Here is a 138,061-nt window from a genome sequence, read left to right on the forward strand (position 1 = left end):
TCATAGGAGATTTGAACGCTCAGGTTGGCCAAGAGGAGGAGTTTAGACCGACTATTGGAAAGTTCAGCGCTCACCGGCTGACGAACGAAAACGGCCTACGACTAATTGATTTCGCCGCCTCCAAGAATATGGCCATTCGTAGCACCTACTTCCAACACAGCCTCCCGTATCGGTACATCTGGAGATCACCACTGCAGACAGAATCACAAATCGACCACGTTCTGATTGATGGACGGCACTTCTCCGACATTATCGACGTCAGGACATATCGTGGCGCTAACATCGACTCTGACCACTATCTGGTGATGGTTAAACTGCGCCCAAAACTATCCGTCATCAACAATGTTCGGTACCGACGACCGCCGCGGTACGACCTAGAGCGACTGAAGCAACCTGATGTCGCCACTGCATACGCGCAGCATCTCGAGGCAGCGTTGCCGGAAGAGGGTGAGCTCGATGGGGCCCCTCTTGAGGACTGCTGGAGTACAGTTAAAGCAGCCATTAACGACACAGCGGAGAACAACGTCGGGTATATGGGTCGAAGTCGACGGAACGATTGGTTCGACGAAGAGTGCAGACAGATTCTGGAGGAGAAGGACGCAGCGCGGGCGGTCGCGCTGCAGCAAGGTACCCGGCAGAACGTGGAACGTTATAGACGGAAGCGGAGACAGCAGACCCGCCTTTTCAGGAGAAGAAACGCCGCCTGGAAGAAGCGGAGTGCGAGGAGATGGAACAGCTGTGCCGTTCTCAAGATACACGCAAGTTCTATCAGAAGCTCAACGCATCCCGCAAAGGCTTCGTGCCGCGAGCCGAAATGTGCCGGGATAAGGATGGGAGCATCTTGACGGACGAACGTGTGGTGATCGAAAGGTGGAAGCAGCACTACGAGGAACATCTGAATGGCGCTGAGAGTACAGGCAGTGAAAGTCAAGGCAGCGGAGGAGATGACTACGTCAGTTCAGCGGACGATGGAAGCCAACAAGCCCCACCTTGAGGGAAGTTAAGGATGCCATTCTACAGCTAAAGACCAATAAAGCAGCTGGTAAGGATGGTATTGGAGCTGAGCTCATCAAGATGGGCCCAGAAAAGCTGGCCACTTGCCTGCACAAACTGATAGTCAGAATCTGGGAAACCGAACAGCTACCGGAGGAGTGGAAGGAAGGGGTTATATGCCCCATTTACAAGAAAGGCGACAAACTGGAGTGTGAGAACTTTCGAGCGATCACCATCCTTAATGCCGCCTACAAAGTGATATCCCAGATCATCTTCCGTCGTCTGTCACCATTAGTGAACGAGTTCGTGGGAAGTTATCAAGCCGGCTTCGTTGACGGCCGCTCGACAACGGACCAGATCTTTACTGTACGGCAAATCCTTCAAAAATGCCGTGAATACCAGGTCCACACGCATCATCTGTTCATTGATTTCAAGGCGGCATACGACAGTATAGACCGCGTAGAGCTATGGAAAATTATGGACGAGAACGGGTAGCTTACCAGATTGATCAAAGCAACGGTGGATGGTGTGCAAAACTGTGTGAAGATTTCGGGCGAACACTCCAGTTCGTTCGAATCGCGCCGGGGACTAAGACAAGGTGATGGACTTTCGTGCCTGTTGTTCAACATTGCGCTAGAAGGTGTCATGCGGAGAGCCGGGTGTAATAGCCGGGGTACGATTTTCAACAGATCCAGTCAATTTATTTGTTTCGCGGATGACATGGACATTGTCGGCCGAACATTTGCAAAGGTGGCAGAACTGTACACCCGCCTGAAACGTGAAGCAACAAAAGTTGGACTGGTGGTGAATGCGTCAAAGACAAAGTACATGCTTGTGGGAGGAACCGAGCGCGACAGGGCCCGACCTGGGAAGCAGTGTTACGATAGACGGGGATACCTTCGAGGTGGTCGAGGAATTCGTCTACCTCGGATCCTTGCTAACGGCTGACAACAACGTTAGTCGTGAAATACGAAGGCGCATCATCTGTGGAAGTCGGGCCTACTACGGGCTCCAGAAGAAACTGCGGTCGAAAAAGATTCGCCACCGCACCAAATGTGTCATGTACAAGACGTTAATAAGACCGGTAGTCCTCTACGGACATGAAACATGGACAATGCTCGAGGAGGACTTGCAAGCACTCGGAGTATTCGAGAGACGGGTGCTTAGGACCATCTTTGGCGGTGTGCAAGAAGACGGTGTGTGGCGGCGAAGAATGAACCATGAGCTCGCCCAACTCTACGGTGAACCCAGTATCCAGAAGGTAGCTAAAGCCGGAAGGGTACGATGGGCAGGACATGTTGCAAGAATGCCGGACAGCAACCCTGCAAAGATGGTGTTCGCTTCCGATCCGGCAGGTACGAGACGGCGTGGAGCGCAGCGAGCGAGATGGGCAGACCAGGTGCAGAACGACTTGGCGAGCGTGGGGCGTATCCGAGGATGGAGAGATGTGGTCTCGAACCGTGCATTGTGGCGTCAAATTGTTGATTCAGTGTTATCTGTTTAGATGTTAACTAAATAAATGAATGAAATCGATAGTTGCAACAGTTTTGCAGTTATCGGACCGCTAAACTTCAAACTGATGTCAAACTCAATGACAGCTGCATTGCGCTGCACATTTAGATGCACTTTTATTGCATCTGACGTCGATCTAGAATGCGTTGCAGTTATCGAACGGCATTTCGTTAACTGAAAAGTAAACATTTTGCAGTTATCGAACGACTACTACGTGTCGCCGTTATACATTTTTGCTATATAGCTCCACCCTAATCCCGCATAACTCTGAACCATTACTGGACCATCTCTCAGATCATTTATGACTATAAACAATGTTAATTCTACTATTCCGATTACAGTTTATAACTATGATAAACTCACTTCATCATGAATGGTTCTTACAGTATGTTATATTGTGTTTGGCTAATCAACTACATGGGTAATGGGCGGTTAAGTATAATTACTGTACAAAAGGCGGCGTTTTCCGGTACATTTTTATGCATACACAATATGTGAAATGGTTCAGTTACAATCCATGTTTTTGGATAAAACAGTACGGAATGCATTGTGGATACAGTAGAATGATATATGAAAAAATCGACGGACCGTATGTCTTATCTTTAATTAGTAGGAACTATCTTGGAAATGTTTACTTAGTTTTTCAATGAAAACACAACAAATATGTGAAGAAATAATTATATTTTGTTATAAAAATCACTTGTGTTATCCTAGTGTCTATTCCTTGGTATATTCCTTTAGTAAATGAGACCGGGAGAGCTGGTTGCAATCGCAGAATCCGCAGCTCGATGTACTTGCTTGTCTCCTTGGACACTCAAGCGGTACGACGTAAGGTCTTGCTGCGGTCCATGTCCATCATCAGCTTCACCATCCGGTCTTATCACTTATGAATGTTTGTAGTAGATATACCGTTCATTTTCTCACGCTGAATCCGTCTTGCCGCATGTCACGAATTCCCTTATCTGCAACCCGCGGCATCCGGCATTTGAAAGAAACTGGAAAAAATATATGATATTGATTAATTCAATTGAATTTTATCTGATGTAAATAAAGTTTGTTACTAACCTTTATATTTTTTATCCGACAACATTATTTTTCATTTAATATACAAATAAAACCACTTTTCTTTATAATTAACAAAACTTTCGCGAACCATCCGTAAAAATATCAAACCAAACATAAATCAAAAACACGGAAATCTAATTATTCGCTTTCATAAAAAAACACACTGATCGCAGAACTCTAACGTTTACTGGATTTTTATCGTTCGTATGATATGAATTTTCATGTGTGTTCAAAATAGCAAGAAAATAAAGCTAGATTTAAACAATGCATGATTATTTCAAAGCTATATTATTGTGGATTTACTTGACCAATGGATTCGAAGGTCGGTTCACTTGCCTATTTCAAACGTTCCTTTCTCCAGCAAGGTTTGCCAAACTCAATAAATGTTTGGTAGATTACCTTGTTTTTTGCTCCTTGTCTATCAAAACAGATGTCAAAACATCGTAAAAAGAAAGAGAAGTCCGAGGGAAACAGCAAAAAGCACGTGGCAAACTTGTCAGTTTTGACAGATTTTACTATGAAGACGGGTGTGAAGGAGAAAACGGCGATTTCAACGACCGTTCAAGGAGCGACTATTTCGAACGGTCGGGTCCAATAGGGAAATCCACGTACAATATGTATTGTTACAATATAAACTGTAAGTCATTTACAGTTATTTATCGTTTCCTTCAATAGAATGGAGCATACAAAATTGTACAGAAGTAATATACTTTGACATGATTGCATATGGTATCGTAGAATAAAAATTATGTTTGGTTTTGGTTTTAGATCAACATATAGTGACATTGTAAACCGATGATAATGTAAATCGTAACAATAACTGTTGTTTCGTGTCAATAGTGATAACCACACAGCAAATCGTTTTCGATTATGCGGGATATAATCGATATTCGCGACTACGAAGGTAAATTCTTCACGCACAGTCTAACAGTTCCTTATATGGGGGACACACTTGTGGTATTCATACTATGGTACAAAAATCTTAAAATGAGTGCCATACAAATTATTGTCTTCATTAAAGATAGCCTTGAAATTATTTTCTTGTCGCCTTGTACCATGGTACGAATACCACAAGTGTGTGCCCCATATTATGGGATTTTACTGTAGAGGGACAAGAAAGGGTGATCGGCGGCCATGTTTCACGCACAGTCTGACAGATAGCAATGTGTTTTTGCCATAAGAGTGAGAAGAGGCATTACCTTCGTATTCGTGAATAGAACCACCGGTAACCTTTTTTTTCCTTGATTTTTTCCTCTTTGCAAGTCCCGTCCCAGGGTTGTTGTAACATTGAGACCATTGAGACAGGCCTAAATTTAGGTTAAATATAATTAAATTTTAGACAATCACAACTAAGCGTGCAGAGAGATTGAGTGCTGAGCACGCACTGCGCTTGGCGGTGAGAGCACGCACAGCCGCTCACTATTATTCTTACTTTTCTTGTGACGACGTTACGCGTAGCAAGGCTGAAAAATCATTCTAAAACCATATTATTGATAAATGATCTGGACTGGAGACCCATGTGAATTGTAATAAAGAGCCCCGCACATAGCATACGTTTGCGTTGCGTTTGACAGTTTTCCCATGTGAAATGTGTCAAACGCAACGCAAACGTATCCTATGTGCGGGGCTCTTAAGTTGATGTTTTTTGTCAATTAACTGAGTTTAATAAATAATTGTAGAAATCTATGTATTTATGTGTGTCCCCGGAAGGGAAGGGTGGTTTATGAACTGTCATGATCTTTTTTTCAGATACTCCTTAAAGCCCCAAACGCATTTCAGTGAAACGGTTTTGGAAACGGAAAATTTGACAGGAAAGGAAAGCGGGGTTCCCAAACAAATCAAACAGAAATTTCTGCATAACTCGACAACTAATCACAACTAATTTTAGGCGAAACAAAGTTCGTCGGGTCTGCTAGTTAATACGTTAATACAATCAAGTTTTCGTGAATATGCCGTGTTCTGGGAAAGAAAATGAGGGAGAGTGGCACTATTAAATACTGTAGGAGGATTATTCTTTATTTTTGTTTTCTTCTGGTACTTTTGACAGCTGCAGCGAAACATGAAACAAATGAAAACAAAAACACAATCATTTTTGGGTGATGTGTCGTGTCATTGTTGGTTGGTTTTCGAACGGACGAAAAAACTGTTTCCTTGCGAAGTAATGTGAAAAACCAGTGATATTGGTTGTTGTTTCAAAGGTCCACAGTTGAAATTTGTTTTCCTGAAAAAACAGAACTTTTGTTTCAATTTGGCTGTGGACAAATATCAGAGGGACGACCATGGAATCGCACAAATACACACTACCGTCAATCCGGCAGGACATCGTGGACAACAATCTTCACGCGAAAGCTATCATACAGGTAACAAAATTAAATGTACATGAAAAATGTGTAGGTATGTATATTATTTACGTATTTTCGCATAAAATCAGGATATTCTTGCATTCCGGGGATCGATTGTCGAGCTCGCCACTTTGAACGAGGCCGGCAGAGGAAAAATAGCGGCGTTGAGGAAGTGCATCGAACGTTTGGACGACTGGGCCCGGGATGAGGGTGATCCGAATGTATTCAAGGAAGTCGACCAGCACCGTGAGCAGTTTTCAAAGTATGTATTGGTTGCGAATTTGTATATTTCGGATCTAACGAGAAACAATATTTTAACATTATTTATTATAATACCATACACAGATTTTCTATATTAATAATTTTCTATATTAATAAAAATCAATCCCGGACGTTAACGAGTTTTCATATTTTTCCCAGAACACTTCAGGCATTCCGCAAAGCAAACATATCAACCATGCTCGAGATCGAGAAGCAACAAAAGGACGAACTATTTGCCATCAGCCCGGAAAGTGAACTGCGGCAGCGTAATCCAGCGGCCGGTGCCACCGCCAACAGCAAGCAGAACCGTTCCTCCCTGTTGTCCCAGCAGGAGAGCGTGACCGACAGAATGCGCTCGATATCGCAACAGCTCTCAGAAACCACACATAAAAGCGCGGCCACATTGGAAACGCTCATTTCCTCCAGCAGCAGCGTAGAAGGAACTCGGGATGAGCTGCTGAATACGGCCGGCACCATCTCGCAGTCCGGTAAGTTGCTTAAGAAATATGGCCGGCGCGAATGTACCGATAAAATACTATTATTCTTCGCATTTTCCTTCTTTCTGGCATGTGTGTTTTACATTGTGCAGAAAAGGCTGTTCTAAACTTAGGATGTTAATCTGTTTTGTTTTTATGTTGCCAACATTCATCTTTTGAACTTAGTCGTTAGAAGGAGATGTGTATTAGTTAGTTCACACCCGTCAAAGATGGAAATTTCCGAGTATTTACTATCAGCAGTAAAACACCTTCTCTTAGCAGTTAATCAACGGCGAAGGTGTGAATTGTTGATTTGTTTCATGTACGAAGCATGTTTCGAATAATGGTGTAAAGAAGTTTTTTTGTAGTTTTATCGATAACGGATTTAATTCAAAGCTGAATAGTTAGCGAAGTATTCAATCAGTCTGATTAAACACATGAACGGCCGTTGCGATGGAACTTTATAGGCTGTTTTATTCTATCTATTCACTCCTAGACTATGTTCTGAACGAAGATCACTGATATGAGCATTTACTATCTAAGCTACAAACACAGACAAAATCTATTTATTAAATAAAAATACTAGAAATAATTTCAATGTTCCTTTATTTATTGAAGAAGTCCTATCGTAGTTCCTAGGCTAAAATGTTTTTTTTTTACGAATGTGAACCAATGGAACATCTTGCAAGGTCACGGGAGTTGACGGTACTGAAGATAATATTCATCTGTGTATCATATCACGTTTGGAGCACTTCAGTGCGCCTCTAACGTGGATCGGCTGCTTTGCAGACTGAGCCCCTGATCGTATGTCCCGGCATACTTATCAGGTATAGCTCTTTTCATGGAGGATCCGCTAGGGCTCAGTAGCACTCTCCAAGAGGTCGGGAAATTAATCAATTTCTCGTCAACTGGAAGTAGCGAAGCCAACGCGTGGCCATAGGTAGGATAGGATAGGTTGTAATATAGATTGAAATTGAGAAGTCTACTTTGTATTTTAGAGACATTCAATTTTCAGAATGTTTTCAATTGGGAGTGGAGAACTATTTAGACTTATCAGGATTTACATCAGGTTGGAAAATTCAAAATAGTAATATCGATGCATTATGCAATTAAATGAATAGAAAATAGCTTAATGATAGGAATCTGAATTTATGTTTCTCCATAACAATGAATATTTCTTGCATAAACTTTGTATTGATTCTGATGATAAGTCTTAACATCATAGCAAACCAGAAATCAGCCAAGAAAAAACGTAGGATTAAAAAAAATATGAAAATTATTTTGAGCTTTTTAGTGGAATGTTTTCACCTGTCATAAGACGAGTTTAAACAATCCCATTGAATTCCACCACTTAATTGTATCCTGACAGATACGTATTTCGACCTCAACAGTAAGGCCGTCTTCAGTGTCTTGTACTTGACTCGACTTACGAGTCGAGTCAAGTACAAGACACTGAAGACGGCCTTACTGTTGAGGTCGAAATACGTATCTGTCAGGATACAATTAAGTGGTGGAATTCAATGGGATTGTTTAAACTCGTCTTATGACAGGGGAAAAAAAATAGATTGATCATAAAATGAAATATGTAATAATATTGAACATTTTAGATTCAGTTATTAAACAGAATTTTTTTAAATTTTTGTTTGAGAAATTGTTTAGAGTAGCCAAGGTAGAAGTTTACTGTACTATTGGATAGAAAAATATTAAATTGAAAATCTGAGATAGAAGAGAGACATAAGAAAAAAGTAGAGATTATAATGATATGGCCACACTGTTACGATTGGTCTTTTTTTTGTCGTGATTGTGTATGCGTGAATTAATGTAGAATGGATGACATGTGTGTGTGATTGTGCAAAGGATGGAAGATACTAGAAACACGAAAGAAATCTCCGCCGCAGTTCTAAATCAGCTACCGGCGTGTTCAGAATAAAAAACATCAATGTATAACCTGAACCCTCTCAGAAAAGTTATTTACGGAAAGCGGAAGAATCCCTGAATCAGCCCGGACCCATTACAAGATTGAGATAAAAAAGAAAAAAAGAGATTGATAAAAGGAGAAAGCAGATATTGATAGATAGAGGAAGGACATAGGATTTGTAAGGCAATACTCAACAATTCTTTTGTAGTTTTATACATACTGTATCTAACAATGACTAAAACACTAATAAGACAAAGTTATATAAGACCTTTTATGTTAAAACATAACAGACAGACAACCGACAACAACACAATGACAATAACAGATCTAAAATATAGAAGACAAGATTCGATAAGATTTGATGCAGCGGAGCGGACACAGCAGCATGAAGGCGTGGATAGCAGTGGCAATGCTGAAAATTAATTCCAAATCAAATGGTGGAGGCTTAGCGAAAAATCATCAAATGGCGGTCGGACAATTTCAACGCAAGGTGCTGACAAGCGTTTGGATGCAGTTAGTTATTGGAAAGACGCTTTGGGAAAAGAAAATTTGTTCTTCTCAGGACCAGCATTTTATAGAAAGAAAGATTTAATTGCGAAAATGGATTGTTTCGGCGGCATCGGGTTTAGCGTGATAGCTTGGTTGCTGTTAGTGATTCCATCCGTTCACATTAATTGCATCATCTCCCTCCGCCGCACTATCAAATTTGCTAGTTACGACTGAGTTTTGCACTATGAAGAAAGTTCATATCGGATTGTCGGATCAACCTTCTTTTGTATAAAGTCCTTTTTGGAGGACACCATCCTCAAAAATGGCCACAATAAAGGAGAAATAAGCAGAATCAGAAGTGGCGTGAAACCAAACGCAAATATATTTATTTGCAACGTTTGGTTTTCCCCCGCGATGTAAGCGTACGTGGCAAAGTAAGGATTGTGATGCCCCAGACTGAAAGCCAGTCGAATGGCTTCAGCGGCCGATGAGTCATGTTAATTCCATGGTTAGAGACTCAAAGTCCATCCATCTGGGAACAACTATTCGACTTCTTGATTCAGTTGGCCTCCGAGCAGTTTGCTCAATGTTAATCAAACGACACAAATTATTATGGCAAATACCATCAATTTCGAATAGCTACGTAGTCCTACGTCACTTTTGCGTACAACCCGATTGCTGCACCTTTGAGTTTTTTTTGCCCCTTTGGATTGCTATGATCGGGGTGGGTTTTTGAAAATTGACAAGTGATTATGCCGGAAGAACTAGTCTACTTTGACCAAATGAACACCGGACTGTGGGAATCAGCTAACATAATCCTCTTGAAAACTTTCAGGAATGTGGTTTTCTCAGTCAAGTCAGTACCATAGGACAAAGTCTAGTAGAAATGTAAATTTGAATATGTCAGTATTGTTTGTATGTATGTTAGGCGTTATTTTTTGAGTCATTTCTATTATTGTGAGTTGAATAATTAATGTAAAACACTACTTGCAGGGCTGCTAGCGATAAATGCCGTTCAAAATAGTGACTTAGTGACCAACGATGACGAAAAAAGTGACCAAATAGTGACTTTCAGAAGCAGAAAAAGTGACCAAATAGTGACTTTTGTATGAAGTACCAGGTAGTGAGCTGAGTTGCATTCGTATTGTTTTAAAATCCTTATTAGAACACACTTAATTTTTTTCGCCGAGGCCGGCAAAATAAATTGCCGAGAATCCAACAGCTGATATCTCGGTAAAAATCTCGGTGGAAGTTCAAATTACCGACTGGTCGTAAAATGTTCGATACCATCCAGCTGTCAAAATTTACCGTGCCGCTCGGTAGTGGGTTACCGAATTGATCGGTGTAGAGATGTCGTAAAATCCCGATTAATCGATTAGTTACTAATCGATTACTCTTGATTCTTGTCGATTATTTAATCGATTAATCATTGTATAGTAATCGATTCAAAATTAATCGATTATCACAACGATGAATCGATTAATCGAAGTAATCAATTAATTTTCGACATCCTTATGATGTCGTAAAATTCTGATTAATCGATTAGTAACTAATCGATTACTCACGATTCATCTCGATTATTGAATCGATTAATCGTTGGGTAATAATCGATTCAAAATTAATCGATTATCACAACGATGAATCGATTAATCGAAGTAATCGATTAATTTGCGACATCTCTAGATCGGTGAAGTGCTTTGCCGAAATCCAGCAAATAATTATTTTTATTTATATTTAGTTGAGTCAAAATAAAAATCTAAAAAAGTCAATCAATATGAAAGTAAAATATATTCAATGCCATATATCTGTTATTGTACAAAATGAAACTTGTGAAAAGGTACAAGTAATGTAAATACGAATTTGTCTATAAAAATGCACTAGATTTCTATTCGCTCGCTGTAAACGTTGAAGCGGGAACAGAGGCTACCCAAATGGTTCTTTCACGAATATTGGTTCGTAATTTTCCCATGGATTTTTGTTTCATGATAAATATGTTCACGCGAAGGAAGTGATTTTCATAAATAGCGTCATTTTTAGAGGTGAAAACAGATGGGCTGGAATAAAAAAAAAGTACACAAGTTCCATTATTTTCAATGTAGCAGTCAATATAAAATCTACTGTAAATTTTGAGCAGATTGGTATCGTGTCCGGAGAAAGTTAAATCAGATTAAATGCTTACCAAAAAGAATTTATTTCTCTATTGATTTTGCTTTTTCACGTTTTTTTTGTTTCAACAGAGATAGATGACAGATGGGTATGCTGAAACTCGGTAAAGTTTCGAACTACCGATCGCTATGGCAATCTTGGTTGCCGATTTTCAGTAAACTTGGGAAACGTCATATTTATTAACGAGATATCAGTAAAAGTAAGCTTTAACGATTATGTTCGTCAATTTATTTTACCGAGAAGAAAAACGTCGATTAAGTGTGAATGCTATCAGAAATCAAGAGAAGACAAAAATTACAATATCATGAGGTTTACTACTGCTGGCCGTGTGCATCTTCATCGTAACTAGGGAGAGGATGGATCTTAGCAGGGGACAACTGACTTGGCGACACCATCATAAATACCACAGAGTTGGATATTGAGGAGGGTATTCGTTGGGACTTCCAGAGGCATATTGCTAGCCTCCATGGTAAACCTTATTCCGTAACACACAGGAGCAGGTAACGAGTTACATGTTGTTACACTAAACCATGCTTATAATTTGAACAAAGATTTTGAAGCAAGTTCTACAGCATTGTGGTAATAAAGTTTAACATGAGCTCGAAGTTTTTCGTGAAACTGCAGTTCGTGTATGAAAAAGGCAGAATGAAAAATTTTGCGCTGTCTTTTACTATCGATCAAAAAATATTGTCTCGTCAAAATATATTCCCAAAAGTTTTACCATATATAGATGATTCAGCTGCAAGACAGTATGAAAAAGTGCTAGAACGATGTTTTGGATTGGGTTTTCACTAATTTTTATGTAGTTAGACGTGTAGTTAGAAGAATCCAAAATTATGATGACAAGTTTAAAATACGATTTTTAATAATGAAAAAAAAAAAAAATTTAATTGAAACAAATTTGAATACATATAGAGTCCATTTGCCATTTCTTTTTTCGAGACCCTGATCTCGGTTTCATTAAAAACATTAACTCATATATAACATGAATTTTACCGAACCTAAGTTTCAAGTTTCGTAAAATGTGATCCAAAATCTTGAATTTGATGCAGAAATTGCTTTGGAAAACTCTGAAATTTTTTCAGAAATTTCAGCGGAAGTTGATTTTCTGTGGAAAACCTGGTGAAAATTTCTAGGATTTTTTTTTCAGAAATTGTGCAGAAAATACTTCAATCCTTATGAAATCTTTCTCCAGGAGTTCAAACGGAAATTCCGATGGCGAATGTCAGCACAAAAAATTCCGGAAATTCTTTCATTCCATAAATTCATGGTAGAATATTTTTTGTAGACATTCCTGCTGTCTTTCAGGAAATTCCGCGGAAACTGCACGTCAATTACTATATAAACTTCTCCGCGAATCCCTGAAAAAAATCTCCTTCAAATACAAGCGGATTTTTTCATGAATTCCGGTAGAAATTATTTTGAGAATTCTTTCAGATATTGTTTGGTGAATTCCTAAGAAAAACCTTCCGAAAATTATTTCCCAAATTCAAGGCGGAATTTTTACGGAATTTTACATAAAGATTTATGCGGTCATCGCTACAGAAATTACAGTGAAAGTTCTTCTAAGAGAAACAAAGTTAGGAAGCTTTTTATAACGAAGGTGAATTTTTCTCTAGATACAGGAAACTTACCTAACTTAGGAAGTAGTGTGCTGGATTCACCTAAAGATGCGCTGAACAACGCATCAATTAGTTTGTCAAATAAAACTTCGGAAGAAAGTTCGGTTCGGAAGTCCCGATGTACGAAATGTAATGTGGTGCTACGCCGACAATATCATGCTGTGTGATTCGTCGTAGAGGGTTTAATCAATCAGAAACTAAGAAATATCTCGGAATTATGTCAAAATTGACGTGACAAAAAATGGATGTTCAGAAACGTTTGGTTGATGATAATGGTAGATACAAATGATTTTTATTTTGAACTTTTTTACAAACGGTGGTGCGAAAATAGTGACTTTAGTGACCATTTTCCGAAAAATAGTGACTTTAGTGACTTTTGAATGCAAATAGTGACTTTTTAGTGACTAGGCTCAAAATAGTGACCAAGTCACTAAAAAGTGACTTGCTACCAGCCCTGCGAACCGCTTATTCCGCGGAATCCAGGGGGGGAGTAAGCCTGTCATCCACGAACAAATCAAGCCTACCTAAGATGTATTATCCGGGCCTCGCCGCTTGGGAAAGGCGGGCCACCCTGGGCCATCCCGCTTGGCAAGTGTAACATTTTTCGAACTGGAATCTTGTAGGATATTGGTTAACCTACACTACTGCTGACTAACGAAAAAATTGTGGGATTGTTTATTTACATTTGCTTCATACTACATGCAGAGGAGGCGCGATGCACCGCATATTACCCCCCTGGCGGAATCCCGATAAAAATGGCTCGCGCGCGCCGGAAAGCAGCTTTCTCAAGGGGTGTCTCACCGCTAACTATGGCAGCGAATTTCAATCGAAATAAAGTCGATTTCAATTGATTTTTAGATATGGTACTAATTGATCAATATTGCAACACACCTGCTATGACACAGAACTGTTATTTTCATCTAAGTAAGCGTGGATCTCTCGCGTTACCAATGACATTAATTAAGATTGTTTATTTTTCCATCAACAAACACGTTTGGTCTTGAAATTTTAATTAACCGTTATTACTTATTCGTATCAAATAGTGGCGTAGCCAGAAAATTGGTCTAGGGGGGGGGAGTGTTTACGAACATTATTCACTGTTCATACACGGTGATATTGAGACATTGTTAGTTTAAATGGAGTGTTGTCTCAATGTCATTCCATTGAGTAACCACCATGCCGTTTTAAAAAAAAACTCACGGTTCTATTCTTGTAGACTCAGCTTCAAAAGAAGTACCGAAAGGCAATCATTAATCGGTTCCAAATAACCAGTCAAACTAAATGCAGCCCCCGGCAACTAAGTGGATCGAATACTCTTGTCCATTTTATATTTGAGAGCCAAATGTTACGATATTTTAATACATTTTGATCATTATTCACAATTAAAAGTGGCCACGTATCCTGACACCAACGGTTTTGTGAAGGAAGTTTTGTGCCTTCTATCGGAACCAACTTCGCTGAATTTGAGCAACGGTGGATACATCATATTTTAATAATCACTGTCACTGTTCGATTTGACAGATGACATATTCATTGCGTTGCTAAAATCAGCTGATGGGTCTTTGAATAATTCCGATTTAAATCGAATTAAAGTCGCTGCGGTTACTTGGTTAATTTTCAGCAAATATATTCAATTTATTCTATGTGAAACACCCCTTGAGCTTTCTTGTATTCAATAAATTAAGCCCGTTAGCCCCTCCCCTTTGTGAGCTCCATGGTTGTAAATATAATGTGCACTCATAACGATTATTGAAGGGGCGGGGCTAATGAAATTTCTTCATTAGATATAAGAAAGCTGCTTTCCGGCGCGCGTGCCATTTTGATCGGGATTCCGCAGCAGACAACGGACCGTTCGGAGAATGACAAATTCTAAGAATCCTATGAAATTTTTTCGCAAGATTCTGAATTTGGTTATGATGTGTTGGTTATCTAAGATGCGTATTGTTGCGAGGAATAACAACAGAAGTTTGACTCAAGACGAAGTTTCTTCATATTACAAAACATTATCTCTTGGCATCTGTCTGTCCGAGCGACGTTCGCCGATGGGTGGTTGCTGTAGATAGTTTCCACTGAGGTGGCATCTTCATTGATTTTATACAAAAGTCACCATTTTATACAAAAGAAGGTTGATCCTACTATCCGAAATAAACTTTCTTCAAAATGCAAAACTCAATCGTAAATAGCGAATTTGATGGCACGTCGGAGGGAGATGATGTAGTAAATTTTAATGGATGGAATCACTAACAGCAACCAAGCTACCACGCCAAACCCAATGCCACCGAAACAGTCCATTTTCGCAATTAACTCTTTCTTTTCGTAAAGTGTTGGTCCTGAGAAGAACAACTTTCTTTTCCCAATTCCCATTCCAATAACTAACTGCATCCAATCGCTTTTTCGACACCTTGCGTTGTAACTGTCCGACCGCCTCTTGATGATTTTTCGCTAAGCCTCCAAAGGTTGAAATAAATTTGCAGCATTGCCACACTGCCACCCACTTCGTGCTGCTGTGTCCGCTCCGCTGCATCGAATGTCGAACCGCTCTCTGTGGAATCCCGATCAAAATGGCTCGCGCGCGCTGAACAGCAACTTTTTTTGTGTATATAATAAAAATGAGTTGAGATTTCCTTCCTGACGATTTAACTCGCGAACGGATTGACCGATTTGCAAGATTTTTTCCCTAATCGATTCGTTTTGAGATTCGCAAAGTTTGTATATACAAAAAGTTGGTGAATTTAACGGGGAAAGGTAAAAAATCATTAGAATACAATTATGGGTCAGTTGTTGAGGAAAGCAAAACTATCACACGGAAATTGATCTAGAGTGCGGTGCTGGAAATAGTTCAGTATGTGCATTTGTAATATAAACACCCGGGCAAAGCTGGGTATTTACGCTAGTATTTAATAAATTAAGCCCGTTAGCCCCGTCCCTTTGTGAGCTCATATGGGTGTAAATATATTGTGCATTCATAACGATTAATGAAGGGGCGGGGCTAATAAAATTACTTCATTAGATATAAGAAAGCTGCTTTTTGGCGGGCGCGAGCCATTTCGATCGTGTTTCCACATACAACGGACCGTTCGGAGAATGATAAATTCCAAGAATCCAATGAAACTTTCTCGCAAGATTCTGAGTTTGGTTATGAGATGTTACTATGTCTGAAACTTGATTATGCATATGCACAACATGTGATAGATTTAGTTCGGAAAAGGTATTGGAGGGTAACCGCCCCTTCGGTGGGGTTTGATCCCACGACCCCAGTTCGCATGACAGGTGCTTTCCCTACTAAGCTACGAAGGACCTCCGTCGTCCACCGCAGCTTAGCGGGTACTGATGAAACCAAATTCCCAGCACCAGGTACCAGCCGATCTCTCGCAATACATTTTCAGAACTAACTCTCTCAAATGTATTTTTGTACACATGTCAACCAAGTAGGATGAGTATTTTAGTATTGACGATTAAAGGTTGCATAAAGAAGAAGAAGTCGAAGGATGATATTTGAAAAATATTGCATGGGGAAGCATACGGGAAGTTTTTTAAAACTCCTCTCAAAAATTCTAGGAACAATTTAATTAACAACGGTTAGCAGTACGAGGTTGGACTATCCTTCTACTGCAGCGGTTCTCAACCTTTTTCTTGTTAGGTACCCCTTCGAACTTTTACATGCATTAAGGTACCCCCTTTGCAATTCAAATTCAGTTTATACAACAAGCTTCCTATAAGACTTTGATGGCCTTTGAGGGCTTCCAAGCTTCTTGTAAGTAAGCTTCCGCGCTACGTGAAGAGAGCCTTCCGAGCCTCTTGAAGGGAGGCTTCAGAACCTCTTCAAAAAAGAATTCCGATCCTTTTGAAGGGAGGCTTCAGAGTCTTTTGAAAAAACGTATCCGAGCCTCTACAAAAGATGTATCCGAGCCTTTTGACAGGACGTTTCCGAGCCTCTTGAAAGGAGGCTGCCGAGCCTTTTGAAAGGAGGCTTCCAAGCCTTTTCAAAGAAGATTTTCAAGCCTCTTGAAAGGAGGCTTCCCAGTCTCTAGAAAGGAAGTTTCCAAGCCTCTAGAAAGGAGGCTTTCAAGCATCTAGAAAGGAGGTTCCTAAGCCTCTAGAAAAAAGAGCCTCTACAAAGGAGGCTTTCAATTTTTTTGAGAAAAAGTTTCCGACCCTGTTGAGAAAAGGCTTCCGAGATTTTTGAAAGGAGGCTTCCGAGCCTCTTAAAAACAGGCTTCCAAGCCTCTTGAAAATAGGCTTCTGTGCTTTTTGATAGGAGGCTTCCAAGCCTCTTGAAAAGAGTCTTCCGAGCCTCTTGAAAAGAAGCTTCCAAGCCTCTAAAAAGGAGACTTCCAAACCTCATGAGAGCAGACTTCCAAGCCTCTAAAAAGGAGACTTCCAAGCCCCTAGACAGGAGGCTTCCAAGCCTCTAGAAGTAAGGCTTCCGAACCATAAAAAAAAGTTTTCCGACCCTCTTGAAAGGAGGCTTCCGAGCCTCTTGAAAGGAGGCTTCCGAGCCTCTTGAAAGGAGGCTTCCGAGCCTCTTGAAAGGAGGCTTCCGAGCCTCTTGAAAGGAGGCTTCCGAGCCACTTGAAAGAAGGCTTTCTTAAAAGAGGCTCGGAAGCCTCCTTTCAAGGCGCTTGGAAGCGTCCTTTCAACAGGCTCAGAAGCAGCCTCCTTTCAAAAGCCTCTGAAGCTTTTTTTTAAAAGGCTCGGAAGCCTCCTTCCAAGAGGATCGGAAGTCTCCTAAAAGGAGGCCACTTGTAAGGAGACTTCCACGCTTCCGAGCCTCTAGAGAGGAGGCTTCCTAGTGTCTTGAGAGGAGGCTTTCGAGAAAAGGTTTTCTAGTCTTAGAAGCCTTTTGAAATAAGTTTTCGGAGGCTCTCGAAAGGAAGCATTCGAGTTTCTAGAAAAAAGGCTTTCAATCCTTTATCAATGAAGCTACTGAGATTTTCGGAAAAGCCTTCAAATATCTAGGTTTAGAATCTAGTTTTGGAATCTAAAAATACATAATGATTAAAACTGTATCAACAAGTTTTATTGGAAACGTAATACCTCCGCCATTATGCTTTTGGTTCAAGGTACCCCCTGGGTCTGTAAAGGCTCCCCCAGACCTAAGCGATTTCATCGCCGCGACGGCGACAACTAGTCGCCGCGATTCTATCGTTCGGTCGCTGCCGGCAATGTTCAATTTACGCTTCCATATCAACGGCGACAGAATCGCTGTCGCCAAGCGATAGAATCGCGTCGCAACTGTCGCATCGCTTGTGTTTGGGGGAACCTTAAAAGGTACCCCCAGGGGTACATGTACCCTAGGTTGAGAACCGCTGTTCTACTGCATAATAAACGCAATTTTTCGATTTCAAATTTTATTTTATGATATCATACTTAATACACAGTATAAGAAAAGTCCAACTCCGTGAATTCAGTGCGAGATTTCTCTTGTTTCGGACTGCAGAACGATGACGCGATCGGCCGAAATATTTGTTCTGCATTTCGCGGCCGGTAATAAAAATCAGTTCAGTGCGTGATTTCTCTTGTTTTGGACTGCAGAACGATGACGCGATCGGCCGAAATATTTGTTCTGCATTTCGCGGCCGGTAATAAAAATCAGTTCAGTGCGTGATTTCTCTTGTTTTGGACTGCAGAACGATGACGCGATCGGCCGAAATATTTGTTCTGCATTGCGCGGCCGGTAATAAAAATCAGTTCAGTGCGAGATTTCTCTTGTTTCGGACTGCAGAACGATGACGCGATCGGCCGAAATATTTGTTCTGCATTTCGCGGCCGGTAATAAAAATCAGTTCAGTGCGAGATTTCTCTTGTTTCGGACTGCAGAACGATGACGCGATCGGCCGAAATATTTGTTCTGCATTTCGCGGCCGGTAATAAAAATCAGTTCAGTGCGTGATTTCTTTTGTTTCGGACTGCAGAACGATGACGCGATCGGCCGAAATGTTTGTTCTGCATTGCGCGGCCGGTAATAAAAATCAGTTCAGTGCGAGATTTCTCTTGTTTCGGACTGCAGAACGATGACGCGATCGTAATAACGTAATAAAAATCAGTTCAGTGCGTGATTTCTCTTGTTTTGGACTGCAGAACGATGACGCGATCGGCCGAAATATTTGTTCTGCATTGCGCGGCCGGTAATAAAAATCAGTTCAGTGCGAAATTTCTCTTGTTTCGGACTGCAGAACGATGACGCGATCGGCCGAAATATTTGTTCTGCATTTCGCGGCCGGTAATAAAAATCAGTTCAGTGCGTGATTTCTCTTATTTTGGACTGCAGAACGATGACGCGATCGGCCGAAACATTTGTTCTGCATTGCGCGGCCTGTAATAAAAATCAGTTCAGTGCGAGATTTCTCTTGTTTCGGACTGCAGAACGATGCCGCGATCGGCCGAAATATTTGTTCTGCATTGCGCGGCCGGTAATAAAAATCAGTTCAGTGCGTGATTTCTCTTGTTTCGGACTGCAGAACGATGACGCGATCGGCCGAAATATTTGTTCTGCATTTTACGGCCGGTAATAAAAATGTGCGTGTTTTAGTCGTCGGGAAAGGAATAAAGTATCTATCTTGTGTTCGGTGGCTCATGCGCATGTCGCGCGCGGTCGAAGAAATACGAGTTCTTCAATAGTTTGCTGTAGCCATCGAACAAGTGAGTACAGAGTGCTGCGCATCCGTGCGGTCGTCCAATACGCGAATCTCCTTAGCTTTCATATGCCACCGAGCGTGCATGTTTTTTAACTTTTAACTCGTATTAGTGTCATTTCCCATCCCATAGATCGCATCGCTTACCAAAGTGAATCCAGATAAATTATCCTTTGTAACTAAGACGATATCCTATCCCAAGACAATCGTGGAGATGCAGAGGTATACTCGGTCTCTAGTAGCAACGAGAGTCGGACTAACAATCCTTCCATTCCTATATGACCGTAAGGACGTGGCCGGCGCCGTTATTGACTTTAAATATTTGAGCTCCCGAAACGTGTACATTGAGAATGGGTAGCTAATCCCAAGCCCCATTCATTGTGTTCTCTGTACAATTTCGCAAGTTCAGTCAATCACGGAGTAGCAACTACGAATTGTGCTGTCATAATGCTCATGCTCATGCTCATGCTCAGTATAAGAAAAGTCCAACTCCGTACTGCTTTCCGTTTTTAATTAAATCGCTTCTAGAATTTTTGAGAAGAGTTTTAAAAAAATTTCCGTATGCTTCCCCGTGCAATATTTTTCTATTATTATCCTTCGACTTCTTCTTCTTCATGCAACCTTTAATCGCCAATTGTCCGGCTCCTACACACTTGCTTCATCAGCAACGGCGCTCAATGAAGTAGGGTTGTGTGAGGTTGTGCCAGTTTGATCGTCAGATCCCAACCCGACCACACAAGCGAAGAGAGATCGCCACTCGAGTTCAGTACATTCAAAGTTAAGAGAGTTAGTTCTGAAAATGTATTGCGAGAGATCGGCTGTTACCTGGTGCTGGGAATTTGGTTTCATCAGTACCCGCTAAGCTGCGGTGGACGACGGAGGTCCTTCGTAGCTTAGTAGGGAAAGCACCTGTCATGCGAACTGGGGTCGTGGGATCAAACCCCACCGAAGGGGCGGTTACCCTCCAATACCTTTTCCGAACTAAATCTATCACATGTTGTACATATGCATAATCAAGTTTCAGACATAGTAATTAATTTTCACATATAGGCAATTAACTTTGAATGTACTATGAGATGTTGTTTATCTAAGATGCGTATTGTTGCGAGGAATGACAACAGAAATTTGACTCAAGACGAAGTTTCTTCATATTACAAAACATTATCTTTCGGCATCTGTCTGTCCGAGCGACGTTCACCGATGGGTGATTGCTGTAGATTGTTTCCACTGAGGTGGCGTCTTCATTGATTTTATACAAAAGAAGGTTGCTCCGACTATCCGAAATAAACTTTCTTCAAAGTACAAAACTCAATCGTAAACAGCGAATTTGATAGCGCGTCGGAGGGAGATGATGTAGTGAATTTTAATGGATGGAATCACTAACAGCAACCAAGCTACCACGCCAAACCCGATGCCACCGAAACAGTCCATTTTCGCAATTAACTCTTTCTTTACATAAAATGTTGATCCTGAGAAGAACCAATTTTCTTTTTCCAATGTTCCTTTCCAGCTAACTCACACCACAATTTGTAATAAATTTTAAGCATCGGCACTGGCGGTGCGGGATCGCCACAGTGCTAATTTTATGGTCAACATTTTCTTCATATGAAATTCTGGTTCGTTGAGGTTGAATGACCTGCAACAACACATCGAGCACCACCACCAATGCGATGGATTTTCTTTGAAAATGTTATTAGCGCCTTCGTGATGCTGTGTCCGCTCCGCTGCGATCGCTTTGATGCGTCTGCTCTGCGTAAAATCTTGTTCAAACTGAGGATTAGATCCAAACCCGCAAGTGATTGATTTTTGATGTCTGTGCTAGTGATGCATGTACGTGATTGGTTGGTTGACCTATTTCTAAACTTTTTATCAATTTTCAATAATAAATAGTTAAAAATCAGTATTTTCAAATAAATACAAAGAAGCGTTGACTCATCCTTGATCGAATGGTCCAAAAAAATTGAAAGTCCATCGAGAAACGGCTTAGATATTATAGATTAAAGTCTATCATATTTTCGTGACGGTCCTCGATTTTCGCAATCGTCAAGTGTACCCCAATATAGAAAACACATACGTAGTCCTACGTCAAAAAAAAGAATGTGAACCAATGGAACACAAAACTTAGGTCAAGGTTGTGACCATCTTCATTTTAATGACAACTCAATCAATGCTGCTGTAGTTGTCTCCTAACTTTTTTTAATGGCGTTTTCAAGCATTTTTATATTTATTTAGACATAATTGATGGAAATATTGATGGTAATGAGTTTAATTAATATTTTTATTTATTGGGCATGTCTACACATACTTTTTGGAACAAAACGCTTGCAACAAGTTGCATTCGACGGGAAATCCTGTCCTATTGCTTATTGGCACCATTACCGCTAGGGTGATTAATCAGGGTTTTTTAATGCAATATACGTAAATCAATGGAAAAAATGAAATCCATTTATCTAAAGTGCAATTTTAATCTTTTCTTATGTGATTGTTTGATCACTGCTAGGTGGATTGATCTGAATTGTTTAGTGCCTCCTGGCTATTAGAATAACAAATTAATCTTTTTCTTTAAATCAAGGTGGTTTTTGACGTAGAATTACGTCCTTCGGTAAGATAGGGGGGTCATTCTAAAGTTTCAAATTTGGGACCGTCACGAAAAGAGGTCAGGAACTAGGAGCCAATAACTCAGTCGTTTTTCAACGGATTCCGGAGATTTTGGTATGAATCGATCAGTAAACTCTCTAAGATTCCATACAATCATTGTAAACATCAATTGTCAATGCATTAAACTATTGAAAAATTCAATTGCGCCAGCCAATGTTTAAATTGCACTTTAACAGTAAATTGCCTACATTTCGGCTATTAGCCATCCGGCATTAAACATGCATAAAATGTTGATGATCATATTTCGTATCCACTATCGCACTAACGTAATTCTGCGTTCAATTTGCGGTCGTACCTTTGATAAATACAACCCTCTACTTTTTTATTCGTTCTTCTTTTTTTTCTGCCGAGTTTCCAAGGGTGCCAAACCGAACCCCAAAATTGAAATGCCAAAAAATGTCAAATTTGTGAAATTGTCAATAAAATTTTTCAAATCGTCGAAATCAATATATCTTCGCTAACAGTAGGGTTATTTGTATAGCTTTCCATTGGTATACAAATAAGATTAACTAGGGCCAAAGTTATAGACCGAAGACAAAAGCGTACCCACAACCGAACCTCCTCCCCTATTCACCCATAAGAACCAAGTAAACGGGGTGCAGAGTTCGCGGCGGTACCTTCCCTGAAGGGTACATGGCAATACATGACTACAGATGTTAAGCGCACTATGTCTAAAAGAAAAACTAATGGCTTTGAAAGGTGATTCGTTTTTGGTGCCCACATGCTTGAAAAATATTAATGAAGCTACTGCGCGAAGTCCGTACGATCCACGCTAGAGCATCAAAAAACTTCCGGCAGACGTAAAGGCGAGCAGTAGAACACTTCAAGTCCTCGCGATATGCACTTCTCAGTCCTAACAGTATCACCGAAAACTCTTCGAATGCGAATATGCCCTTAAAAAAAATTGTTCGTAAAGAAAGTTATCAATTTCTTCCACCTTTGAAATCCGTTTTTCCAAATGTGTGGTGTCCGTATTAGCAGATTTCCAGAGAAGGTTACTCTCGCGGACGGTACCGCCAACAATACCGCTCTCACCTGTTTCCGGGGATCGGGACCTGTATCGTCGAATTAAAATAAAAAAAAACGATTTAGTGAAACGGAATGAATTATGGCAAATTATGCTAGAACATGGTTTTCCGACAAAACTTATACGGCTGATTCGTATAACGTTGGACGGATCAAGTAAGGGTTGCGGATGGAATATCGACATCATTTGTTACCTTAGATGGATTGAAGCAGGGTGATGCACTCTCGAATCTACTGTTCAATATAGCGCTCGAGGGAGCGATTAGGAGAGTTGGTGTGCAAAGAAGCGGTACCATTATCACAAGATCGCCTATGCTCCTGGGATTTGCGGACGAGGCTTTTGCGCTTTTTTAGAGGGAGACAGTGAGGATTGGACGATCAATGCCAACAAAACGAAGTACATGGTCGCTGGCTATCAACGTGGGTTCATTAGTGGTGGTGGTAGTGAAATGGTACTGGATGATGAAAAATTTGAAGTGGTAGAAGAATTTGTGTATCTTGGAACATTAGTGACATGCGATAATGATTGTAATGAGGTAAAAAGGCGTATTGCAGCTGCAAATAGGCCATATTACGGACTTCGTAACCAGCTTATGTCCCGTAGTCTGCAAACGAAGACAAAATTCGCGCTGTTTACTACTCTGATTCTTCCCGCGGCTTTTTACGGCCATGAAACACGGACGTTAAAGGAGGCTGATCGGAGAGCTTTCGGAGTGTTAGGTAAACAAGAGAACGGTATCTGGCGGCGTCGCATGAATCACGAGTTGTACCTAGAGTGGTCGGTATTTGCCATGTTTGACAAATACCGGTATTAGGTATTTGGTGGAGTCAATACCGGTAATACCGGTAGAATACCGGTTTTTGTGAAAATTTCAGGTACTAAAGAAAAACTTTTGATTTGGACTTTTGGATGAAAAACAATATTTGTTGACCAACTTCAGATGTTAAAATCATTGCTTGTTGAGCTGGAAAAAGCGAAACTAAAGTAGACATTACATACTAAGCGACTCATCTCCCAATCCGCATTGGATTTTGTTGGAAATGTTGCCAACTACTGAGAATGCCCAAGGAACAAGGAAAGAACATTAAGGTGATTATATAACGAAGCCACAAATCGTCCAAATTTAAAACCACTTGCTTTTTCTAGTGCTAAGCTAAGAGCTAAGAGAACCGTGTTTGTCCCCGATTTTCAGAATATACTTGCCTACCCAAGTAACCGGTTCCGTCCAATCCACTGATGAAATTGGCCAAATTTCAATGCCTTCGGAATAAGCAGAAAAGTCATTGAAATTTAACTGTATGGAAAAAAAACTCCCGGAGAAACGCCTGTTGTAATTAATTGTTAAAAAAAACTTTAGAAACCTCGATCCATGGAAAATACATAAAGACATAGATAGCATTCTTTTACAACAACACCAATAACATAACATCTCACACTTTTTTGACGGGTTTCGTCCACTTTCTTTGTATTTGGTTTCAGATTCCTGCCTAAAATATTGAATTTGTTCGAATAATATCTTAGAACTCTTTGGAAGAATCCATGAAAAACGGGACAAATTGAGGAATTTTTAAATTACGACGGGACAGCACAATAAGGTCTAAAAAACGGGACTGTCCCATTAAATACGGTACGTATGGTCAGCCTACCTTTTTTTTTTTTTTTGTCCCATGCTCTTTGCCATTTAAGCAACGAAGCTGCTCTCTTGACACGTCGCACTTGCACCGAGTCCCTTTCGTTGTAGCACTCCACATCTTCCTCTAAGAGTATGTCGATCGGCATAATTCCAGCTATAACGCACACCGCCTCATATGATATTGTGCGATATGCGCTCGCGACACGTAGGCACATCAGCCGGTGTACTCTGATCCATTTCTTTACATTGTACTCGGCTTTTAGTGCTACGGCCCATGCCGGCACGCCATAACGGATGATAGACAATGCTACGCCAGCTATCAGCCTACGCACTTGACTATGCACCGCCGATCTGTTGGACATCATTCGTGATAAAGATTTTATCGTCAATGAAGCCCGCTGACATGCATAATCGACGTGGCTCGTAAAATTGAGCTTATCATCGATCATCACGCCCAGATGCTTGAGAGACCTCACGGAGTTAACTGTGCAGGTCCCTACTCTTATCCTCGCTTGCTGCAACCCATGGCGGTTATGCACTACTACGACTTCCGTCTTGTGGTGTGCAAGGGACAACCGTCTCGAGTTGAGCCATTCCTCCACTCTGCCAATCGCGTATGAAGCCTTCAGTCTAACTTCGTCGAGAGTGTCACCTGCTACTTCTAGCATTACGTCATCCGCGAAGCCTTCTATCTTCACACCGGCCGGGAGACTTAAGCGTAATACTCCGTCGTACATAATATTCCACAGAACCGGTCCGAGGATCGATCCCTGTGGAACACCCGCGGACACTACGATCGACTTTTGACCAGCATCAGTGTCGTATAACAGCACCCTATTCTGAAAATAGCTTTTCAGTATCCTGCACAGGTAATCCGGAACTCTCAATCGGTGCAGGGAGTCAGCAATTGCTGCCCAGCTAGCATTGTTAAACGCGTTTTTTACATCAAGTGTAATCAACGCGCAGTACCCTAATACCTCTTTTGTTTAAACCTCTCGCTATCTTGGCCGTATCCGTTACCGCTCGAATTGCTTCGATGGTAGAACGGCCCTTACGGAAGCTCATACTGGTTGCTAGATAAGCCACCAGCACACTCTGTATAAGCCGACAATCTATTCAGAATGACCCTCTCTAGCAGCTTTCCAGCTGTGTCGAGTAAACAAATTGGTCTGTATGCCGAAGGATCCCCCGGCTGTTTGCCAGGCTTCGGTAATAGCACCAATTTCTGCCGTTTCCATCGATCTGGGAAGTTTCCTTCATCCATGCATCTCTGGAGGCAGCTCCTGAACATATCTGGATTGGCAAGAATGGCGTGTTTAAGGGCCATGTTTGGAATACCATCCGGGCCTGGCGCCTTATTGAGCTTAAGTTTTCTTGCGGCTACGATAAGCTCTTCGTTAGTCACTAGCGGTGTAGCGGGCCAGTCCGATGGTTCATGTGTCGAAAACAATCCCTCTACTATACCGGCTAACATCTCTGGGGATCATTCAGGAGGTGTGCTATTGGTCCTAGACATCACTATCCTGTATGCATCACCCCCGGGGTGTCATTTGCCATCCTGCACAGCTGTTCGAAGCAGGCTCGCTTGCTACATTTAATCTCGTAGTTCAGGGCTCTGCTCGCTGTCCGGAATACCCCTCGTCTATCGAGTCGCTCAGCGTCTGTTCTAGCACGTCGCAACTTTTTTTTTTTTTTTTTAAACTTTATTAATGTGAGCACGTCGCAACCTTCTTTTAGCTTTAAGACAGGTTCTACGAAGATCTGCAATCGTGTCAGACCACCAGTACACTGGTTGTCGATTTCCTGGGGGCTGGGTCTTCCTTGGCATCGCCACGTCGCAAGCACGTGTAAGTACTTCCGTCAGGTCGTTACCGCTTAGTCCTGTAGTCCTACTCTCCCAGCGCAGCGCCTCCACCAACAGCTCTTGATTGAACTGTGAAGTGCGCCACCCGGGATCCGTTGCACCACCTCTTCTCGTCGTAGTTCTCCGGGTATACTCGACCATAAAACGTACTTCCTGATGGTCGCTAGAAGTATGACCCTCGTGGACCATCCATCCCGGTTCTTCAGTCCACCCTGCGCTGCAGAAGGTGACGTCGATACATGAATCACCGCTCGGTCCTCTGAACGTTGGCACTTGACCTTCGTTCAGCAGAACTACGTTCAATACCGCTAGTGACTCTAGCAGGATATGACCTCTAGCGTTAGTAAACCGGGAACCCCAGTCCACTGCCCACGCATTGAAGTCACCTGCTACAACTACTGGTTTAAGGCCAGTTAGTTTCGCCGCAAGAATATCAACTACCCTAGTGTACTGCTCTATACTCCATCTAGGAGGACAGTAGCAGCTACAAAAGTAAACACCGTTTACCTTTGCTATGACGAAACCCTCATCGTTAGGAGAAGATATTATCTTCTGGATGGGGTAGCGCCCACAAGTCCAGCTGCCGTTTCCAGCAGGGATGCGGAATGGGTCAGACAGCAAGGCAACATCAGCTTTACACTCGATAACCGACTGTTGTAGCAGCAGCTGGGCCGCCTCGCAGTGGTTCAAGTTTAGCTGTGTTACTTGCATGTCTGGACCCTTCTAGAGGCCGGACAGGTCTGCGCACCGGTGAGATGCCTGTTGTCTGCCCCCGTAGGACAGATCAGGCATCTCGGTGCAGCCTGGCAGGTGCGAGCCTGGTGGTTTTCGGCTCCGCACCTACGGCACAGCTTACTACGGTCAGGTCCCTTACAGTCATAGGACTTATGACCGTGGCCAAGGCACCTGTAGCAGGCCTGATTGGGTTGGATTGTGCTCAGCGAGCACACCGACCAACCCACCTTCAGTTTTACCTTATCCAGCACCTTCTTGGCCTCAGCCATAGGTACTTGGAATGAGGCAACCTGCATTCCCGCAAAGCCTTTGCGTAACCGAATCGCGGATTCCTGGATCTCGACATTACACTGATCCTTCAGTGCGTCTACCAGGTCTCCGGCTTCGGTTATTTCATCCATGCCCTTGCACTGAATGTTCAGGACTGGGCACAGGGCTCTAACCTGGACCCTGTCACCCAGGACCTCTTCCGTCAACTTTTATACTCGGAACTCTTCCGAGTAGCATCCCGCTTCAAGACGAGAATCATCTCGCCTTTGCGCGTTCTTCGGATGCAGTTGACATCCCCTCCTAGACTAGAGAGCTTCTCGGTGCCTCTCATAGTCTTTAGGACTTCGGCGTAGCTTTTATCGTCAGCCTTGACAATGATCGCTTCACCTCTATCCTTCCGCTTGCCACTCCCACTATAGAAGGCGCACCCTTTTCCTCACGGGCTCTACCCTTCTTAGCGGTGGCTGGATCCTTTCCCTTGGTCGCACTCCTTGCGACCTGCTGGCGGCTTCTTTTCGCCTTTTAAGGATTCACTACCTTTGTCCATGGTAGATCTTCCTCCCGGCGGTCCTCCGGTATCTTCCTAGGTGGAGGTACCATTTTCCTCTCGGTCTCCACTCGGACGTCCGTGCCGAGGCTTTATTAGCTACTTTCAGGTCCGCCTCCTGCGTGACCCTACTAAGCTTAGGAGTTGCTCCGCTGTTAGCCATACGCCGTTTAAGTTCTGCAGTCTGACTCTCCGCCAGCTGTTTCCCTTCTGCAAGGAGCCGAATCTTCGATTCGGCCTCCTTCGAGGCCTTCTTGGCTTGGCTAACCGCCAATTCCTTTTCCTCAGTAAGAAGACGGATCTTGTGCTCCGCCTCCTTACTGGCTTCCAGCAAGGACTTCCACTCCGACTTCGCCTCCACGACTAGAGCGCAGAGGGTCAGTACGGCCTGTTTCAAGTCCTTACTATAATTTACTCGGTTGTCCAGGAAGGACATGATTACGTCCGAAACGTCCGTAATCACTTCCATCCTCGCCGTGGATAGTCATCACCGAGTTAATGACTTTGGTCAGAGTGGGGCCGTCCATCTTAACATCCACCGGCACCTCTTCCGACCCTCCACGTGCTCCGCCATCGCCTCCCCCCGGCGATCTTTGGGGTGACCGATCAAGGCCACTGCGCCTGGCGAAAGGGTTCTCCTTGTCGCCATTCGCCTCACCTCCCTCCTTCGTCGATTTTGTAGTTTTTAATGGGTAACTCATGTCTGTTGGGTCCCCCTTGCGGCTGCTGTCGAATCCTGTTGGTGTAGTCGCCTTCGCGATCCCATGGTTATCTATACATACCTTGCGGCATGCAGGGAGGCCATGCGAGGGTTGACACTTTCGTGTTCAGAGCCAGATCAGCGCTAGTCAGGAAGGAGCATCTGAGCCTACTCCCACTCAGCTACCAGCTGAGCCACAGGATTGTACCGCGTGCCACAAGGCCTGCCACGGTTTTAGAGGACGGAAGACAGCCTGGCCATTAGCCCATTCGCCGTTTCAGGTCGGTGTCACCCGGCCTTACTAAGAGAATAGAATAACCAGACTACCAGCCCTTGCGTTCACAATATCTCAATATCCAAAAACAAGACCAATAACATGCAACCAGTATACCATAATCAGGATCTTACTGGGATCAATCCTGATGTGCCAATGGCACTCCCTGGGCTTGTGCTTTTGAAGCGGCACACAGTCGCTTTGATAGAGTCTGCTTACGGGCACTTGTGGTTTTTTGGGAGGGATTTTAGCAGAGCCCACTGCTAAATCCCACCACGCCCTAGGCAGTTCTCCCTGACTCGCAGACAGCTGGGGAGGGGTCGTCAAGCCCTTGGACATGGTCCATGCTGTCCCTGCTGTCCCTGCTGCCCCCATGGTCAGCCTACCTGTAGCTGACAATGTGAGCGTAGTAGATCTTACACCGTAACACACCACGCAAAGGTGTCTACCCAACGTTACGTTGCTGGATACTGTTTGATGATAAACAGAACTTCAGTACGTTTACGACTTTACGAACGGAATGTCGCACTGCTATGGCCTTTTCAGCTTTGTGTTTTATTGGCGATTCCTCGTTTATTGAAAAATATCTGATTTTTTTTGCGGATTCTTCTATTTGGAAAATTATTAGGTTAATCATAACAAAAGCCTCCGTTAAGGACAATCCCCACGGAATCCAAATTTGAAAGTATTTGCTTTTGGAGGACACACCACTCAATGCGGAAGCAACAACTGTCATTTTTATTATTTCACGCATGCTGCGACGATTCAATAACCATTGGTTGATCGATCCAACGATCCAATAACTCGCACTTGAATTCCATCGCGCATCAGATTTGCAAATTTGAGTTTTTAAATGCCTTATGACTCAGATAATCGTTCATGATTCGACTTGCTAGTTGCATCCTTACATATTTTTTTACGAGTTCGAAGCAAAAATTACAACATATGTACGTAGAACTTTCCAACCAAATTTGAGAAAAATAGGTCTTGAAACCAACAGACCCCCCCCTGCCTGACAAATAGCCCCCACCCCCCTGACAAATAGCAAAACAATATGCCAAAGCTATCATCTCCACTACATATTAAGACTCGGAAATGCAAAAAATTGAACATATTGTTGCTTATTCAACTATGATACACAACCATGTTCTCGCTTGTAATGTGCAACATTTCCATTGTCGTTAACTATGCTGTTTATTTAGCCAACGATTATAAATATCTACTACAAACCATCAATACTGGTTTATGAAGATGCGTTATCTGTAAATCGCATTCCACGAGTACGAACTGTGCTAGCGGAGATTTCCGTTTGGCTCCCACCGACCGGAGAATGCAATTCGCGAATTTTGCTTTCTTCCATTCCTCAGCTGGCTTGCGCGCTGGCGCTGGTAGCGTACAGCGTAGTGTTGCCGATGGTCATGGTGGTGTTTGTCTGTTTGCGTGCCCATCGCTCCAAACGTTCCATCGTTTCCATTCTATACTGACGACGACACGGCGGTTGTTGTTCGCGTTCGTTGTGGCGGCAAGGGGGAACACTAAATAAGGCACAAGTTTGACAGAACAATTCCAACTTTCCTACGTAGGTTGGGTACATGTAGTGAGATGTAGTGCAGTTAGCACGCGAGTCATTAGCCCCACCATCATCAGTATCGTTCCGTTCATGTCGTTGGTATCATCTCGCAGCTGTGTCTTCTAATAACTTGAGTAATATTCGAGAAATTGTTCAGCCGAACGAAAAGCGAAGTTCAATATCGCCGATACGTTTGTTGAAAGAACTCCGTCACGATACTATTGACTCACTTTCGGGTTGAAAATAGCGATTTTCATTTGCGTGGAAGAATACCTTTGTCGGTCGAACCAACATCCAGTCGGCTGTGAAAGTTCAGTGAAAAGTGCGGTGCTTGTGAAGAGACGTGAGAGATTACGCAAAGATCTGTTGGGTGGAGGAAGTGTCTAGTGTTTCCGAAAATAATTGATTGAATTATAATCGATCCATTGTGTCGGGCGGTGGCACACGAGTGATTTATTTCCGTCTGGTGTCTGAGAAGATAAGGCAGGAAACATCCCAAATAGAGCAGTTTAGTGTAGCTCTGATAAGATAGATAACCCATTCTTTCGTTGCGACAAAATGAAAGCGATGATGACCTTGGAGGAAGTCTTGAATCTTTGCGGTATGATTGCCTACTGTCAAGAGGTAAGAAAGTCATATTCCCTTAGTACATAAAACTGAGATTTAAACCGAAGACCTTGACAGGAAAACCATGCCCTTTATGAGAATGTTGGCTGAAAATTTTCCATTATGCAGTAATGTTTGTCTATTATTTTTTCTTTCCTGCTGGATGACGTCTCTAACCTTCACAGACCTTCATGAGGTTAGCAGTCGCTCCAGCAAGTGGTGGGGAAATGGAGTGCGGTGTATGTGAACTTCAATATATCATGTTTACATGCTGGCTGGGTGGCATCCACACGGATTATCGTTGTTTGTTTTGGTCCTATTCGATATGAAGACTGTCAGGGCTTTCGTTGGTTATCAGAATCTATATAGATTGTATTGTGACAGTTTCGTATTCCATCACATCGGTCGGTGGCAGCAACATGTAACTGGAAAACATTGCATTGAGCACGCATACTATCACGGTGGGTTCCGGCGCCCTTACACGCGACGTGATATTGTGTTTGTTGTGGAGCAAACACGTGTTACTTATGCAGATATTTAGCAGTGGTAGTTTGCAAACCCCTTCGGATCTGAATGACTAGATAGGCATTTTATTAGTGCATCCTATCAGTCGTTTAATCTACAATTATTTAGTTATTATTAATATTACCAACAAAATTTAATCTTATCATTTATGTAGGGTAGAATACGGAATTGGCAGGGTGCGACAGTTGTTGGCACCCTCAAAAATATTTGCGTTTTCCAGCAAACAGACACTATGTATTCATGAACATAATCTAGATCCAATCACAGAATTTCAAGTCTAGGCTTTCATTTGAATAAGTTATTTGTATACAATTAGCAATATTTGATAAATTAATCATCGAAATAAATGTGCATCTGCGTAATCCTTGCCATTATTGCATCGCCCAAGAAAGCAGCACATGAATAGCAAACTTTTACTTACTTTTTTGGATCGTCTGTTTCTCCTCTTTATTGTGTATGATACGACAAATTTAGTAAGTAAACAGGGTGTCTACTCATCTGTAAAAACAAAATTCCCTGATTTTTCCAGGTTTTTTCCAGGCGTTTTACATTAATTTACAGGCAAAAACAAACGTGCCATATATAGATTTCAGCAGCAATATAATCAATTAAAAAAGTAGTGCGAAAATTATTATTTTGAAGAATATTTCAGTGGCTTCACAAAACAATGTTGTAAATTACTTATGAAATTCCTCCAGGAATTTTGCAAGTTCACCCCCCCTCGCAAGTTCACCCAGAAATTTCTTCAGCCATTCAATCAAAATTCCTTCAGGTATTCCTTTGAAAATTCCTCCATAGATTCCATCGGAAAATCCTCCGGATTTTAGGAATTGCTTCAGAACTTCCCCCAGGATTTAATTTGAAAATTTCTTTGCTAAAACTTGAGAAAACATCTCAAGGAATTGTTTCGGAAATTCCTTTAAAGATGCATTTGCCGATTCCTTTACGATTTTGTTTTAATTCCTTGAGGTGTTTGTTCGAAAATGTCTTGGGAAAATCCCTCGTAAGTACCTTTATAAAATATTTTATAAAATACTGTTTCTTTTAAAGAAACTTAAGAAAACTTCTTAAGGAAATATGTTTGGGAATTTCTTCGAGAAATCCTTCAGAACTTCTTACAAAAACTCCTTCAGGAAATGTGTTGATGCAAAAATATGAGATTGCTGGGTCCATGACGATAGGTATAAGGACGTTAGACATAATATCTTCTTTATGTCGTGGGCTGTTTTTCAAGCATTTTATGCTTAACATCTTTTATGCTTAACTTCCTTATACCTGTTCGCGTGACCAACATCTACTCTGTTTAGACCTAGCACCCAAAGTACCGGTACTATAAGGGCGAAGCCAGAGTAAACGCGACGTGCGACGCGACGCGACGCGACAGTGCAATTTGACAGCCTGTTGATAATGATTGTTATTCTTTTACGTGAGTCGCGTCGCGTCGCATCGCTCGTCGCGTTTACTCCAACCCCGTGAAACAAGCACTAGTTCTTGAAGCCACCGTTTGTTGGTGTGGCGCTAGTGCTGTTCTTGAAATTTAAAGCTCCGTTCATATTGTACCGTATATTTCGCGCGGGTATTTAATTATGTATCGCAAAATGATTTTCGATCGTGAAAATTTAAATTTTAATAACTTAAGTTATATTGTTCTGTTTTCTTCATTTATCCAGCATTTTACGTGCGGTAATAGCTGCCACAATACAATTCAAGACAAAATTTTCAAAACGACTTATCTGCTTTTGTAAACAAAGATTCAAACGACGATTTAACGAATCTGATAGCTCTCCCACGCAAACCAGCACCATCAATAGGTAGGTGAAGGTTTCCGCTACCTGTTGATGGTGTTGGTTTGCGTGGGAGGGCAATCAGATTCGTCAAATCGTCGTTTGAATCTTTGTTTACAAAAGCAGATACGTCGTTTTCAAAATTTTGTCTTGAATTATCATCAAAGTCAGCCGAAATGATCACCGAAAAAAAAACAATAAATTAATTTCAATAGCCGCCACAATTTAACATGTTCTGGTAAGGTGCAATCTATTTGACTTTTGTCTTGTGTCGTTTGTCATCGCAGCGATCATCATCATCCTCATGAATTTATCATTATTGGCGAATAAAGGTTGCATGAAGAAGAGGAAGTCTCAGTATAATATTTGAAAAAAATGCACGAGGAAACATACGGGAAGTGTTTTAAAATTCTTCTCAAAAATTTTAGGAGCAATTTGATTTAAAACGGTTAGCAGTTTTTTCGCAATTTTTCGATTTCAAATTTTATTTTGTGATATCATACTTGATACATAGTATGACAAAAGTCAAACCCCGTACTGTTTTCCGTTTTAAATCAAACTACTTCTAGACATTCCAAAATAAGCGGCCGTTAGCGCTGGTAAGATGCTGTAGATGACCACAATTATCATTCGATTTTGACAATTTAGGGATGCCTGGACCGGAAATTTACCGAAAATTAGGGTAACCAACTTGATTTGGACCCCTACATATTTTGGACCTCCTGTTGACATTTTATTGATATCTGAACTAAATTCAATGCCGCTGCTGCATCCCGCATGGTCTTTATGTAAATAAGATTGCTGCGAATGTGTTTAACTATTTTCATGTGCGAAAATAACGATATTTGGATGAAATGTTGATGAAATCATTTTTTTCAAGAAGGCAAGCGTTACAATGCGTTACGCTTCAAAGCATACATCATTGAATATCTCAGAACGAACACAATTACTTCATGTTGAAATTAAATCGATGCAATCTTCTCATTGATGCATGTCAATCGAAAGATATGACTTTGCTTTAGCTCAAATGACCTGATTGACCAAATTGAAAATTCGTTTTTGAACAAACTAAAAAGGGGGGTGTCCAAAATGTGTACATTTGGGGGTTAAATTTAAGCGTTAAATTTAAGAGACTAAAAATAATAACTATCGAGCTGCCAATGATCATGCACCAAAAGATATTTTAGTTACCAGATAAAGATTGTCGCTTCGGTTCCCTTTGTTCTGCTGTCCGAAACATGTTGGGTACCTACCTGTCAAATCGTATGTATTTTTCCATTTTGACATTTAGATCCCCTATCCTCGACAGCAAAAGATGTTCGGGACAGCGACGACAGCGACAATGTTTATCTGGTAACTAAAATATGTTTTCATGTACCGGAAAAAAGTTCTTTTAGCTGACGAGAAACCTAACCATACTGCTCATGTCGCAAATGTATAACATTTGAATTTTTTATCGATTACACTAGTCAACAGTGTTTTACTCCCTTCAACCATTCTCAGTGTACTTGAAAGATTTTTCTTCGCTGAATTCAGTCATGTATTCAGATTTTTTGTAACACGTCCAGTTTTTGAGAAATACGAGTTTAAATTCACAAAACTACGTATTCTTATGGGAATTTGGTTTCTCTGTTCTATAAAGCTAGTTTTCGGTTTATAATTTTGAGAAAGAGGTTTGAATTATATAGAAGAAATCATACAAGAGCTAAGTAAGTTGTTGAATCTTATTTGACATGTTCATTTGTTGTGAAAAACGGAATTGATTTAACAAAAGTACGTATTTTCATAGAAATTTGGATTCTCTCCTCTGCAAAGCTGAATTTCGGCTTTTCACTTTGAAAATAAAGTTTGAATTTTGTAGAATGGGCCTTGAAGAATGCATGTGGGCTGTTGGATTTCATTTGGCACGTACATTTGTTGTGAAAAACGGAATTTCATTCTCAAAAGTACGTCTTTTCATAGAAATTTGGTTTCTTTCCTCTGCAAAGCTGAATTTCGACTCCTCACTTTTAGAATAAAGTTTGAATTTTGTAGAATGGGCCTTGAAGAATGCATGTGGGCTGTTGGATTTCATTTGGCACGTACATTTGTTGTGAAAAACGGAATTTCATTCTCAAAAGTACGTCTTTTCATAGAAATTTGGTTTCTCTCCTCTGCAAAGCTGAATTTCGGCTCCTCACTTTTAGAATAAAGTTTGAATTTTGTAGAATGGGCCTTGTAGAATGCATGTGGGTTGTTGGATTTCATTTGGCACGTACATTTGTTCGAAAAACGGAATTTCATTCACAAAAGTACGTATTTTCATAGAAATTTGGTTTCTCTCCTCTGCAAAGCTGAATTTCGGCTCCTCACTTTTAGAATAAAGTTTGAATTTTGTAGAATGGGCCTTGAAGAATGCATGTGGGCTGTTGGATTTCATTTGGCACGTACATTTGTTGTGAAAAACGGAATTTCATTCTCAAAAGTACGTCTTTTCATAGAAATTTGGTTTCTTTCCTCTGCAAAGCTGAATTTCGGCTCCTCACTTTTAGAATAAAGTTTGAATTTTGTAGAATGGGCCTTGTTGAATGCATGCGGGTTGTTGGATTTCATTTGGCTCGTACATTTGTTGTGAAAAACGGAGTTCCATTCACAAAACTACGTCTTTTCATAGAAATTTGGTTTCTTTCCTCTGCAAAGCTGAATTTCGGCTCCTCACTTTTAGAATAAAACTTGAATGTTGTAGAATGGGCCTTGTAGATTGCATGCGGGTTGTTGGATTTTTTTGGCACGTACATTTGTTGTGAAAAACGGAATTTCATTCACAAAAGTACGTCTTTTCATAGAAATTTGGTGTCTCTCCTATGCAAAGTTGAATTTCGACTCTTCACTTTTAGAATAAAGTTTGAATTTTGTAAAATGGGACTTGTGAAATGCATGTCGGTTGCTGGATTTCATTTAGCACGTTCATTTGTTGTCAAAAACGGAATTTAATTAACAAAAGTACGTATTTTCATAGAAATTCGGCTTCTCTGTTTTGTGAAGCCAAAAAATCCGTTTTTCACAACAAATCAAAGCGCCAAATGTCATCCAACCAACCATATGCATTCTGCAAGGCCTATTCTACAAAATTCAAACTTTATTCCCAAAGTGAGGAGCCGAAATTCAGCTTTGCAGAGGAGAGAAACCAAATTTCTATGAAAAGACGTACTTTTGTGAATTAAATTCCGTTTTTCACAACAAATGTACGTGCCAAAAAAATCCAACAACCCACATGCATTCTACAAGGCCCATTCTACAAAATTCAAGTTTTATTCTAAAATTGAGGAGTCGAAATGCAGCTTTGCAGAGGAGAGAAACCAAATGTTCAGGAAAATACGTACTTTTGTGAATAAAATTCCGTTTTTCACAACAAATGTACGTGCCAAACGAGATCCAACAACCCACGTGCATTCTTCAAGGCCCATTCTACAAAATTCAAACTTTCTTCTAAAAGTGAGGAGCCGAAATTCGGCTTTGCAGAGGAAAGAAACCAAATTTCTATGAAAAGACGTACTTTTGTGAATTAAATTCCGTTTTTCACAACAAATGTACGTGCCAAAAAAAAAATCCAACAACTCACATGCATTCTACAAGGCCCATTCTACAAAATTCAAGTTTTATTCTAAAAGTGAGGAGTCGAAATTCAGCTTTGCAGAGGAGAGAAACCAAATTTCTTTGAAAAGACGTACTTTTGTGAATGAAATTCCGTTTTTCACAACAAATGTACGTGCCAAAAAAAATCCAACAACCCACATGCATTCTACAAGGCCCATTCTACAAAATTCAAACTTTATTCTAAAAGTGAGGAGTCGAAATTCAGCTTTGCAGAGGAGAGAAACCAAATTTCTATGAAAAGACGTACTTTTGTGAATTAAATTCCGTTTTTCACAACAAATGTACGTGCCAAAAAAAATCCAACAACCCACATGCATTCTACAAGGCCCATTCTACAAAATTCAAGTTTTATTCTAAAAGTGAGGAGTCGAAATTCAGCTTTGCAGAGGAGAGAAACCAAATGTTCATGAAAATACGTACTTTTGTGAATTAAATTCCGTTTTTCACAACAAATGTACGTGCCAAATGAAATCCAACAACCCACATGCATTCTACAAGGCCCATTCTACAAAATTCAAACTTTATTCTAAAAGTGAGGAGTCGAAATTCAGCTTTGCAGAGGAGAAAAACCAAATTTCTATGAAAAGACGTACTTTTGTGAATTAAATTCCGTTTTTCTCAACAAATGTACGTGCCAAAAAAATCCAACAACCCACATGCATTCTACAAGGCCCATTCTACAAAATTCAAACTTTATTCTAAAAGTGAGGAGTCGAAATTCAGCTTTGCAGAGGAGAAAAACCAAATTTCTATGAAAAGACGTACTTTTGTGAATTAAATTCCGTTTTTCACAACAAATGTACGTGCCAAAAAAAATCCAACAACTCACATGCATTCTACAAGGCCCATTCTACAAAATTCAAGTTTTATTCTAAAAGTGAGGAGTCGAAATTCAGCTTTGGAGAGGAGAGAAACCAAATTTCTATGAAAAGACGTACTTTTGTGAATTAAATTCCGTTTTTAACAACAAATGTACGTGCCAAAAAAAATCCAACAACCCACATGCATTCTACAAGGCCCATTCTACAAAATTCAAACTTTATTCTAAAAGTGAGGAGTCGAAATTCAGCTTTGCAGAGGAGAGAAACCAAATTTCTATGAGAAGACGTACTTTTGTGAATGAAATTCCGTTTTTCACAACAAATGTACGTGCCAAAAAAAATCCAACAACTCACATGCATTCTACAAGGCCCATTCTACAAAATTCAAGTTTTATTCTAAAAGTGAGGAGTCGAAATTCAGCTTTGCAGAGGAGAGAAACCAAATTTCTATGAGAAGACGTACTTTTGTGAATGAAATTCCGTTTTTCACAACAAATGTAAGTGCCAAATGAAATCCAACAACCCACGTGCATTCTACAAGGCCCATTCTACAAAATTCAAACTTTATTCTAAAAGTGAGTGTAGCGAGTAGGGTTAGAACTAGATTAATGAGTAAACTATTCATAGAGTGCATAATTGAGTTATGGTAATTCGATGATTCATTCTAGAGCGAGTAAACCAGAGACCGATTCTGTTCATTAAATTCTAAACGAACGCACGCGTTTTCGACATCGTTGAAAAAAAATGGTAGGGAAGCGGCCGAAGCACGACAGTGAGGAGCCGAAATTCAGCTTTGCAGAGGAGAGAAACCAAATTTCTATGAAAATACGTACTTTCGTGAATTAAAATGCGTTTTTCTCAAAAACTGGACGTGTTACAGAAAATCTGAATACGTACCTGAATTCAGCGTAAAAAAATCTATTGAGTACATTAAAAATGGTTGAAGGGAGCGAAAAAAAGTTCAATTTTGTTGGATAGTGTTATGAGTTAATCTTAAGAATCCTAAGTAACCCAAGAATAAAATCAGATTAGTAGTGATTCAAATTGTACTGCTGCATTTAATTTTAATATGAATCTGAAACATACATTCTCCCAGCAGCTGCCTCAGATTAATTTAAGTTCAGATGTAAAAGCTCAAAACTGTTGCACAGCTTTGTTCTATTTTCTGCAGATTGAATCACGAGATTCAAATTTTGTATGTTTAGGCGATTACGCCGCATTTCTGAGCAGCAAAATAAATAATAATTATTTATATATACATGAACATGAACAGAAAACTGCTGGAGATACCAGCGTTTTATTTTGTTTTGCTTCAGATTCCAACGAGAATAGTGTTCTTAAATTTGCAGGAAAAATAAATCACTGCTGATCAATCAATTAATTGGTTTGCAGTCTTATTTTTTCTACTTGCAAAAAAATGTTTTTTTAACAGAACGATGCATTAGAAATTAAAGGCCCACTCTTTATCACAATGCCTAATATTTGTCAAATTCCTTCAGACATCTATCAAACCGTTAAAGATATCGACATGAGTATCAGGCAGACTTGCCAAATTTGTTATTATTAATAATTTGGTATTTGTTATTGTGCCAAATACAGTGCTGATAACTTTGCGCTATAACGAAACATGTGTATGTGAAATTAACGAATGAGAGATAATTGCAATACATTAATGAAACATATTTTAGCGCTTAAAAAAAACTGTTTCTTTATTTTTTTTATTCGAATTAAATTTCTTCTCGAGCGATATTGTCGCATGCGTCACTGTGTTCCGTGCTTAAAGCCACTGCTTGACAGCTAGCACCAAGTTTAGCACCAAGTTTTCGGCTTCAATCATGTTGTATGCAGATGACAGCCGTTTCAGGGGGCTGGTTTACTCTGGCGGGCACCTAAGTGTCAAACGGCCATGTTAGCCTATTCAGATTAGGGAGCGTCCACAAATTACGTAACGCTTTGAGGGAGGAGGGGGGGTTGGTCAAAGTGTGACGATCCATACAAAATGTGCAGACGTTTCATACAAAAAGTGTGACATAGGGGGGAGGGGGGGTTGAAAATGCTCAATTTTTGCGTTACGTAATTAATGGATCTTCCCTTACGCCATTCATGATCAAAAATATCATTATATACAACGACCTGTTGCTATCCCCATACATTCAATTTTCTTTCTCCGTTTTAACACGATATTCATTACGATAAAATAATCTAATCGTATTCTGAATACGCTATTAAGCTTATTGGAGCATATTTTGGCAGACTAATTTCAATGGTTATAGCGCAACTAGCATTCTATTACTGCTTTACTGTAAAAACCTTCGGAAAATTCTTCAGATATTTTTTTGAAATTGCTTGGGATTTTTTAGGAACTCACTCAGATGCATCTTGTGGAAAACTTTAGAAAACATCTGGAGGAGTTTTTCCGGATATTTTGCTGTTAAGAATTCTTTGGAAATACTTCGAGAATACCTTTAGAAACTCCTTTAAAAAATCCATTTGGGAATCCTTCGGCTATTCCTTCAAGAATTCCTTTAGGAAAAATCCTTCACAATTCACTCTACACTTTTTTTCGAAAATCCCTTTAGGTTCCCTTTCGGGAATTTCTTAAAGAAAACATACGAAAAATCGTCCGGTAATTCGTTTAGAAATTCCTCCGGGAATTCCTTTCGATTTTTATCTTGGAAATTCCTCCAGAAATAATTTAGAAAATTGCTAATCATTCCTATGGACACTCTTTAAGTGATTTCTTTGAATAATTCCTTGGAAAACTGATCTCGAAATTCCTTCCCAAGTTCCTCCAGTAATTGCTTTGAAAAATTCTAACTAATTTAGTATTTTTTAATATATTCCTAAAGAATTTCCGAGGGAGTACTCAAAAGAATTTACAAAGCAATCCCTAATTGATTTCCCAAATAAATTCCTAGATTTCACCAAGAGTAGCTTTGGAAATCCTCCAGGAATTCTTTAGAAGATGGCAAAACGTTTTTCGCGGAACAACGATCCATTAACGTTCACTACATTTTCAATAGATTTGATTGGTATATTTATTCAAATATTTTTAAGGATTTTTTCATCTCATTTCACTCATGATCACCGGGTATTGAAATTTCCCTGATTATGTCAGAAATTCCCTGATAATTCCAGGTATTTTCCAGGTGGGGAGAAATTCCCTGATAATTCCAGGTTTTCCAGGTTTTTCCAGGTAGTAGACACCCTGGTAAACCACTTTATCACCAGTTGATTATCACCAGAAAGAGCAAATATATGTAATATTTGCTCCATATTTCACTAAATAAAACCGGGACTTATCGTTTTCTTGAGCAGCAGCACATTTCGGAATAGAGCGTTAGAATGTATTTGTGAACATATCAAACAAACGTTGAAAGATACCACGCAGAGTTATTACGAACTTACGAGTGATTACGAACAAGATATCCGGCGTTGGCATTTATTTTAAAATTTTGTTAAAATGATAGAGGTAATAAACTATAGAGGACGATTGTAGCTTTATTTGTTTATTACCAGACTAAGGCCGGAGTAGCTTGTGCAATACATAAAAGTCTTCTACATTCAGCTCGGTCCATGGCTGCATGTCGTCAACCACGCAGTCTGCGAAGGGTCCGCAAATCGTCCTCCACCTGATCGACCCACCTTGCCCGCTGTGAACATCGCCTTCTTGTTCCCGTCGGATCGTTGTCGAGAACCATTTTCACCGGATTACTGATTTTCGCGGTTTGAACGATGGATGGTTCTCCCAACAGCTGATGCAACTCGTGGTTCATTCGTCTCCTCCACGTACCGTTCGCCATCTGCACCCCACCATAGATAGTACGCAGCACTTTCCTTTCGAAAACTCCCAGTGCGCGCTGGTCCTTCACGAGCATCGTCCAGGTCTCTGCCCGTTGAGAACTACCGTTTTAATAAGCGTTTTTGAGATAGTCAGTTTGGTACGGCGATGAACTCTATTCGATATAACCGTCAGCCTTACTGACCTTCCCGGCTTAAAAGTGAGATGGCTTAAGCGCCACTCCCGAGGGAGACCATCCACCAATATTTGGGTTGCCCGACCGTTGAGACCTTTCAGGGGAAGAAGGCTCAGTTTATGAATTTTGTCCGGAAGTAAGATGGCTGACTGAAACTGTTCTTGAAAAGGTACGCTACTAATGCGGTTTATAAATATAATCATCTAGAACAAGATTACAATTAACGGCCAGTGATGAATTATGTAGAGGGGGTTTTATCATCACCGGCAAGTATCCCGAAATTCCCAATCGAACCGACCCGTGTCCGACTAAAAAGTTGCCCGGTTGGTTTCGGAGCCAACCTCCCCAGTAAAACAATTTCTACAACAAAAACTACAAACGGGACACGTGTGACATGAAAAACACTCAACTCATTTCACTTAATTGGGACCAACATTTATTGCGTAAATCTATCTGTCCGCTTCCTTAACATTCATACGGTACAGCTGAAATGTTTCTACATTACGCGTGGAAAAACGAGCTTTTATCCAGACAAATACAAGCTTTATTCATAACAATTATCCTACACTAGTGTTCATTTTCTCTTCGCTTCTCTTCTTATACTCTCTGAACCTTTCCCATGCTCTATAGACGAATCCAAGTAAAAATAAGAAGAAGACACACGACGGTGTTAACTTTGACAGATCCTACAGCACAGCATAGGGAGATCATTTTAAAATGCTTATAATAAATTCTAGACAAAATGTAATTAAAATCTGATTGATGTATGGAACGGAAAAAGTTCCGAACTGTATGATAGATACATTTTTGGAAAATATTCAAAAAATTGAGATAAGCTTCCAGATATGTAATTCAGAACTTTTTCCGTACCGTACATCAATCAGATTTTAATTACAATTTGACTAGAATTTATTATAAGCATTTTAAAATGATCTCCCTATGCTGTGCTGTAGGATCTGTCAAAGTTAACACCGTCGTGTGTCTTCTTCTTATTTTTACTTGGATTCGTCTATGGTCCCTGTCTCCCTATCGTGTGTGCTTTGGCTAGGTGTGCATTCTAATGACGTGCTATTGAATCTCTCGTTCGCCATGCGAACGCAACGGGTTTTCGATTCACAAAATTTGATTTCACGGTCTTATAAAAATAGCCGTGCACGCCACGCAACGGAAACTATGTTGCGGCGTGAATTAAATAGTCATGCGCATGAATGTAATATGTGGTGGGTACTCACAGACCTTCTTCGGTGACGATGTTGACGCCGCCGGATGAACGGAAAGGGGGTGGCGGTGAATTCCCTGCGGCTCTCTCGTTCGGCGATGAAGCTCTGTTGCAGCCGGGGGTAGGCGGATTGCCTTTCTGCTGCTGCTTGGCGGTCGGTTCACTCGAACATCGGAAACTTACTCGATTTGCGCGCGACGCGACACGTGCGTCGAGGTTCTCCTAGTCGTCACTAGGGGAACGGAAATAACGTTTGCGCTTGCTGTTCGTCCTGCCTAGGGAAGCGTCCCTCTTCCGGCGTGCCCCGGGAGAACTTCTGAGCCTGACAGTGGGGTCAGAAATGGCCACTGGGAGTTCGGTTATGATGTCGCGGACGGTCGAACGGCTTGGCAAGAAACCTTAGAATAGTTGATTACACGTTTCACGTGTTAATTTAACATTACAAATATTACAAATAGCACGAATTACCTTCAATTGCACAAAGCCACACACGATAACACACCGCCTTTTCACAATAGCACACACGATTTTACAAAATAGGGAAAGGAATTTAAACAGGTATTAATTAAGCTCTGCTAACTGACTATTCTTCATGTCACCTTTGAAAAGACACCACGGCGCGAGAACTTTGGGCCACTCCTGCCTCTTCCACGGATCAGTTCGAAGTGAACTTGATCAACTTGGGAATCCTCAGATTAACCGCCAAATTGTAAATTGCATCACCGGACATCACGAAGTTAATTTCGTGATTCCGAAAATTACTCTCGCGCTCTAAATAATCATATTCGCGCATGTTTGCGTCTCTTTCCACGAACAGCTTCAATCATCCATCTCGCTGTTCGGCCCCAAAATCTTGGGTGCAAAGAAAAAGCCAAAGGTCAACGCATCCTGAAAGGATTCCCAACGGGTCGATGCACGCGGGTGATAGCATGTGCTACAAGCCACCCGGCAGATTTGATCCATTTTTATGGGCAATTAATTCCCACGGCCGCTCACAACGTCAGTAGGAACTCACATAATCAATTTTGTTTTGCGCTTCTTGCGAGTGTCGCTCATGAACGGAAATGAACGCTAATGCAGTGAATTTGTATTTCGGGCTCTAGACTGGTTCAACTGTTTTGGTAAATTTCTAAATTAATTTAAATAAATAACGGATATTACGAGTAACATAAATTGAATAAATAAACATGAAACGACCTGCTCGTTACATCGATCGGAGCGTTTTGTGGAATACAAAGTACGTACGATTTCCTGCCGTGATGCGTCTCCGAATTTCTCTGCTGGTATCGTTATCGGAGGTCACCAGTGAGCCCAAGTACACGAACTCTTCAAACAATACAAACTCGTGGTGAGTGGCTTACGTTGTCTTCTATTGAGCCTCTTCCTATCATGTACTTCGACGTGTTGATGACTAGTCCAATCCGTTTAGCTTCGCTTTTCAGTCTGAAGTAGGCTTCCTCCATCCTCTCAAAGTTACGTGCCATGATATCAATGTCGTCGGCGAAACCAAATAACTGAACAGACTTCGTGAAAATCGTACCACTCGTGTCAATCCCTGCCCATCGTACTACTCCCTCCAAAGCGATGTTGAATAGCAGACACGCAAGCCCATCACCTTGCCGTAACCCTCTGCGTGTTCCGAAGGGACTCGAGAATGCCCCTGAAACACGAACTACGCACGTCACCCGATCCATCGTCGCCTTGATCAACCGTATCAGTTTATCCTGAAATCCGTTTTCGTGCATTAGCTGCCACAGATGGTCCCGATCGATTGTATCATAAGCGGCTTTGAAGTAGATAAATAGATGATGTGTCGTCATGGGTACGTTGTATTCGCGGCATTTCTGTAATACCTGACGTACGGCGAACACCTGATCTGTGGTAGAGCGTTCACCCATAAATCCCGCCTGGTACTGACCCACGAACTCTCTTGCAATTGGTGTTAGTCGGTGGCATAAAATTTGGGAGAGTACTTTGTAGTACCTTGACGGTTGTCGCTGCGGTTCCCTTCGTTTTCTTTCCTAAATATGTTGGGTACACAACTGTCAAACGTACTGATTTTTCCTGCGTTGACATTTAGCGCCCTATCCTCACCAGCAAAAGATGTTTCGCCAGTGACGACAGCGTCGCACGAGACACTGAAGACGACCTTACTGTTGAGGTCGAAATACGTATCTGTCAAGGTACAATCAAGTGGTGGAATTAAATGGGAGGGTACAAACTCGTCTTATGACAAGTGTTTTTTCTATAGTTTATTTCCTTTATTGTAAAAATACGATAGACGAATCCAAGTAATTATATTTTCGCTTGCCTTAAACGTAGCGAACACATCCTTCCAAAGATAATATTTGAAAAAGATAATATTTTAAAAAGTCATAGCCTCTCGAGCTTCTGCTGGAATAATGCATCGTTCGGATCATTTCTTCGTTTTCTTCGTTTGAAAGAAAGAACCATATCGTCTCTTGCCATCTGCCGGGCAAATGCATCATTTGCAAGAAAGAATCATCATATCTTCCCTTGCCTTAAACCAAGCAAATGCCTGAATTGGAAGAAGAACTCATATCCTCCCTTTGCTATTCGAATTCCCGTCTTTTGTAGTTTGTCTTAGTCAACGACGATCTTGCTACTGACCCAGAGGTAAAAAGATGTTAAGTAGAAAAGGCAGATAATAAAAAATTCATAAAATCTATCAATCTTCCTTCGTGCAATGATTTGTTACAACCTTTAATTCAAAACAAAACACTTTTAAAGCATCTTTCTAATAATGTTCAAGCGATAATAATTATAAATAATTGCAATTCTTATATCTCACTTCTGACTTCTCATTTCGCTCTTATCACTTCTAACCCCTAACTTTTTATTTTTTATTTCTCACTACTATTTCGCATTTCGGATTTCTCAATTCTAATTTTTCACTTCTTACTTCGCACTTCTCATTTTTCACTTCGAACTTTTCCTTTCTTATTTTCAACTTTTCATTTCTCACTTCACACCTCCCATTTTAATTCTTATAGCGTTTTTATGACAGCAATCACCATTTTTTTCCTGTTCGGGTGTGCCACTGCGACCTGTTATCATAGGCGTAACTAGAGTCTCGTTCTAGGGGGGCCATGGCACGAGCTGGTGGGATGTAATTTTCAAAGGCGATTTAAAGCACTGTGCGCATGGATTGCAATAAAAATTGTTTGACTTAGTTTATCGCTCATTTTTCCTAGAACTAAAATAAAAAATATCGCGAATAATACAATTGATTTCCAATGATGCTGTGATTGCTTCAAAACGCTGTGTCTGTGTCAACTTGTCTTCTCTATGTTACTAAATGTGGATAAGTGTGTAATCTAAGATTCAAGAATCCTCTTTGAATTATCTATAAATGAAATTCGATATGAGTATATTTCTGAAAGTTTTCAAGCATTTCCATGATTACTTAATGCATAAAGATCTCGATTTTTTTTAAACTTAAAATTTTTGAAACTCTTTAGATGTGGAATAAATTTCACGAAATTTTGTCATAATCAATATAAGTATTCATGCAATTCCAAAATGTATGCTATGTGCTGAAATAGTTAAGTACCGATGAACACAAATTTGGATTCCTAAAGTGTTTTTTATGAGTCATAAATTCCATGAGTCATAAAATTATGAGTCATAAATCAAATTCCAGAATAACATAGGGTTTTTGTAGTTACTGACGTTAGGAAGAGGCTTTATTATGGTTTTCTGAATAGGTGAGAGATTTCTCTGCAAAAATCAAAGAGACTTGAGAAGCAATCAAATCGATCTGAATTGTGCTGCAAAAGAAATGTTTTCTGATACGAACTGGTTTCTAAATCTATTTTTTTTATCCTAAAAAACAAATTCTAACTAAAGCAGGCACAAAAGAGTTTTCCGATGATCCTTGTGAAATCGCCAAAAAATTAAATGAAACAAGATCTTTTGAGGCTTACAAATATATTTCTTTAATGCAATCTCTGTTGTGAGTGCGTAAGTTTTGTTCTAATACTTTCAATGGACTGCGTTGTTGATTTTTCTGCCATTGTAACAAAGATTCTTAAGTTTTATAATTTTATATCTTTCTGTGCCAGAATTATATAGCGAGAGCAAAAAGCTCCAGAGGAATTTGATCAACTGTTTTGCGGCATACCTTGCGATTAACTCGAAGATTTTCGAAAGAATGGTCGTTCGAAATTTCATTGACCGGATTTGTGTACATATATGTGCTCATTTTGATGTAGTTGCTTCAGTCTTTTTTGAAGCAGATGGTAGTTTAATAGAACAGAAATATTTATATCTTAATAAGATTATGTTTTTATGTTTCTGCGACCAGGTACTAGTCAAACAAATGCAGAACAAATTTATTATTTTAAGCTAGAAAATGTTCCCGAGGGTCCAGCTTAAATATTTCGAATCTTTGCTGAACAAATGGTCATAGATGTGATAACGCAACAAAAAAACAAAACAAAAAATATGTTTATAGAATTCATAATCAAAATTAAGAAATGTGTAGGAAATATGTAAATGAAATAAAAACTGACTAAGTTGGAATTACTTTTCAAAATTTTTGGGGGGGGGGGGGCTCAAGTAGGTCTGGAGGGGGCCAGGCCTCCCTCGCCCCCCCTAATTTACGCCAATGAATGTTATTAGATCTATTGTAGCGTTACCCGTATCCTTAGTGTTAAAGTGCATGTCGAATTACTTCATTACTATTGATAAGCAATGCAGTATCGGTTTCGATACAGTTGTTGTTTTGTTTCCTCAAGGCACCATGACAAGGTCCCGCTATTTAGACCCTTCACAGAGAGCAATCCCATTGAAGGCGCGCCCCTTATCAATAGGAAATCAATCCTTTCTTGAGAAAACAGAACAGTGATACTGTTTTTGGCCATGCATCGGAGCCCTAGTCACATCCTTGTCTTGCTTCTAGAATATCACCAGTAAACAATGAAAACCCGGGATTTAGCTCTGTCTACAAGACCATTTCAAGCAAGAGAATTTGTTCAGTAATAAGAACTTCCGTGTGTTCCTCTCACTACCATTTACACCAGTTCATGAAGAGTTAGTACGTATTTAAACCCCTAACTCGATTTTTCCAGCAGTCAGTTCAGCCTAGGACCGGGTACCGAGGTTTTTTAACTAATTGCTTGAAAAGTTGTTTCCGCTGCATACAGTCTAGCCTCAAACAAGAGGAATTCGAGTCTTTCAACTGTCTGCAAGGTAACATTAATTATGTTTTATTTCTGAAACTGCTGTTGGTAGCGGGAACGAAATACGATGAATCCTTAATTACCACAACTTATTGCCCTAGCTAGAAAAATGGATTAAGCTAGGGCTTTGTTTGGTAGATCTTACACCGCAATACACTACGTCAAAGTGATCTACCGTGTTACGGGAACAGCAATCACCATGGCCAGTTGTTAAGTTTTATTGGCGCTGCTTATTGCTACCTCTCATAAATCTGCCGAAACAGCCTCAAACGTCGAATGCTGATTAATCTTATGGGCAGCTTTACGGATGTCATGGAGAGCGTAATAAGTCATATTTTCAAAGTTCGATCAAAACCGCAATCGTTGGCCGTAATGTGGTCGAATGAATAACCCCAATAAAAATATTTGCATTGCAAATAGTTTATTACGGTGTTCGATAAGAGCAAACGTTTTCCTGTTCGATATGCATGATGGCCATATTGAAAATAGAAAAGCATTTTCAAGTCAGTGAAATTCATCACTGAATTTCACTTTCAGACAATATTTACACCACGTAAAGAACTTTTTTGGCAATTGGTTAGAATTACAAATATGTTGTTGAGAAAAATTGATAGATTAGGTAGATATTTGGAATATGGATGTTATAATTATGTGCAATGTATTCCCCACAACTACATAATTTTGTCAGCGCATAGTGCTCAATCTAATTTGTTTACTAGGTTTCACAATGAAACTTAACGCGCAGCTCAGTTTAATGAATATAGATTGAAGAAAAAACCTTGAAAAAAATATTTTGATATTGTCATTTTTATTTACGATCCATTTTGTTATCATTTTTCGGTGATGTTTTATTTTTTTTTCAACGCCACCTTTTTGACAGCTGTCGCAGCCAAATTCCTTTTTTTTTGCAGTGGTTATCAAGTCAAGAGTGGGCCACTTATCATAGCTTACTCATCAGAAGGTTGTCGTATGGTACACGGACAGAAAATGGTTAACATTGAACCAAAAAATAAGATCAATTCAAATCGTCACATATTATAGAAAATATGTCGAAATTTATTGTTTCAACCAGATTTGCTGAGGTAATATTAATAACGAACTATTATTATTTCAACAATATTTATTCGAAACAAGCTTTTGAAAAAGCTCGAATGATTTAAATATAACATTTGAAAAAAACCTCAGAAGGTTTTGTGGACAAATTTCAACATTAAATATGCTTCCGTTAAAATTATTATAGTCAATAACACTCAATATATGTAATGCAATTTAAACAATTGAATTTTAACGAAAAGTTCATCTGATTGTGAAGCTGTTTTCCTGCATTTCACGCATGATAATCGCAGCAGACGCAGTTTAATCACTATACTGATTTGACACTTGGCTTGGTTTGTCAACCTATTTCCGTATTTTAGAATAAAGGGGGATAAAATATCACCTCACCTTGAGCATGGTCTCGTCTTGTAGTTACAAACCACATATTTTCCAGATATGAAAACAGCAGATGATGAAACATACCCAGATAATCATTAGCACTGTTGTTCGCTATTTCGGCGATATAGAGTTTTAATATTGCTTTTTGCATTGAAACTTTTCGTTTCGTCACTGAAACCATTGACACTTGCCTTCAGCGACTGCTTCCGCGATAGAGCATTTGCACATTTTATTCACTAATACATCTATATTTCTGTCAAAATGTGCATTTGACAACTAAATTTTCAGCTAAAAGCTCTATTTTTTGACACCGGTGCACTCACACAACCAATCGACATTAGTTGTCAAAAAATCAGGAGTACCAACTTGACCACTATCTCCTTGTCGCCGAGTCTGGCGCTGAGTGCTCGGCGCGGAAACCCAAAGGTGGGAATAAAATTTTGGGGCTTATGCGCAATAGAGTCATGCGTTAGAATTGTAGGTGTCATCACGTCCGGCGAGTTTAAATACATGCATATGTACCATCGGTATTCGGTTACCTGTCATTTGTTTCCATAAAAACAATTGAGCTTTTTTAAATGTTCCGCTTGATTTAGATGTCAACAATTGCGAAACTTTTTTTTCAATACTTGTAGCAAAAGAATATACCAGCGATCAGTATTATTATATTTGCCGTTTATCAAGGTTTGTATTTTGATTTTTTGTCATAATATGGAAATATTATTTTAAACTAATTGGCTTTTGCTTATTACAGGACATGGAACATCAGTCGGAGAAAGGAAAGGAGGAAAAATAAATAAAATAACGCTGGAGGCCCTAAGAGGCACTCGTGTGATAGGTCCAAGGATAGGTCACTTCGAAACAAGTAAGGAAATTATTTCATTGCTATTTCAATTTATAAATACTGAAAAAGATTTGGTTCCAGATCTGACGTTGATTCCCTCGTACTGTGAAATGCTGACGCTGAAAATCAAATATGGGCTGTGTCTCTTATTAGATTCTTTAATTCCCTGAAAAATAAATATATGAATAAAAAAATCAATGGAAACAATGTATATGTTTATTAAATTCAATAAAATACGAAAAAAGAAAAGCCATTAAATCAATAAATGATTATGTTTGAATCAAACATAATTCTCTTGTAGAATCAACAATATTATTGTAACCGATAGAAACCTTCAAAAAAGCTCGCTAAACTCAAGCTTTCCAAGCATCTATAAAAACAACAATATTGGATTGTTGAAACAACAATAATTCTTATTACCGCCAAAACAATGCGAAAATCTTTTTGAATTTATGTGAACAATTGTTGTTTTTAAAATATTTTTTTCTGCGTGTAGTGGGTTTTATTGCGAGTTCTTATAATTTGATCTTGAAAACCATTCCAAGAGAGGAATAGAACTTCTCACTCTCACACTTTTTTTCTTACCTCCTCACTTCTCACTGCTCACTTCTAAATTTTCAATTATCATTTTTCACTCTCACTTCTCATGTCTCACTTCTCGCTTATCATTTTTCACTTCAAACTTCTAACTTCTCGATTTAGGTGAGGTGAAAATGCATTGAGAGATTACGTCGACCTAAATAATATCGAGTAAGGGAGATATAGACTTACGAAGTGAACGCAGTATGCTAAATTCAAGGGACTTTAAATTTCATCGAGTAAGGAACAATGTCGACTTTGAACAGTTAGGGAGAGTTCACTGTATTATGCCAAACGGCCTTATGCCAAATGATCTACCACCTTTCTCCCATCCACATTCCTTTCCTTCGCGTTTGCTTCCTTGTCCGTCAGGTGTGTGATGAAAAATGAAAAAAGCTGGCGATGGCAGAAATCTCCCAAATTGAGAGGAAATTGCCACCGGAGCCGACGCTCTCAACCTTATGTAACCGTTCGCAAATCGTCTGAGGGAATTAATTAAACTTTGATGGCTTTAGCGCCACTTTCGCGTACGAGAGACCACCAGTCCAGACTTGCCCGACTATTTTTGGAGACAATTTCTCAGGGGAAATCCTTGAACGGTTGCTGGCTGAATGTTCAAAATCACCCGCTGAATCCTGGAAAACTGCCCTAAATCCCTTGCCCTGGTTACCCTTGAAATCACTTAAGATCGCTCAACAATAAATGCAAAACCAATAGAGGAATAGAAGTCTGAGGTGCAATCTACCAACGAAATAACGGAAACGTGAAAGAGAACAGCAGGTTCTCACGGAACTGCCGAAACAAAATCAATTGACTCTCAGAGCTTCAAATTCAACAAATTTATTAATACTACTTCATTCGGGTTGACGGGATTTTGTACTAGCTAGGGGGAAACTAATTCATGGCCATGATTATACAAGTTTCCACGTACCTGCGCAGGATTTTTGGTAGCGATGACGGGTTCTGGCGGGTGCCGAAGACGGAGGGCTTTCCGGCAGAGTGCCGAAGACGATGTTTTCCGGCGGGACGCCGAAGACGAAGGTTTTCCGGCGGTGTGCCGAAGACGAAGGTTCTTCCGGCGTTGCTGGCGACGCAGTTGTCGCGATGGCGTCGTAGTACCGGCGACTTGCCAGTGGGCGTTCGATGCTCCACACGATGGCGGCGTGAGCTTGGGTGAAAAGGCCGAACTAAAGGTGTGGAGGGAGTGGCGGCTGGACGGAAAGCTTCCGATTTTAACTTCCCGAGAGCGTCCGAAATAACCGTTCCCTCGAACTAGTAGCCCACTTTCCCTTACGACCCGGCTTCACGTACCTTTCCGATTCACCGGGCGAGGACTAAAAGAAAGCTACTAATTCTCGGTTCGGGTTCGGTTCAGCGTACGATAATTGGAGACGTACGAGAACCGCGCTCTCGACACCTGACCACCAGGGGGGTGTAACGTAATGGTGGTCTTTTCAACAGTTTTTGGCGACTGTCGGGTGAATTTCGCTCGACTATCTCACGAACTGCACTCCCCTCCGTTTAACTACCCCGAAAGGCGGGCCTTAGCGGACACGCAAGCTCAATTTTGGTCGCACCGCGATCCACAGCAAAATGGATGGAACCCCAATTCGACTCCGCTGGTCGTCACAAAATTCCAGCCCGTACAAAAAAAGCGCCAACGCACTTTTTCTGTCTCAATATCTACTCCGACAAATGGAGAGAATCGCGAAGTGTCAGACGCACTGACCGAAATAAGCAGCTATCTTCTGCAAACTTTGAAGGAACACGTTTCACTTTGTAGAAAACTTAAATTGTTCGGAACTTGGAAACCGCGATTCTTCTCTTCCTCTAGTGCGAGCGAAAATGAATCGAGCTTAAGGATTTCTACCTTCAAGAAACCTTGAAGGACAATTGCTGGTTATGTACATAGATTCAAATGGCGATATCAATTTGGCGCCTTCCCAGGATCGAGCAAATGGTTGGAAAAGAGCTATCTAGTTTCAGGAGCCATTACTGCACTCACTGAAACAGTATACCACTTTGCTTAGCCGAGACGCAAACCGCTCGAAATATTTCATCACCCGAGACAGTCAAATAGTCGGGCAAATACTGATAATATTATGGTCTCGCTTTGGACTGTGAATTGTCAAGCCGACTTAACGAATTCAAGCATTATTTTGCTTAAAAAGAGAAAAACGTCCAAAGCTAATTAAATTCAAATAATCTAATAATTACAACAAAAAAACAAGCGAAAATAATTTCTGACTAATAATTAAGCTTCAACTCATTTAAATAATATTTTACTTAAAAGGATAAAAACGTCAAAGCCATTAATTAATTAAAAATAATAATCTAATTTCATAATATATTTACAAATGATTTTTCGACGTCTCGGCAGTCCTCACGCACTGTGTGAACCTTCTTTCCATGTAACAGAAAGCACCACACATATGTTGAGCCAGAGGTAACCGGTGGTTAATTAGAATCTCTCACTCTGTCAGAAACCTCACTGTCCATCAGCTGAAGCCACTTGTCTGTAAAATAATTGAACTTGTCTTGAGAGGAATATTTAGCGTAGGCGAAGAGGGACAACGTGAGGTGATTTCGATTCCTTAGTTTTTGACGGATATTGGAGTCAAATGCTTCTATGTTCCGAGGGCGTTTCTTCTCGGGTTGGATTTCGCTGAACCCCAGACAGTGTGGTGAGCTTGGTGAGCATTGAAATCTCCCAGGACGAAAAGAACAGTGAGTATGTAAAATACTGATTATGCAAACAGTCTTGTTTTTGACGCGGGATGGACAAAATAAGTATGATTGGCAAATTTTGGGTTGTGGTTGGAAATTGAGTAATATTAGTAACCACAAATAAAGTAGGAATGTTGCCGATTCTAATCATATATTGGGATTTGAATCGGCCCGAATCAAGTTTGATAGTTATGAAAGGGGTCAGGCAATAATTTTTTTTTGATCATCACTTTATGACAGATCGTCCACTATGATTTTATTCAATGAGGCTTCTAATGTGTCAAGAATGAAAAACCATTGAAAGTATACAACTAAAATTTAGTATGGAGGTACAATAAAATCTCTTTTATTGTTTAGAACTGTAAAACAAGCCGTGGGCACAAAAAAAAATTTTGCTTTTTGACCTAGCTTTCATATTGATGCGATGCGTAGTTTATGAGAACAGATGATTTGTCCATACAAGGAAATTCATTTTACTTTAAATGTTGTGGCGCCATCTCGTTCAAACAGCACCTTTGTCTTTGCCTTATTGAATAAACGGGTCCTGGAGTCGCTGGGATGCCCCCGAGGAACTTGTGGTAGGGGACATTTTAGTTTTAGCACCAAAACCAGTCATTCGACGGCTATTTTTTCGTGGTTTTCAATCAGGAAGCAAAGTACGAATATAAAATGGACCATTGGACCAGAATCTTACCGCTTCCATGACCTACGGATTGCGCCCGGGGAACCTGTGGAAAGGAACTTTTTAATTTAGCATTAAAACCAATCATTCGACGGCTTTTTGGTCATGGTTTTCGACCAGGAAGCGAAGTATGAATATTAAATGGACCATTTACGGATCTGACCGCTTCCATGACCTACGAATTGCGCCCGAGGAACCTGTGGGAAGAGACATTTTAGTTTTAGCCCCAAAACCAGTAATGCAACGGCTCTTTTTTCATGGTTTTTAATCAGAAAGCGAAGTACGAATATAAAATGGACCATTGACGGCTCTGACCGCCTCCATGACCTACGGATTGCGCCCGGGAAACCTGTGGAAGGGAACATTTTAATTTTAGCACCAAAACCAGTCATTCGGCGGCTTAGTGGTCATGGTTTTTACGATCAGGAAGCGCAGTATGAATATAAAATGGACCATTGACGGCTCCAGGACCTACGGATTTCCCCAGATAAACCTGTAAAAAGGGACATTTTAGTTTAGGCACCAAAACCCTCTTTTTTAAATGGTTTTCGATCAGGAAGCGAAGTATGCATATAAAACGGACCATTAACGGCTTTGACCGCATGCAGAACCTTTTGATTGCCTCATGCTAACCTGTTGAATGAAATATTTCAGTTAAAGGCCCGACGGATCTTTGTCCATGGTTATCATCATGTGGCGAATCATGAACATAAAATAGACTGTTTATGACTCTGGTTGCTTCCAGGTTGAAGGTTTAGTTTCATCTAGCGGAAAAATTGATTCAGGTAACATTTTCAAAATGATCCTGACATTTTATATTCGTTCTTTGTTTCCTGATCGTAAAACGATAACTTCCACAGGTACCCCCGGGGGCCATCCGTAGGTCCTGGAAGCAGTCAGAGCCGTCAATGGTCTATTTATATTTATACTTCGCTTCCTGATCCACGACAAAAGAGCAATCGAATGACTGGTTTTGGTGCTAGAACTAAAATGTCCTTTTCCACAGGTTTCCCGGGCGCAATCCGTAGGTCATGGAGGCGGTCAGTCCGTAGATTCAGGAAGCGATCAGATCCTTCAATGGTCCATTTTACTTTCATGCTTCGCTTCGTGATTTAAAACCATGAAAAAAGAGCCGTCGAATGACTGGTTTTGGCGCTAAAACTAAAATGTTCCCTTCCGCAGGATCCCCCGAGGGTAAACCGTAGGTTGAAATGTCCCATTCCACAGGTTCCCAGTAGGCATCTTAGTGACTCCAGGATCCGTTTATTGAATTGGATTTTCATTCTTGACACATTAGAGAAGCCTTCTGGAACAAAATAGAAGTCTATGATCTGCCATAAAGCGAGTTTCAAATGAATTTGTGGCCTGATCCCTTTGATAACTATCGATTGGAACCGATTATAAAGAAATGGCCATATCTCACTTGATTTTGGTCCGACTCTGAATCCCAATATATGGTTCCAATTGGCAAGAGTCCTACTGCATTTGTGGTTACTAATATTATTCAATTTCTAACCACAACTTATCCTAATATCCACCTCAAGTTTACGATTTTGAACCTACCTCCGAAAACCCGGAATATCTCCGGAATCCGTTAGCTATAGTCGGTTCCATGAACATGCCGTGAAACTGCATTAATTTTCTAGTACAGGCATGTCTAAATTGTCAAAATCGGATGATAACTAACACAACACATCTAATTTTACCCAAAATTTGCCTATCCTACTTATTTTGTCCATCCCCTGTAGATGTCCTTCGGGCAAGTAGACGTTGATGATTGAAGCTTGAATGTTGCCCTTGAGCCGTGTGCACAGTATCCTGCCGTACCTCATTTCAGATGATTCTCATCTTCATTGCCTCATTGAAACAGTATAATTTTCGCCTCACGTTTCTGCAAAGTCCAGAGGTAACTTCCACACAAACGAGGTTGACACTTCGTTTGCAATCCGAATACTTGATTTCGAGCCATCCAGCGTTGCACGTATCAGTTTAATCAGTTTCGCCGGAAAACAATGTTCGGACCTTCGGACATTATCTGCCACAGCTCATTTCTTTTCACTGAATCGTACGCTGCTTTGAAATCAATGAACATATGGTGAGTCTGCAAGTTGTACTCCCGGAATTTATCATCCGCAGGTTAAACATCTGATCCGTCGTTGATTCGCCCTCACGAAAACCTGCCTGGTATTCGCCGACGAAGGACTCCTCAAGCGGTCTTAGTCTGTTCAGGATACGCGACAGAATTTTGTACGCCGAGCTCAGAAGGGTGATCCCTCTGTAATTGGCACACTCTAGTCTGTGCCCTTTCTTATAGATTGGGCATATGAGGCCATCCAACCAGCCGGCAGGCAGTTCTTCATCCTCCCATATTTTCTGGAGAATGTGGTGGATTGATTGCTGCTCACTTCCGTGTTTGAGAAGCTCGACCTGGATCTCGTCCTTCCCAACAGCTTTACTGTTTTCAGTTCGTTTAGAGCCTTCTTTACCTCGTCCAGCAAGTGTCTCCACTCGGATGTTGCCAGGCGTGTTTGCGGATATTCTTACGTGCGACGTAGGAACTGCTGATTGCCATCCCTCTAGCAGCAGCAAAGGTTACAAGTCGCAGACCATTATCGTTGGTAGCGGACTGAAGGCTTTCCGTACCAACGACAGGGCGAAAGAAACTTTCTCTTCCGATCTGCGCATTTGCATCCCCGATGACAATCTTTACATCGTGTGTTGGGCACTCTCCGTAGGCTTTATCAAGGCTCTCATAGAACTCATCCTTCAAGTCATCAAGTTTATCGTTCGTTGGGGCATAGATGCTGATCAGCGAACGCAAATGTGGTCGCTTATCGGCTTCCACCGGATAATTAGGGATAGGAGCTGCTGGATAAGAGGCTAAGGACCGCAAAATGGGGTCTATTTTATTCCTTCAGGTACGCGAAGTACCAATGGTACGCTTTACCCAGCATTTGCCGTGCCGATAGATTATTAGTGCTTATAATAACGACTGCAATCTATCAGAACAATGCAGTGCTGAAGCTTGCTTAACTGTTTATACTGATTTAAAATTGGACAGCACGACCTTACTTCGATCAATCAATCATACCAAGCAATATCGAAGGGTCCCCAGTTAGCCTTACAAGCAAATGCGTTGGATTGCCAATCCGAAGATTGCGAGTTCGATTACCGGTCCCGGTCAGGGATGTTACCGTGTGGGAAACATTCTCGGCTCCCTGGTCATAGTGTAGTTCATTGTACTTGCCACACAAGTTGAAAAGAGGCCAGATTCCAGTTGGAATTTAGAGCCATTGAAGAAAAAGAAGAAGAATTCAGAAAAGAAATGAACTCATATCTTGTAAGCACGCTTCTTTATATAAACAATTACCACCCTTCTGCGAACAGGAAGATACCTCGGAAATCACAAAATTGATTCGTTTAATTTGTTGAGCTCGCACAGCAAGTTCACAGTACCGCATCAATCGGAGTCACGCGCCAAGTACGATGTGTCTTAGGCTGACCCACAAATGATAAAGTTAAACTTTCCCACGGTGTTGGGCTATCATGTTTCGATATATTAAGAGTCGATAGGTCTACATTTCCTAACGTATGTTTGTTGATTTCGTCTAACAAACTTTTAGTTAAATGCCACACTTCATCGACTAATGATTGTGAAAAAGGTTTTTTAGAACGAAGCTTTCTATTTTTTGAATTTTATTCCTATACAGTACATGTGGGTCAGTTTAATTTGTATAAATCAAACAGCTGATCGGTTCAGTTCGTAGCCGGTCTCAGCCTATCGTGTTCGTGATTCTATTCCGTTCAACATACAATTTGTACAAATTGAAAATAATCCGTCCTGACCTGGGTTATGCATCGAGGCACTCGTCCAAATTGCAATGTTCAGGAAATTAATGACAGTCTCCGGTTCGGGACGAGCAAACGAACTTCACACGTATGTGTAATCTGCAGGGGAGAATGGTTCACAAGGCATCCCTGAACATTTAGTGTGTTTTACAGTATTGTGAGTTTTTGCCGAATTTTGAACCAATCAACTGTTCGGTTGGAAATGCGATTTTTGAGGCTGTGATGGAACTGAAATTCTTCTGATTCATGGTTTAACGTCTGATTTGTCGTTATGTTATGGGGTGCCGAAACAATTACAGCTTAGTTGAAATCGATAAACAGATGTGTTTGAACCTTGTATTCACAGCATTTCTGAAGGCTTTGTCGTACAGTGTAGATCTGGCCCGTTGTCGAGCGACTGTCTACGAAGCCGGCTTGATAAGTTTTCATGAACTCATTCGCTATTGGTGACAGACGACGAAAGATGGTTTGGGTTATCACATCATAGGTGGCATTTAGCATGGTGACCGCTCAAAAGTATTCGCACCCAGGTTGTCTCCTTTCTTGTAGCTCTGGGGCATATGACCCCTTCCTTCCACTCCTCCGGTAGTGGATCTATTTTCCAGATTGATTCTGACTATAAGTCTATGCAGATAAGTGGCCAGCTTTTCGGGCTCATCTTGATGAGTTCAGCTGCTTGATTGTTCTGGATATGTTCCATCGTCCGCTGAACTGACGTAGTCGTCTCCTCAGCTACCTTGACGCGCACTGCCTGTACTCTCAGCGCCATTTAGGTGTTCCTCTAAGTGCTGCTTTCACCTTTCGATCGCCACACGTTCCATACGTCCGTCAAGATGCTACCATCATAATTCCTGCACATCTCGGCCTGCAGCACGAAGTCTTTGCGGGACGCGTTGAGCTTCTGATAGAACTTGTGTGTTCCTTGAGAACGACACAGCTGTTCCATCTCCTCGCAGTCCGCTTCTTCTGGGTAGCATTTTATCTCCTGAATGAGGTGGGTCTACTGTCTCCGTTTCCGTCCAAGGCGTTCCACATTCTGCCTCCTTCTAGAGAATTTGTCTGCACTCTTCGTCGAATCAATCGTTCCGTGGACCCGACGCTGTGTTATTGATGGCTGCCTCAGCAGTACTCTATCAATCCGCAAGATTTGCTTTTTTCCGGCAACGCTGCCTCGATATGTTGCGCGTATGCATTGGCGAGATCTAGTTACTTTAATCGCTCTCGGTCGTACCGTGGCGATTGTCAGTACCGAGCATTATTGACGGATAGTTTTGGGCGAAGGTTAACTATCACCAGATAGTGATCAGAGTCTATGTTATCGCCACGATTGGTCCTGATATCGATAATGTCTGAGAAGTGCCATCCATTGATCAGAACGTGGTCGATTTGCGATTCTGTCTGCAGTGGTGATCTCCAGCTGTACCGATATGTAAGTCTGTGCTGTAAGGGGGTGATGTCGTACCTACGTTCGAGCTACTCGAAGAATGCTTTCCTACTTCAATGTATTGAGATTTGAGTCGAACCCAACCCAATTTTCAATTCTGGTCTTTCCAACTTTCAGCGATTTTAATCATTTTCCCCAATAGAAAAAAAAGTGTATTTGTCGGCCAGAAGAGCCGAAAAGACCTTCGCCTGATGCTTATTACTGGCCGAGTTGGTGCAGTTCAGGTTGTTTACCGTCGAGGGAAGGCGCACATTTGTGATAAGAAGAATATTTAATGACGATGGTAATGGGACGATGAGATGATGTAGAAGACCGTACTCGTGAGACAGAGCCAGCGATGACGTGTTGTTGTTTGCCTTTCTATGTACGGTTATCATCATGTTTGTCGGACACACTATGCAGTGATGGGGAATAATATTGTAGTTCAGTTGGCGACATTTCTTATTTCAGCAACAGCTAATGATTCACATACATGTTTATTGAAAGTGAAAGATTTACAGTCAATATTTTTGTGTTATATCTGTTCAGAGTTGTTACCATGGAGTGTAATCATAATTTTGGCAAAAACAAATAACGAAAATGATAGTGAATTGTTTTTGTGTCTACCTGACAACACTTGCTTGGGATGCTGTGGATGTACGACTGATGTTGTATAACATATTAAAATAATTGAACAATTTCAGCGATAGTAGTCTAATAAGTAAAAAAAACTTACACAGAGTAGTTTTTGATCCTACATCTAACGTTTCGAATTATTTAATCTTCTTCAAGGGATTAGGATTTTGGATTTTTGTTGGTGTGTGTAGTGTACTAAAGCTCGATCCACTTAGTATTTGGCCGTTTCTTTCCAATTACTGCGGCGCCTCTGGTGGCCGTACCGAGAAGTAAAATACATCACATCGTTGCGGAAGGTTTGTTTAATTTATGGTGAAAGTTTCACCAGTATTGATGCTCACGTTCAAAAGTTATCGAAAATGGAACGCGAGAGATGGGAACAAATTTTGCACACTCACGTTGGAGATCCAACATGGTCAGGAGGAATGATTTCAAAGTATCTAAAATTAGCGAAATTGACTGTAAAAACTGTCAAACGTCATCGGGAAACACTATTGCTGGATCGCGTAGCACAAAACAATCGTAGAAGTGGAACATACGACCAGAAACAACAAGTGAAAGTCTGCAGAGCAGTTCGGAACAATTTTGGGATTTCCTTGCATGATTTAACGAAAAAGTTCAAAAAGCACAGCTCAAAAAATCTGTCGGCGTGAAGGTTTCAAGTCGTATGATGTCAGTAAGTGTCCCAACAGGACCCTGAAACAGAACCTGGTTGCCAAACATCGCGCAAGAATGATGGTCGAGCGAGTTCTGACGAAATGCAATTGATGTATTTTGATGAGCAATGAAATTAATATTAAAATTGACTTTCAATTCCCGGGACACAAGTTTTACCTTGCCAAACGGGAGGGTAATGCCCCAGGAAAATTCAAATATGTATATGCAGGCAAGATTGCCCACAAATTGATGATATGTCAAAGCATCTGCAGTTGTGAAAAGAAAACTAAAGTTTTCATCACTGGAGCGATCATAAATGGGCAAATATACAAGGAGGAGTGCCTTCAGTAGCGATTTTTGCCATCAATTCAATCACACGAATGTCCGGTGTTGCTTTGGTCTGACTTAACAAGCTGCCATTACAGACGGGATGTGATGGAATGGTATGAACCGAATGATAATGACGTTATTGAAAAAACTATCAACCCACTAAAATGCCCGAATTTTCGTCTCAACGAAAAATATTAAGCAATTGTCATAGGGAAACTTGATAAATGGTGCAAAACAATCAGAAAACCATCTTATATGGAGAAGTGGTGTGAAAAAATGACAGATTTAGTTGACCCTTCTACTGTGCAAAAAATAACGAGTGGTATTGAAAGAAAAAGCCGAGATTTCATCCGAAATGCCAATGAATCATTTTTCGATATTTTTCCTTCAAAGTTTATTAAATTCCCTGTATAATAAAATTTGACCCACCTTTTTATGAACTTTTTCGGCAAAGAACATTTAATGTATAATTTCGTGCGGCCAAATTCTAAGTGGATCAAGCTTTACATTTCGTTGTTATAGTTTTATAGTTCTTCTTCCTAATATTGGCATTACATCCCCCACTTGTACATTGCCGTCTTGCACCTTTCATTCAGCACTTCCACAGTTATTAACTGCATAAAACCAAGTTACTATTTTTGCATTCTTATATTAAAAGGCCAACACGACGATATTTTTATGCTCAGGGAAGTTGATAAAATTTACAACCTTAAAAATTTCTAGACCGGACCGGGAATCGAACCTAGCCACCTTCAGCATGGTCTTGATGTGTAGCCGCGCATCTTACCGCACGACCAAGGAAGGCCGTCCACTTTTATTCATGCGTAAAGATTGTTGCGTACGACACTGTATTTTGTTTTTATAGAAACTTTTCCAAGTAAAGCTTTCTTTACTCTAATTCTGTTTCAGTTCAATTCGCTACGCTTAATCGTGACGACACCTCGTCTTTGATCTTATCTGCAACATTAGCTTTACGAGTAAACCTGAGCAAAGTCACATGACATCATAATTAGAACAAGAAGAAAACATATTTTGATATCGACATTAAATTGAAATCGTAATTTGTTTTCAAACATTGATATCTAAAGACAGGATCAGCGTCTTCGACCAGAGGTCGCACAGACTGATTACTTGACAACTAGTATTAGACGACGGACAGAACATTCACGCAACACCAAGTGGACCAGTGGAGATTTTTTCGAATTTGTGATTGATAACTTATTTTAATTAAAATTTGGTGTTGATCTCAGAATTATGTGAACTAATGTTAAGGTAAAACTGTCCAGAATCCAAATTAGTTTCACCTCGCGTTTTCCGAGGCACCAGTCTCAACGAAGGTTGAGGTTCCCCCAAACACACGCGACGCGACAATCACGACTGCGATTATGTCGGCTTTGGTATGGAAGCGTAAGCTGAAGATTGCCTGCAGCGATCCAACGATAGAATCGCGGAGACTAGCTGTCGCCGTCGCGGCGATGAAATCGCTTAGGTCTGGGGGAGCCTTTACTTTTTATCTTTTTTTTTCTTTTTATTTTAGCTTTGCTGCGTCGCTGAGGATACAAGATACGTAAGACCATCATACAATTCTCTTTTGAAATTTTTAAATATATTGATTTTCATACGATTCTCTAATGACAATCTTAAGGCCTGAGGGAAGGGTTTTCCGTTAAAAAAGCACGTGGTAATACTCTCTGGGAGAGAAAATTGCCCAATTCAGCCCGCCAGAATGACGCTGTCAGTGTCGCCAAAATTATTTCATCAATATGTAGTTGACAATTGCTTTAGAGTTTGCCTTATTTGTAAATAAGACAAATAAGACCAATAAGATAAATAAGACAAATAAGACCAATAAGATAAATAAGACAAATAAGACAAATAAGACAAATAAGACAAATAAGACAAATAAGACAATAAGACAAATAAGACAAATAAGACAAATAAGACAAATAAGACAAATAAGACAAATAAGACAAATAAGACAAATAAGACAAATAAGACAAATAAGACAAATAAGACAAATAAGACAAATAAGACAAATAAGACAAATAAGACAAATAAGACAAATAAGACAAATAAGACAAATAAGACAAATAAGACAAATAAGACAAATAAGACAAATAAGACAAATAAGACAAATAAGACAAATAAGACAAATAAGACAAATAAGACAAATAAGACAAATAAGACAAATAAGACAAATAAGACAAATAAGACAAATAAGACAAATAAGACAAATAAGACAAATAAGACAAATTAGACAAATTAGACAAATTAGACAAATTAGACAAATAAGACAAATAAGACAAAAAAGACAAATAATATAGATAAGACTTGGAAGACAAAAAAGACAAATAATATAGATAAGACTAGGAAAACAAATCAAGTTAGTTCCTCCAGGAATTATTTCGCAAGTTCCTCCGGAAGTTCCTCCAGGAATTGTTTCGGAAGTTCCTCCAGGAATTCCTCCGGATGTTTTTCTAGGAATTCCTCCGGAAGTTCCTCTAGGAACTCCTCAGGAAGCTCCTCTAGGAGTTCCTCCGGAAGTTCCTCTAGGAATTCCTCCGGAAGCTCCTCCAGGAATTCCTCCGGAAGCTCCTCTAGGAATTCCTCCGGAAGTTCCTCTAGGAATTCCTCCGGAAGTTCCTCTAGGAATTCCTCCGGAAGTTCCTCTAGGAATTCCTCCGGAAGTTCCTTTAGGAATTCCTCCGGAAGTTCCTTTAGGAATTCCTCCGGAAGTTCCTTTAGGAATTCCTCCGGAAGTTCCACCGAGAATTCCTCTGGAGGAATTTCCGGAGGAATTCCTAAAGGAACTTCCGGAGGAATTCCTAAAGGAACTTCCGGAGGAATTCCTAAAGGAACTTCGGGAGGAATTCCTGGAGAAACTTCTGGAGGAATTCCTGGAGGAACTTCGGGAGGAATTCGTGGAGGAACTTCCGGAGGAATTCCTGAAGGAACTTCCGGAGGGATTCCTGGACTTCCGGAGGAATTCCTGGAGGAACTTCCGGAAGAATTCTTTGAGGAACTTCAGTAGGAGTTCCTGGAGGAACTTCTTGTCTTATTTACCATCAATTATTTATTTGGTATCTCCGTGTTTACAAATGGGAATACGCTTTTTTCTAGTGTCACGCTACATACAAAGTTGACGGACTTTCTATCGCTCTCATCGCTCCTTTCCTGCCGTGCGCCACAAGAAAATATGGTGTTGACTACTCTCCCGAAATGGTAATTTTTGTATGGAATTTGGAAAACTTGGTTGAAGTAAAAAGAGCTTCCTTCAAAATTTAATGCGGTCACATATACTTTTTATTACATCAAAATGATCGTTGAAAAATTTCAAAACTTTTGTCAGTTGGGTTTTGCAAAATTCGGTTCCTTTATGCCTCAAATCATCGGAGAGAGGTACTGAGAAGCGAAAATTTTAGTTGTACAATTGTTTAGTATTTAGAGTTTAATTTTTAGTTGGGAATTAGTAGGTCCACAAAATTTTCTAGGAACATTCCTTAATAAATGTTCCAAGTGATTGTCAGTTGGAATAAGCGAAATTCGTTTCCAATTCCCTCAGACCTTAAGAAATATTTTAAGCTCGTTTAAAAAAATATAACCCGGCTTCGAACCATGTGTCGTATACGCACTCGACTCAGCCGAAGAGTCATACAAATCGCGAACACGAATGAACAAAATACATCCGATCGATTGAAACATCGTCAATAGACTGACCCTCTCATGCACATTTCTGCTTTCTCTAGCTGCCGTCTGTCCGGCTCAGATCCTTACATTTACATTTTCTCTCTTTCATAACTTCATTCTACTTCCCTTCATTCCTTCATTACCAAGTCACACCTCTCACAATTGGATGACGTTTGTCGTATTCGTCAATCTGTGCATCAACGTATGCGCTTTCTGTCAAAGCTTTTCAAAATTGAAAGCTTTGAAACAGTGGACTTTCTAACACTCAGAGAAATTCACATAAATGGTCTAAACATATATTAAATAATCAGATGGTCTATCGTATTCACTACATCCTTTCCCTTCTCTACTCTTCTAATATAGTTATAAATAGCACTGGTCATTTGCTCAAAAAAACTATTTCACATTTCAAATCCAAATTTTTGCCGTAAAAAAATATAAACACCCAATATCAATCCAAACTACATAAAATTATTCAGTCTTCTTCGGAATAAATCTGAATCCAAATCCACATTAATTTGGAATCCATTCTACCTGAAAATCCTATCTAAAAATTCTATCTAATTGAAATCCTATCTAGATCAAATCTGAATCCGATTCAATTTTAATCGAATTCATATCCAATCCAATTTATATTTAATAGATATCCAATCCAAATGCAATTTAAAACCAATACTTGTTCAAACAGAATTCAATCCAAATCCAATGTTAAACCAGCCCAAGATCAATCCAAATCCAATCCATACCAAATCCAATCCAAATCCATTACAAATCCAATTCAAATCCAATTCCAAATCCAATCCATACCAAATCCAATCCAAATCCAATTCAAATCCAATCAAAATCCAATCCAAATCTAATCCAATTCTGAATCCAATCCAAATCCAATGCAAATCCAATCTAAATCCAATCCAAATCCAATTCAAATCCAATCAAAATCCAATCCAAATGCAATTTAAAACCAATACTTGTTCAAACAGAATTCAATCCAAATCCAATGTTAAACCAGCCCAAGATCAATCCAAATCCAATCCATACCAAATCCAATCCAAATCCATTACAAATCCGATTCAAATCCAATTCAAAATGCAATCCATACCAAATCCAATCCAAATCCAATTCAAATCCAATCAAAATCCAATCCAAATCCAATCCAATTCCAAATACAATCCAAATCCAATGCAAATCCAATCTAAATCCAATCTAAATCCAATTCAAATCCAATCCAAATCCAATTCAAATCCAATCCAAATCAAATCCAATCCAAATCCAATTGAAATCCTAATCAAATCTAAATCCAATACAAATTCAGTCCAAATTCAATCCAAATTCAATCTAAATCCAATCCAAATTCAATCCAAATTCAATCCAAATCCAATCCAAATCTAATCCAAATCCAATCCAAATTTAATTCAAGTCTAAACATATATTAAATAATCAGATGGTCTATCGTATTCACTACACCATGGACGTCGTGATTAGGAGGCGTTAGATCACACCACACGCTCACAGACGCTTTAAGGAATTGTGTTGTTGGATATCCAATAAAAAGATAGATTTGACCGAAATATGATCTCACGATTTTCATAGTTTAACTCTTTTGAAACATTCTCATATATTTGGTAGTATGAAAATCTTACGACCAGTATCCTCAGTGTAGAATAAAAAGATGACAGCTGCTCGTTGCTTCAATATTGAAAGTGGTGCCCTTGAAAATGTGAGGTGGAACAACATTGGATTCCGAAAAGTTCGTCCTTAAACCGATTACTTAATTTCGTTATTCAAAACCAATATCAAAATCATAGTTTTCCACGAGACGAGCCAGCCCAGGGCTGAAAGTCTCGCTAATAAAGATAAAAAAAAAGTTTTCCAATTCAATTTGCTCTCATCGACAGCAAAAATGGTTTTCAAGTTTAATGTCACAAGCAAGATTTTTCTGATATACGATTCGTCATTTGAACCATTAAAACGACCAAAAGGATATCAATTTAAATAATCAAAATCAGGAAATGCAAAACACTAAAACATAATACGTAAATAATACCACAAATGACAATGATTTTCATGAAATAACTTTCACCGCCTGTGGTTTATTATGAATGATTTCTGAGTACTTGTGAAACATTCTGTAAGCTTTTTAGACAATAAATAACGGGTACCATTCACGCATTTTGTCTTTCCAAGGCATAAACTCATTCATATTTGAAAAAGAGTTGAAAATTTTCCTATTTTGTCACATGCCCTATATTATCACCCCAAAATTCACCAGGGGGTGATAAAATCGGGATATTACTGTATCAAATGGTTTATTCGTTTGCTGCATTTTTATATGCCGTTGAATTTCCAATACTTTTTGCTGTAAAGGGCCTAGTGATTGCAACTTGCTAGAGAAATTGATTACTATAAAACAAGTTGGCTAATGTTTAACTTCAACTTTGTGCACACTCATACCGCCAGATATTTACTCAGTTCGTCAAGCTGAGGCCGAGTCTCCTATAAAAAGTTTGCTTTTAATGTAAAATGTAGTCTTTCGAGAAAGGCAAAAAGTGTTTACATTACATTGGTGAAAATGCATATTGCAGGACGAGTTTATTGTGACAAGTACATACGAGTTAGGATACAATTTATCAGTACACGCAGCCGTGTCATTGGCGGTTACATAATCTCATTCATAAATGACTAATTCCTTTGTATTCGATCAGATCTGTTCCTGCGTTGCTTCCCATTTTTCCCCGTCTAGGTCAAGTATTCGAGACAATTACAAATTCCTAGAGAAGCATGGGGTGAAAGTGTGGGTGGAATCTCTAGACTTATTTATTTTTTCTTACTTTAACATTTTTATTAATTTAAAGGTCGTCCTCCTTGTTTTCCTTTTATTAAAAAAAAACATTGCTTTTTTATATTCCATGATTTAATGGTACTTGCCACACTGTTCCCTAAACTTCCCACGTAGGGAAATAACCTATTTTCTCTTTCCATGACCTTGCTCGTAGCGCGCACGCGTAACGCTCTCAGTAGGCACACGCCCGTGAAAAGTTCTCCGATCTCGGAAGTTATTTCTTCCTTCTTTCTCCCTACGCCGGACATACAGAAGTGCGTGTGAATTTTCTTTTTGGCGCATACAAAAATCGAGAGTGAGAGAATGCGAGAAAATTATGCCTAATCCAAATCCGTTTGCGGCGGGTTTGTGACGGTGGTGTTGGCGGTAGGTACTTCGATGAGAATGATGACAACCCGTTAGGGTTTCCTCAACCGGTGTTATGTTTCGTATCATATTGATTTTAAAGGTCGTTCGGCCTTAGGCCATTTTATCAAAAACCACTTGGACAAATAAAAATATAGGCTGAAAGTGATATAGCCGAATTCCATTTGACTGAAACGGTTATTAGGCCTAGATCTAGTTAGCCAGGCAAGTCATTTGGCTAAAAAAGACGTTTCGTGGATAAGATCATTCGGGTGAAAATGTCCGGTTGAACGGGTCATACGGGCGAAAATGTAATTTCTCCGAACAGTTAATTTGGCTAAACGAGTCCTTACAATCGAAAAGGTCGAAAAGCTCATTTGTTCCAACGGATCAGGTAGTCTAAAATGCCATTTGCCAGATCATCACAAATATTGCCTCAAATCGATTTCAAATCCTCTTCTTCATGACTGCCGTGTCCTAACGGAACGATCAAATCTTTACTTTCGCCTCTAATACTATCATGAACATGTACGTCTAAGTTTGAAGGATGATATGTAGTAGCATTACCATATCATTGCAAGAAATGTAGTTTTGTCGATTTCACGTTTTCGATCCGATTTTGTCCCCCACCAAAATGAAAACTTTAATCGTTCTTTTTATTTTTTCTAAATAATACCGCAAACAACAATAATGGTTTTCATGAAATAACTTTTACCGCCTATTGTCCTCTATGAATTATTTCTGGGTGCCTTTCAAGTACTTTGTGAGTCTTTTCGACAAGAAATAACGGGTACCGTTTACGCATTTTGCCTTTCCAAGACATAAAGTGGTTCATATTAGTGAGATGAGTTAAAATGTTGAACATAAAAAAATCCGATTTTGTCACATTCTCTATTTTGTCACTCGAAAATCCTTCTATTGAATTAATGTTACTTCAATGAATTCATATTATGTTCCCAAGGGAAAAACATTTCTCCTACGTACTTTTAATTAAACTTTCGATTACTTGGCTTTTTACTTAAAAAATACTTATGGTTACATTTGTCATGAGATTACAGTTCCCAATCAACCATAAATAATGCCGTTTAAAAAGTTTTTTTTAAATTTCGATTGAAAGATCGGTTATAATAATTTTTATATTCGTGAATTTGAATAATTGAGTTGAACAAAAACAAGAATAATAAGAAAACCGTTCCAGCAGCAACCCGTGCCGTTCTTTTCACCATAATGAAGATATACAAAAAAACTCAGTTAGTGTATGATTCATCTCCCAGGAAATAAATACTATAACTATGGAAAAGGTAGAATATTTGATTCTTCATTTTTTTTTGTCTTTATTTAGGAGACTTTTAGCCCGAGGCTGGCTCATCTCCGTGCTTCTTCATTTTTTGTATACCAATTCAAACAAGCAAGCGAAACTAAAAGACCCCTTTTCACGATTCCCATATTTCTCATAGGTAACATGTTGAAAAAAAATCATAAGTGTTGTGTACAAGACACGACCGCCCGACGTAAACTACGTAAAACCGTTTGGTGATGTGAAGAACCTAGCAAGACCCATAATTCATGAATATTACAAAATTGTTCTTTTGATTACTTTTGAGACAACACTGGTGTCGAGCAATATTCAAAACATAAAATTTGTTGGATACGACAATTAAAAATTTACATTTTGAAAGTAGCTGATATATTCATGTAATTAAGTCAAAATTTTTAATTCTCGAGTTTTATATAATATGAGAAGTTTAGTTTTGTTTGTTTAATTTGTTAGGGTTTCACTTGAAAAATCAATTTCATTGTTGTTTTTCTTTTCGAAAAATATTCTGAATGAGCTTAATTTAATTTGGGTATTTCTATTGCAAATAATAATTTGCACTTTGAATAAAATTAGTTTCGGTTAATATTATTTTGTATAAAATTTTGGTTCTCAAAAGAACCGATTAACCTTCGATAATGTGCAGTTCCAATCCCTAACAGCAAAAATGATTATTTTTGCTGACTGCCAGTGTTGTGCTGAATCATTATCAGACGATAATGATTGCAATTTTCATGTGAAAACTTTTCACGTGAAAACAGTAGGCGGGTTGTCGCCGGCGACAACTTCTCAAATTATGTACTCAAACGATAATAAACACAGAATTTTCATTCAAACATTAATCTTTACTATGATCAGCTAATTGTCAACAGTCCAGTTATATCTTCTATTTGGCGTTATGGTTTCATGGTAGTAAGGAAAAAGTGTTCAAAATGTAACGGTAAGTGCTTCAAATCAAGATACGATTTTCAAACGATTCTCAATCGCTGACGAGTTTTTATCACTTGATAATTTAAAAGTAAGATCGCGGGTGAGTTTGATCATCCTCGATTTTTTGAAAATTTGATTTTTCTCAACCCTGCTGACTGCTACTGATATCATCCTTGCATTTAAATTTCCTAACTAACCGAAGTTCTGCGTAACTAACCGAAGTTTGACTCCAATTGACCATTTCTATATTGTTATTTTTCTCAATGGTACGCATTGGAAATCACTGACAGCACATAACCAAATTCAGAATCTTGCTAGAAGATTCGCCAAGAGTGTGCTGGTCACAAGGTGTTGCACTTTGGAAAATCCTCTCAGCTTAACACCATTTTTCCACGGTAATGATGGTAATCCAAAGAATTGATTTACTTTAAATGACTCCATTCACTATCAGCAATTACCGCAGTTCCACCATTGACGACGCGACCAACATCAACGCGGCAGCCGTTGTCGCTTGGACCGCAAGCGGGCAAAATTTTCACTCCAGTGAGGCTGCCGTCCCGACCGTCGCTCCACCATCGTTGACTGCCGCCTATCGCTGTGGGATGCCTTTGTCTCCGCCCGACAATCGCCTCCAATGCTGGCTCAAGGCTACAAATGAAGTATCGTGTCCGCTCTCTGAGAATGCTCGAACGAAAATGACGTGCGCGTATGAGACACGAGTCTTTTATGCATAGAAAAATGGAGCGATGGGCGAAAAGGACCGTAACTTATAACAACCTCATGTCCGTGTTGAGGTTGCAGGATTATTGATTGGGTCTGAGTTTTTACTGGGTTTGGAAGGAATTGAAATTTCCACTAGTTTAACGTTGATAATCAAAAATTTCAATAACATTTGCAAATTGGTAGAGAGTTTTCGATTCATATGATATATAAATCTCAAAAATCCATCAAAAGATAAAGATTATCTTTTAAAATCTTACATGACTACTCTGGGTCTGAATTTTTACTGGGTTTGGAAGGAATTGAAATTTCCACTAGTTTAACGTTGATAATCAAAAATTTCAATAACATTTGCAAATTGGTGGAGAGTTTTCGATTCATTTGATATATACATCTCAAAAATCCATCAAAAGATAAAGATTATCTTTTAAAATCTTACATGACTACGTGACGGTCCCCAATTTTGAAATTTTCATCTTATACCCTGTATCAGAGTCTCCCCCGTAGTTCACGTCAAAATGCGATCACATTACCAATTTACCATTCATATGAATATATTTACTCCAGCAACTTCCTCCGACGCACGCTTGTGATTCACTTCCGACATTTTTCACTTGGCTGCCACTGATGCCATTCATACGAATTCATATTATATAGAATCTCCCCCCGGGGCGCAATCGTGATTCTGCTACGGACGGCAACATTATGGCGTCGCCAAGTGGCTAATTTGCTCTTTGAATAATATTCGCCTCGCCTCTTCCTTTGTATAGAATGGTGGCCCTGAGGAGAACCGATTAATTCTCTCAGCAACTCCGCCGATCCTGGAACCGCTCTCCACGACATTTCAAATGAAATGCCTCGCGCGAGCGGGAGAGCAGTTTTCTTATAATCAATAAAGATGGCTCATTAGTCCCGCCTCTTTGTTGTCAGGTATGAATGCAAATATTGTGCAACCGTCACACACTCACCAAAGGGGCGTGGCTACAGGTTCAACTTTATTGATTAAAAGAAAGCAGCTCTTTCGCGCGCGCGAGCCATTTCGTTTGAGATGTCGCGAAGAGCAGACCGTGGTACCACCTTTGGCATCGGCGGAGCACCTACCAGAAGTTTTATTCCCGGCGATGGTCTGGGTCGCGCGGTCGTCGTCATTAACATTAGCAGCGCTCAGATTAAATTTCATTGTATGAAGTAGGGGGAATGACGGCTTTGGCAGGTTTTGTTCTATTGTCAGGGGGTTTTTGTTGGCCAAATTTTATGAAATTTGGCCACAATATTTTTTGATATGCAAAGAATGTTTTGGCCAAATTTGAGCATAATTAGTTACAGAAAACCCCCTGACAATAATAGAACAAAGCCTGCCAAAGCCGTAATTTCCCCTACTAACGATTGGCTACCATCAATGAAAGTAGCTCTTATGTCACAACTTGAGGCGAGATGAATTTTGATCAAAGTAAAACTTAATTGCTTGGTGATGGCAGATTGTTTTCCGTCGGTAGTAAAATCACGAGAGCACGATTCAGAGAAAGACTTATAATATTGGTAGATAGTCATCCATGCGAAAACATTTTTGCAGCTTCTCTGTTTGACGCGCGCTCGTGATTCTATATACATATTACATACAGTGATTCTACATACATACAGTGATTCTACATACATACAGAAAACATACGATGATTCAACTCATCCATGAGTTTTTAGGTGCTGAAATGCCACGCGCGCGCGGGAAAGCAGTTTTCTTATAATCAATAAAGATGGCTCATTAGTCCCGCCTCTTTGTTGTCCGGTATGACTGCAAATATTGTGTAACCGTCACACCCCCCCCCCCCAAAGGGGCGTGGCTACAGGTTCAACGACGTATTGATTACAAGAAAGCAGCCCTTCCGCGCGCGCGAGCCATTTCGTTCGAGATGTCGCGGAGAGCAGACCGTGGTAGTGATACCACTACCAGTGGTTCGGCATCGGCGGAGCTCCTACCGGAAATTTTATTCCCGGCGATGGTGTGGGTCGAGCGGTCGTCGTCATCAACATTAGCAGCGCTCAGATTGAATTTTCTTGTCTGAAATAGGGGGAATGACGGCTTTGGCAGGTTTTGTTTGTTCTATTATTGTCAGGGGGGTTTTTGTTGACCAAATTTCATGGAATTTGGCCACAATATTCTTTGATATGCTATGATACGATATGATACTTGATATGAAGTACTAACGATCGGCTACCATCAATGAAAGTGGCTCTTGGGAGCGTCCACAAATTACGTAACGCTTAGAGGGGGAGGGGGGTTGGGCGAAGTGTGACGACCCATACATAATTTTTAGATGCTTTCAATTGATTCAGTTGATAATCAATAGTATCAATAGAATTGGCAAATTGCTGGAGAGTTTCTGAATCGATTGATAAGCAAATGTCGAAAATCCATCGAAAGATAAAGACGCTATTAGCGTTTGAAATCTATCCTAATTTCGTGACGGTCTCGAATTTGGAAATTTCGGTTTTGCACCCTGTATCTGAGTCTTCCCCTTAGACGTAGTTTACGTCAAAAAATAATTGCAGAATAATCAAAAGTAACTTTCGTTTAGCTAATCACCAATACCAAAATTCTTGAACTATTTAATACAATAACTTGATTACGGCTCCGTCATGCTCAAAACTTTTGAGCCTTCGAAATCAAATATTTTTGTATATATGCCCTTCATTTTCAAAACATATTTGGCGTAGAATAGTGTATGAAATCACGGAACTAGCGTCGTAGTGTCATAATAATCATAAAAATAATGTTCGCTCGTCAGATTGACCTTAAAAAATAATTTGGTTAATCGTGCATAAATTTTGATAGAAAATACGTACACCTGAGAAATACAACACCTTGAACACAAAGCACAATATAAGCTAAGCTTTCCATCTATATATGTAATAATATCCAAAATCGGTGGTAGCGAACCTAGCGGAAAAATAGTTTTCAAAAATAAATCCAAGATGGCGGCCAAATTCAATATGGCTGCCCCATTTTTATTATCACAAATTGAGGACAAACTCTTCTTCTTTTCAACGATATGCTGATCTTTATATTGGAGTTATGACAGTTTTGGTGAGTCAAGAATTGACAAAAATCGAGGGGTCTATAAAAGTGATTTCGTGTATAACTAACGAGGGGTCCATCTTTCTGAAGATATTAACTTGGTTCCTTAATAAACTCGCCGAAAGCTTTCGATTGAACATTTTTCTTATTGTCTTTTGACCGACTATTGGGAAGTTCAGCACACACCGGCTGATGAACGAAAACGGCCTACGACTGATTGATTTCGCCGCCTCCAAGATTATGGCCATTCGCAGCATCTACTTTCAACACAGCCTTCTGTATCGGTGCACCTTGATATCATCACTGCAGACAGACGTTCTGATTGATGGGCGGCACTTCTCCGACATTATCGACGTCAGGACATATCGTGGCGCTAACATCGACTCTGACCACTATCTGGTGATGGTTAAACTGCGCCCAGAACTATCCGTCGTCAACAATGTTCGGTACCGACGACCGCCGCGGTTCGACTTAGAGCGATTGAAGCAACCTGATGTCCTTTCTGCATAGGGAAGAAGAAGACGGTAAGATTCCCGGTGCCGGTCTAGGCAATTTTCGGATTGGAAATTGTCTCGACTTCCCTGGGCATAAAAGTATCATCGTGCTAGCTTCATGATATACGAATGCAAACATGGTAGCCTGGCTTAGAAACCTCGCAGTTAATAACTGTGGAAGTGCTTAATGAATACTAAGCTGCGAGGCGGCTCTGTCTCAGTGTGGGGATGTAATGCCAATAAGAAGAAGAAGAAGACCTGCAGTGAGCGATCTGATAAATAATTTTGGATCAGTTTAATAAATAATGTCCAGGAGAAAATTGTGTTTCGAAAAACTCTACGATGGGGGAGAGAGTTCGAAAATGTGAAATTTTGGTTTACGTGGTTTATGGACAGCCCCTTTGGCCAAATAACACTATTGGCCAAATGTCCCGTACGGCTGAGTACCAGTTTTTGGCCTAGTGACCTGTTCCATACGAAATTTTCAGCCAAAAGACCGGTGTTGAACTTAATCTAGAATTAAAAAAACACCTAAATAAAGAATTTAAAAAAAAATAAAAATCAGGCAAAAGATCTGTTCCGCGAAACCTCCCTTTTAACCAAATGACTTGTTCGGCTTAATGACTTCTTCAATTCGAATAACTGTTCCGGCCAAATGTTTAATTTGACCAATTAAAATTCAGCTAGATTATTTTGGACCTAACGTGTTGTTCTTTCGACCAAACTACTATTAAGGTAGCCTTACACATCGGGAAAATTTCCTGCCGGGTTTTGGTCCCCAGTACTTTAAATGGGGCCGAGATTTTGGCTTTCCGGGAACACACGGGAACAGAATATTGTTCACGATTTCTTAGGCGCAACGTAGCATTTAAGCGTTGAAATAGGATCTCGAGTATTTTATAAAGATATTTAGTCAACTTCGGAAAGGGTTTCGAAAAGGGATCCAAAGGAATATCAATATCAAAATTGCTTTCAATGAATGTTTTATATAAATTACAAAATTACAATCAGCTTCATGATGATTAAAAGTATAGCTGATTGGGTTATGAATAGTTTCTTGTGAGATTTCATAAGTCACAGGTCAGCATGAGTTACCAATTACCCATATAGCTGATTTGAATCGTTTAAGCACAAATCAATTATCGAAGGATTCTGACGAATGATTTTGGAAGAAAATAGGTTGACCCTTTGTGAACTATCAAATCTATACTTTCGCTTTTAATTCTACCATTGAACATGCATGTCTCAGGTTGGGAGATGTTATCGCCATTTTCGTATCATTGTGAAAAAAACTTTGCATGCTCATTTTAATAATGGCAACCCTAGCACCTTCTCCATTAGAGAAAATTATTGCAGCTTCATGTAAAACATCTCCCTACTTTATTCCCCTGTGACTGTGGGAAATTGAGAATTATTCGTGCAAAATAAAAGAGAGCCACCGATCATTTGATCCCGCGTACCATGGTATCAATCTGGTCCGATGACCGCATCCCCAGTTCGTTACGGTCTAGGGTAGCATCCGTGGTGTGATGCCAGTCTCATTAGTGCCAGAATCGCCGCGGGTTGTTGTTTTCCACTTGCTTATTAGATTGTTTACTCATTTTTTTTTCAATCCGGTTGATTCCGAGTGATACCGACCGTCCTATCCACTATGCGGCAGCAGCTAGCAAACTAGCTCCAGGGGATTGTTGTATCAAATTAGTAACGTCCCGTCAGCCGAGCAACCAGGTATACATACGTATTTGGGTCGAAGTGCGTGAAAAGTGAATCCGAATGTTCGATGAAGCGTTTTCACTGCGAGGCGCTAGCAACGTGTGACAAACCGTGGCCAAGGTCGCTGTAGACAGATGCCAAGTGACAGTGAGATCAAATTGTTGAGATTTTTCACTAGACTCACGGTCTAGTTCGTGCCCTCTCGAATCGTGAACATTCACTGGGAAAAGTCATTGACCTTGGTGGGGACGTATGGGAAGGAGACAGGCAAAGTAAATGTAGAAAAGGAGGCGCCTGGTGTCTGGGTGGTTCGAACTTCGAAGCAGGTGACATTGAACATATTGATCATACATACATAAGTGGGGTGGGAGGAAAAAGTTACAACTTGATGAAGCAATGGCAACCAAGGAAGACGAAGAGGTAAGCTCACTCACCAGAAACATGTTTGTTCTTGGGATGGTGTTTATTATTTTTAACTGTTGCTTTCTGTTTGGTTTTTAATTGCTATGTGAGAGTTGTCTGTTGGGTGCCCTCATTCGCGATTTTATACATTGCTAATCTAATCGTTTGCGTCATATAACTTATCAATATAAATATTTATTCATTGTAAAATATTGTTCTATGTTACGGATTTGTAACCAATGCGTAGAGATTATTTGTTAGGCATTTGTGCTGCTTGAATTTGAACTTACAATTACCGCTCCATAATAATAACTCAAATGATATCTTATAGTTTTTGAACAGGTGACTAAAGTCCATATTTTTAAAAAAATATTTATCAACTTAGTAAAATGGATGTGCTGTTAGAAATTATTGATCAGATCAGTTGGACTCTTTCGGCAATTTCATCGCAGTTTTTAGCAATGGCAACGTTCTCTGCTATCGAAAATAATTCCTTCACGAAATCATGCAATTCCTCGTTGTTACTTTGAACTTTTTTTTGTTGTGATGGATAAACAATTGTTTCAATGTAATTTTGTCGTCAGAAATAGGACCGTATAAATCGGGTTTTTACTTTACTACCTTTCCGAATTTCAAGAGGAATTTCCAGGCGCCCATTGTCCAAGCCGATGAGTGTACCTAGTTGGGATTGTATTGCAATATTTTGTCGTGGACAGCCTACGAAGGTAGGGAAATCGATTAGATTAGCTGCTTTCCAGCTTTCGAGACGAATCAGCTGGGAATTGTCCTCGGAAACGTTTCACATCATTGGCTATTATTTCGATGTCGTAATTATGTATTGAATATTGATAAACCAAAAATTATGATGATTGCTACATTTGATTGTCCACGTCAATAAAAACTAAAAAGCGGGTCAAAGTTAGCAATTTGAATGAAAATACACTAACATCGAAACAAGTTTCTTAACGTATGGAAGCCTCGAAAGAAATTGAGGTAAACTTTGTTCGCTACATAATTATCACAAGAAACAACTTTTAATTGTCAGTTTGTTTCAACTTGGAAACTATTCCTGGAAGATGTACTAGTTAATAACAGTACAGCCAAATGCTTATTTCTGATAGACAAAAGATCAATCAAACACGGCAAATGTTGTTACTCTTCTATAGGAGTGAACACTCAAAGTGTTCATATCAACGGACGGCTTCAAAAGTTTTCGCACCATCATCGCTACTGCGGATGTAGAATCATATTTGCCCTATCGTAGAGTCATGCACTAATTCCCGTCATATAAAATTCTAACTCACTAAATACATGCGAATGATCATTCAAATCAACGAATTCATTCAAATTGTTAACTTTGACCCGCTTCTAAGTTTTTTTTTGACGTGGACAATCAAATGTAGCAATCATCATAATTTTCCACCTGGCGAGATAGAAAAAAGTGTACACTATGATCTGAACTCATTCCAATCACATTCCGGTGTATTTTAAGTTTTATTTTGGTGATTTTTTATTATTTATAAGTTCATCATACACATTCCGGTGTTATTTTTATTGAAAAAGAGCAATGGGTAATGTTTTAAACATAACCGCGTTTAGACGTAGGACTTGTATAACCGTAACGTATTTACATTTAACTTTTGAATTCATGGAGCTTGATTATAGGTAGTATAGGTATGATATTGGAAACGACAACTTCCATGCTGTGTATAGATTTATTAGCAATTTGTTTATTCAAAACTTCTATAAATAAAGCTAATAATTATATAGGGGAACTGTTCCGATCTCCATCTCACTGTACATATATCCATCTCATCGCTAAACAAAGAAATACGGCACCAAATTCGTCGCTTCCTTTTGTCAACATGCGTGCTCACTGTTGAAAAAAATCACAAAAATAATAAACAAACCAAGTTTCTTTCCATTGCTTTGTTTTTGATGGGATGGAAATAGGAGCTATGAGATGAAGTGGCGAACCGTTCCCCTACATAATTAGGGTCTGTTTCATTTGGAGAATTAAACTAAAATTATACACTTAATTTTATCACTGAGATCTCAGCAAAATGTTGAACTGTTACCGAGATTTGCACAGCAAACATGTTTTTTGCCGAGATATCTGTCAAAGTTGCTGAAAATAAGCAAATAATTTGCCGAAAATTAGGTCACAAACGTCATTTTTGCTGGAATATCAGTTACTCATTTTGCTGGCGCACGGCTGTGCGGATATTTGCAAAGCTGCAGAAATAAAAACTAAGGGTCTGTATCAATTCGATAATTAAACTGAAATTAAACTTAAAAGTGACATTTCAATAATTTTCAAATAACCCTGCTCGCAAAGCAAGATTACTTTTGACAGATATTGAATCATTTTCCATCGATGTCCTATTGGAATTGCTGGGTAGCACCAGCCATTCTTATAACGGGGTGATATTTTAATTTTCGAACTGTCACTTTTAAGTTTAATTCTCCAAATTAGACAGACCCTAAGTGTGTAAGCTTAAAAGTGACAACTATCGAAACACCTTGCTCGCAGACCAAGATTACTTTTGACAGCTATCGAATCATTTGTCATCGATGCCCTATTGGAATTGCTGGGTAGCACCAGCCATTCTTATGACCGGGTGATTTTTTTAATTTTCGAACTGTCACTTTTAAGTTTAATTCTCCAAATGAGACAGACGGTTTTATTCCGGGTGGAGCTTATGAAGCAATTCTTGGTGGAACTTCCGGTGAAATTCCGGGAAAAACTTCGTGGAGGAATTTCGGGAAGAATTTTCGGAGGAATTCTGGGAGGAACTTGAACTTGGAACTTTGGAAGAATTCCGGGAGAAACTTCAGTTGGAATTCCGGAAGGAAGTTCCTGAGGAATTCCAGGAGGAACATCCGTAGGAATTCCGGGAGGAACTTCCGGAGCAATTCTTGGAGGAACTTCCGGAGGAATCCCGGGAGGCTCTTCCAGAGGAATTCCAGAAAGAACTTCCGGAGAAATTACAGTAAGAACTTATGGAGGAATTCAGGGAGGAGCTTCCTGTATGGACTGTAAAAATCCGATTCCAATCCAATCACAATTAAATACAATTCCAACTCTAAACAGACTTCATTCGCATTCCAATCCATCATCACTAATATTTTAATAACATGCTATTCACGTTCCAATAGAATTTAATTCAATCCACAACCAATCTAATTCTGATCCAATTCCAATTCAATTCCAATCTTATTGCACTCCAATCCAGTTCCATTCCAATTCAATTCATCCAATTCAATATTCGTGAAAAAGCACCAAACACATCAGCATACACAGAAACTGCCGTAATCTGAAAAAGTGACGTATACGCCATTTTCCAAAAATGGTGTTAGCGAGTACTACTCATCGAGCTTTTTAACAGAAAAATGGAAAACATGCATGTTGTAAAATGGCTGTTACGTCACTTTTCCAGATCACGGCAGGAAAGAAAATGACTAAACGTCGCGCGACGTCGCGTAGCACAGTGATGTCACTCCATACAAAACTCGGAAAAAAGTCTTTTCAATCACTTTTTGTCAACCGATTTTCTCGCAACAGGTTGCATTCGCGGAATGCGGAATATTGTCCCATTGCTTCATATTGAAAATTTGCCGGATAGGACTATGGGCTCAGAAGCTATGGCCAAACATATTTTTTTTTCATACAAAGAACGCGTAAAAACCCATCACTATTTTTTTTGGCACTTATCATCAACCGGCTCACTCGCAACAAATTGCAGTCGAAGCAGAATCCTGCTCCATTGTTTCTTATTGAAAATTGGTCAGATCGGACAATGGGATCATTATTACAACACAAAATCACTTTTTTTTTGGCACTTATGTCCATCTGATTTGCTTGCAATAAATTTCTTCCAATGATTGATTTGAAATATAAAAGCACCGAATTTTGCAAAACCCAACTGACAAAAGTTTCTAATTTTTTCAAAGATCATTTTGATGTAATAATAATTATAAGTAACCGCATGAAATTTTGCAGGAATGTCTTTTTACTTCAAGTTTTCCAAATTCCATACAAAAATTATCATTTTGGGACTTTGGGAGAGCGGCTAACAGCATATTGTCCCTTGCGAACAGCAAGAAATGAGCACAGAGAGCGGTGATTTTTTGAATGTAGCGTGACATTATAAAACTACGTATTTACACTGCAAATACACAATTGAATGAATTGAAAAATAAGACAAATATGTTAAAGATAAAAACAAGACAAATGCATGGAATAAGACAAATAAGACAAAAAAGACTAATACGACAAATAAGACAAATAAAACAAATAAGACAAATAAGATAAATAAGACAAACAAGACAAATAATACAAATGAGACAAATAAAACAATTTCTCCAAATATAACACCAAAAACTCCGCCAGAATTCATCCGAGTATTTCTACAGGAATTCCTCCGGATATTCCACCAGGAATTCCTCAGGATATTCTTCCAAGAATTCCTCCAGGATATCCTTTGAATATTCTTCCAAGAATCCCTCCGGATATTCCTTTAGGATTTTTTCCGGATATTCCTACAAATCTTCCTCTAGGGATTCTTCCGGAACTTCTACATGAAAGCCTCCGGATATTTCTCCAATAATTCCTCCGAATATTTCTCCATGCATTCTTCTGAATATTTCTACAGGAACTCCTCAGAAACTCCTCCGGATAATCCTCCGGGAATTTCTCCGAATAGTACTCAAAAAATTTCTCCAGATATTGCTCCAGGAATTGCTTTGATTATTGATCCAAAGATTTCTCCGGAAATTTCTTCAGTAATTTCACCGGATATTCCTCAAGAAATTCCTTCCAATGTATCCCCAGGAATTGCTCCATTCCTCCAATAATTCCTCCGAATATTCCTCCAGGAATTCCTCCGGATATTCCTCCAGGAATTCCTCCGGATATTCCTCCAGGAATTACTCTGGAATTACCTCCGGAAAAATCTTCCGGAAGTTCCTCCTGGTGGAACTTCCGGAGGAATTCCCGGAGGAACTTCCGGAGGAATTCCCGGAGGAATTCCCGGAGGAACTTCCGGAGGAATTCCCGGAGGAACTTCCGGAGGAACTCCCGGAGGAACTTCCGGAGGAATTCCCGGAGGAACTTCCGGAGGAATTCCCGGAGGAACTTCCGGAGGAACTCCCGGAGGAACTTCCGGAGGAATTCCCGGAGGAACTTCCGGAGGAACTTCCGGAGGAACTTCCGGAGGAATTCCCGGAGGAACTTCTGGAGGAATTCTTGGAGAAACTTCCGAAGGAATTCCGGAGGAACTTCCGGAGGAATTCCGGAGGAACTTCGGAGGAATTCCGGAGGAACTTCGGAGGAATTCCGGAGGAGCTTCCGGAGGAATTCACGGAGCAACTTCCCGGAGAATTCCCGGAGGAACTTCCGGAGGAATTCCCGGAGGAACTTCCGGAGGAATTCCCGGAGGAACTTCCGGAGGAATTCCCGGAGGAACTTCCGGAGGAATTCCCGGAGGAACTTCCGGAGGAATTCCCGGAGGAACTTCCGGAGGAACTTCCGGAGGAACTTCCGGAGAAATTCCCGGAGGAATTCCCGGAGGAACTTCCGGAGGAATTCCCGGAGGAACTTCCGGAGGAATTCCCGGAGGAACTTCCGGATGAATTCCCGGAGGAACTTCCGGAGGAACTCTTCCTGGAGTATTGTCCATGTTTCATGTCCGTAGAGGACAACCGGTCTTATAAGCGTCTTGTACATGACACATTTGGTGCGGTGGCGAATCTTTTTCGACCGCAGTTTCTTCTGGAGCCCGTAGTAGGCCCGACTTCCACAGATGATGCGCCTTCGTATTTCACGACTAACGTTGTTGTCAGCCGTTGTTGTCAGCCGAGGTAGACGAATTCCTCGACCATCTCGAAGGTATCCCCGTCTATCGTAACACTGCTTCCCAGGCGGGCCCTGTCGCGCTCGGTTCCGTCCACAAGCATGTACTTTGTCTTTGACGCATTCACCACCAGTCCAACTTTTGTTGCTTCAAGTTTCAGGCGGGTGTACAGTTCTGCCACCTTTGCAAATGTTCGGCCGACAATGTCCATGTCATCCGCGAAGCAAATAAATTGACTGGATCTGTTGTAAATCGTACCCCGGCTGTTACACCCGGCTCTCCGCATGACACCTTCTAGCGCAATGTTGAACAACAGGCACGAAAGTCCATCACCTTGTCTTAGTCCCCGGCGCGATTCCAACGACCTGGAATGTTCGCCCGAAATCTTCACACAGTTTTGCACACCATCCACCGTTGCTTTGATCAGTCTGGTAAGCTTCCCAGGGAAGCTGTTCTCGTCCATAATTTTCCATAGCTCTACGTGGTCTATACTGTTGTATGCCGCCTTGAATTCAACGAACAGATGGTGCGTTGGGACCTGGTATTCACGGCATTTTTGAAGGATTTGCCGTACAGTAAAGATCTGGTCCGTTGTCGAGCGGCCGTCAACGAAGCCGGCTTGATAACTTCCCACGAACTCGTTCACTAATGGTGACAGACGACGGAAGATGATCTGGGATATCACTTTGTAGGCGGCATTCATGATGGTGATCGCTCGAAAGTTCACACACTCCAGTTTGTCGTCTTTCTTGTAGATGGGGCATATAACCCCTTCCTTCCACTCCTCCGGTAGCTGTTCGGTTTCTCAGATTCTGACTATTAGTTTGTGCAGGCAAGTGGCCAGCTTTTCCGGGCCCATCTTGATGAGCTCAGCTCCGATACCATCCTTACCAGCGGCTTTGTTGGTCTTTAGCTGTTGAATGGCATCCTTAACTACCCTCAAGGTGGGGGCTGGTTGGCTTTCATCGTCCGCTGAACTGACGTAGTCATCTCCTCCGCTGCCTTGACTTTCACTGCCTGTACTCTCTGCGCCATTCAGATGTTCCTCATAGTGCTGCTTCCACCTTTCGATCACCACATGTTCGTCCGTCAAGATGCTCCCATCCTTATCCCGGCACATTTCGGCTCGCGGCACGAAGCCTTTGCGGGATGCGTTGAGCTTCTGATAGAATTTGCGTGTATCTTGAGAACGGCACAGCTGTTCCATCTCCTCGCACTCCGCTTCTTCCAGGCGGCGTTCTTCTCCTGAAAAAGGCGGGTTTGCTGTCTCCGCTTCCGTCTATAACGTTCCACGTTCTGCCGGGTACCTTGCTCGCCCGCGCTGCGTCCTTTTCCTCCAGAATCTGTCTGCACTCTTCGTCGAACCAATCGTTCCGTCGACTTCGACCCATATACCCGACGTTGTTCTCCGCTGTGTCGTTAATGGCTGCTTTAACTGTACTCCAGCAGTCCTCAAGAGGGGCCCCATCGAGCTCACCCTCTTCCGGCAACGCTGCCTCGAGATGCTGCGCGTATGCAGTGGCGACATCAGGTTGCTTCAGTCGCTCTAGGTCGTACCGCGGCGGTCGTCGGTACCGAACATTGTTGATGACGGATAGTTTTGGGCGCAGTTTAACCATCACCAGATAGTGGTCAGAGTCGATGTTAGCGCCACGATATGTCCTGACGTCGATAATGTCGGAGAAGTGCCGTCCATCAATCAGAACGTGGTCGATTTGTGATTCTGTCTGCAGTGGTGATCTCCAGGTGTACCGATACGGGAGGCTGTTTTGGAAGTAGGTGCTACGAATGGCCATATTCTTGGAGGCGGCGAAATCAATTAGTCGTAGGCCGTTTTCGTTCGTCAGCCGGTGAGCGCTGAACTTTCCAATAGTCGGTCTAAACTCCTCCTCTTGGCCAACCTGAGCGTTCAAATCTCCTATGATGATTTTGACGTCGTGGCTTGGGCAGCTGTCGTACTCACGTTCCAGCTGCGCGTAGAATGCGTCCTTATCATCATCAGTGCTTCCGGAGTGTGAACTTTAGACGTTGATTATGCTGAAGTTGAAGAACTGGGATTTGATCCTCATCCTGCACATTTTCTCATTGATCGGCCACCACCCGATCACGCGTCTTTGCATTTTACCCATCACTATGAAAGCTGTTCCCAGCTCGTGTGTGTTGCCGCAGCTCTGGTAGATGGTATGATTACCTCTAAACGTTCGCACCATTGATCCCTTCCAACAAACCTCCTGCAGCGCTACGATGCCGAATCCACGGTCCTTGAGCACATCGGCGAGTATGCGTGTGCTCCCGATGAAGTTGAGAGATTTGCAGTTCCACGAACCGAGTTTCCAATCGCTAGTCCCTTTTCGTCGCAGTGGTCTTCGCCGATGGTTCCGGTCCGTACTCTCTTGTTGATTGTTCATTGCTAATGTGGCTGGCTTACAGGGCCTGACACCAAACTCCCTAAATTTCCGGAGAACCATTCCTTCATATTTCCGGTGCACAGTTTCCCTTAGAGTCCCTCGCTGGCACTTGGAAGATGATCAGCCGCCCCTAACATGGAGAACAGACGCTCAGTAAGATTTGCACCTCCGTAGAGGAGGTCAGCATACGACCATAGTTCCCACCCGTTACCCGATCTTCCCTAAGGTTGCTCGTATCACGGCCAGCTCCACGAGGTGGTAGGGATAGAAGTTGCTGGGTAAGAGGCCAAGGACCGCGAAATGGAGTCTATTTTATTCCTTCAGGTACGCGAAGTACCAATGGTACGCTTTACCCAGCATTTGCCGTGCCATCAGAGCACATATTTGCTAGCAATTTTATGATACATTACACGAAACTCGAAAGTTTGGTGCCAAATTGAGAAGCTCAAATAGTACCTCTTTAGTACAGGTTCCCCGGGGACTAGAGTGGTCAATTTCGATGAATCACCCCATGAGCTTGTTCTAGGAACCAACAGCTTTCGTTTGGTGCCTAAAGATCGAAAATCGGTTGAAATTAAAGTTTTTGTGATCGTGATGAAATCTTGGGTCCAAATGGACCCCAATGCACAATGTGTATCTTTTTTCTAAGCACACTTCAAATGCTTGCACTTTCCGTTGGCTGTCGGCTCCTGGCCGTAATGGGGTCGTCAGCATTCTTGTCTATCTCGACTTCCGTAGGCATAAGCTGTGAAGTGGAAATATCCCACTGGGGGATGTAATGCCAGGAAAGAAGCTCATAATTTGGCTTTTGAATAGTAACGTGATTAGGATTTATTTTGATATTATATGGAATAATCCCGGGATCCCGGGATAGGGGATCTTTCATATCCCGACTCCCGGGACTAGAAAAAGTACCGGAAAATTGACTTTCTAGTGCCTACCCCTTCAGTTGTTGCCGGGTCTGTTGCCGTTGAATTCACCCGTTTCCTCTACTTTTGCCTTTCTTGGTAACTGTACAAAACTTCGGTATGCTACCTTACCAGGGTTGCGCTACCTCCTCGATGCCGCATAGTATGTACAGTTGTGCTTAGGGTCTCTCGTTGGCACTCGGACGCGACGATCAGCTGCCCCTAACATCGGGAACAGACGCTGTTGTGATTCGCTCCAAATACGTAGAACAGACCTAAGGTTGCTCGTACTCCGGCCGCCGACACCACGGGGAGGTAAGGATTGGAATAGCTGGGTAACAGGCGAAGGACCGCGGAATGGAGTCTATTTTATTCCTTCAGACAGCTGATGAGAATTCATTTTTTTCGGTTTTCGCATCAGGGTTGCTCTTCTTGATATAGAGAAAGCATTTCACACTGTTCAGCATAAATCTTTGATTGTAATTGACGAATTTTCATTTTCTCCTTTTCATAATAGGGAGCGGGACCATTTAGGCAGCACTCCCTATTCATGTTCTCAACGTTCATAACTCGACCGCGTACCAACCAAATGGCTAAATTAGAGATGGGTGTTCAGATCAGGAACCGTCAAAATGATCCGGTTTGAGTGAATGATTCGTAGCTCACTTTTTCAAAGATCCGGTTCACCAGATCAGCAAATTATCGAATCATTTGAGAGGAAATGATAAAATAAAAATTTGTTGTAGGTTCTCTAAGCATGTTATAAGTATATGTGAGTTAGAGAGGTGAAATTATTGAATGTATGGGCCAAAAGTGTAGTCCTGAAAGACAACCATTTAAGAATTTTGCATTCTTTTTACTTTTTGATCCAAAGATCCGATCCGTATGAAAGATCCGGATCATTAAACTGAATGACCCAGATCTGAACCGTTCAACGATGTGATCCGTTTTGCCCATCTCTAGGCTAAATTGTTTGTACATCACTAGATATCGACAGAAACTAACCATGTACTAAAAAACAAGTAATTCGGTTGTAATGCGCGCGAGTAATGAACGTTGCTGACGGGAATAGGGGGTACTGCCCAAATGGTTATCTACCCTATATGATCCAAAATTATTTATCAGACCCTCAAGAGTTCGAAATCGAATAAATTACCTATTATAACTAACGTCCTCCGAAGCAGCATACTGTGGCTCTCTTTGTTTAATACTATTATTTCTGACTTATCTGGTTTGCCATTTAGGTGTAAAAAATCGTTGTTTGTTACTGATTTATCACCTCGCAGATTTCGGTTATAACCAGATTGACGCAACTGTAAATGTATCAGCAGACGTGATGCGAGTAATCCGCGTGACACATTTGCGATATCTCGAGGAACGGAACGGCGGTTGGCGGTAGCAAAGCGATGTACATTGCCAAACAGTATTTTTTTTTATCGAAGTCTGATTGTCTATGCCTGCCATTAGAGGCGAATTGGAATTGGATATTAGATTATCGATACCATGACAAACTATGTCCAAAAAGTTAAGGCACTGTATTCGAAAGGAGCCTCTCTTCTGGATGGCAATCCTACGCTTATGTTAATTGAGTAATTAAACACCTTTTCATATTATGATTAATTCTTATGATTTTAACAAATCTTCAAAGCATCTTGTATCATTAAAATATGATTTCAATTGCTTGATTTGCCTAAATAACTCGTTGCCTGTGCCTATACCATTATGTGAAAAAGCCTGCTAAAATCGAATTGTTCCGTCTTCAAACTTGCGCTGCCTCTGACATTGAAAAAGCTGCGACAATAATCAACTGGTATTAAAAAGTTTTCTCATTTTGTTCTAATTTCTGGAATATTGGAAAACTTTTGTAGAACGATCGTCCTTAATGATTTCCACTAACCCAAATGCTGAGTAAAAATCTTCAAAGGAATCTCTCGTCAATCAGAGCAGAGAACATCACTTGACTCCACACGCAAGTCTTGGCTGCTGGTCTCCCTCCCAAGTCCCAACGAGGAGGTGATGCAGATTCTTGCGAATAGTTAAAAATAGATCCATTCCGAATCACTCTCCTCGGGCGTGATTCGACTAATTCTGTTTGCAAAATACAAACTGCGGAGCAACAATCGCCACAGGTGATAAACGGTGTGGAGCATGACGCGGTGCTGGGGAAGCTAGAGATTGGAAACGCGTCCCCCATATCATCAACTAACAATCATCCGGAGTCGGGATGGGATGGCACATGTTGACGCGCATACCGGTTTATTATGACTGCGCGCATAGCGTTTGTTATGTCTTGCTTATACGATGTATAGCATTTAAGTGTGTTTGCATTTGTTATCAATTAACAACGGTATGTCGAATTTGTGTTTACCAACGAATATGCGTTGGACGATGCTTTCACTAGCTTCATCTATACTGATGCACTGATATTTTGTTGCAATTTCGTAGAATTGTTCATTAACATCTTTTAATAATCGAGATATTGCTTAATGAACATGTAGAATTAGTTAAACGGGGGAATATTCCTTGAAGGATTATGTACTTACTACATCTGTAATACATGATATAAGTCAATTCCACCGCTCATGTATTCACATGTTCATGTGGCTAGTACCACTTACTCTAAATGCTCATGCAATATTTAAGAATGGATCTCTGCTCTGTAGCCGCAAATCTCACCTCTAAGCTACGGAGATCTCTGAGATTCCGTTCAATTTCTTTTATCCCAAAAAAGTATAAAGTTTGTTTTTAAAACGCCCTCATACTCATTATTAGTCGCGTGTAACTTTGGTTATATTGCTAATCAAGATTCATCAATGAAAACCAATACTACCGTTTTAAATCCCAGGTGGTCTGCTTCGATAACACCTACCAAAAGCTTAATCGTGACAAGAGCGCGCATACACTGCTATGTTGTTGCCGTGGTTGTCGTAGCTACTATCTAAGCCAATCATCCTGCTGGTTCTTATCATGCTCTTTTTGGAAAGTCTAAAGTTTAATTTAGACACTGCACTGCATTGATTCGTTCACATTCGCTCGTATTGGTTCGGTTTGGCGGAAACGCTCCGTTCGCAGCAGAGCGTCAGTCAGTAGCAATCGTACAGTAGCACAAGATCCAAAATGCCACGAACTAGATTGGTTGTTATTCAAATACGGAACATTTCCACCAATTTCTAACGATCTGTTTCATTATCTCTTCTTTCAGGGTCCCACGCATTTGAAGCGTTGCTCAACGGACAAGCTGCGCGAAATCTTCAACAAATATGCCACACAGGAAGTCAACGGCGAGCTGCACATGACCAGCGATGATTTCGTAAGGGGTTTCCTCGGACAATCATACAATGAGGTAAGCCACCACAACAATGACCTTCAGTTTGCCCTTGAACGGGATTTCGTAATCGTAATCTCGGTCCGTTTCGCTATCTCTTTTTAGGACTCAGTCACACTGCTGGCCGGTATCGCAGACACCAGCAAGGATGGACTTATCTCGTTTGCCGAGTTCCAAGCGTTCGAAGGTCTCCTCTGTACCCCGGACGCCCTGTACAAAACCGCCTTCCAGCTGTTCGATCGCAATGGCAATGGTTCGGTGACGTACAGTGAGTTTGTCGATGTTTTCAAAAAGACAGATCTGCACGCTAAAATCCCGTTCAAACTGGACGGTCCATTCATACAGCTCTACTTCGGCAAGGACCGGCAGCGAACGATTAGCTACTCAGAGTTTTCACAGTTTCTGCACGACTTTCACGAGGAATGCGCGCTGGAAGCGTTCCGAATGAAAGACACCTCCGGGTCCGGGTTCATCTCGGCACTCGATTTTCAGGACATTATGATGAACGTGAAGAAGCATTTACTGACGGCGGACGTTAAGGATAATTTAGTGGCGGTGAGTAGTGGTCGGGTAACAGAGATAGGATGCGGATGGTATTACGTAGGATTGTTTTTATGTGCGGATTCGGAGTAGATCAAGATAAGCAGTTATTTATATTGTGCCATGTTATTTTTTTAGTGCTCCTTGGTTTTGTGAAGCCGGCAGATTAAGTAATCGCTCGCGGCATGCGTTAATGATCAGGGATTGAATCCAAAGGGGAATGAACAAGTAAAAAGTTGTATTATAGACACAACCGCAAATTGAGCGTAGAATTACGTATGCTGCCCAACAAAAATTGGAAGCTGATAAACAGCTTATTACATTAAAAATTTACTTCTTCAGCTAAAACACTGACTTATTCAGCCTAACTTGTTTGTTGACGGTCCCTTTAACTCGTTTTTTACGGGCGGTTTTTACGCGGATTTTGAAATTACGGCGTTTTTCGAGACTCACGCTGTTTTCACACGGATTTTGAAAAGTTGTTTCTCACGCGGTTTTCAAAAAGGTCGAAAAATTCGAGAAATCCGTGAAAAATCGATTTTTGGTGAAGTCGTTTTTTAGGCGTTTTTTTTTACGTGGTACATATCCCCCGCGTAAAAAGTGATTCCAGTGTATAATGCAAAAGTGCAGCGTCTCTCAACCTTTTTCTTGAGAGGTACCCCTTGGAACTTTTGCATTAATTGAGGTACCCCTTGTTTGTTTTTGCTGTAAATAAATATAAGCGTAGATAAGATATATGCAAAACGGACCCGAAAACTAACGAAAATATGACTCTCCATAAAGTTGGCTGAAATTTTCATTATTCCGTGAAAAATTCCAATTCAAAGTAAATTTATACATCAAGCATCCTACAGGACTTTTTCGACTATTGGAGGCTTTCGAGCATCTCGAAGGAAGGCCTCAAAGCCTTTGGAAAGGCGGCTTTCGAGCCACTTAAAAAGAGGCTTCTGAGCTTTTTGAAAGTATGCTTCCAAGGCTTTTGAAAGAAGAATTCCGAACCTCTTCAAGGAAAGCTTCCAAGTATCTTGAATGGAGGCTTCTGAGCCTCTGGAAGGAAGGCTTTAAAGCCTGTTGAAGGGAGGCTTCCGGGCCTCTTGGAAGGCGGCTTTCGAGCCCTTGAAAGGGGACTTCAGAGCCTCTTGATAGGAGACTTCAGAGCCTCTTGGCAGCGGCTTTCGAGGCACTTTAAAGGGGTCTTATTATTTTGAAAGTATATTTCCAAGTCTCTTAGAACAAGAATTTCTGGCATCTTTAAGGCAAGCTTCCGAGCCTTATGAAAGGAGGCTTTCGTGCCTTTTGAAGGAATCATTTTAAGCCTTTTGATGGGATGCTTCTAAGCCTCTTGGCAGACCAATTTTGTGCCTCTTGTAGGGAAGCTTCCGAGACTTTTGAAAGGAGGCCTCTGTGCTTCTTGAAGGTATTGCTCCAAGCCTCTCGAAGAAAGGCTTCCAAACATCTCGAAGGAAGGCTTCACAGCCTCTTGAAAGGTGGCTTTTGAGCCACCTGAAAGCAGACATCATGTACGCGTACAACATAAAATTTAGCGTACGCGAGTCTCATCAATCTTGTGTACCGTGCTGTGCCCTTATTCCAATCAGCGCCTAATTCCGTTTACGCAAGACAAAATGATAAATAATAAAGAGTTTTTGTCTAAAAACAACAGAAAAATATGCTCGTACTTTTCTATGGTTATGTATGCATGAAATGAAATGAAAACCAGCGTCATTTTTAGCGATTAATAGTGAAAATTTAAACAAAATTGGTTGGTTGTCACTACGAGCGCCATTTTGACTGTTTTCATTAACCCACTTGCTAAGAACGTCTGTCATAATATTTAAGCATTTTTAAGTGAAAATTTGCCCTGGATTTCAAACACAACAGCATAACAAGACAAAACAGGTAACATTATAGCGTATTACCAAATTGTTGCCTGTATTTTCCGATAGAAAATGCTGAAAAGTGAAAAATATCTTGACCGGAATAAGGGTACATCTAAATCTACTCGTTCCTTATTCCGTTCATTGGGTTTGGAGGATAGATTCCGAAAATTCCGTGTTTGAGAATATATAAATCTATGAGCAAGAAAAGGTACATCGTACATGAAGCCATATGAATGGTGAACATTTGAAATTGTATCCCGCAAGCAGGCAGACCGAAAGAAATTCCATTAACGACTCGAAAAAATAATGGGATCTTTTTCAACTCGTGCCGGGAAAATACAATTTTTTCAGTTAATGATTTAATGATGTTTTATAAAGTGAATGCTGGACAATGTTAAGAAAGGGTTTCCGGAGAATACGGACAGTTTTAAACAGCACAATCCATAATTGCGGCGTTCTTGTTTAAAAGCTTTATCCGGAAATTTCTTGGCGAATTTCTATAAAAAAAAAACACTGCCCTCTCTGAGCTGCAAATAAGGTTATGTTTTACCGAAATCCGTGAATACTTCGTAAAAGTAGGGTTATCCGGTTTTTTTAAAGAACCGGAACTTTAAAGAATATTCAATTTGAACAAAACTATAAAATATCGTTCATTATATTTTCATTCATTATCATTAATTATAAAAAAAAACACTGCCCTCTCTGAGCTGCAAATAAGGTTATGTTTTACCGAAATCCGTGAATACTTCGTAAAAGTAGGGTTATCCGGTTTTTTTAAAGAACCGGAACTTTAAAGAATATTCAATTTGAACAAAACTATAAAATATCGTTCATTATATTTTCATTCATTATCATTAATTATATATCAATAATATTATATTTTCCATTCGGAAGGAAATTACATTTTAAGCTTTTTATTTGCAATATTATATTAAATGAAAAGATGAATTTGTGAGAAAAATTATGCCTGGTATTAGAATCTCCAAGAAATCAAATGTTTTTCGGGTGATTGAAATTAGGAACACGAATGAACGGAATTAGGAACAATGCCATTTCAGATGATTGGAATTAGGACCACAGAATTGGTCAATTTTGTTTTCACCCATGGAACCTAAGTCTGTGAATTCATCCCAACATATTTTATTTTCAATTGTATATAGAAAATGACACTATGTAGCGAAATTGCAGCTTCAAAATACTAAACAGCTATTTTTTAGAGTTTTTAGACATAGCACATTATCTTAGGTAAACGGAATAAGGGCACAGCATGGTACCTCACATTAACATTGGTGAGTCGCATTGAGACTTCTAAAATGCGATTAGCTCATGCGCTGTTTGCCATGGCAAATCTTTGCAAACAACAGCGAAGGTGCGTAAAACAGCTTGGGCGGAAAATTTTCATTCAATAAAATCGTCGCCTAAGTAACGCCAGCTATGCATTCTTAGCGCATGAGATGAGTCTCATGAGACGTGCACTGAGACACGCTCACTCAGTTATTTTATGCGCGCGCTAGCTTCTCTCGTCGCACTGAATCCGTGCTACGTGAGCTTTTGTAGCTCATGGCACACTGTCTCATCCATGTATACACGAAAATTAAGAGACTCTGCCTGAAAGGAGGCTTTCGTGCCTCCCAAAAAGAGGGTTCTGAGCCTCTTAAAAGTATGCTTCCAAGCCTCTTGAATGAAGAATTCCGAGCCTTTTAAAGGGGAGCCTCCGAGCCTCTTAAAAGGAGACTTAAGAGCCTTTTGGAAGGAGGCTAACGAGTCTCTTGAAAGGACTCTCCCTGAAAGTAGGCATCCGCGCGTTTTAAAAAAAGGCTTCAAAGACACTTAAAAGGCTTCAAAGCCTCGTAAAAGGCCTTTAAAGGACGCCTCTAAAAAGTAGTCATCCAGAATTTGAAAACCGCCAAAAATGCATTGTTAATTAATGTGTAGTTCTATTTTGTATTTATGATTATATTAGTATCAAATATGTATCAGTGTGTTGATCTTTGTTTCATTCATGTTTAAATTATATTAGTTTAGTAATTAAAATAGAATTAGGTTTCAATTAGACCACAAAGGTTCGTTGGAAAACTTGAATAAACAATAAACAATAAACAATAAGTCAATCATTATTGATTTATTGGCATTTATCGGTGAGTACAACATCTAAAGCTCAAAGTAAGAGGGAGCGCAACAATGAAGAACAGTATGGATAGGTGTCACAAGCGAGCGACAAGTATGAAGCGAACAGAAATTGAAATTTTAGTAGAGGGCCAGTTGTGAGAACAGCATTGTTGAAAACGCTGTTATTCTGCCTAACGTCCACCCAGGAACGGCTTGGGTAGTAGCATGGTGACTACTCTTACCAAGACAGCCTGTCAACAGTCAAATGCATTGAATCAATTGTTTACAATTGTTGTATGACATCTTATAGAGTTTACTGATCGATTAATACCCAAACCTTCAGAATCCGTTCATAAACTGCTGAGTTATTGGATCTTGTGTGGCCTAAATCCGCCCAACGAGCTATCCGTTGGTGTGATTGCTAAAGTGCTGTCTTATCGAGCGTACAACTCTGTTTGTTGCCCAACGAGGAAAGAGGCAAAGTCATGGCCAGCTATTCACTATTCATTGTTGGCAACCGAACCGTTATACAAATGATATTTGCATATCTGTCATAAATGCACGAATTTCCACGGGAAATTCATTCGAATTTCTAAGGGAAGTTCATTCGAATTTCCACGGCAAATTAATTCGAATTTCCTCGGGAAATTCATTTGGATTTCCACGGAAAATTCATTTGAATTTCCACGGGAAGTTCATTCGAATTTCCACAGAAAATTCATTAGAGTTTCCACGGAAATTTCACTCAGATACGGAAAATTCATTAGATTTTCCACGTAAAATTCACTATAATTTTTACGGAAAATTCATTCAAATTTTCACAGGAAAATCATTTGAATTTTCACGGGAAGTTCATTCCCATTTCCACGGGAAGTTCATTCGAATTTCCACGGGAAGTTCATTCGAATTTCCACAGAAAATTCATTAGAGTTTCCACGGAAATTTATTTAAATATCCACAGGAAATTTATTCGAATTTTTACGAGAAATTCATTCGACTTTTCACGGGAAATTTATTAGAATTTTCACGGAAAATTGATTCTAACTTCCATACGAAATTCACTTGAATTTCCACCGGAAATTCATTCGAATTTCCACAGGAAATTCATTCGAATTTCCACAGGAAATTCATTCGAATTTCCTTAGGAAATTCATTCGAATTTCCTTAGGAAATTCATTCGAATTTCCATAGGAAATTCATTCGAATTTCCATAGGAAATTCATTCGAATTTCCATAGGAAATTCATTCGAATTTCCACAGGAAATTCATTCGAATTTCCACAGGAAATTCATTCGAATTTCCACAGGAAATTCATTCGAATTTCCACAGGAAATTCATTCGAATTTCCACAGGAAATTCATTCGAATTTCCATAGGAAATTTATTCGAATTTCCATAGGAAATTCATTCGAATTTCCACAGTAAATTCATTCGAATTTCCACAGGAAATTCATTCCAATTTCCACAGGAAATTCATTCGAATTGCGACAGGAAATTCATTCAAATTTCCAACAGAAATTCATTCGAATTTCCAACGGAAATTCATTCGAATTTCCAACGGAATTAATTCGAATTTCCAACTGAAATTCATTCGAATTTCAATTTCACAGGAAATTCATTCGAATTTCATCAGGAAATTCATTCGAATTTTCACAGGAAATTCATTCGAATTTTCACAGGAAATTCATTCGAATTTTCACAGGAAATTCATTCGAATTTTCACAGGAAATTCATTCGAATTTTCACAGGAAATTCATTCGAATTTCCACAGGAAATTCATTCGAATTTCCACAGGAAATTCATTCGAATTTCCATGAGAAATTTATTCAATTTCCACAGGAAATTCATTCAATTTAAATTCATTCGAATTTCCACAGGAAATTCATTCGAATTTCCACAGGAAATTCATTCGAATTTCCACAGAAAATTCATTCGAATTTCCACAGAAAATTCATTCGAATTTCCACAGGAAATTCATTCACATATCCACAGGAAATTCATTCGAATTTCCACAAGAAATTCATTCGAATTTCCACAGGAAATTCATTCGAATTTCCACAGGAAATTCATTCGAATTTCCACAGGAAATTCATTCGAATTTCCACAGGAAATTCATTCGAATTTCCACAGGAAATTCATTCGAATTTCCACAGGAAATTCATTCAATTTCCACAGGAAATTTATTCGAATTTCCACAGGAAATTCATTCGAATTTCCACAAGAAATTCATTCAAAATTCCATAAGAAATTCATTCAAAATTCCATAGGAAATTCATTTGAACTTCCACAGGAAATTCATCCGATTTTCCACAGGAAATTCATTCAATTTCCACAGGAAATTCATTCGAATTTCCACAGGAAATTCATTCAATTTCCACAGGAAATTCATTCGAATTTCCACAGGAAATTCATTCAATTTCCACAGGAAATTCATTCGAATTTCCACAGGAAATTCATTCAATTTCCACAGGAAATTCATTCGAATTTCCACAGGAAATTCATTCAATTTCCACAGGAAATTCATTCGAATTTCCACAGGAAATTCATTCGAATATCCACAGGAAATTCATTCGAATTTCCACAGGAAATTAATTTAAATTTCCACAGGAAATTCATTCGAATTTCCACAGGAAATTCATTCGAATTTCCACAGGAAATTCATTCGAATTTCCACAGGAAATTCATTCGAATTTCCACAGGAAATTCATTCGAAGTTCCACAGGAAATTCATTCAATTTCACAGGAAATTCATTCAATTTCACAGGAAATTCATTCAATTTCCACAGGAAATTCATTCGAATTTCCACAGGAAATTCATTCGAATTTCCACAGGAAATTCATTCGAATTTCACAGGAAATTCATTCAATTTCCACAGGAAATTCATCTCAATTTCCACAGGAAATTCATTCGAATTTCCACAGGAAATTCATTCGAATTTCCACAGGAAATTCATCTCGAATTTCCACAGGAAATTTATTCGAATTTCCACAGGAAATTCATTCGAATTTCCACAGGAAATTCATTCGAATTTCCACAGGAAATTCATTCGAATTTCCACAGGAAATTCATTCGAATTTCCACAGAGAATTCATTCCAATTTCCACAGAGAATTCATTCCAATTTCCACAGGAAATTCATTCGAATTTCCACAGGAAATTCATTCGAATTTCCACAGGAAATTCATTCAAATTTCCACAGGAAATTCATTCGAATTTCCACAGGAAATTCATTCGAATTTCCACAGGAAATTCATTCGAATTTCCACAGGAAATTCATTCGAATTTCCACAGGAAATTCATTCGAATTTCCACAGGAAATTCATTCGAATTTCCACAGGAAATTCATTCGAATTTCCACAGGAAATTCATTCGAATTTCCACAGGAAATTCATTCGAATTTCCACAGGAAATTCATTCGAATTTCCACAGGAAATTCATTCGAATTTCCACAGGAAATTCATTCGAATTTCCACAGAAAATTCATTCGAATTTCCACAGAAAATTCATTCGAATTTCCACAGAAAATTCATTCGAATTTCCACAGAAAATTCATTCGAATTTCCACAGAAAACTCATGCGAATTTCCACAGGAAATTCATTCGAATTTCCACAGGAAATTCATTCGAATTTCCACAGGAAATTCATTCGAATTTCCACAGGAAATTCATTCGAATTTCCACAGGAAATTCATTCGAATTTCCACAGGAAATTCATTCGAATTTCCACAGGAAATTCATTCGAATTTCCACAGGAAATTTATTCGAATTTCCACAGGAAATTCATTCGAATTTTTACAGGAAATTCATTCGAATTTCCACAGGAAATTCATTCGAATTTCCACAGGAAATTTATTCGAATTTCCACAGGAAATTTATTCGATTTTTCACAGGAAATTCATTCGATTTTCCACAGGAAATTCATTCGAATTTCCACAGGAAATTCATTCGAATTTCCACAGGAAATTCATTCGAATTTCCACAGGAAATTCATTCGAATTTTCACAGGAAATTCATTCGAATTTCCACAGGAAATTCATTCGAATTTCATCTGTAAATTCATTCGAAATTCCAGGGTAAAATTCATTTGAATTTCAGTTTAACTTTCACGGGAAATTCATTCGAGCTTCCATGAGAAATTAATTCGGAAATTTAGAATCTCCATGGCAAATTCGGGAAATTCATTCTAATTTCCACGAGAAATTCATTCGACATTCCACCGAAAATTCATTCGAATTTCCACGGGTAATTTAAATTCATTCGATTTTTCACGGGAGATTCATTTGAACTTTCACGAGAAATTTATTTGAATTTCCACAGGAAAATCATTCGAATTTCCACGGGAAATTCATTCGAATTTTCACGGGAAATTCATTCGAATTTCCACGGAAAATTAATTCGAACTTCCATGGGAAATTCGTTCGGGATTTCGGATTCCACGGTAAATGCATTCGAATTTCCACGGGAAATTAATTCGAATTTTCACGGATAATTCATTAGAATTTCCACGGGAAATTAATTCGACATTCCCTGGGAAATTAATTCAAATTTCCACGGGAAATTCATTTGAATGTCCACGGGAAATTTATTCATTTCCACGGGAAATTCATTCTAATTTCAACGGGAAATTCATTCAAATTTCCACGGGAAATTCATTCGAATTTACACGGGAAACTCATTCGAATTTCGACGGGAAATTCATTCGAATTTCCACGGGAAATTCATTCGAATTTCCACGGGAAATTCATTCGAATTTCCACGGGAAATTCATTCGAATTTCCACGGGAAATTCATTCGAATTTCCACGGGAAATTCATTCGAATTTTCACGGGAAAATCATTTGAATTTCCACAGGAAATTCATTCGAATTTCCACAGGAAATTCATTCGAATTTCCACGGGAAATTCATTCGAATGGAAATTCGGTAAAATCATTTGTATTTCCACGGTAAAATCATTCGTATTTCGACGGGAAATTCATTCGAATTTCCACGGGAAATTCATTCGAATTTCCACAAGTAATTCATCCGAATTTCCACAGGAAATTCATTCGAATTTCCACAGGAAATTCATTCGAATTTTCACAGGAAATTCATTCGAATTTCCACAGGAAATTCATTCGAATTTCCACAGGAAATTCATTCGAATTTCCACAGGAAATTCATTCGAATTTCCACAGGAAATTCATCTCAATTTCCACAGGAAATTCATTCGAATTTTCACAGGAAATTCGTTCGAATTTCCACAGGAAATTCATTTCAATTTCCACAAGAAATTCATTCGATTTCCACAGGAAACTAATTCGAATTTCCACAGGAAATTCATTCGAATTTCCACAGGAAATTCATTCGAATTTCCACAGGAAATTCATTCGAATTTCCACAGGAAATTCATTCGAATTTCCACAGGAAATTCATTCGAATCTCCACAGGAAATTCATTCGAATTTCCACAGGAAATTCATTCGAATTTCCACAGGAAATTCATTCGAATTTCCACAGGAAATTCATCCGAATTTCCACAGGAAATTCATTCGAATTCCCACAGGAAATTCATTCGAATTTCCTCAGGAAATTCATTCGAATTCTCACAGGAAATACATTCGAATTTCCAGAGGAAATTCATTCGAATTTACACAGGAAATTCATTCGAATTTCCACGGAAGGTTCATTCGATTTTCCACGGGAAGTTCATTCGAATTTCCATAGGAAATTCATTCGAATTTCCACAAGTAATTCATTCGAATTTCCACAGGAAATTCATTCGAATTTCCACAGGAAATTCATTCGAATTTCCACAGGAAATTCATTCGAATTTCCACAGGAAATTCATTCGAATTTCCACAGGAAATTTATTCGAATTTCCACAGGAAATTCATTCGAATTTCCACAGGAAATTCATTCGAATTTCCACAGGAAATTCATTCGAATTTCCACAGGAAATTCATTCGAATTTCCACAGGAAATTCATTCGAATTTCAACTGTAAATTCATTCGAAATTCCAGGGTAAAATTCATTTGAATTCCCATGGGAGATTCAGTTGAACTTTCACGAGAAATTTATTTGAATTTCCAAGGGAAATTCATTCGGATTTCAACGGGAAATTAATTCGAATTTTTACAGGAAATTCATTAGAATTTCCATGGAAAATTCGGGAAACTCATTCGACATTCCACGGGAAATTAATTCGACATTCCACGGGTAATTCATTCGATTTTCCACGGGAAATTCATTACGTTTTTCCACGGGAAATTCATTCGAATTTCCACGGGAAATTAATTCGAGTTTCCACAGGAAATTCATTCGAATTTCCACAGGAAATCCATTCGAATTTCCACAGGAAATTCATTCGAACTTCCACGGGAAATTCATTCGAACTTCCACGGAAAATGCATTCGAATTTCCACGGAAAATTCATTCGAATTTCCACAAGTAATTCATTCGAATTTCCTCAGGAAATTCATTAGAATTCTCACAGGAAATACATTCGAATTTCCACAGGAAATTCATTCGAATTTCCACGGGAAGTCCATTCGATTTTCCACTGGAAGTTCATTCGAATTTCCACAGGAAATTCATTCGAATTTCCACAGGAAATTCATTCGAATTTCCACAGGCAATTCTTTCGAATTTTCACAGGAAAATCATTCGAATTTTCACAGGAAATTCATTCGAATTTCCACAGGAAATTCATTCGAATTTCCACAGGAAATTCATTCGTATTTCCACAGGAAATTCATTCGAATTTCCACAGGAAATTCATTTGAATTTCCACAGGAAATTCATTTGAATTTCCACAGGAAATTCATTCGAATTTCCACAGGAAATTCATTCGATTTCCACAGGAAATTCATTCAATTTCCACAGGAAATTCATTCAATTTCACAGGAAATTCATTCGAATTTCCACAGGAAATTCATTCAATTTCCACAGGAAATTCATTCAATTTCCACAGGAAATTCATTCGAATTTCCACAGGAAATTCACTCGAATTTCCACAGGAAATTCACTCGAATTTCCACAGGAAATTCACTCAATTTCCACAGGAAATTCATTCAATTTCCACAGGAAATTCATTCGAATTTCCACAGGAAATTCATTCAATTTCCACAGGAAATTCATTCAATTTCCACAGGAAATTCATTCGAATTTCCACAGGAAATTCATTCGATTTCCACAGGAAATTCATTCGAATTTCACAGGAAATTCATTCGAATTTCCACAGGAAATTCATTCAATTTCCACAGGAAGTTCATTCCAATTTCCACAGGAAATTCATTCGAATTTCCATTGGAAATTCATTCGAATTTCCACAGGAAATTCTTTCAAATTTCTATAGGAAATTCTTTCGAATTTCCACAGGAAATTCATTCTAATTTCCACAGGAAATTCATTCCAATTTCCACAGGGAATTCATTACAATTTCCACGGGAAACTCATTCAATTTCCACAGGAAATTCATTCGAATTTCCACAGGAAATTCATTCGAATTTCCACAGGAAATTCATTCGAGTTTCCTCAGGAAATTCATTCGAATTTCCACAGGAAATTCATTTGAATTCCCACAGGAAATTCATTCGAATTTCCACAGGAAATTCATTCGAATTTCCACAGGAAATTCATTCGAATTTCCATAGGAAATTCATTCGAATTTCCACAGGAAATTCATTCGAATTTCCACAGGAAATTCATTCGAATTTCCACAGGAAATTCATTCGAATTTCCACAGGAAATTCTTTTGAATTCCCACAGGAAATTCATTCGAATTTCCACAGGAAATTCATTCGAATTTCCACAGAAAATTCATTTGAATTTCAACTGTAAATTCATTCGAAATTCCAGGGTAAACTTCATTTGAATTTCCACGGGAGATTCAGTTGATCTTTCACGAGAAATTTATTCGAATTTCCACGGGAAAATCATTTGATTTTCCACGGAAATTCTTATTTCCACGGGAAATTCATTCGAGCTTCCATGGGAAATTCATTCGGGTTTTCGGATTTCACGGAAAATTAATTCGGAAATTTAGAATTTCCATGGAAAATTTGGGAAATTCATTCTAATTTACACGAGAAATTCATTCGACATTCCACGGGAAATTCATTTGACATTCCACGTGAAATTCATTCGAATTTCCTCGGGTAATTTAAATTCATTCGATTTTTCATGGGAGATTCAGTTGAACTTTCACGAGAAATTTATTTGAATTTTCACCGGAAAATCATTCGAATTTCTACGGAAAATTCATTCAAATTTCCACGGGAAATTCATTCGAATTTCCACGGGAGAATCATTTGAACTTCCACGAGAAATTTATTTGAATTTCCACGGGAAATTCATTCGGATTTCCACAGGAAATTCATTCGAATTTTCACGGGAAATTCATTCGGATTCCACGGAAAATTAATTCGAACTTCCTTGGGAAATTCTTTCGGGATTTCGGATTCCACGGGAAATTCATTCGAATTTTCACTGGAAATTCATTCGAATTTCCACAGGAAATTCTTTCGAATTTCCACAGGAAATTCTTTCGAATTTCCACAGGAAATTCATTCGAATTTCCACAGGAAATTCATTCGAATTTCCACAGGAAATTCATTCGAATTTCCACAGGAAATTCATTTGAATTCCCACAGGAAATTCATTCGAATTTCCACAGGAAATTCATTTGAATTTCAACTGTAAATTCATTCGAAATTCCAGGGTAAAATTCATTTGAATTTCCACGGGAGATTCAGTTGAACTTTCACGAGAAATTTATTTGAATTTCCACGGGAAAATCATTTGATTTTCCACGGAAATTCATATTTCCACGGGAAATTCATTCGAGCTTCCATGGGAAATTCATTCGGAATTTCGGATTTCACGGGAAATTAATTCGGAAATTTAGAATTCATTCGATTTTCACGAGAAATTCATTCGACATTCCACGGGAAATTCATTTGACATTCCACGGGAATATCATTCAAATTTCCTTTGAACTTTCACTAGAAATTTATTTGAATTTCCACGGGAAATTCATTCGGATTTCCAGGGGAAATTAATTCGAATTTTCACGGAAAATTCATTCGAATTTCTATGGAAAATTTGGGAAATTCATTCGACATTCCACTGGAAATTCATTCGACATTCCACGGGAAATTAATTCGAATATCCACGGGTAATTCATTCGATTTTCCACGGGAAATTCATTCGATTTTCCACGGGAGAATCATTCGAATGTCCACGGGAAATTTATTCGAATTTCCACGGGAAATTCATTCTAATTTCAACCGGAAATTCATTCATATTTCCACGGGAAATTCATTCGAATTTCATTTGTAAATTCATTCAAATTTCCACGGGAAATTTATTCTAATTTCCACGGGAAATTCATTCGAATTTCCACGGGAAATTCATTCGAATTTCCACAGAAAATTAATTCGAGCTTCCATGGGAAATTCATTCGGGATTTCGGATTCCACGGGAAATTCATTCGAATTTCCACGGGAAATTTACTCGAATTTCCATGGGAAATTCATTCAAATTTACAGTGGAAATTCATTCGAATTTCCACGGGAAATGCATTCGAATTTCCACGGGAAATTCATTCGAATTTCCACGAGAAATTCATTCGAATTTCCACGAGAAATTCATTCGAATTTCCACAGGAAATTCATTCGAATTCGCTCGGACTTGGACTTCCTATGAACAAATAAAAAAAAATCTATGACTGTCCTAAAATTCGGAAACTGTCACATCTGAATCTGTTTGAATAGCGCATAAAATAAAATTCTATTGAATATTTATGCTACCGCATTCTTAGTAACAATAAATCAAAATTAATTAAATGCAAGATTTAAAATAACATCATCCACAGGTAACAGAAGGACACAAAGTCAGCTTTCCGTACTTCATGGCATTTAACTCGTTGCTCAATAACATGGAGCTCATCAAACGGATCTATCTAAACGCGACCAGCGGCAACCGAACGGAACCAATCACCAAAGACGAGCTTCTCCAGTCGGCACAAATCATGAGTCAAATCACTCCGCTGGAAATCGATATTCTTTTCCAACTGACGGGAGCAATTCATCAGACCGGGTAAGCCAGCCGCAACAATTGGGTTACGAAAAATTGAAACGGTTCCAAATTCATTTGGGGTCATTTCATGTTCATGTGCTGCTAATACTTCTGTGTGAACCATTTCAAACTTGTTAAACGATATCAACTAAGGTTTTCTTCAACTCGATGATGTTCAAAATGGTAATTCTTCATTGTATTTCTCATTCTCTTCAAACGCTGCCATATGCCGCTGATTGCTTTCGGCAAAACTGTTTAAAACATATCATGAACACGGCAAAAAAGTGTTTGGTGGAAGCGTAGAAAAGTAATAGAGAAGAATAGGCAAGTTATCTATGCACCAGAAAAAAAAAATGCGCCCTAAAAACTATATTTCCTCCAGAAGAAAATCGAAACCAAAAGTACTCATTCATTTTTTCAGAGCATTTTGACACAGAACTGTTTTTATTTAGGCGATTAGATTGCTTTTATCAAACGTAGAGCTAAATTATCCTTCCGACTAGAAACCTCAAAACTATGATTGAGACTTTGACGAATCGTTACCAAGTTCGTAAGTTTTTTCTGTTCTTTGTTCGTTATTGTTGAATTTGAGATGTGCTAACTGTAGTCTTTCCGATTGGAAGCGTTTTGTAACGGTTCTTTTTCATGTAGAAAATTGTTATCAATATAATCAACCATTGAAAAATCTTTCATTTGATTTCCTCTCCTTCTCTTCTCCTCTATTTCGCTTTTTTGGAAATGTTGTGTTTTATTCATCGTACTTCACTGCTATATCGTTCCGATGATCCTTTTATCATTACTTTCGATTACATTCATTATTTTAATTCTTTGTTTTATTTCGGTTTTTTTTAATTCTTTTCTTCCGATAAATGTTGATCCCTCCCATTGGCAATTATTTTGCTTGAATTTGACTTTTGTCACCCGAAACAACGACGGTGGTTGCGCAACACAACAGGCGTATTGTGTACGGCGACTTGAGCAGTATTGCACCGGAGCATTATACCAAACATATCACAACCAGACTGACGGAGATCAAAGCTGTGGAATCTCCGGCCGATCGATCGATCTTTATCCAGATGCTGGAGAGCACCTACCGGTTCACGTTGGGTTCTGTTGCGGGAGGTAAGACCGTTTTGTTTTAAATTAAATCACCTTATGTAAAATATATTAATTCTGTACAAACTATTTTATTCTTCGTTCTGTAGCCGTTGGTGCCACAGCAGTGTATCCGATCGATTTAGTTAAGACTAGAATGCAGAACCAGCGAACTGGGTCGTTCATTGGTGAAGTAGCTTATCGAAACTCGTGGGACTGTTGTAAAAAGGTAAATTACAAGCCACTAGAGCTAATGCTGATCTCTGACGTTTCAATTTATTCTCATTCAGGTCATTCGGCACGAAGGTTTTCTCGGCCTTTATCGGGGCCTGGTGCCACAACTGATGGGTGTGGCACCAGAGAAAGCTATCAAGCTGACCGTGAACGATTTTGTGCGCGATAAGTTTACCGACAAGCAGGGGCAAATTGCACGGTGGTCGGAAATACTGGCTGGTGCTTGCGTAAGTGGACCATGTTTCTGAACAAACTCCCAGAGAACTAACAGTTTTCAGTTATACATTCTAGGCCGGCGGTTCTCAGGTCATATTCACCAACCCACTCGAAATTGTAAAAATTCGTCTTCAAGTAGCGGGTGAAATTGCGGGCGGTGCCAAGGTACGCGCCTGGAATGTTGTTCGCGAGTTGGGACTCTTTGGCCTGTACAAGGGAGCTCGCGCTTGTTTGCTTCGCGATGTGCCATTCTCTGCCATTTATTTTCCGATGTACGCTCACACGAAAGCTGCCTTTGCCGATGAGGAGGGTTACAATCACCCGCTAACGCTGCTGGCGGCTGGTGCCATCGCCGGTATACCGGCGGCTTCCTTAGTCACTCCGGCCGATGTGATCAAAACGCGACTTCAGGTCGTGGCCCGCACAGGACAAACCACATATAATGGGGTAATCGATGCAACGCGCAAAATCATGGCCGAAGAGGGACCACGTGCCTTTTGGAAGGGAACAGTTGGTAAGGCCAACCTTATTTCACGTCTTGATACCATCTTTCTAATAACAACATTTCCATTCCAGCTCGAGTCTTCCGCTCATCGCCTCAATTCGGTGTTACGTTAGTTACTTATGAACTCCTGCAGCGAATGCTGTACGTAGACTTTGGTGGTTCGAGGCCGTCCGGTTCGGATGTGTTGCAGACCAAACAGGAACTATCAAAGGTGAATCCGGACCATCTCGGAGGTTACCAGGCGGCACTGCCAATGCTGAACGGAATCGAAACCAAGTTCGGATTAAGCCTGCCGCGGTTTTCCTCCACATTGAAGACACCATCCGCCAAGCAAGCCTCTTGAAACCTGCTCGAATGGCTGGGGGTAGTTAGTGATGGGGGTAGCGGCGAGAAAGATCGCCGTGACAGTGGTAACAAACGCTGGAGTAACTTCTTCTGGTAGCAACATAACTTAGTGCGACTAGGTGTGACTGAACGGACGAATGCCATCAAAGCACGAGTAGTATTTATTGAGATGGACGAGTGCGTGTGTATGTTGTCCGCTGAGAGCTGTTACTCGGTAGGAATTGAAATTGCAATGCAGGTAGGCGTGCAACACGCCGGATGCTATATAGTTTAAAGATATGTTACAGTGCGTGATAGTTCTATTTTAATTCGCTAGTTTACGGTACGATATCGTCCAAAATTATTCAGTGATTTCCGTTATCAATCATTTGAGTGAGATTAATCGTTTTTAATATTTAGGTTTGTACGACGATGAAAATAATGGAAGAATAAAGTGCATTTGTTGTTGAGTAGGAAACTATATCGATAAGTTTTTCATTTTGTCAGAAATATATATCTCCGAGAAGAAATACGTATTTTGATTTTGTCTGGTCCATTTTTTTGATTCTGGGGTGAGACACTCAAATGGTGAAACTTGCAACCAGATAGACCATGTTCTGGTGGATGGGCGCCATTTCTCGAATGTTATCGATGTGCGGACATTCAGAGGTCCGAACATTGACTCTGATCACTACCTCGTTGTCAGTAAAATTCGATCACGGTTGTCAACTGTATCGAACGAAAGATCACAGCGAACGATGGGTTACAATATCCAGCGATTGTTGGCGGAAGGAGTATCGGCTGAGTACCGCCAGAAGCTCGACGAACGGATAAGTGCAATCAACGTTAGCGACAACATCAACGATCTATGGGAGTCGATGCATGGAACGGTGAGCACAACAGCACGAGAAGTGGTAGGCACTGCACAGAGGCGACCCAGGACAGGTTGGTTCGATGTGGAGTGTCAGAGAGTGACAGACGAGAAGAACGTTGCCAGAAGCCGGATGTTGGTGTCGGGTACCCGATCGAATAGAGATTGGTACAAGGAAGCAAGAGCATCCGAAAAACGAACCCACCGCAGGAAGAAAAAAGAGTACGAAGAACAAGTTATTAGTGAGGCGCAGGAAAAAATGGAGCGGAACGATATGCGGAGGTTTTATGAGTCTGTCAATGGCGTGCGTAGAAAGACAGCGCCATCTCCCGTCATGTGCAACGACCAACAAGGGAATTTGCTGACAGATAAAACTGAAGTGGCTGCCAGGTGGAAGCAACACTTCGAGACTTTGTTGAATGGAGGAAGTGACGGTGCATCGGTGAATAGAATAAATATTAGCGACGATGGACAAGCTGTGCAGTCGCCAACACTAGATGAGGTTAAAAAAGCTGTTAAAGAGCTGAAAAACAATAAGACTGCGGGGAAGAACCAGCTCCCGGCTGAACTTCTCAAACATGGCAGTGAGCAGCTTTATGAAGATCTGCACCATATTATGTCGAAAATATGGGAAGACGAGGAAATGCCTGCTAGCTGGTTGGACGGCCTCATTTGCCCTCTCTTTAAGAAAGGGCACAGACTGGAGTGCGCCAATTACCGAGGAATAATCCTCCTTCGGCGTACAAAATTATATCCCGTATTCTGTTCAACAGATTGAGACCGCTTGAAGAGTCCTTTGTCGGCGAATACCAAGCAGGTTTTCGTGAGGGTCGATAAACGACGGATCAGATGTTTACCCTGAGACAAATCCTTGATAAATTCCGGTAGTACAACTTGCAGACACATCATCTGTTTATTGATTTCAAGGCGGCGTACGATTCAGTGAAACTGAATGAATTATGGCAAATTATGCTTGAACATGGTTTTCCGACGAAACTGATACGGCTGATTCGTATAACGTTGGACGGATCGAAATCAAGTGTAAGTGTTGCGGTTGAAATATCGACGTTATTTGTTACCTCAGATGGATTAAAGCGGTGATGCACTCTCGAATCTACTGTTCAATATAGCGCTCGAGGGAGCGATTTGGAGAGCTGGTGTACAAAGAAGCGGTACCATTATCACAAGATCGATAATGCTCCTGGGATTTGCGGATGATATTGATATTATCGGGATTGATCGTGGAAGAGGCTTTTGTGCCTTTAAGAGGGAGACAGTGAGGACTGGACTCACGATCAATACCAGCAAAACGAAGTACATGGTGGCTAGCAATCAACGTGGGATCATTAGTGGGTAGAGAAATGATGCTGGATGGTGAAAATTTTGAAGTGGTAAAGGAATTTGTGTATCTTGGAACATTAGTGAGATGCGATGATGATGTTACTCGCGAGGTGAAAACTAGACCAACACTTGAAAAGGGCGTAACAACCAAAATTTATTCCTTCTGATTCTTCGTCTACATATATAGCTGTATATTGGCTGTTACGCCCTTTTCAAATGTTGGTCTACAAAAGTCGTATTGCAGCTGCAAATCGGGCTTATTACGGACTTCGTAACCAGCTTAAGTCTCGTAGTCGGCAAACGAAAACAAATCTCGCGCTGTATACTACTCTGATTCTTCCGGTGGCTTTATACGGCCATGAAACATGGACGTTAAAGGAGGCTGATCGGAGAGCTTTCGGAGTGTTTGACCGTAAAGTGCTGCGGACAATACTCGGCGGTAACAGGAGAACGGTATCTGGCGGCGCCGCATGAATGACGAATTGTACCAGGTGTATAAAGGGCTGGATATTATTTGTTTATTTATTTAAATAATTCAACTGACAATGAATGTTTAAATGAGTATCAATTGTAATTTTACTTTTGGCTAGCTCGTGGCGAATCTAACCTCAGGGTCGGCTGGCTCACTTGCTTCGAGAGGACACACGGAAAACCAAACAACCTGTAACTATCGGTAGCGGACCACACCAGGACATTCAGGACCCTCTTCCAAACAAAATAATGGCACGGACACAACAGAATAAGCTTACATATCTATTTATTCAAATATTTACATTTTTTGATTTGTTGAGCTTCGTTGCGGCCGAGCAGGATCTGGTGAGGCCCATCGATGGATTCGCATGCAGAGAGAAAGGAGGTGGAGGACTGACAGGGAGCTGGCAGCATACGTTGTTTTAGGTTGGACTTTTTCGGATTTTGGGGCGTCTCGACGTTCCGCGCGCTGGCTAACGGGACGGTGGCACATCGGATTTTGGGCGTTAACAAGAGGGGCAAGCCCTCGGACCTTGCTAGACCCTCACCTCCATAGCGTTGGCCACCGTTATCCGTTGCGTGTGGTGTGGCAATTGCGTCAGGCTCACGAACCACCAGCACGGGACTCGCCGAAACTTTCCGATAGTGATTTGGTTCCTCGTTCGACGTAGATTCTTCAAATTTCCACAATGGCCACCAACCACGTGGGAGACACTTGGAAAACGATCCGGACGTAGCTTTTTTAGGGTTCGTAAGCCGCTCTCCGGTACATCCACCAGAATCACCTTGTTGGACTCGTCCCTCACCGTGGGTGATCGTTCCTCAGTGATTGGTTTTGCTCCTTCTGGACACGAGGAGCCCTTGCCGGGCGTCGTCTGCCTAGCCCGATTTCGGGTCTGCTCGAGTTCTTCCTTCTCAAAACTCCCCTCCGGGGATTCTTACGCGGCGCTGCACTGTCGGCACTGGATCAGGAATAATAGGATAATTTTCCACTTTTCTTTCGACACTGAGCGGTTCCGAAAAATTACACATCCATCTCGGATGGAGGTTCTGACTTTCTCCTCGTTTTTTCTCCTTCCTCCCTATCCTCCCCTCTCGTCCTTCAGTTTTTCTCCCTTTCTCTCTCCCTTATCGTCGTTTCTTCCGGCCGTGCTCACTGCCAACCTTTTAGATGGTGAACGGGTTCAACGGTGAGGGGTACATTGCTCTTATTGTCTAATTTTAAATAAACAGTTTTTTTTATAGCAACCTAATTCCAAATGAGGTATATAATTCAAATGGTTTTTTTTTCATTTTTATATTTATTATGTGCCAACGAATTCTATAAAATCTTAGCCATCATTACACTTTTAGTTATTAACATTTGTCGGGGGCGGAGTCAAGGTTTGCCGACCATGTTTGAGCATTTGTAGTGAAGTCGCACAAACCCCCATGTATCGCTATCATCATCTATTCCAGTTCGAGGCAGCAACACGTACGGACGTGTTTTTTTTGCTCGCGCATTTTTTCGAAGTGTTTTTTCGCGTTCTTTCACTGTTTACGTTTTCGGTTGTCGCGTTGGCGTTATTTTCTCCCGGACCCGTCATGGGAGACTCGGTGGCCGATTCGGTCGCTGGAAAAGTGCCTAAGCACACTGCTCTTGGAGGCGCGGGTAACCCCTCCAAGCAGCTTTTGCAGAGCAACGTGTTCTTGCCGTTGCCGCTTGATGACGCCGGCAATCCGCCGAAAAAGAGGAAGAAGCAGCAATCGCAGCTGCCGCAGGTGCAACCGGAGCGGAAGGAGAAGTGACCGCCCGTGTTTGTGAAGGGCGATCTGCCGGATTTACGCCCAAAAATTCGCCAGCTGATCGCTAAGGGGCTGAAATGTACTTTTCGACTCTGCAGCGAGGGCGTGAAAGTGATGCCGGCCAACAGGGACCATCATCGATCCGTCGTGGAGTTCCTCGAGGTCCACAAGTATTAGAACTACTCTCATCACCACCCCGGCACGAAGCCGCTCAAGGCTTTGCTGCGAGGACTTCACGACATGAAGGAGGAAGAGCTCCAAGCAGAGCTTGATAGTTGCGGACTGAAGTCAGTAGCCGTCCACAAGATCGCTCGTCACGACAAGGCGAGGAGATATCGCGACCAGCTTTACCTGATCCATCTGGAGCACGGCTCCACTACCTGGAAGGACCTGAAGCTGGTTGGCGTTATAAATTACACCGTCGTTGACTGGGAGCGATATCGGCCAGCGCACCGCGATGTCACGCAATGCACCAACTGCTTCAATTTCGGGCACGGCACCAGGAACTGCAGCATGAAGCCGCGCTGCAACAAGTGTGGCGAACCCCATCCGACGGACGAGTGCGACAAAATGGAGGTGGCCGATCCCAAGTGCGTCAACTGCGGCGACAAACATCGCGCCACCACAAAGGGCTGCCCAAAGCGAGCCGAGTTCCTGGAAATCCGGAAGAAGGCTTCCACCAGGACTATTCCGAAGAAGAACCGTGTTCCCGTAATCAACGAGGTGAACTTTCCAGCCATCCCGGCTCCCCGTCGTGTGATTCCGTTACTCCCACCGCTACAGCCACACAAGCGACTGGCAGCGGCAGCGGCATCGGTCCAAGCTCCATCATCGTCCGCACCATCCACCAGCGAATGGCCCCCGCTCCCTCCTCCTGGGTTCCGTCGGCAGTCGGAGAACGAAGCCGTCCCATCGGAAGAATCTGCTCCGCTGTACACTCCGGAACAACTGATGCCGATCTTCGCGCAGCTCGCCACTCGACTGCGCGGCTGCAAAACCCGCTTCGACCAGGTCTTCACTCTTGGAATGTTCATCATCGAAAATGGCTGCTAGGGTGGGCCTGGTCAACTGGAACGCTTGCTCGCTCAAGAGCAAAATAATTGAGCTGAAGGATTTCCTTGAGGAGAAAAGGAAATAGACGTGGCGTTCATCACCGAAACGCACCTAAAACCGGAGGTGAACATCAACATCCCGGACTTCCGCATCGTGCGACTCGACCGGCCGACCAGGGGAGGTGGTGTGGCCATCGCTCTTCGCTACAACATCAACTGTCGTCTGCTTCCAAGCTTCCAGCTCAGTGTCATCGAGGCCATCGGTGTCGAAATCACCACTTCGGTCGGCACAATCGCGCTCATCGCGGCGTACTGTCCAACGCAAGCCAAAGCCGGCGATGGATCATCGGCTGCCCTTCGGAGGGACATCGTCAAGCTGACGCGGAGGCAAGGCCAGTATATCATTGCCGGCGACTTGAATGCCAAACATCAAGCCTGGGGCAACAGTCGCGGCAATCGAAACGGCACCATCTGGAGCAACGACATGGAGGAAGGCCACTACACGATCCTGAGCCCGGATTCCCCCACTCGGCTGAGTCGGTCCGGTGCCCACGCAACGCTCGACCTCTACATAACAAACCTGAGTGACCACGTCTCGCCGCCGGTTGTATACCAGGAGCTCAGTTCGGATCACTATCCGGTGGTGGCAGAACTGGGCTCCTCGGTCAATCGTCACCAGCAGTTACGGCGGAACTACCACCGAGTGAACTGGCAGCGGTTCCAGCAGTGCGTCGATAACACCATTGACGAATACATAGACGGAGTGGTGGCCATTTTTTCGGGCACCACTATATACCCCTGGGGAGTGACGGATTACAATTATTACAATCACTCGACCATTGAGAAGCCCCTCAATTCAAATCACGTCAGTTTGACAACAGTTGTCATTTCCATTTTGTTTACCTCCTGTTTCTGATTCAAAAATCAATTCGGCATCAACATTTCAAAAGGGCGGAACTGACAATTGTAAACAAATCTAGTTTTCATTGTAATTAGATATAAAACATCAAAATTAATAATCTAAATCAATATGTTTCGTAAAAATATCTATAATACTATATCCGCACTACGATTGATTGAATAACATGTTATTCGCGCTTTGGTCGAAGGTCGAAGGCCATGCGCATGTTTCTTGGAATTCAAGAGGAATGTCATTACGTGTCTTGTAATGATGCATGCCAGCGGAAAAAAGTATTGAAAAAGATTTAGTTTTAAAACAGTTTTAGAAAAAGTTTTGCCAACTTTCAGCAAAGGATTTCTTGAATCCTCATATTTGTTACATACGTCGTTATGAAAAATTATGCTTGAATTGGATTTTACGGAACGTCATTCTTGATTTGTTGTTTAGCTTTCGGGTTTTTCTCAACAGCCGTTGCTAATGAAAATTTGTGGAAAGTGCAGTAAACCACAGAAAAATTAAAATACGGAGCAGAACTGGCCCCGAACATTAGTGAAGACAAAGTGAAAAACTAGGAAAACAACATATGGGTACGAGTATACCGAGGAGTATACTGTGCCTGAATCAGACCGTGAGTTTTGGACATTTCCAGGCCGAGAAACATGTTGCGCAGCAAGAACCATCCGAAGGCGATGTTTCGCGAGATTTTCAGTACGAATTCGATGGTACCCAGGAAGTGATGATGATTGTAGACATGCCCCAAAAGTACCGGATGCGATGCGATCATGGGAGAAATAAACGGTTACTGTTTAGTACATTCATGTAAGTTGTTATAAACTGTGTTAGTTGCTACAGTAAGAAGAAGCTTTGACACGAAGAACCGAAACAGAAACACAACTTGGCTATTTCTTGTGAGAATAGTTACTAACTACTCTACTAATCTAAATTGATAAACTAAACTAAAGTAAAATGAAATCAAAATTGAAATAAAAATGAGGTTGATTTAAATCTTAATTTGGTTTCAATTAATATGAGCAAATATAAACTACAATGAAATTGTTTTTAAAATTAGAAATTGAGTTTTTATAGATTAAAAATAATATTACTTAAAATTGAAGAAAATTTTTATGTGAGTTGAATTAAAACTAAATTGAAATTAAATAAAGCTTAAATTAAAATGAATTGCAATTAAATGTAAGTTAAGAAAAACCTAATCTGAAATAGACTTGGGAATAAATTTAAACAAATTGATTCTGTTTTTCAATTAAATTGAAATAAATTTAAAATAAATTGAAATAAATTTAAGTTGAATGGTTATTTAAAACAAATTTTGTTAAAATAAAAGTTCAATCAGGCCGGAATAAATATAAATTCCTTCATTTGTACTATATTGGTCTAACGGAGGGGTGGAAACAAAAGATATTTTAGTTACTAGATAAATATTGTCCCTGTCGTCGCTGTCCGGAACATCTTTTTGCTGGCGAGGATAGGGGAGCTAAATGTCAAAGAAGGAAAATCCATACGATTTGACAGCTTGGTACCCAACATGTTCCGGAGAGCAGAACAAAGGGAACCGAAGCGATAATCTTTAGCTAGTAACTAAAATATCTTTTGTGGAAACTTAATTAAAATAAAACAATATTTTATAATAACTGGGTGAGTATGTACATAGTTGAAAGATTGTTCGATGCGATTTGATCCATTTCCCGGCCTACCGATAACTACTGATTTTTCTTCAGCCAGGCTACCGATTCATCAAAAAATAATCTGGTCACCCTACTGTGAACTGCTGTAAACAGCTCAAACGCTACTCCCACTGAATTCCGTGAAGTAAAGTCGCGATCGCAAGACGAAAAAACCGAGCGAATACCATACATCCCACCGTCGGAAACACCCAACGTGAAGCTGCCACATCGGAGGACAATAGCAAGCAACCACCCTGTGACATGGATCGACACGAAAACCTGGAGAAACAACGCCTTGAATACCAACGTCACTTGAAAGCCAACCGGTAAGTAATTGCACTATAAACTCTGCGCTATTTTCATACTTACATTTCCTGTTATTTTAGCCTGATGAACATGGCAAACCTCCGAAAAACCCAAAGTGTCCAACGAACACTTGGCAATGCCCGCAACCAGTAAAGCCAGTGGTCGTCAGATGAACATTCGGACTGCTCCATATACTGAACCTATCACCAATGTGTTCCCCACAACGCGCATAGAGTGAGCAAAATTTCGTCAGCAAATCGCCAGCTGCCCAGCAAATCGGAACACTCTCGGATGATGGACAATCGGCAGCACATGGATATCCACAGTTCAAGGGCGGTTTCGCAATAGAAAGTCCCTATTATGGACCACCTTGGTAAAGACTCAGGGTGGCCATTGAACCAGGAAACATACGGGAAATTTAAGTCATCGGCAAAAAAAGCGGAAAGACCCGGAAATTTCATGCCGGGAAAAATAAATTCTCGTTAAGTAAGATTCGAAATTCTTCAACGTTTGTAATGAAGTTCAACTTAATGAGAAAATGTTTTATTCTTTAATGCTCATTCCTCAGGCGCATTCAAAATGAATTATTTGATTTTAGTACATGGTATTTGTGAGGTACAAAAATTAAATAGATCTTCCTCAGATCCATTTTGAGTTCTTCTTCTTCTTATTGGCATTACATCCCCACACTGGGACAGAGCCGCCTCGCAGCTTAGTGTTCATTGAGCACTTCCACAGTTATTAACTGCGAGGTTTCTAAGCCAGGTTACCATTTTTGCATTCGTATATCATGAGGCTAACACGATGACACTTTTATGCCCAGGGAAGTCGAGATAATTTCCAATCCGAGAATTATGTGCTAATGTGGAACTTGAAATTAAAAAAAAGACTGGAATTGACCAGTAAATCAGTGAACGATGCAAATTTGACGAGTGTTATGTCTGTTTGTCTGTGCACACTAAACCCACAATTTGAAATTTTGAAGCCAAAACTTGAAATTTTGAATGTGAATATGCTCTCATTTTTATCTAGAAAGTGATAATATTCAATTTCAATGATAAAAAGAAAAGTTGTCAATAGCTCTTCCCAAAAGAAAAACATTTTTATTGGTAATTGTACATTTATTACGTAAACTATTTTTATGAGTTTTTCGAACCCAACTCCTTCATCTAAGTTTGTTTTCCATACATATGTTTTTCAGTTATATAATGCGTAAAGAGAACGACAGACCACCCTCCCCCTAAGTGCTTACGTAATATGTAGTATGGCCTTCAACGTGCTTCAACTATCTAGAATTTGTTCAAAAAATTTGAAAATAAAATAAAACCATTTTTTAGAAACATTATACTGCCATTCTATACATAATTGTCCCATGTTACCTTTGAAGAAAAATCTCAAACTCGAGTCAATTTGTCCCACTGAAAAAAAGAAGTTGTTGTTTGATAATAAAAGAGAATGAAAACCGAATAAATAATTAGTAATTCGTTTTATGTTCTGAAAAAGTTTTGCCTACGCTCATAATATTTCAAAAATATTTGTTAAATTTCAAGATCCAATTGATTCTGAAATTGGTGGGACAAATTGATTCGAGTTTGGATTTTTTCATCAACGGTAACATGGGACAATTATGCATAGAACGGTTGTATAGCTTTTACCAATTTATTAGATTGTTTGAATTTCTCCATGTAGAACGAGTGTGAACATTTCAACAGCAAACTCCTCAACATGTAGTCAGTAAAATAAACTAAAACTGCATTAAAATCAATTTTAATTCAACTATAAAAAAAAATTAAATTTTAATTATATCAAAGAATAATTTAAATTAAATAAAAAAGAAACTGAATTTTAGACTCCTGGACTATAGGGCAATGAATAATTGCCAAATATGCTCCTGATCGACGCCATTCATCATTGTCCCCGTGGTGCGGTGGGCCATCACGATGAAAACCACCACGTCCGCGGAATTCTCCACGGCCGCGGAACGGTCTTCCACCATAGCCGTACGATGAATTTTCCTCGTATGATGCACCGCCTTCCGGATATTCGTAGTCGGGGCCGCGGCGATATTCTCCGCCTTCCTCAAAACCTCCACTGCGCTTTGAGATGGTGTTGTTCCGTTATCAGCAAAATCGATACGAATACGACGATCCGTTGCCCCTAACGGGAATCCACGCTTTCCCTTCACAGCAGTCGTAGCAGCATCAATAGAATCGTACAGAATGTAGGCCTGGGTGTCCCCTTTGTTATATTCGATCTTTTTGATGGCACCAAAACGGTCGAACTCACGCTCCAACTGAGTAATCGAAGTCCATGCGCCAAGACCACCAACCCAAATTCTGGTCGTCGGAGTAGCTTTACCGTATCCTATCTTGCACTGGAACTTGCCAATATACTGACCGGACAACTCAACCTTAGCTCGGTGAGCCATGTCCAAAGTTTGATAGCAAAAAAAAGCATTTCCAGTTCCTGCCAAAACAAACCGAAACGACGTCGCAAGGTGAGGGAGAAAAACAAACAGACAAACTGTCAAAACGTCAAGAGGGGTAAGTCAGCGCTCGTAAAATATTTATGTAATTCGTCACCCACGAGGGGTATTTTCTTCAAAATGAAGAAGAAGACATGGTGCCCGATTTTCTGATGGCTTTGTACCAGACATTTCGGTCTACACACTTAACTCATTTCACCGTATTCGGTAAATTTTACCGAAATCTCAACAGCAGAACTGTTCGGTAATTTATTTTACAGATTTTTTGTAATTTTTTCCATTGCTCAACTGTCAAAATCACCGAAAATCAGTTAAATTATTTACCGAACAGTTCTGCTGTTGAGATTTCGGTAAAATTTTACCGAATTCGGCGATTTATTTTAAGTGTGTATGTATTCGTCAATGATAACACCGTCGACTACGAGGTGCGTCCGGAGACGCCGGAAAGTATCGACTGCCAGCTGTGCGCTATCGAGGAGGCGATCACGGCGGCCCGAGAGCAACACGTACCGACGGCTCGGCAGGTAAGCAACTCCTTAAACATCGATACACTCACCAAAGATTTGATTCGATTGCGGAATGTCACTCGCAGGCAGTTTCAGCGTACTGGACTGCCTGAGCTTAAGGCACGCTGCAATCGAATCACAAAAATTATCAAGGCCAGAATGGTGGACCTCAAAAATAACGACTTCTCGAATAAGATCCGCACTCACCCAGATTATGCTAAGCCGTTTTGGAAAATGACTAAAATTCTAAAATCCAAGCCTCGGCCCATTCCACCTTTGATCCCGCTAGACAATAATGGCTCTAAGGATCGCTTGATAACTCCTGCAGAGAAAGTCGCTGAAATAGGTCGTCACTTCGTCAGCTCACACAATCTTGGGCAGAACATCGTCAGTCCACACGAAGCAGCCGTCAACGAGCATGCTAACAACATCCATTTGATTCCCAACGACTTCTCGGAGGAGTTGGAGATCTCATCTGACGAATTGACGGCCTATATCAAATCGTCGAAGAACATGAAGGCCCCAGGCTTTGACAGCATCCTGAATCTCGAGCTCAAACACATGAGTGCTCTGTTCTTTGAGCATCTCTCGCTGATCTTCAATCAGTGTCTCCGGCTCAGCTACTTCCCATCGTCCTGGAAGTCAGCGAAAGTCATCCCCATCCGGAAGCCTGGGAAGGATCCTTCCTCCCCCAAAAGTTATCGACCCATCAGCCTTCTCTCAGGGTTATCCAAGCTATTCGAAAAAGCTATTCATCATCGGTTACTTGAGTCTGCCGAAAATCTCAACATCTTGCTCGAGGAACAGTTTGGTTTCCGACGCGGTCGGTCAACTGTACACCAACTGACTCGAGCTACCAACGTCCTCAGATGGAACAAGTTTGTCTCAAAAACATCCGCCATGGCCTTACTCGATGTCGAGAAGGCATTTGACAATGTATGGCATGATGGCCTGGTGTACGGCAAGGACATTCCGGGTCTCAATCAGTGGAGCGAGTTCCAATGCGCACAACATCGTCGCAGGCGTCCCCCAGGGCAGTATCCTCGGGCTCCTGCTTTTCAATCTGTTCACCTCCGACATGCCAGAACCTCCAGAAGGCGGCATTCTGTCTCTGTTCGCAGATGACACCTCCATCGTCTACAACGGTAGAGTGATCAGAGCGCTAGTGGCAAAACTCCAACGAGGCCTGGATGCCCTGACAGAGTACCTCACCAGCTGGAAGATCAACGCGGCGAAGACCCAGGTCATCATTTTCCCCCACTCCAAATCCCCTAAACTTGTTCCGCCTGGGGCTGTAAAATCATCCTCAATGGCACGACTGTGGAATGGGCCAATGAGGCCGACTACCTTGGCTTGACCCTCGACAGCAAGCTTATTTTCAGGCAACAGGTTGACAAAACGGTGACAAAGTGTAACGTCTTGTTGAAACTACTGTACCCTTTGATAAACCGCCGGTCGTCATTGTCCCTGAAAAATAAGCTTGCTGTCTACAAGCAAATCATCCTCTCTGTGATCGAATATGGCATGCCGGTCTGGGAGAGCTGCGCTAAAACCCACCAGCTCAAACTTCAACGGGTCCAAAACAAATTCCTGAGGATGATCCTCAACACCCCTCCCAGGACAAGAACATCCGAGGTTCATCGTCTGGCCGGAATAAAAACCTTACATGAACGCTTTGGTGAGTGTAAAGAAAAGTTTAGGGTTCGTTGCTTGCACTCGGACCAAGAAGTGCTTTGGGCGCTAGTTCCAATCTAGGTTATCAAATTTTTATTGTAAATATTAGTGTACATAGTAGTTAGGTTATCAAATTTTAAAAAACACACTAGCGCCTCCTGAAGGCCGTCATGATACATTATATTTTAAAAATTAAGTAGAAACATAAAAATAATAATAATAATAATAAATAAAATTGAAGTTGGAGGGCCAAGCCGGCCGATCACTGTACATGTCAAAAATAATTGTAGAACAAAAAATGTGTAAATAAAGAAGAATTTTACTACTATAACCCCCATGTATTTTTTGATGGTTGGTGCTCAAGTTGGCGCTTCGTTCGTTCGTGTGTGATATTGTTGGTCGGATAAATTGATTGTTCGTGCCGCTGTTGGTAAAACTTGATGGATGTTTGAATCAACGAGAGGTGGAGTCAATGTTGGTCAAACTGCTTGACCGTGTATACGTTCCATAAGAATCGTTAAAAGACAATCAAAATTGAAAATATTTGAAGGGCCCGTGTACAGTTGCCTAATTTGCGATTTTGTGTAGAGGTGAGTGAAAGAATTGCGCTAAATGAACCGATTTTTCCCATACCTGACCTTAATTTAGGATAGAAAAGGAAATGTTGCTGTAGAACTTTCTTAACGAGAGACCCTTGACTTGGTGACGCCCTAAGTTCTACGGATTTGGTGGTTGGGTAGGGTCATGGATGTTTGCCTCAAGCTGGCAATTCGTCCCATAGACTATGTTGTTTACCTGTTTTTATTTAAACTCTTGCCAGCTGGCTGTCGAGAGAGTATACTAATATCGATTTTTTTACTGTTTGTTCTTTAAATAATTTACGGGCGATTTCTTAACCTCAATCTATCCGTTGAACAAATCTAAGTTTGCAAAATTGATACTTTCTGCTCAGTGAGCAAAACTATCCCTCTAGGGTCATCGAATACACAAATTAAACCTCGCATTTCAAAGATAGTTGAACAAAACATTTTTACACAGTATACCTAGCCCATGTATACATAAATTTAAGCCAAAAAACCAAAACACTGAAGCGTAGAACCAATGTTAGACTAATTGGAAACGGTGAATAGAACGCCACAGATGATATTAATTTATGAGAGAAAACAGAAATAAAACTTCACACAATATAAACAACCGTTGCTGGTTGTCGTTCCATTGAGATTCCGGAGAAACCTCCGCCGTTGAAACACACCAGTGCGCTGATTACTCGCTCCCTAGCGCAATAGATGACATGGAATCGATGAAGTTTCCACCTGACCGAGTGTTTCCAAGAGGCTGCTTCTGCACTCTGCAGGCTTAGATCCACAAAGAAATTAGCATCAATCACGAAGTGCGCTCAATATGCAAATTTTCATTCCGCTGAATGATGGATGACCATCTGCACGCCAACCAGGCCAAAAAGCCATCATAAGCCTTGATGATAGTGATTGGGTCGACTTGTCCCGGTCGGTGCATGCATGATGTGACGTAGCGACGGGTTCGTGATGGTACCGATTCTCACCGTAAAGAAAGATAAAAACAAGATCTATTTTTTGTAGGATTATTTTTGTTAAAATTTACATAAAAAAATCTTCCTTAGTCGAACGTACCAATGAGAAAGTTCACAATACGGAAACTCTTTAAACATTATCAGGTGATTTATTGACTTTTATTTGGTAAATCCATGCATCTTACTTCCTCTAGAATTTCCATTGCAAATTGATAAGCTTACGGGCGTAGCAGATGTCGGAGTTGCGGATAATACACGCAACAACCTCAACATTCAAGGAACCGAACTTTTCCAAATATTTCTGCATTTATCTGTTAGTTCTGATCTATCAATGTATGAGCTGCGAGCTGCGTTTATCTAGGTATCAAAGACAAAATAAAATTTTCCAATTGCTGATTCGAAAAGTCAATAAAAATTGTTTTATTAGTGTAAAGGGAAACCTAGGGGCTCGCTCCACTCATGCTCCTACGTGTTGTACAACATTGACTCCGCCCCCTTAAAAATCGGTTCGGTCGGAGTAAACAGACGCTCCGACTTTACTCCGACCGAATCGGGGTTTGCGAGGGCGGAATCGTCTAATGGAACGTACACACGGTCAAACAGTTTGACCAACATTGACTCCACCTCTCGTTTATTCAAACATCCATCAAGTTTTATCACAGCGACACGAACAATCAATTTATTCGACCAACAATATCACACACGAACGACCGAAGCGCCAACTTGAGCAACAACCATCAAAAAATATATGGGGGTTTGTGCAACTTCACTACAAATGCTCAAACATGTTCGGTGAACCTTGACTCCACCCCCGACAACTCAAACCAAAATCAAACCGTTTTATTTTTTTTCCAACCGAGCCGCCAACTGTCAAATCAAGCATAATTTTTCATAACGACGTATGTAACAAAAGTAAACAAAACGGGGTTTTTAATACAACGTGACAATCACACGCGGCTTTATATGATACGCATCGGTTTTACTGATTTTATATCTTAAAATTCTTTAATTCAATCTTTTTACGAATCGACGTAGGGGAACCGCTCCTTGAATTCATACCATGTACCCAAATCAATACCATTCGAAAACAAAGAATTGATGCGCAAATTGTTTTGTTTCTCATTTTTGTGATTTTTTTCAGCAGTGAGCACGCCGGATAACAACAAAACATCGCACAAATTGAGCCTAAATAGCCTGTTTTACGAATGTTATTGATATAGGAGCATGTTATTAATAATGGGACAGATACCCTATGTAAAAATTTCTATTTTTGAAGTCTCACTGTTACATACATCGCTTTAACGTATGGAAACTAAGAGCGACCTATGTAACAAAAAAAGCAAAACAAAACAGAACTGCAGTTGCGCCAATCGTGCACTATGGAAAACCGACCAATGTACACCGACGTCTGTGCAGCATACCGGTGTATGTATAATTTTAACGTTTTTCACAGTGAATTTGAATGAACTGAGCTATGATGTGAAGCACGCTTATTACGTGTCATGTAAAGATGCATGCCAGCGGAAAAAGCATTGAAAAAAGATATAATTTCAAAACAGTTTAAGAAAAAGTTTTGCTAACTTTCTGCAAAGGATTTCTCGAATCTTCATAATTGTTACATACGTCGTTATGAAAAATTATGCTTGAAATGGTTGTTCGAACAACTTCACACACGTTCGAACAAAGCAGCAACCGAAGCGTTTTCTTGGGGGTGGAGTCAATGTTCGTCGAACTGTTTGACTGGTGTGTACGTTGCATAACGCCCCGACATGTTCATTTTTATTATATTGATTATGGAACGTACACACGGTCAAGCAGTTTGACCAACATTGACTCCACCTCTCGTTTATTCAAACATCCATCAAGTTTCACGAACAGCGACACGAGCAATCAATTTATTCGACCAACAATATCACACACGAACGACCGAAGCGCCAACTTGAGCATTAAACATCAAAAAATATATGGGGGTTTGTGCAACTTCACTACAAATGCTCAAACATGTTCGGCGAACCTCAACTCCACCCCCGACAACTCAAACCAAAATCAAACGGTTTTAATTTTTTCCAACCGAGCCGCCAACTGTCAAATGGTTGTTCGAACAACTTCACACACGTTCAAACTAATGAGCCTGGATTAAAAACAAAGAGACGCAATACTCCTACCTTTAACAACCTTGTGCTCGATTGGAACAACTGATTTGACAGCAAATGCGCTGTTCCAATTTTGACACTTCATCTCTTTGCAGCCTCTTTAGTTCAAACAAAGCAGCAACCGAAGCGCTTTCTTGGGGGCGGAGTCAATGTTCGCCAAACTGCTTGACTGGTGTGTACGTTGCATTAGATTGGATATTGAATGAAATAGGATTGAAATAGGATTGAAAAGTTATTGCAATTGGATTTAAATTGGAAATGGATTGGATTGGAATTAGATTGGAGTTGAATTGGAATTAGATTGAAATCAACTTGAAATTCCTGTTCAATAATGGATTTTATTTTGGGTTGAGAATTAATCAGCAATGGATTGAAATTCAAATGATATTGTTTTGAAATGTTATGGACTTGGATTGAAATAAGATTGGAATTGGATTAGAGCCGGATTGAAATTGAATTTAATTGGAATTCAGATAGAATTGAATTGGATTGGAGTGCAATTTGAATTGGAGATGGATTGTAATTAGATTGGCTGTGGATTTAATTAAATTTTATTGGAATTTAAATAATAGATTGTAATGCGATAGAATTTATTTTAGAGTTGGAGTTGAATTTGAATCGTAATTGGATTGGATTAGGCTAACCCTATAGGATTTGGACTGAATCTTTCCAAAAATAACTCCAGGAATTTCTATACGAATTACTTCAGGAGTACCTCACAGAATTTCTTCAGAAATTCCTTTTTTTATGAACTTTCTACAGTAATCCTGGTGCAATTCCCGAAGAACGTCTTGGAGGAATTCTTGAAATAATCTCCGCAGGAATTACTGAAAAACTTTCCGGAAAGATGCCAGAAGGAATTGACGTTCGAATTTCTGGAAGAGATCTCATAGAAACTTCTGGAGAATCTCCTCTAGGCATTTGTGAGGAATTTTTATTCCAGAAATCATGAACTGAAATTTTGAAGGAATATTCAGAAAAATTCCTGGAAGAGTTGTTGGAGAAATTCCTGGAACAATTTCCGGTGGGATTTCTATAGAAATTTCTGAAGGATGTTGTAAGGGAATTCCTGAAGAAAGTTTAGAAGGATGTTCAAAAAGAATTTCTGGATGAACTCTTGAAGCACAGGCAAGCAAACGTAACGCTATAGAAATTACCATCGATCATGACTTCAACGATAATTTTTAAGTTGATTACTTGCGCGTTTCACAACTGGAGATGTAGGCGTTGTAAATTATCGAGTTTGACATTTCAATCTAGCGCCATCTGTTGACTATAACGTTTAAAACGTTGTTTCGTGTAACATGTACGCAAAATTGTGTTTGAGGAATTTACCGATAGACTTTTCACGAAAAAAAAATCGTCTGCTTGTTTGTGTTTAAAGGAATTCCTGGAGGACTCACTGGAGGAATTCCTGGAAAATTGTTGCAGGATTTCCCCTAAAAATATCTACTGCCGAAAGTTTCCTGAAGAATTTGGCGTAGGAATTCCAGGAGAAATTTCCGGAACATTTACTGTACACGGTTTGATAACTTTACCCATCCACAGTGGGAATACAGTATACCCCCGCTGATCCGACAAATGTATGGCCGGACTATCGGGGTTTCTCTCGTTAATCCGACTGTCAAATCCATACAAATGAACCAAAACAAAATCACAGCACAAATTTGAAAACTGACAGCATAATGTGTTTAAATTGGTGTTGATACTTTTTAATCCGGAAAATTCCGAATTAGCGAGATCCGGACTAACGAGTCGTCGGACTAGCGAGGTCCGGATAAGCGGGGGGATACTGTAATATGAAAAATAAAAGAGTACCTATTAATGGGTAAAGTCATCTAACTGTGTAGGAATATATGGGTCAATTGTTATTTGTTATATTTGTCCCATTTGTCTTATCTGTCCATCCAAATTCTGCAACATTCCTACGAAAATAACTTTTGATCCGACACTAGACTTAACCTAAAAACCCAGATTAATCCACCTAGCGGTGATGATGCCTTTCTCGATCATCAAAAAATATATTGCGAAAAGTTAGAGAATTCAAAGCAGCAATTAATGGGGATAGATCCCATTATTTCTATCATATCGCGTTTTATATTCATGTGATGATTAGTGATAGAACGTACTTTTTAACATTTTTGCTATAGCGGCTTCTTGTAATGTAACAAAATAAGCAAAGTTTTCATTCTCAAAAAACAAAAAAAAATCTTGCGCTTTATACCGAACTACTGGAACTGGATTAAATGAAGATATTTCTTATATTTGCTATCTTGCCTTTCTTGTAATATTTTATTTATATGAATTCTCCTGGCTCTGGTTTATGGTCCACGATTCTTTTTTATACATAACTGTAGTCGTTCCCCATTGTTCGCCTGCTTCAGATTGGTAAATGGTAATAAGCTGGAAGATATTCAGCTTATTTCAGTGCTGGTTCAGTGCTGGAATAGCTACAAAAAAGTTACAACGCTTCAAAGATTGATTGTTCAAACTAGAGGCCTCTAGTTCAAACGATCTGATTTTCTTATTCATTCTGTCAACGTTGCCGAACTATGTATAGGCTGACCAGATCAATTCGGTGAAAAAACGGCACAAACGCACTTACAAAACGGGACAAAAAACCTTGTGACAAAATTCAAAAGTAAAATATTTTGGAAAATTGCGAAATTTTGAAATTTTATATTACAGGGTGTCTACTCATCTGTGAAAACAAAATTCCCTGATTTTTCCAGGATTTTTCCAGGTGTTTTACATTTATTTCCAGGAAAAAACAAACGTGCCATATATAGATTTTAGCAGCAAAATAATCAATTCAAAAAAGTAAATATTGTGAAAAATATTATTTTAAAGAATATTTTGGTGGCTTCACAAAAACAATGTTGCAATTTACTTGTAAAATTCCTCAAGGAATTCCTTCGCAAGTTCACCCAGAAATTGCTTCAACCATTCAAACAAAATTCCGTCAGGAATCACATAGGAAATTCTTGCAGGTATTCCTTTGAAAATTTCTCCATAAATTCCATGGAAATTCCTCCGGATTTTAAGAATTGCATCTGAACTTCCTCCAGGATTTAATTTGAAAATTTCTTTGCTAAAACTTTAGAAAACATCTCAAGGACTTGTTTCGGAAATTTCTTTAGAGATGCATTTGGCGCATTTTTACGATTTTTTTTAAATTCCTTTTCGGCGTTTGTTCGAAAATGTCTTGTGTATATCCCTCGGAAATACCTTTATAAAATACTTTGCAGATTTCTTCACATATTCTTCTAATTGTTTTTAGGAATTTCTTTGGAAACTTGGTTAAGAGTTCTATCAAAAATCTCTTTGGATTGTATTTCAGCTGTTTTTTTTAAGGAAATTTAAGAAAACTAGAAAACTACGGAAATATGTTTGGGAATTTCTTCAGGAAATCATTCAGAACTTCTTACGAAAACTTCTTCAGGAAATGTGTTGACGCAAAAATATGAGATCGCTGGGTCCATGACGTTAGGCATAATACCTTCTTTATGTCGTAGGCTGTTTTTGGGGCATTTTATGCTTAACATCCTTTATGCCTAACGTACTCATGCCTAACAGTAGATGCATAAGTATTAGATTGCTAATGTCGTTCCTGTTCGCGTGACTAACATCTAGGTCACTTTGATCTGGCAGCCAAAGTACCTGTACTACAAGTGTCAAACCAATGTTGGTAATGAAACAAAACATGCACTACAACATTATACATAACAAATCGACAAATTAGGCTTGTGAGAGCATATTTTGGCAAAATACTTTTATTGACTACAGCGCCACTAGCATTCTAGTACTTATGCTTCTACTTGCCTAACGTCCTTATACCTGTTCTCGTGACCAACATCTACAGGGGATGGACAAAATAATTAGGATAGGCAAATTTTGGGTAAAATTAGATGTGCTGTAACTACCTTAGTTATTATCCGATTTGGACAATTCAGGCATGCCTGAACTAGAAAATTAATGCAGTTTGACGGTATGTCCATAGAACCGACTATGGCCACCGGATTCCGGAGATATTCCGGGTTTTTCGGAGGTGGGTTCGAAACCGTAAATTTGAGGTGGATGTTAGGAGAAGTTGTGGTTAAAAATTGAATAATATTGGTAACCACAAATTAAGTAGGGCTCTTGCTGATTGAAACCATATATAGATATTTGGAATCGGACCAGAATCAAGTGAGATATGGCCATTTCTTTAAAATCGGTTCCGATCGATACTTATCAAAGGGGTCAGGCCACAACTTCATTTGAATCTCGCTTTTTGATAGATGGTCCACTATGATTTTATTCTAGAAGGCCTCAAATGTGTCAATAATGAAAAACCAATTGAATAAACGGATCCTGGAGTCGCTGGGATGCCCCCGGGGAACCTGTGAATGGGGACATTTAAGTTTTAGCACCAAAATCAGTCATTCGACGGCTCTTTTTTCATGGTTTTCGATCAGGAAGCGAAGTATGAATATAAAATGGTCAATTTACGGTTCTGACCGCTTCCAGGACCCACAGATTGGCCCCGGGGAACCTGTGAATGGGGACATTTTAGTTTTACCACCAAAACCAATCGCTCGACGGCTCTTTTTTCATGGTTTTCGATCAGGAAGCGAAGTATGAACATAAAATGGTCAATTGTCGGCTCTGACCGCTTCCAGGATCTATGGATTGGCCCCGGGGAACCTGTGGAAGGGGACATTTTAGTTTTACCACCAAAACCAGTCGTTTGACGGCTCTTTTTTCATGGTTGTCGATCAGGAAGCGAAGTTTGAATATAAAATGGTCAATTGACGGTTCTGACCGCTTCCAGGACCTACGGATTGGCCCGGGGGAACCTGTGGAAGGGGACATTTAACTTTTACCACCAAAACCAGTCATTCGAAGGCTCTTTTTTCATGGTTTCCGATCAGGAAGCGAAATATGAATATAAAATGGTCCATTGTCAGCTCTGACTGCTTCCAGGACCTACGGATTGGCCCGGGGAACTTGTGGAAGGGGACATTTTAGTTTTAGCATCAAACCCAGTCATTCGAAGGCTCTTTTTACATGGATTTCGACCAGGAAGCGAAATATGAATTAAAAATGACCATTGACGGCTCTGACCGCTTCCATGACCTACTGATTGCCCCCGAGGAACCTGTGAATGAGGACATTTTAGTTTTAGCACTAAAACCAGTCATTCTATTTTCGATCAGGAAGCGAAGTATGAATATGAAATGATCCATTGACGGCTCTGAACGCTTCCAAGACCCACGGATTGCTCCTGGAGAATCTGTGTAAGGAGACATTTTATTTTAAGCATCGTAACCAGTCATTCGAAGGCTCTTTTCTAGTGGTTTCGATTAGGAATTGAGAAATGAATATAAAAGGGACCATTGAGGGCTCTGACCGCTTTCTGGACCTACAGATTGACCCAGGAAACCTGTGGAAGGGGACATTTTAGTTTTAGAACCAAAACTAGTCATACAACGGCTCTTTTTCCATGGCTTTGGATCAGGAAGCGAAGTATGAAGTAGGCAGGTTCCCCGTGAGCTATCCGTAGGTCCAGAAAACGGTCAGAGCCGTCAATGGTCCATTTCTTGTTCATACTTCACATTCTGATTGAAATCCATGAAAAAAAGCCGTCCAATAATTGGTTTTTGTGCTAAAACTAAAATGTCCCCTTCCACAGTTCCCCTGGGGCAATCAGTAAGTCCTGGGAGCGGTCAGATCCATTAATGGTCCAATATATACTCATACTTCGCTTTCTGATCAAAAATCATGAAAAAAAAAGCCGTCGAGTTATTGGTTTTGGTGCTGCAACTTAAATGTTCCTTTCCACTGGTTTTTCAGGGTGAATCTGTAGGTCCTGAGAGCGGTCAGAGTCATCAATGGTCAATTTTATATTCATACTTTGCTTATATTAAAGAAGATCTGTCGAATGATTGATTTTGGTGTAAAAACTAAAATGTCCCCTTCAGGTTCCTCGGGGGCAAACAGGAGGTCCTGGAAGCGGTCAAAGCTGTCAATGGTCCTTTTATATTTATACTTTGCTTCCTGATCGAAAACTTATAGAAAGAGCCGTCGAATAACTGATTTTAGTGCTAAAACTCCCTTCCACAGGTTCCCCGGGGGCAATCCTTGGGTCCTGGAAGCGGTCAGAGCCGACAATGATCCATTTTATTTTCGTACTTTGCTTCCTGATCGATAACCATGAATGATGAGCTGTCGAATGGCTGGTTTTGGTGCTAAAACTAAAATGTCCCCTTCCACAGGTTCCTCGGGCCAATCCGTAGATCCTGGAATCGGTCAGAGCCGTCAATTGACCATTTTATATTCATACTTCGCTTCCTGATCGAAAACCATGAAAAAAGAGTCGTCGAATGACTGATTTTGGTGCTAAAACTTAAATGTCCCCATTCACAGGTTCCCCGGGGACATCCCAGCGACTCCAGGATCCGTTTATTCAATTGGTTTTTCATTCTTGACACATTGGAGGCCTTCTAGAATAAAATCATAGTGGACCATCTATCAAAAAGCGAGATTCAAATGAAGTTGTGGCCTGACCCCTTTGATAAGTATCGATCGGAACCGATTTTAAAGAAATGGCCATATCTCACTTGATTCTGGTCCGATTCCAAATCTCAATATATGGTTCCAATCAGCAAGAGCCCTACTTCATTTGTGGTTACTAATATTATTCAATTTTCAACCACAACTTCTCCTAATATCCACCTCAAATTTACGGTTTTGAACCTACCTCCGAAAAATCCGGAATATCTCCGCAATCCGGTGGCCATAGTCGGTTCCATGGACATACCGTCAAACTGCAATAATTTTGTAGTTCGGGCATGCCTGAATTGTCAAAATCGGATGAGAACTAAGATAGTTACAACACATCTAATTTTACCCTAAATTTGCCTATCCTAATTATTTTGTCCATCCCCTGTAGTTTGATTGGACCTAGCAGCCAAGGTACCGGTACTATAAGTGTCAAACGGCCAAGTTATAGCCTATTCAGATTACGCCATTTATGATTATAAATATCATGATAAACAACAACCTGATGCCATCACCATACATTCAATTTTCTTTCTCCGCTTTAAAGCTATCAGTACACTGTTTGTCATAATCTTCTATATAATAAAAATGAAATGGTCTGTGTTCGTATCCGCATAGCTCGAAAACGGCTGGATGGATTTTCTTCATTCCTTTAGCAGATATGTTCGTTATCGTTTCCAACGGGTTTATATAATATTTCCTCATGCGAAAATCATGAATAAGGTGGAGTAAATCGTGAAAAACTAAAATTAAGATTCGTATGGGAATTTTGCATGGGCAGTTCACAGCGCGCATTTTCGCCTACTATGCAGGACAACGTCTGCCGGGTCGACTAGTGACAAATATTTGTCAAGTCAGCCTGATATCCATGTCGATTTCTAATCGGTTTGATAGATGTCCGGATCAACTTGACAAATATTTGTCATTATGACAAACAGTGGACTGCGGGCTTAACACGATATTTATTACGATAAATAATCTAATCGTAATCTGAATAGGCTATTAAGCTTATTGAAGCATATTTCGGCAGAATAATTTCAATGGTTACAGCGCCACTAGCGTTCTATTACTGCTCTACTGTAAAAAGCTTCGGAAAATGCTACGGATATTTTTTTTTAAAATCCTTGGGATTTTTTAAGAACTCATTCAGAAGTATCTTAAGGATAACTTTAGAAAACACCTGGAGGAGTTTTCCGGATATTTTGCTTTAAGAATTCTTTGGAAATACTTCGAGAATACCTTTAGAAACTCCTTTGAAAAATCCATTCGGGAATCCTTCGACTATTCTTTCAAAAATTAGCAAAAATCCTTCACAAATCACTCAACACTTTTTTTTTAATCCCTTCAGGTTCCCTTTCGGGAATTTCTTAAAGAAACCATACGAAAAATCGTCCGGAAATTCGTTTTGAAATTCCTCTGGGAATTCTTTTCGATTTTTATCTTAAAAATTCCTCCAGAAATAATTTAGAAAATTACTAATCATTCTTATGAACACTTTTTTAGTGATTTCTTTGAATAATTTCTTGGAAAACTGATCCCGAAATTCTTTCGGAAGTTCCTCCAGGAATTGCTTTGAAATATCCTAACTAATTTAGTATTTTTTAATATGTTCCTAAAGAATTTTCGAGGGAATACTCAAAAGAATTTACAAAGCAATCCCTAATTGATTTCCCGAATAAATCCCTAGATTCCACCAAGAATAGCTTCGGAAATTCTCCAGGAATTCCTTAGAAGATGGCAAAACGTTTTTCTTTGCGGAACAACGATCCCATAACGTTCACTACATTTTCAATAGATTTTATTGGTATATTTATTCAAATATTTTTAAAATCTTTTTAATCTTTTGAGAGAATTTCACTCATGATCACCGGATATTCAAATTTCCCTGATTTTGTCAGGAATTCCCTGATAATTCCAGGTATTTTCCAGGTGGGGAGAAATTCCCTGATAATTCCAGGTTTTCCAGGTTTTTCCAGGTAGTAGACACCCTGTATTATTTTACTCTTAAACATGGATTTTATTATTGACCAATATGAAAAACTTTTTCAATTTTGAACAATTGAAAATAACAACAAAAGTCAAAATACCATGCCTAAAGATCTAGGCGTTGGAGGGATAAGAAAAAAAAAGTTGAGAAAAAACATATCAAAAGACAATTGCGAAAAGAGCAATAGGGTGGGATTATTTATTTCCCGTGCTGAAACCCTTTTTCATGAATATTAGTGCGGGAAAATCTACGGATAAGAATAACAAGAATCTCAACAAGGAAAGAACATGAATGAAATGTAATTTTAATTATTTCCATGAATATATGGTTGGCACTTTTCGATCAAAATTGGCAAAAAGAAGCCTCACACCTCGGGAATCTTGTCCATTGATTTTGTTCCCATGTGCTTCCAAAAGGCAGGGCTCATACAATATCGTCGCGAAAAGTAGAACAAAACCTAGCTAATTTATAGACTGGCTTACAGCTCGAGCTCTCGGAGATTTCCACCGAATTATATTTTGAATCGGCCCGAAATTCTTATTTCCTACAACGGAATCCCATAAATCCCACCCATAAATTAGGAAGCGATATTTTTGTCCCTGCGCATCATTTTATCAACGTTGAGGCGTAACCTGATTTTCAGGATATACTTCCTACCAAGCTACCGTTTCTATTCAATCCACTGATGAAGTTGGTCAATTTTGAACGCCTTCGAAATAAGCAGAAAAAGTCATTGAAATGAAACTGTATGAAAAAAAAATCTCCCTTTGTCACCTGTTATTATTAACTGTTGAAAACCTTAAGAAAAGTCGATACATGCAAAATACATAACGACATAAATAGCATTGTTTTTAAAGCAATACTTTTAGCTCTAGGCTGGCTCATATCCGGCAAAATCCATAAAAATCGCGAAAATAAAGTTAAAAAAAATCTTTCGAAGAATCAATGAAAAAACGGGACAAATTGAGGATTTTGAAGATTACGACGGGACAGCACAATAAGGTCTAAAAAACGGGACTGTCCCGTTAAATACGGTACGGATGGTCAGCCTAACTATGTATGATTTAATTGAATGTTATTTTGGAATTGCTCGCCTAATATAACTGGGAAGTTCATTGGAGTTATTCGAAATCATTTCTTAAAATAAGAGCAATAAGAAAGAAGGGTTATGTCCTCTAACAACCATAGATTGCCTGGAGGTGCTTGCATGATCATGATGACAAACCAATCTTCGACGCGTTATAATATTTTTATAGACATTCCAGCAACGTACCTTCTTTAGCAAAGTTATTAGGCATCTTTCAGATCATATGCTAACGTATTGAGTCACGTGATAAATTGAAGCCGCTGGTAGCAAGAATGTTGGAAAGTGAGGTTTCCATCATTATTCATCATGCAAAATAAAACGCGATGCGGAAAGCGGAGACGTAAATAATCGAGACCATCTTTTGCAGATTGTGGTCCTAAAATGATTCATAAAACCTCACAGTAAAATATTATGAAAGCCACGACGGAAATCATCACTGAATGTAAAATTTGCTAACAGAATGTGTACTTGATCATAATTTTCAATTTCTGTGATGTAAACCAGCGGTTCTCAACCTTTTTCTTCAGAGGTACCCCTTTGTGTTTTTGTATTCATTGAGGTACCCCCTATTTTTATAAGCGAAACTCATAAAATTATCTTCAAAGAGTGCTTTCGAACCTTTTGAGCATCTTGAAATGACGTTTCTGAACCTTTTGAAAGTAGGCTTCCAAGTCTCTTGAAAGAATAATTCCGAGTCCTTCTAAAAGGAGTTTCCGAGGCTTTCAAAAGAAGGCTTCCAAGCCACATGAAAGGGGTCTTTCGAGCCTCTTGAAAGGATGCTTTGAGGATCTTGAAATGACGTCGCTGAGCCGTTTGAAAGTAGACTTCTTGAAAGAAGAATTCCCAACCACTCGAAAGGAAAATTCCGAGCCTCTTGAAACTGGGATTCCGACCCTTTTGAAAAGAGACTTCCGAGCCGTGATGGTTGGCTAAAAGAATTCCGATCCCCTTGAACGGAGAATTCTGAGCCTCTTAAAAGGAGCCACTTGAAAGGGGGCTTCCGAGCCTCTTGAAAGTGAGCTTCTGAGCCTCTTGAAAGGGGGCTTCCGACCATTTCAAAAAGAGGCTTCCGAATCACTTGACCACTTGGCTGACTGAAAGAAGAATTCCGAGCCCCTTCGAAATCTGATTTCCGAGCCTGATGAAAGGGGTCTTTCGAGCCTCTGGAAAGGAGGCATTAACCATCTTAAAAATACTTTGCTGAGCCTTTTGAAAGTAGGCTTCCAAGCTTCTTGAACAAAGAATTCCGAGCCCCTCGATTGGGTTTCCCAGCCACTTGAAAGTAGACTTCCGAGGGGGCTTCCGGGTCGTTTGAAAGAAGATCTTAAACCCTCTGGAAAAAGGGGCCTTTGAACCTCTTAAAAAGGGGCATCTGAGCTTCTTGAATGAGGGTTTCCTATCTGTTTTGAAAAGGGGCTTCCGAACCACTTCAAAGAGGGCTGACTGAAAGAAGAATTCCGAGCCCCTTCGAAAGGAGGTTTCCGAGACTCTTAAAAAGGTGCTTCCGTGCCGCATGAAAGGAGTTTTCGAGCCTCTTGAAAGTGGGCTTCTGAGTCTCTTGAAAGTGGGCTTCTGAGCCTCTTGAAAAGGGGGCTTCCGAGCCTACTGAAACTGGGTTTCCGACTATTTGAAAATAGGCTTCCGAACCACTTGTGGGGGTTTGCTGAAAGAATTCGGAGCCCCTCGAAAGGATGGTTCCGAACCTTTTAAAAGGAGGATTTCGAGCCTCATGAAAGGGGGCTGGCTGAAAGAAGAATTCTGAGCCCCTCGAAAGGAGGCTTTTAAGTTGCAGGTTGTTGAACCGCGACGAAGAAGGCTTCCAGAAGTTTTTTTTTTAAAACAAAGCCTTTGTCCTAACCTTCAAATTTAATATTTCAATTATTTTGCTTGGAAGAAGGCTTTCGACGTAGAAGAAGGCTTCCAAGAGTTTTTAGGTGGGAAAAAAGAGCCTTTATGGTTCAAGGCTTCTGAGCCTTCAAATTTAATATTTTAGTGAGGAAGTATATTATTGACATATTTCATAATTTTATTTCGATTAAGTGGATTTTGTTATATATTTTGTTATATATATATTGCAATACATAGGGAGGGAGTGAGTGCTAGTAATGGACACCTTAACGACGGAAACTTACTTCAACCGCTTCGCTACAGTAAGACTCATGACAAATTTCCATTCTGCAGCACTAGATGACAAACAACAGATATCAGCATCGCGTTAGACCTGTGCGCCGAAGTATTTGTGAACGGCGGCGGCGTAAGACCATTTTTACACCGGCGGCGGCGGCGTCGGCGGCGTCACGCCGCAAGCAATGTTCGGCGGCGGCGGCGGCGGCGCGATTCGGCGTGAAGAATTTTTAGTTGAGAAAAAAAGTTTCACGCAGCAAGCCATATGATGCTTTTTATTATTTTTTGTACAATTACTAGCTACAGTCAGACTGATGAAGTGAACATCCTAATAGGTGTAGCTTGTATGTCCACAGCAAAAGTTTACATCAAATCCTCCACTAGCATATTGCCGCATCACAGCACATAAGTTCATTGGAAAATAATTTGGATACAAATCCAAAAATTCTAGGAAGATATTTTTAGTATTCTCTCGAAATTTCCCTCTGGAATTTATTTAGAACTTTCTCCAGGAATTCTTTCCAAATTTCCTATAGGAATTCCTTCGGACAATCCTCCTGAATTTCCTTTAGCAACTTTTCCAGATATTCTTGTAGATCTCCGAAAATTTCTTTTAAAATTCCTCTAAGAATTCGTTCGGGAATCTCTTCTGAAATTCTTTTGGAAAATCTTCGGAAATTTTGTTTGTAAATTCATTCATATTTTTAAATCGTTGTTTACGTGTTTTTTTTAAATTGAAAAAAGTTTAACACACAAATTTCTTCGGGAGTTTCTTCGAAAATTCCTTTAAAAAATCCTCCATATTATGATTCGTTCTGGAGTTATTCCTGCAGAAACTTTGTATAGTTTACTGAAGGATTTTTTTAAAATACTTCCTGGAGGAAGTTCCAAAGAAGTCTCTGAAAAATAAATAAAAGGCCTTCCCGGAAGGTTTTCTGAAGGAATCCTTGGAGGATTTTCCAAATTAATTCCTGTGGAATTTCTAAAGAGATTTTTGAATAAATTCTTGGAGGAACTTCGACTCTATTCTTGAAGGAATAACCAAACGAGAATCTGAAAAGATTTTCGTACAGAATTTTAAATGAAGGATTTTTTAGTGGATGTCTCAAACAAATAGCTATTGGAACTTAAATAGAAATTCCTATAATACTCTAAGAATTTCTTCGAAAATCTGGACAGTAGTGAAACAAACTCAGTTTGACTCTAGAAACAAGACTACATGCCAAGAAAAACTCCCAAAATATCGAGATTGCGGATATTCGGATATTCTCAAGAATTCCTTGGGAATTTACTGCAGGAGTTCCTTCGAAAACTTCTACAGATTTTTTTATATAATATTCTTATTCTCTTTTTATATAATATTCTATAATATAATTTATATAATATATAATTCCCTAGAAAATATATTCAGGAATTATTTCGGTAAGACATCAAGAAACTCATTCTAATATACCTTCAAAAATTCTGTTAGGAATTCCAAAGGGAATTTCTCTAGGAATTCCTTCAAGAAACGTCCACAAATGAAACCAGCTTTTTCTTTCAAATTTCCCTTAGGGATTGCTTTGGAACTTCTTAGGACCTTAAAAAATATCTTCTTCTGCTTATTGGCATTACATCGCCACACTGGGACAGAGCCGCCTTCCAGCTTAGTTAAGCACTTCCACAGTTAATAACTGCGAGGTTTCTAAGCCAGGTTACCATTTTTGCATTCGTGTATCATGAGGCTAGCATGATGATACTTTTATGCCCAGGGAAGTCGAGATAGTTTCCAATCCGAAAATTGCCTAGACCGGCACCGGGAATCGAACCCAGCCACCCTCAGCATGGTCTTGCTTTGTAGCCGCGCGTCTTACCACACGGCTGAGGAGGACCACCAGAATTATCTTAAGGAACTTAAAGAACCCATGTAGATGGGTACACTTCCCCACAGTTGTAATGGATTTGACGCACCTTTCTCAAAGAAACCCTCGAAAAGCTCAAAAAGAATTGCGAATCTATTTATTGTTCTGTTAGCCCTCGAAAAGCTCAAAAAGGATTGCGAATCTATTTATTAGTCTGTTGGATTACACTGTTGAAGGGAGATCCCGATGGCTTCGCGTAAGTGTCTCTGCTTGGGGGCAGCAGGGACAGCAGAGACAGCATGGACCATGTCCAAGGGCTTGACGATCCCTCCCCAGCTGTCTGTGAGTCAGGGAGAACTGCCTAGGGCGTGGTGGGATTTAGCAGTGGGCTCTGCTAAATCCCTCCCAAAAAACCACAAGTGCCCGTAAGCAGACTCTATCAAAGCGACTGTGTGCCGCTTCAAAAGCACAAGCCCAGGGAGTGCCAATTGGCATGGGGAGTGTCCCTACTTCGGTAGGGTAGCGCGTGAGCAGCTTCGGCAGGGAGTGAGTGATCTGTTTGTCCTGAGGCAGGAGTGTCATAGCGCGTCACCGCTATTGTCACCTCGAAGCGCAGCAGAAGTCTGAGTATGGACTGCACATGCTGAGGTAGGAGTGTCGTAGCGTAGTATCGTGGATCGGACCATACATACCGCTATCGACACCTCGAGGCATGGCAGTGGAGTGTTAGAGTGAGTTGGGGAGTGTCCCTACTTCGGTAGGGTAGCGCGTGAGCTGCTTCGGCAGGGAGTGAGTGATCTGGTTGTGCTGAGGCAGGAGTGTCATAGCGTGTCGCCGCTATTGTCACCTCGAAGCGCAGCAGAAGTCTGAGTATGGACTGCACATGCTGAGGTAGGAGTCGTGGGACCTATCGACACCTCGAGGCATGGCAGTGGAGTGTTAGAGTGAGCACCCGAAAAAGGGTCACATGGAGCGAATGGTCTTTGGAGAAGCTGCTTCGGCGGCAGGGTAGCAGTGGGTTGTACCCACACACCTACAGTT

At 40.3% G+C, this 138,061-nt stretch overlaps 3 protein-coding genes and 2 long non-coding RNA genes across 7 annotated transcripts; 4 read left to right on the top strand and 1 right to left on the bottom strand.

The window, feature by feature from the left end:
* The first annotated feature begins 5,631 nt into the window (after positions 1–5,631).
* On the top strand, positions 5,632–7,241 carry LOC134210254 (vesicle transport protein SEC20). The gene is made up of 3 exons (XM_062686299.1): positions 5,632–5,930; positions 6,002–6,174; positions 6,333–7,241. The coding sequence occupies exons 1-3, from the start codon at positions 5,850–5,852 to the stop codon at positions 6,775–6,777; spliced, it is 699 nt and encodes a 232-aa protein (XP_062542283.1). The 5' UTR covers positions 5,632–5,849; the 3' UTR covers positions 6,778–7,241.
* A 23,479-nt stretch (positions 7,242–30,720) lies between these two features.
* On the top strand, positions 30,721–107,143 carry LOC134205712 (calcium-binding mitochondrial carrier protein Aralar1). 3 transcript variants are annotated; one of them, XM_062681251.1, is made up of 9 exons: positions 30,721–31,381; positions 89,582–89,722; positions 89,810–90,259; positions 104,086–104,309; positions 105,244–105,410; positions 105,494–105,612; positions 105,674–105,844; positions 105,909–106,347; positions 106,410–107,143. In XM_062681251.1, exons 1-9 carry the CDS (start codon positions 31,316–31,318, stop codon positions 106,679–106,681), a joined length of 2,049 nt encoding a protein of 682 aa, XP_062537235.1. In that variant the 5' UTR covers positions 30,721–31,315; the 3' UTR covers positions 106,682–107,143. The 3 variants fall into 3 exon arrangements, with proteins under 3 accessions (XP_062537235.1, XP_062537236.1, XP_062537237.1); XM_062681252.1 differs by lacking the exon at positions 30,721–31,381 and adding an exon at positions 76,911–77,226; XM_062681253.1 differs by lacking the exon at positions 30,721–31,381 and adding an exon at positions 89,407–89,514.
* LOC134210263 (uncharacterized) lies at positions 50,575–51,008 on the top strand. The gene is made up of 3 exons (XR_009978817.1): positions 50,575–50,647; positions 50,718–50,828; positions 50,889–51,008. It is a non-coding gene; the product is annotated as an uncharacterized LOC134210263 (long non-coding RNA).
* Positions 107,144–113,721: 6,578 nt separating the features above from the next.
* Positions 113,722–115,936, top strand: LOC134210269 (uncharacterized). The gene is made up of 3 exons (XR_009978818.1): positions 113,722–113,902; positions 114,820–115,091; positions 115,152–115,936. It is a non-coding gene; the product is annotated as an uncharacterized LOC134210269 (long non-coding RNA).
* An 888-nt stretch (positions 115,937–116,824) lies between these two features.
* LOC134210272 (RNA-binding protein spenito-like) lies at positions 116,825–117,660 on the bottom strand. Its single transcript, XM_062686321.1, has one exon. It carries the CDS (start codon positions 117,497–117,499, stop codon positions 116,930–116,932), a length of 570 nt encoding a protein of 189 aa, XP_062542305.1. The 5' UTR covers positions 117,500–117,660; the 3' UTR covers positions 116,825–116,929.
* Positions 117,661–138,061: the final 20,401 nt, after the last annotated feature.

Source organism: Armigeres subalbatus, chromosome 1, assembly GCF_024139115.2.
Source record: "Armigeres subalbatus isolate Guangzhou_Male chromosome 1, GZ_Asu_2, whole genome shotgun sequence".
Lineage (NCBI taxonomy): Eukaryota > Metazoa > Arthropoda > Insecta > Diptera > Culicidae > Armigeres > Armigeres subalbatus.

Bases quoted from the DNA above. Each gene is read 5' to 3' on its own strand.
- LOC134210272 (XM_062686321.1), bottom strand. From the start codon at position 117,499: ATGGCTCACCGAGCTAAGGTTGAGTTGTCCGGTCAGTATATTGGCAAG.
- LOC134210254 (XM_062686299.1), top strand. From the start codon at position 5,850: ATGGAATCGCACAAATACACACTACCGTCAATCCGGCAGGACATCGTG. The intron at 5,931-6,001 runs GTAACAAAATTA...GCATAAAATCAG, and splicing joins ACGCGAAAGCTATCATACAG to GATATTCTTGCATTCCGGGG. The intron at 6,175-6,332 runs GTATGTATTGGT...TATTTTTCCCAG, and splicing joins CACCGTGAGCAGTTTTCAAA to AACACTTCAGGCATTCCGCA.
- LOC134205712 (XM_062681251.1), top strand. From the start codon at position 31,316: ATGAAAGCGATGATGACCTTGGAGGAAGTCTTGAATCTTTGCGGTATG. The intron at 104,310-105,243 runs GTAAGCCAGCCG...GCAACACAACAG, and splicing joins GGAGCAATTCATCAGACCGG to GCGTATTGTGTACGGCGACT. The intron at 105,845-105,908 runs GTAAGTGGACCA...TATACATTCTAG, and splicing joins AAATACTGGCTGGTGCTTGC to GCCGGCGGTTCTCAGGTCAT.